This window comes from Carcharhinus amblyrhynchos, chromosome 19, assembly GCF_965287045.1.
Source record: "Carcharhinus amblyrhynchos chromosome 19, sCarAmb.v2.hapA, whole genome shotgun sequence".
Classification (NCBI taxonomy): Eukaryota; Metazoa; Chordata; class Chondrichthyes; order Carcharhiniformes; family Carcharhinidae; genus Carcharhinus; species Carcharhinus amblyrhynchos.
Genome location: NC_137342.1, coordinates 10,717,757 through 10,861,935, shown reverse-complemented (window position 1 = coordinate 10,861,935; position 144,179 = coordinate 10,717,757).

The following is a 144,179-nucleotide window of genomic DNA, read 5'->3' as shown; positions in this document are numbered from 1 at the left end:
ACTGCAGTATGATGTTCTTTCTCCAAAGGACAAGAGGTACATGGAAACAGCTCCCTGATCAGTTCCTCAAGATTTAAATGGACATCCTAGCATTTTGCAAGTGTCAAAGGACTGCTTTGAAAACAGTGATGAAATCATCTTTCATCTTCTGAAACATTGCAGATGATACAAAGATATGTAGAGGGACAGGTAGTATTGAGGGAGCAGGGGGGCTGCAGAAGAACTTGGAAAGGTTAGGAGAGTGGGCAAAGAAGTGGCAGATGGAATAGGATGTGGAAAAGTGTGAGGTGACGCACTTTGGAAGGAAGAACGGAGACATAGACTATTTTCTAAATGGGAAAATGCTTAGGAAATCAGAAACACAAAGGGATTTGGGAGTCATTGTTCAAGTTTCTCTTAAAGGTAGTGTGCAGGTTCAGTCGGCAGTTAGGAACGCAAATGCAACGTTAGCATTCATGTTGAGAGGGCTAGAAGACAGGAGCAGGGACGTACTTCTGAGGTGTATAAGACTCTACTCAGATTCCATTTGGAGTATGTGAGCAGTTTTGATCCCTGTATCTAAGGAAGGACGTGCTGGCCTTGGAAAGGGTCCAGAGGAGGTTCACAAGAATGATCCTTAGAATGAAGAGCTTGTTGTATGAGGAACTGCTGAGGGCTCTGGGTCTGTACTCACTGGAGTTTAGAAGGACGAGGCGGGATCTCATTGAAACTTACAGGATACTGTGAGGCCTGGATAGAGTGGACGTGGAGAGGATGTTTCCACTAGTAGGAAAAACTAAAACCAGAGGGCACAACCTCAGGCTAAAGGGACAATCCTTTAAAACAGAGATGAAGAAGAATTTCTTCAGCCAGAAAGTGGTGAATCTGTGGAACTCATTGCTGCAGAAGGCTGTGGAGGCCGGGTCATTGAGTGTCTTTAAGACAGAGATAGATAGGTTCTTGATTAATAAGGGGTCAGGAGTTATGAGGAAAAGGCAGGAGAAGGGGGATAAGAAAAATATCAGCCATGATTGAATGGTGGAGCAGACTCAATGGGCCGAGTGGCCTAATTCTGCGTCTATGTCTTATGGTTTTATAGTTATGGTCTTATAAAGAGCTCGGAAACGCAACTCCTCTAGCTGCCCCACAGTTGTCAACCAAGCATCAAGCCTACAAGAACACTAAGCTCCAGCATGCTTTAAGAGACATGCAGAATAATGACTGGAACGCTGGAACTGATGAGTTGCAACAATTAGCTGGGAGGCACGATCCGGAGTTTTACAATGTTCTGAAGACTCGATTTTGCCCGCCCATCACAGTCTTTGCTTCTACTCGAACAACAGATGGAAATGAACTAATCACATGAAATGACCAAATGAGGAGAAATTGAATGGCTCCACTCTTTATCCTTTGCTCTTTTGACCACAGCAGGTTTTTCTGTTTGAAAAGGCTATGCTTAATTGTTCACGCACTGTGATCACGAAAGAACCAAGCGAGCAGGTTTTCTTAAGATTAATGAAGGGAGAGGTTCGCTTTATTGTACTTAAACTGATTTCAGTAGGGTAACAAAAGATGGTCTGACTCTCTGCACACACCCACAAGCTCAAAGTTCACATGCACACACAAACATAGGTGACAGAGTGGGGAAGGACAACTTGGTCAAATTTGAGTCCATTAACAGTAAAAAGCATATCCAGTCTGTAGTTTGTTGACTTGGCTGCCTTTAGGCTGATCTGGGGGCACCTTGCAACTTCACTTCAGTGGTCTGACTTCAAGAATCATATGGCTAAATTTCTTGTTCTCCTGGAAATGATAGTTCTGGAGATGATAGTCCTGGCTTGTATCATTCCAGAAGTCTTCCAGAAGGGGTATCCCTGGGTGGTCAGTAACCAGTGTTCGTAGTTTGCAAGGTGGAGTGGAAGGCCCCACTTGGGTCTTTTCTCTCAGCAACTTGTCCTCAGTTCTATAGAGAAACAAGTCCTTAAACTTAAAAAGGTTGATTTGTCACATGATGTTTTCTCTCCAACTACCCAGGGGATCGAAATAGGGTAATTTCCACTGTATGGTGGTACAGTTGCACTGCTGCCTCACAGCCCCAGGGACCTGAGTTCAATTCTGGCCTTGAGTCACTGGCTACGTGGAGTTTGCACGTTCCCCCTGTGCCTGTGTGGGTTTCCTTTGAGTGCTCCGGTTCCCATCCCTAGTTCAAAGATGTGCATGGATTGGCCATGCTGAATTGCCCCTCAGTGTCCAAAGGTATGCAGGTTAGATGGGATTGGCCATACTAATGTATAGGGTTATAGGGATAGGGAGGGGGAGAGGGCCTGGGATAAGATACTCTGTCCGAGCATTGGCATGGAGTCGATGGGCCAAATGGTCTCTTCTGCAGTGTAGGGATTCTATGATTCTATTCCAAAGATAATTTAAATAGATAATATCTGTTGAGTTCTCCTAACTAATGTCCTATTGTCCAAATTATTTGTCTCCAACAGGTTATGTGTGTCTTTCACATTCCTCCCACCTCATTATATGTGGAGGATTTTGAAGACATGTTGGACAGAATTTTATGACGTCATTGCGCCCATTTTGCGGCAGGAAAATGTTGTAAAATCAGGTGCAATTTGACTAGCGGGAATGGCACCAGTTTTCACAGCCATTCCCATTTTACCAACACAAGCGGGAACCCGCCCACAATGGGCAAAACATCAATTTGCATTTTTTTGCATTCATCACAATGTAATTAGTGAGCTTCACTCCCAATCGTCCCAGCTCACCCGCCTTAAGCACTGCGTTCACTGCAGCCGGGCCAGTCAGGGAAACATGTCCTCCGTAGGAGGAGCTGAGGCTGCAGCATTGCATCGGGTGTGTGATCAGTGAGGATGAGCGAGGAGGTAAGTGCCCGTGTTCAAACTGCTCTGTGCTACTGAGAGGGGGTTTTTTGTGGTAGCCATGTTGTGTTTCTGGGGGGGAGGAGTGTGTGAGGGGGTTGGGGGGGATACGAATGTGTATGGAGGGGGGGTAGGGGGGGGTTGTTGTTACTCATGAATCCAACCTCAGACTCTCAGCACAGACCCAGCTCATAGCGACGATCTTGGGTGTTAGCGCTGACTCTGGGTCCCGGTGCTGGCAGCAACAAGCATGGTTGCTGGCGGGGAATAGGCAAGAAACTCTCGGAAGTGGCAGTGCTGCAGCCTCAGGACTTGTCAAGCAGCACTGTCTGTGGTCCCTACTGTATGGGCTGTGCGTGTGTGTGTGTGCGTCTCTGAGTGTGTGTATGTGTGTGTGTGTCTGTTTCGTGGGGGTGTTGCCATTCTGAGATCGGTGGGAGGGTGTGGGAAGTGTGTGCTGCTGAGGGTGTGGGGGGCTGGGTATGGGGACTGTGTGTTGCTGGGGGTCTGTTGGGGGGGGGATATGGTGAGTGTGTTGCTGGGGTGGGGGATGGTATGGGGAGTGCGTGGGGGGGGAATGGGGAGTGTGTGTTGCTAAGAATCTGTGGGGGCTATAGAGAGTGTGTGGTGCTTGGTGTCTGTGATGGGTATGGGCAGTGTGTGTTGCTGGGGGTGGCAGGGTATGGGGAGTATGTATTGCTGGGGGTCTGTGTCGGAGGGGGGGGGGGGTATGGGGAGTGTGTGTTGCCAAGGGTCTATGGGCGGTATGAGGAGCGTGTGTTGCTGGGGGTGTGTGGGGGTATGGGGAATGTGTGTTGCTGGGGGTACGTGGGGGGGAATAGGGAGGGCGTGTTGCTGGGGGTGTGTGGGGGAGGTATGGGGAGTGTGCGTTGCTGTGGACTGTGGGGGGGGGGGGTGCGGTATGGGGAAAGTGTGATGCTGGGGGTTGAGGACGAGGAGCAGGAGCATGATCTGTGGGCACAGGAGGCCCAGGCCTTACCGCTCGCAGGAGGAGAGGGAGACAGCCACCGGAGGAAGCAAGTGGCCGTCATTCACCCCGGGAGAGGGGATGGGTGGCAGGAGAAGGAGGGAGCTGAGACCCCGGCAGTTCCACACGTGAGTATCCTTCGACCAACTGTTGGACACCGCGTGCCGTCAAAAGCTCTGTCTCCAAAAGGAGACAGTGCAAGACCTGTACCATTGGTTGCAGGACCTGGCATCTCGGGGCATGGAAGCACGGGGGTGGGGGGTGGGGTGGGGGGGGGGGGCGACACCCACCCCCGGTGACAGTGAAAGTGACGGCCACCTTAAACTTTAACACCACTGCGTCCTTCCAGACAGCCAGTGAAAATCTTTGTGGCATTTCCCAACCATCCATCCACAAAGTATGTCACCAGGGTCACAGATGCCCCTGTATGCCCTGGGCTGGCCGGTATATATTAAATTAAATTTGACCCCGATCAGGCCCAGCAGGAAGCCCTAGCTGCAGGATTTGTGGCCATCGCGGGGTTGCCTATAGACTGCACCCATGTCACCCTCAAGGCCCCGGTCAAGAATGCAGGAAGATTCACAAACAGAAAAGTCTTCCATTCAATAAATGTGCAGCTGGTGTGTGACCATCAGTTGAATATTATGCACATCTGTACCAGACACCCGTGCAACGTGCATGACAGCTTCCTACTGAGGAGTTCTGATGTCCTGGAGGTCTTTGAGGAGGAGCCCAGGCTGAGGGGATGGCTCGTGGGGGACATGGAGTACCCACTTTGGGGGTGGCTGATGATGCCTGTACGGAGGCCTGAGACTGAGGCAGAGGCCCGATATAATGAGGCCCGCGTTGCTACCTGTTCTGTAGAGGAAGGCGGCACAGGGCTCCTAAAATTGTGGTTCCAGTGCCTGGACCGCTCTGGCAGGGCCCTGCGATTTAGCCCCCCTGATATCATCCCAATTGTGGTGGTGCGCTGTGCTCTACACAACCTGGCTCGGCAGAGAGGAGACATTTTGGAGGAGGAGGAGGATGTGGAGGCTGACCAGCTGGGCATCATTGTGAAAGACACTGTTCAGCGGGAAGTGGAGAAAGAGGAGGAGAAGATGACAATGAGAACACCACCCAAGTGCTGGAGGGCTGGCAGCAAGGATCAGACATACGAGGGCGGTGAGGGAGACCCTGATCATCACGTGATTTGGTCACTTGGGGCCTTTGTTGCCACAAGTGGGTTCCAGTTCACCCCGTCTCCCCCTGTCCCTCAGAGTTCTACAATCTCCTGCAACATTGTAACACCAGAGTGGTGGGCCTGAGTACGCTGTGTTAGTGAGTCTCTACGGCAGGCAGGAGAGTGATGACCACTCACTATACACCATTGTAATGGTGCCCTGGTGCAAACTTGTCTGATTCCTACCTGAGCTCTGCAAGCACGCTGGCACCTGGACCCACGTCTAGATTCTGGGTAAGGGAGCATTAAATTCCCATGCAGGGCCCCAGGGTGGGTGGGGAAAGGGAGGAGGGAATCTCTCCTGGGTTCTGGGGATGCCATGGCAGATACTGTAAGTCACTGTCAATGCATGCCACCCGCTGTAGCCAGTGAATTGTTTGAGCACCTTGATGTTCTCAGTAGTTGAGGGGCCTCCCCCAGTGACATCAATGTTCAGGCTCCCTCTGGCTGAGGATGCCTGTTCAGTACGTTCTTGTTAGAGACTAATTCCAGACAAGTTAGTCACAGGTGAGGGGTGAAATAACGTTTATTGTTGCCAATAATAGTGCATTCAAAATAAGTGAGAATATAAAAACACATGAACGTGACACTTTAAAGTGCCTAAATATTCTATCTACCTAGTGTTACCCTTCACCTGTGCCATCTTAGTGCCACTACAACTCTTTAACCTTATGTGGCCTACCACGATGTCTCAGTGTCTCCCCAGGATGGACACTGAAGGTGCAGGGAGCCAGCTGCCTGCTGTGCCCCATGGCCTGTGATGCCCTTGGTGAGTGTCCTCTAGAAGGCCTGGATCTGAGGGCCCTGGCTGTGTTCCAGGCATTAGGGAAGTATCCATGACACCCTCTTCATCCCGCTGCCCCTGAGATGCCCTGGTGTCAGGAAGTAGGGTGACACAAGGTGTAGCCAGAGCCACAGCCTCCTGGCTGGAAGACCCTGGAATGGGCTTGAGCCCTTCCTACTCACTTGGGGGTTCCTGTGGGCCACTGGGTCACTCCATGGTGGTTTTTCTGCAGTGAGCTCCAGAAGTTCCAGGGTCACCTGGCACTGCCAGTCCTGGAAGACCAACTGTGTCCTACCCATGGTGGTCGTGCCCTCTGCGATGGCCACTTGAATTGGGGGCCACCTCTCAATGGCCGCAGTGAGTGCCTTCTGAGACTGGGCTACGCTCTGCAAGATCTCAGCCATGGCCCTCTGTGACTGGCCAACATTCTCAAAGGCTGCAGCCATAGCCTGCTGTGTCTCAGTGCTGTCCTGATGCCACCCTTGCAGTGTTGGCCTTTGAGCCACGCAAGGCAGGCAATAGCTGGTCCACCTGAAAGCTTTGGGACTCCTCCCACCTGCCTCGCGGTTGGTCCAGTGTGGCCGTCAGCCCATCCTGCATTCACTCATTCTGTTGCTGCACCTCCAGCCCCTGAGGGAGTAGTGATCGTAGAGGCCAGAGGCCTCGGACGTTCCCTCCTCCACCGGATGTACATCAGCAGATGGGTTGTGCACACCAGAGAGTGACCCAGGTGCCTCACCACTAACGTGACCCACCGGTGTGAGAGTCTCTGAGATGGTGAATGCAAGGTGGAAACTGATGTAAAACTGGTGTTGGCCCCGGCAGTCCCTTTGTCCACTTCCTCTCAGGAGTCTACCGTGCTGTCAGGGGCCGGATGGGTGGGAGCAGCAGTGGGACCACGATGCCAGATGGCCCTGGCGCATCGGGGTCCCTTCCTGCAACACAGCACACAAGGTTAAGTGCAAGAGAGGGAGAGGAATCTGAACTGTGTGTCACTTCCCTGAGATTTCTGCAACAAGCAGCATGGACAAGTTGGGCCGAAGGGCCTGTTTCCATGCTGTAAAGCTTTATGACTCTAAGTGGAGGATTGGCAGGTGCTCACTTCAATCCTCCAGCCCGACCTTGCTGTCACTAGAAGCCTGCAGGCCCTCCTCTCCTCAAAGGAGTTGAGGATCTGGATCCCAGACACACCACTCCCTGTCTTCACCCTCTCCTGGAGGTTATGGGTATTCTCCTCCTGTGGGGGCAGAAGGAGCCATGTAAAATCTAATGGCACAAATCCTGCAGCGTTTCAGGGGGTGGCCCTCAGAGGCCAAGGATTGTGATATTCCTGGGGGGGGGGGGAGGGGTAGGGAGGTGCATGGGGATCGGGGGTGAAAGTATGCAGGGTGCTGGGATGGGGGGGAATCTGGGGGTCATTTAGGGGGAGGATGCTGCTAGATGAGGTTAAACACACACCCTTGATATCTGGATTAGGTCATTCAGTTTTTTGCGGCACACCTTCTGATTCTCCTGCCCAGTGTCCTTGTCACTAACACATGCTGCCATCGCCTCCCAGGCTGCGTTTCCATCCCTTCCTCTGGGACGGTGTCTTGCTGGGGGGATGAGGATGTTCCGCCTTGCCTCCAGCAACCTGGCCAGGTCAGCATCTGAGAAATGGAGAACTGTCTTCCTGGAGGCCATTTCTTCCTGTACTGCCTGCCTATTCTGTCCACCCTTGGGGTTTTAATGGAGCTTCCCCTTGTTAGGGCAGATCAGCGGCAGACAGTTTGGATGAGTTTTGCACCCATTAGAGCATTCCAGAGAGTTTATTTTTATTTTCTAGTATAGGGCTAATATATAAGGTCAGGTATATTTTTGAGCTTCTGGTATGTAGTTTGGTATATCTTTTACCTTTGCTAGTATATAATTTGATATTTTTTACATTTTTTAGTGTATGGTTTGGTATATCTTTTACATTTTTTAGTGTATGGTTTGTATATTTTTTAAATTTTCTAGTATATAGTTTGGTATATAGTGGGTGGCACGGTGGTTAGCATTGCTGCCTCACAGTGCCAGGGACCCGGGTTCAATTCCAGCCTCGGGTCACTCTCTGTATGGAGTCTGCACATTCTCTCCATGTCTCTGTGGGTTTCCTCTGGGTGCTCTGGTTTCCTCCCACAGTCTGAAAGACATGCTGATTAGGTGCATTGACCCGAACAAGCGCCAGATTGTGGCGATTGGGGGAATTTCGCAGTAACTTCATTGCAGTGCTAATGTAAGCCTTACTTGTGACTCATAGATAAACTTATATTTGTTACATTTTCTAGGAGATGGTTTGGTATATGTGGAACCACCTCATTCTTCCCTTAGCAATAACTAGGCTAGCACTCCAGTGCCGTACTGAGAGGGTGCAGCAGTGTTGATGGTGAAGTGTTAAACCAAGAGCCTACCTGCCCTCTCAGTTGACACTATCCAAAGATGAGTAGTCTAATTCCCCCCCGCTGTGCTGGCCAGAATTTAGCCCTCAACTAACTGCAGTACAGCTGATCATCTGGTCATTAGCAGCTTGCTGTTAGTGGAAGCTTGCTGTGCGCACGTTGGCTGCTATGTTTCCGACATGATCACAGCGACTACACATCAAAGAGCTCCGTGTTGGCTGCCAAGTGCTTTGTGAGACATCTCGGGATGGCGAATAGTGTTGCAAAACTACCAGCCTTCCCTTTACCTCAGCGCACAGACCTGCAGTTCCCTCCTTTAGCTAATTTTAATTATATGGTGAAAAAAAAAGACGCGGCCCATCCTGGGGAGTTGGAATGTGTCTCCAACACCAGAATAAAGTGTATTCGACACATTACCTTCAGCCAAGTCCCGCTCTGTAACAGGAAGGAGAGATCATTGATTCTAATTGGTCCCACTTAATTCTAGAGCCCTACCCCCTCGGTGGGACCACAGTGTCACACTGAAACATCACAGCCAGACTTCACAATTGGCAGTTGACATCGATTGACGTTGCACATTTGACCTCCATTTGTGACTTGCCTTGTTGTTAATTAGTGCTTTGAACAGCAACAGCATTTGTGATTTTTCTTCTCCTCCCCCCGCATTCTTGCCGAGTATTATGAGGAGGGCAGGCAGCAGAGTTAGTTCCGCAGCTGTTGTTTACCTCGATGTGCTGGCTAGCATTCCCGTTAACCTCCACCCCACCCCACCCCACCCCAGGGCGCCGGGGAATGTAGTCTGTTCACACCTTCCTTCCCTCACTCCGCTCCCTTTCCAGCTCAAATGAAGTTCAGCTTCCCACAACCATTCTGTTGTCGTACCGCTTCGGATCGAGAGAACGCAGAAATAAAGCAACCCCAGGAAGACCCCACCGCCTCTCCTGACATAACTCACCGTGGGTGTGGGGAGAGGACTGATAGCGGTCTTCCTACCTGTTCCATCTCATTTCCAAAGCGGCGTCTCTGAATTCTGAAACTTGTCAGCAGAGATTGAGTGACTATAAATTTTAATTAATTAAAAAAAAAGAAAACAGCTGAGGGACACAGCAGCTTCATACCCAATGTGTTGACAATGGCCAGTCCTCAGCCTGTGGGAGTTGAGACGCCTCTGCACAGCAATAGATGGCACACACCCTCCCACTCTAACCAGTTGTTTCCCGAATAGTTACAGTCCCCTGTGTTCCAGCCGTAGAAAATTTCCATTTTCTCAAATTGAAAGCTCGCATTGTTTCATTTCCATCCAGCTCAGGAACGTTTTTAGTTCCCACACGCAATTGCCACCTTAATGGGGAGGCGAGCACAAACCGAGTTACACGGACTGTCACTGTGTGATCGCTTCACGTCACGTCGTGGAGGCTTTCACTCAAGTCTCGTGGAAATAAAAAGGGATCATTTCTCGGACAGGGCTGAAAGAGGTGGAAAGATTGGCGGTTGGTGACTAGTGGGGTGCCCCAGGGGTCGGTGCTGGGGCCTCAGCTATTTACCATTTATATAGATGATCTGGAGGAGGGAACCGAGTGTAGGGTGTCGAAATTTGCTGATGACACCAAGATTGGGGGAAAGGCAAATTGTGCGGAGGGTGTGGAGAGTCTGCAGAAGGATCTAGATAGGCTGGGCGAATGGGCCAGGAAATGGCAAATGGAATTTAATGTTGGCAAGTGTGAGGTGGTCCACTTTGGTAGGAAGAATGGTAGGAAGGACTATTACTTACGTGGCGAAAAACTGCAGCAGGAGACGGTGCAGAGGGACCTCGGGGTCCTTGTGCATGAGTCGCAAAAACCCAGCCTGCAGGTGCAGCAGGTGGTCAGGAAGGCGAATGGGATGCTGGCCTTCATAGCGAGGGGGATTGAATATAAAAGTAGGGAGGTCTTGCTGCAGCTGTATAGGGCATTGGTGAGGCCGCAGCTGGAGTACTGTGTGCAGTTTTGGGCGCCGCACCTGCGCAAGGATATTTTGGCCTTGGAGGGAGTGCAGAGGAGGTTTACTAGGCTGATACCGGAGTTGAGGGGGTTGAGCTATGAGGAGAGGCTGAATAAACTAGGCTTGTACTCGTTAGAGTTTAGAAGAATGAGGGGAGATCTCATTGAGACGTATAAGATGATGAATGGGATGGATAGGATAGAGGTGGAAAGACTCTTCCCGCTCAAAAAAGACAGTAGGACTAGGGGGCACAGCCTCAAGATAAAGGGGGGGCGGTTCAGAACGGAGTTGAGGAGGAACTTCTTCACTCAAAGGGTGGTGAATCTCTGGAATTCTCTGCCCGTTGAAGTGGTGGAGGCTGCCTCGCTAAATATTTTTAAGAAGCGGGTTGATGGGTTTTTGATAAGAGAAGGGATTAAGGGTTATGGGGAGAGGGCGGGAAAGTGGAACTGAGCCACGACAGATCAGCCATGATCTTATTGAATGGCGGGGCAGGCTCGAAGGGCCAGATGGCCTACTCCTGCTCCTATTTCTTATGTTCTTATGTTCTTAAAACACCACCACCCCCCCCCCCCCCACCCCCCACCCCCCCCCCCGGGGCAGGTAATTGTAGGTGGGGGTAGAGGGAGTGGAGAATGGAATTGCATGGACAGGTAATCTGCCCTCCCCAAGCTGGGTGTGACTTTACAGTGGGACGGGCATAGCCTCAGACAGAAGGCCTGCCCTTGCCCCAATTAAGACCACTAAGTGGCCTTTTCTCACCCATCCTCAATTTACTTTCAGGCTGATGGATGCCAGATTGAAGTTTATTTTGTTCGTGTCACAAGTAGGCTTATGCTAACACTGCAGTGAAGTTACTGTGCAGACTCGGACACAGACAGTGAGCCAAGCCAGGAATGGAACCCAGATCCCTGGCGCTGTGAGGCAACGGTGCTAACCACTGTGCCACGGTGCAGCACCCAATGAAGGGGCAGCGCTCCGAAATCTTGTGGCCTGTGCTGCCAAATAAACCCGTTGGACTTTAACCTGGTGTTCATAAGAACATAAGAAATAGGAGCAGGAGTAGGCCATCTAGCCCTTCGAGTCTGCCCCGCCATTCAATAAGATCATGGCTGATCTGTCGCTGCTCAGTTCCACATTCCCGCCCTCTCCCCATAACCCTTAATCCCCTCTCATCAAAAACCCATCAACCCGCGTCTTAAAAATATTTAGCGAGGTAGCCTCCACCACTTCAACGGGCAGAGAATTCCAGAGATTCACCACCCTTTGAGTGAAGAAGTTCCTCCTCAACTCCGTTCTAAACCGCCCCCCCCTTTATGTTGAGGCTGTGCCCCCTAGTCCTACTACTGTTGTGAGACTTCATATTGTCTCTCCTTCAACCTCAGCCTTTTCTCCAATCATCCCCCTCACCCTCACCCAGGCATCCCCTACCCTCCCCACGCCGGGACCCCGTTAGTTTCCTCACACCAGCTCTCTGCACTTCATCCCAGGCTCAGAGCCGCAGTGCTTCTTCTGGCCACTGTGGCGCTGTGCCTGGGTGGGCCAGCGAGCTGTTGGCCAACTTGATTCTCCAAAGCAAGAATTCCTTCCAAGCGTGGATGGAAGTCATGCCTGCTGCCAGTCAATGCTCATTTGAATGTAGAATGGCAGGAAGCCTGTCAGAATCGGCAGGGATGTGACTCTCCAGATAACTTGACTCTCTGCCAACTGAAAAATTTAGGCCATGCATTTATATAGCGTCATTCAAGGCCTCAGGCTATCCCAGTCTGTGAATTTTGAAGAGTAATAGAAAAAACTCTGAAAAAAACTTGAAATCAAATCCCTCCTTTCCCCTCGCCTCCCCTCCTTTCCCCTCGCCTCCCCTCCCTTCCCTCCTTTCTATGACTCAGTTCCACCCTCTGCTCTGAGGAGAAGACTGTATCTTCTCTCGTGCCTCTGTATTCTGGCATCCTTGCTACCAGTCTAGTAAATCTCTCTAAGCTCTTGACAGCTTTCCAAACCGTGGTGTCAAGAATTAGCTACATTATTTCTGCTGGGGCCTAGCCAGTGCTTTGTAAAGATTTAGCGTAACTTCCTGCTTTTGTCCGCAATGGGGCAAAATCTTACCTCCTAGATCCCTTGTGCAACGACAGGACCATTTTCAGCTTTGTCTACCCAAACGGCACTCCTAGCAGTTGTTCTTCATCAGAGCAAAAGACTTGACATCCCGCCCCGGGCTCGCTGACCAAGGAGGGAGGGGCAGAAAGGTGGGATAAGGCCTGCATTCTCCATCAGAGGAGGCATTTTTAATTAAAGGGGTCAAGGCGGGTTTTGGATGTTCCTGCTGATCTTTTGCAGGGCTGGGAAAAGAGGATCTCAAACCACACAGGCCTGGAAAGAAGTGACCGAGGAAACGGAGGCACGCTCCCTCCAATCTGGAGACAGTGAAATGAGAAAGGGAATGACAGGTGCCAAGTGCTGACTGGCCCAGCATTAGTCTGCAGGGAACACAGCCTGAAGTTCCTTCAACTCCTCTCTCTCTCCAGGCACCCCGCTCTGAACAGCCAACATCCGCACTCATCTTCAACCTTCTGCCCTCCCACAACCCAATCACCCTCCACAATCACTGTCCTCCTTTTGTCTCCGCACAAGCTATTGTCAGCACTCTCACCTCTCTGCCTTCTCTCCTTGCAGGAGAAGAAAGCACAGATCTTGGGGAGAGGTTGGTGGTGGATGGGAGCTCCTGGGTGGAGGAGTAGCAGCGGGGTCAAGAGGGGTATGTTTGGCCTTCCAGTGACAGGCACCTTGTCGGCCATTGACAATGTGTGGCCCAGTGGGAAGGAGATTAAAGACGTCAAGTGTGAACCTGAGCTTCCTGAGACAGTGGTGTTCACACATGTCGGGAGAGCTGATCTTCAGCCTGCAGATCCTGCATTGGGGATCTGATCCCTTTCCATTTGGACCTGTGTCTATCCCCTGTGCATGTGGCTGAGGGTTTGGTGTTGCTGCTGGTGCACTTGGCAGGTGCTGTTGTTCTGCTCTTGTCCTTCATCAGGGCTGGGTGGCTGAGTTATGTAAACCACTCCTGTGGCAAAGGCTAACAGCAGGAAACTCTACCTGAAGCTGCGTAACATGCTAGATAAGGAATTGGAAATCATCTGTCAAGCAGATTTGCACTCTTCGAGAGTAGAAGGGGTTTGCACAGCTGTCTCTCACCTGGCCAAGGCTGTAGGTCTTCAATGTAATTAGTCAAAACCTTCTCTTTTCAGTTTCACTGTTATCCCATTGTGACTGCAGGAAGTTACTGCCAGATCAAGAAACAGACCCCTTGACTGGGAAACTGAGAATTCAGGGCCAAAGGACTTAATAATTTGTTTATTTATTAGTGTCACAAATAGGCTTAAATTGCAATGAAGTTACCGTGAAAATCCCCCAGTTGCCACATGCAGGCACCTGTTCAGGTACACTGAGGGAGAATTTAGCATGGCCAAAGCACTTAAACAGCACGTCTTCCAGACCATGGGAGGAAACCAGAGCACTCGGAGGCAAACTATGCAGACACGGGGAGGACATGCAGACTCTGCACAGGCAGTGACCTGAGCCAGCAATCGAACCTGGATCCCTGGCGCCATGAGGCATCAGTACTAGTCTCCGTACTACCGTGCCACCCCTTCTTAACAACCTCAATGAGCTCATAATTAGTGACAGATCGAGGGACAGTCCCCACTCGCCTTGGACAAACCAGCAAAAACAGTTGAATTATTATGTCATGCTGTCCCAATCTCACTTTTCAGGGCTTTACCACTGTTTTCAACCCTGAACCCAACTCTGATCACCTGCAAAGATCCCAACGCCTGTTTCTTTAGATAAAGCTAAGGGCCCCATTTGCTTTTGTTCACAGTTTTCCCAGCCTGTTCTGCCATCTTCAGAGTTTTGCATTCATGCACCCTGCACCCCTTTTTAATTCTATCAATTCATTTATATTACCTCTCCTCCTTTTTCCCAGCAAAACGACTCCCCGAAAACTCTGTGATTACTGGATTTATCTCTTGGTCCCTTTCTTTTGCACAGAGTGTAAGATTCAGAATTCTTTACAACAGTGCTTTGACACCATGCCATAGAACAGTTATGGCACAGACGGAAGTCCTTCGGCCCACTGTATCTGTGTCAGCTCACTGCAAGAGCACCCCAGCTAGTCCCACCACTTCCCATCAACTACCCCTTGAACCCCTACCCCCATCACCCTCTCCCTGTAGCCCTGCAATGTTTTTCTTTTCGGATGTTGTTATATACTAGAGATGACGCATACATGGACGGCATGGTAACACAGTGGTTAACAGTGCTGCCTGAGAGTGCCAGGGACCTCGGTTCGATTCCCGGCTTAGGTCACTGTCTGTGCGGAGTCCGCGAGGGTTTCCTCCCACAGTCCAGAGATGTGCAGATTAGGTGCATTGGCCTTGCTAAATTGTCCATTAGTGTTGGGGGGATCAGTAGGGGAAGTATGTGGCGGAGATAGGGCCTGGGTGGCATCATTGTTGGTGTAGGCTCAATGGGTCGAATGGCCTCCTTCTGCACTGTAGGGATTCTATGATTCTATGACAACACTGTTATACTTATCCAATTCATTTCTGAAAGCTACAACCAAATCAACATCCAGTGGTTCTCAGCAGCACATTCCGGATCCTCACGACAATCTGCATACATTTTATTTTCCCTAACGCCTTCTTTGCTTTTATTTTGCCATTCAATTTAAATCAGTGCCCTCTAATCCTTTACCCTCCTCCAGTGCCACTTATATCCCATGAATCAAAAAAGAAACAGTTTCTCCATACTGACTCTGCCCAGATCCCTCAGGATTTTGAACACCTTTCTCAAACTTCCTCAGAATGTTTTCCTCTCTGAGGAGAACAACGCTGGCTTCTCCAAGTCCCACATCCATAGAACCGTTCTCATAAACCTTTTCAGCACCCTCTCTAATGCCTTCAAATTCATCCTAAAGTGTAGCACCCAGAATTGAACACAATGGGTGGAATTCCCGCCTGCCAAGGGGGCGAGACGTAGACCATGTCAAGGTTCATTGACCTCGGGCGGGATTTTCCGATCTTGGAGTGAGTGCAGCCGGGAAGTCCTGCCCAGTGTTACAGTTGAAACAGTGTTTTATAAGAATTCACCTGGACTTTCTCATTTTTGTAACACTACATCTCTGTCTATAAAGCCCAACATCCTACACATTGACAGCATTCTCAACCAGCCCTTGTCTTCATCAATGGTTAGATCTAGCTAAAGTGGATTGGAAGAATATGATGTGGAGATGCTGGCGTTGGACTGGGGTAAACACAGTAAGAAGTCTCACAACACCAGGTTAAAGTCCAAATAAACCTGTTGGACTTTAACCTGGTGTTGTGAGACTTTTTACTTGAAAGAATGTGGCAGGGGGCCTCTACAATTGTTCCCTTTCCAAATCTGGGACACACCTCATTTTGACTTTTCTGCTTTGAGCGCTGCTGACTTGTTAACCACATCCACTTTGTCTGGTTTTTATCCTCTCAAAACGTTCCTGTGACATCCTCTTAGAACACAGCTTCAAATAAACCGTTTTACTAAAAAAGTAAAAAGTCACGCACGGCAAATGAAATGCATAGGTAAGAAAAAGGATTAAAGGATTAGGAGAATTATCTAAAAAGTGAAATTTAATGTCATTCATGTGGATAGTTAAACTAATTCAGGAGTTTAAAGCTACAGGGCTTCATAATTCTCACTCGGATTAACAGAACGCAGTCATTCACCTTAATTCTGCCAAGATGAATCTATTGTCATGATTAGAAGTATATAAAGGAGAAGAGGATAAGGGGTGGTGCTAATGACGTTTGATGTGGGAGGAAGTGTGGAAGGAGAATAAAGACCTGCATGGACTGGTTTGGAAGAATGGTTCGTTTCTGTGCTCTATATCTCGTGGTAAGAAGTCTCACACCAGCAGGTTAAAGTCCAACAGGTATATTTGGAATCACACACTTTCGGAGCACTGCTCCTGCATCAGGTGAGTGGAGAGGTAGGTTTTTTTTGTGAAACCTACCTCCCCACTCACCTAATGAAAGAGCAGCGCTCTGAAAGCTCATGATTCTAAATAAACCTGTTGGACTTTAACCTGCTGGTGTGAGACTTCTTACTGTGCCCACCCCAGTTCTCCGCTGGTACCTCCACATCATGGCTACTTTTATAGCTTACACTTTAGAATGGTGGGAGTGTGGCCCCCAGCATTCGAAGAGTCAGCAGGGAACAATCCCCGCCAACTCCGACAGCTCTGATGCCATTCTATGCTTTAACGAGTATTGAGTGGCGTAAGGTGAGACTCTCCACTATCCCCCCCGTCCCGGGAGGAAGTCTGGAGGAAGATTGGTCAGCAGCTCACCAGACCCTCCAAACAGCACTGTTGTGGCTGGAAGAGGAACTGCATTGACCAGCCTCACCCAAAGTCCCAGGAAACAGTGACCCAAGTAAGCGAAAGGGGTCCCAGGACAGGGAGGGCAGAGGGGGCCTAGGGATCATGGGGAGTTGGAGAAGGGATGAATGAGATCTAAGGGGAAGGCCAGTAGTGGATGGAGATCCTGAAGTCACTGGGTCTTGGGGGGTGGGGCAGTCAGAAGTAGGCTTCTGATCATACCCTCCTCCTCCCCACGTTTCCCACTTCCTGCTTGAGATCTAACACCCCTTATTCTCAGGATTTCCTTTCCCTGTGCTGTCACCCACTTGCCACCTTAAAAACGTGAGGCTGGGAAGGAAATGACCCTTTAAGTGGCCATGGAGTGACGACTTAAAGTCCTTAATTGGGGCAAGGCCAGGCCTTCTGGATGTAGAATTGCTGTGGAATTGGGGGTAGGAACCTGGCAGGAATCTCGTCTGAGTAATGTCATGCTCCTCCCCCTTCCCCCCAGTCACCTCAGAGCCCACTGGAGAGAGGGAACATAAACTTCAGGCCTAGTTCTATCTCCAGTCTAGTTGAGTTAGCTGACCCCAGCTGCTGAAGCAGTATGGGTGGTCCAAGGACTCCCCATTCCGCCTCTGCCTGAAATTTGGACACAGTGATGAACCCACTGAATAAATTGCCTACTCAATGGGCTTAGCTCACACATAAGGAATGCTTGGATGAAGAGGTTAGCTGCAGTATCAGTATAGTTCATCAGGGGCGAAGAAAGAACTTGCATCAATATGGGCTGAAGATCTCCCACCCTGCCTGTCAAGGGAATCGTAGCAGGCCAGACTGAAAATTCGACACAGCAGTTAAAGGTTCATTGAGTTTGGGAGGGAATTTCTGCTCTTGGGGAACGTGTGGCTGGAGGTTTTTGTTCTAACCTCAGGACCAAAGTGCTTCACAGTCAAAGAATTCCCTTTTGAAATGTGATGCAGGCTAACAGAAAGAGGCGAGCAAAATGATCATTTGGGGGGGGGGGGGGGGGGAGGTGGTTGGGGAGGGAGAGAGATAGAGTGGGCTTTACCATCACTTACTGCAAACTACTGATTGTGCTGCACAATGTCCAGGGTCACCTCTGCCCTTCCTACTGAGGAAGACCTTATGGATCTAGACAACTAACAAAGGCAATATGGAGCAAAAGAACAGAAAAACACCCTTTAGATGAAAGAATCCTGCGTGTAATGAGTTCAGGCAAATTCAGTCCAATTCCCAGTGGTTATAACCTCACTGCACAAAACTTCCCCTAATTTGTTACAGATTGGCATCAAATTGACAATCTTGTTCGGAGAGGAGTTAGGAAGGTTGGTGCTGAAGCAGGAAATCTATTATCTTGGCTCAGTGAGGGACGTTGACCTGTTAGGCCAGAGCTGAGGGAACATTGCTACATTTGGCCTCGGAGTGTTTGATGCTGACACTGTAGGTTTGAAACGAGAAGTGCTCTCTCTCTCCCCCCCCCAGCACTTTGACACCTCTCATCTTGATGAGAGCAAAGCTCACATTAACAAAAGGGGAGAGAGAAAGCAATGTCGGTTGGCAATGTGCGTGCAGAAAATAAACAATTACATTGAGTCTGGCTGGGTTAATCCATGATTACTGGAGACATTACAAGTTATATTTGCCAAACATCGTCTGTTTTTCTGTAAACTACAAGTCCACCTGTGACGAATGACTGCGTAATGATTGTGGACATTAAAAATCCTCACTGTCTTTTGACACTTAATTTTACTTCAACACCAAATAAAGTTGGGAGCTTCCCAGCACAGATATACAAAGAGCCACGTGCTAGGTCGCATGAAGCAGTACATTGTTCTTGAAATGGGTAGAAAATTGATTTAACTGCTCCAATAAGAGGGGCTTTGTGCTATGTTAAAATAATCAGAATTGATATTTGGGGTGGGTGGTATTGGAACTTTGAACCATCGGCACACACAAACTGATAGTGTAGGTGAACATATCTCGGTGAAGAATATAGAGACAATGCTGAATGTTTATCAGATTTTATCCTTCTCCCATTTTAACGTTGACAAAAGACCAATGGAACTTCCACACAACAGCGGAGATCTAGTTACCTAAGGTAATTTAACATTTAGTTTTCACAGTGCTTGGTTAGGGGCAGAATCGCAGGTTAGGATCCAGGAGTCACATTCCTGGTCATGGATGTGCCAGTTATGGCAGCAGGCATACTGAGGGACCATCGAAGGAACGCACACCAAAGGGGACAGCTTAGTATCATAGTGGGGAAGGAGGCCATTTGGCCCATCAATCCTGTACTGATCACAATCGTACCCAGGCCCCATTTCCATAACTGCACATGTTTACTCCCCCTGATACTCGGGTCAATTTAGGCCAATCAACCGAACCTGCACTTCTTTGGAGTGTGGGAGGAAACCAGAGCACCTGAAGGAAGCCTACGCAAATGCAGGGACAGAAGTGCAAACTCCACACAGACATTTGCCTGAGGCCACAATTGAACCCGTGTCCCTGGTGCTGGGAGGCAGCAATGCTAATCAGTGTGCCACCATGCCACCAAAGCCTACTACATCTGGTATTCCCATCCAAGTACTGACCAGGCCTGAGTCTGCTTAGCTTCCATGATCAGACGAGATAGGGCATTTTCAGACTAGTATAGCTGTGGGCCAGATTTACTATAAGAAAACAATGGGCGTGATGCAGACAATTTCTTGAACAAGACGGTTTATTCAAGCTTGCAAGCAAGGGAGAAGCACTCAAAACTGCTCTCAAGGTACATGAGTTTGCAAGCTTTATTTAAATGTTTACAGAAGTTGCATACTCATCATCCCAACTGCTTAAGTAATCAATCCTCCTTTGTTCCAATCACTGCCCAGGTGACCCTTCACATCACTTTCCGTTCTTCTGACTACATTATTCACATGTTGTCCTTCTTTTTGGTATCTTTTCCTGACTATGAGATAGAATTGCCACATCTGACCACTGGTCTTTCCCCTGACATAATTATGCCTCCTAACACAATTAGAAGTCATGTCTCACCCTTAACCCTTAAAGTCCTTTATGTCCCCTAACAACAGCCAATCCCAAAATGGTCTTAAAGAATGTTTCCTGAGTTGTTGCCTTGCTCCTGGGTGGACTGGAGTTGTGATAAGTGTCTTGGAGGCAAAGCTGGGCTGATTCATCCCTCCATGCCCTCATGGGCAGGTGGCATACAGATGTCTAGATATATGGGGCAGGCAGATGCTGAGGTCGCACCTGAAATATAACTTGTGCCAGCCAGGGAAATGAGATGCCCTCCCACTGGCCCCAAAAATGCAGGGGGGTCTCAGAATTGGAGGGCAGGAGCAGACATGATGAAGGTGGGCCCATTATAATTGCTGCCCATGGAGTTTCAGGGATCATTGCCTCAAGTTAAAGACAGATACCCTTCTGGAATAAATTTCACACCGACTGCATCTCTCTGAACTCATAACTGCTGGACTATGATCTGAAGCCACTCACTCTGATGAAGGTCTAATCGTCATTGTGTATTTATGCCCAATCACCCCCCATTCTCCCCTCCACCTGCCCCCACTACACCATTAGAACAAAGAACAATACAGCACAGGAATAGGCCCTTCAACCCACCAAACCTGCATTGATCATGTTGTCTTACCTAGATCAACCACCTGTATCCCTCTATACCCCATCTGATCGCGTGCCCATCCAGCTAAGTCTTAAATGTTGCTAACATATCTGCCTTAACCACCTCAGCTGGCAGTGCATTCCAGACTCCCACCACCCTCTGTGTAAAAAAAGCTTCTGCCACATGTCTCCACTGAACCTTTCTCCTCTTACCTAGAACTTATGCCCCCTTGTAATTATCATTTCTGCCCTGGGAAAATCCTTCCAACTGTTCACCCTATCTATACCCCTTATGATTCTATAACTTATAACTCCAATCAGGTCACACTTCAGTCTCCATCTTTGCAGGGAGAAATATCCCAGTTTGTTCACTCTCTCCTCATAGCTCCGATGCTGTATTCTGCTATGGAGTTGAGAAGCCTAGAAGTTTAATACAAGATGGATCCATTATTCCATTTAATCTTTCCCAACCGTAGGATATCGTGAAACATTTCATGGCCAATGGAATAAACATTACAAATAAGGTATAGTATTAAATGGGTTTAAGTTAGTGCCTCTGTGGCTAGAAGGGTAACTGGACAAGGGTATGTGTGGACGTTGGTTAAATTGAAACTATGGGGACTATTCTCCTGACCCGTTGCCCTAGTTCCACATTTTTTGGCGCATCGGAATGGGAGAATCACGTATTGGCCATTTTGTGAGATTTGCAAAGAGGCTTCCCAAAGAACCAGATACAATCTAAGGACATAAAGAATGTCTTTAGAAGACTGATGTGAAGAGAACAGAAACCAAGGTATTGTTCAGGGGAATTCAAGGGAAGAAGCAGACAAAGTTTTGTGAATGAAAGAGATAACTGTGGTAACCAGTGCTAAAATGGAAAAGTAGACTTCAGAGGCAAATCAAAAGTATGGTACCATCTCAATTGAGTCTGGAAATTAATAGTTAAAGTAATTGTGAACAATTTGCACTACAGTCAAGGCAAAGAACTCCTGACAGGGGTGGCATGAAACCTGAATACTGGATTCATTGTTAAAAGTGGAGCGGGGGCTTTGCTTGAAAGAGTAACTTGGAAAACCTGGGCTGGATTTCAGAATGCAAAACACTGATGAAAAACACTGTTGTGAAAGAAGCGCTTAAAACAATTTTGTTTGGGGGGGGGGGGGGAACACTGGAGTGTGACAATCATCTCGGAGAATTCTGAGGAGAAATCCAGAACTTGGGTTCAGAGTGGAATGTGTGTATTTGACCACAACTAACCTGTGTGTTTAAAGGGACTTTGACCATTGTAGCTTAAGATGTATTTTGTAATCCAATTTAACCATAACATCTGCATGTCTTTGTTAAACTATGGGGAGAACAAAGGTGAATTGCATCATAATCTATTTTTTTCATGTTACTAAATGTCTTTTTCTTGTTATAAAAGTGAATTGACAGTCCTGTCACCCTGTTCCTCCACATTTAGAAAATAAATTATGACCACCTGCTGCAAAAACCCAGCTTGCAGGTGCAGCAGGTGGTCAGGAAGGCAAATGGGATGCTGGCCTTCATAGCGAGGGGGATTGAATATAAAAGTAGGGAGGTCTTGCTGCAGCTGTATAGGGCATTGGTGAGGCCGCAGCTGGAGTACTGTGTGCAGTTTTGGGCGCCGCACCTGCGCAAGGATATTTTGGCCCTGGAGGGAGTGCAGAGGAGGTTTACTAGGCTGATACCGGAGTTGAGGGGATTGAGCTATGAGGAGAGGCTGAATAAACTAGGCTTGTACTCGTTAGAGTTTAGAAGAATGAGGGGAGATCTCATTGACACGTATAAGATGATGAATGGGATGGATAGGATAGAGGTGGAGAGACTCTTCCCGCTCAAAAAAGACAGTAGGACTAGGGGGCACAGCCTCAAGATAAAGGGGAGGCGGTTTAGAACGGAGTTGAGGAGGAACTTCTTCACTCAAAGGGTGGTGAATCTCTGGAATTCTCTGCCCGTTGAAGTGGTGGAGGCTGCCTCGCTAAATATTTTTAAGAAGCGGGTTGATGGGTTCTTGATAAGAGAGGGGATTAAGGGTTATGGGGAGAGGGCGGGCAAGTGGAACTGAGCCACAACAGATCAGCCATGATCTTATTGAATGGTGGGGCAGGCTCGAAGGGCTAGATGGCCTACTCCTGCTCCTATTTCTTATGTTCTTATGTTCTATTGAGCCAGGGTTCCACTCTGCAATCTTCCTGTCGAGCTACAGAAACTAGAAGCAGGAGGAGGCCATTCAGCCCTTCGAGCCTGCTCCACCATTCATTTTGATCATAGCTGATCATCAAATTCAATATCCTGATTCCCCCTTCCCCCATATCCCTTGATTCCTTTAGCCCCAAGGGTTATAACTAATTTCTTCTTGAAATCAGACATCATTTTGGCCTCAACTACATTTGGTGATAATTATCAGGATCGTGGCACTGACACCAGATTCTTAGTTCAGTTGATCACTGACTCTTCTCCAGATAACCCCAAATGCCATTCTTGTCTTCAACCCCCATCTGGGGTCAGCTGTTGGCAGTTGTCTTGTCAGAGGTCGCTAGTAAAGTGAGGCATTGCCTACTTGTCGTGAAAGGGAAAGTGGCTGATATTTATTGTCTATCTTTTTGTTGTTGGGTTCCTAATTAATTACCTTGTGTAACTGTTCACAGTTACAGATTTCAAAATCAGATTCCAACCATTTCACCCTCCCCTTGATAGGGCTGGTCTCAAAAATTCAATGTAAAGAAAGACTTTTCACAGGCGGCACAGTGGTTAGCACTGATGCCTCACAGCGCCAAGGACCCTGTTCGATTCCGGCTTGGGTCACTGTTTGTGTGGAATTTGCATGTTCTCCCCGTGTCTTTCAGGTTTTGTCCAGGTGCTCCGGTTTCCTCCCAGAGCCCAAAAGGCGTGCTGGTTCGGTGCACTGGCCATGCTAAAAAAATTCTCCCTCAGTGTACCCAAACAAGCGCAGGAGTGTGGCGATTAGGGGATTTTCACAGTAACTTCACTGCAGTGTTAATGTAAGCTGACTGGTGACACTAATAAACAAAACTTTTAGGAAAAAAGACTTGCAGTTATAGTGTGCCTTCACACTCCAGAACTTCCCAAAGCACTTCCCAGTCAAGCAAGTTCCTTTAAAAAAATACTGTAATCACTGGTATCATACGGCAAAAGTGGCAATCAATTTTCACAGAGCAAGATCCCACAAGCAGCAAAGAGATAAAGAACTGTTTAATTTAGTGATGTCGGTTGTGAGAGAAAAGTTGCCAATGATGCTGGGGAGGACTGTTCTGCTTTAACTTAAGTCATGGCGTGGGACTTTCCACATTCACCCGGCAGAAGGATAAGTTATTTTTTTAATAGAGAAAGCCTTTCTGAAAGCTATCACTTTCCTCACTGTGCAGAGAGATGGGACCACGTCTACCTGCGGACTCGTGCAAACGAGGCCAATTAATGTGGTTGAACTCGCTCCAACAGAAGCCACATAATAACTGGTGTTTGTGACAGCCAACATTCAGAAACCGAGAGGCGTCAAATATTGTTTGCTTCTCCTGCACTGGGCTGCATTTCAATATGCTGTTGTGTTGCGGGCAGTCAAATAATATATCATCTAATATCAATACAATATATTAAATATTTGATATGCTGTGTCACCCCCATTAATCAATCGGCGAGCTGATTGCTTCTCCCAATTAATCGTTTTGAAAAAAAAAATCTGTATTTGTTGCACATCTCGTAAAAGCTGCAGCCACAGATTAAAAAAAAAAAAATTCCTTCTTTCTTGCATCTCCCCTGAGGCTGATGGACTTCTTTCAAAGTAGGACATTTCTATCAGATGGCATTAACCATAAAATCCCCCCATTTCAAGTCTATGATATCCTGAAGGACAACAGCTCATTTCATTTCTTATCGGGAAATCAGGCATATCACTCATATTTTCTGAATCAAATGACATTTGCAGAAAATTGATTTGAGCCAAAAATGAGGTTTCCTATCCACAGACTCCAATTAGTTCAAAAGTGGTTTTCTGATGAAAATTTCTCTGAAATGGACAGAGCTCAAAAGAAATGCTTCTCTCTGCCTTCGCTCCATCCTGGCTGCGGACTGGAAGCCCTATCAACCAGTATAAATCTTTAATTTTACTGATCAGCGTTACTGCTGGAATACTTTCAGATCTTTTTTTCCACCCTCCGCTTTTCATCCCAGCAGTCGGAGTATTCCGGGGGGAGCGCGCTCAATCATTTGCTCCCTAAGTACGTAAAATTAGCTGCTTATCTGCTGATCTTCTTACATGATCCTTTAAAAATCCTTTCTGTGTGAGCAAGGCCACATCTTTCAGAGGAACAGCGAGGCAGGCCGAGACTCCTTACCCGTACACATGGGGCTAATGCCTAATTAAATTGCTCTCAAAGGCAATAACGGATGAGCTTCCTTTCTCTGTTTCCCCTGTCAGGCATTTAATTCAGTGGAGATTTGTGGAACCCTTTTTGTCTTTTCAAAATCATACTTAATCTGTTTATTCCGCCAGGGCACCTTATTTCGAAAAATATATATATACCTAAACAAACACAGGTAGAAGTACTTTCATTTTTATTGCTGGCTGCATAAGCTTCGATTTTTTTTTCTCTCCTTGCCCTCCCCAACAGCTGAACTGCGTCTTTTCTTTTTTTTCAGAAGTTCTCCTCAATGCATCTCGTGTCTCTTTTTTTTCCCACAGATTAATGAGCGAGGCCTGGGAAATTACGATGAGCTCTGCCTGTTAATGCGGCTTCAGAAACGTACTGAGTGACTATTCCTCACTATCACTGCTGGCTGGTATTGATTGTGCACAGGCCACTTGGGACCTGCTTTCGACTGTTAACTTCATGCCTCTCCTGGAGTTCTGAGGGTCCACAGAACAACAGAGACCAGAAGCAAATCTCAAACAAGGTCCATGAAAAGCCTATCAATTAGGCTTTGAAGGTCAGAGAAAAGTTTTTTTTTCTTTCTCTCTCTCTCTTTTCCCCCCTTACTGCAGCATCCAGCACTCGCCTCCTCCCAAATCCAAAACACATCTGAAGGCGCCATTCAATTAAATATCTGCCAGCTCCAGCTGGTTCCTATGTGAAAGGTCATGGGAGACAGGGAGCCTGCGAAACACACAGAGACTACCATTTCTAATGATACCCATTGGTCAATCACTTCCTAAACCATGACAGATGCCCCAGAGCATCATTGTGGTCGAGAGGAATCGATCCGCTAAAAAATTATAATGATAACCTGAAGATATAATGTCAGACAGTGCTGTCCCTAATGGTTGACATTCAAGCAGGTAGCATCAGGCAGCAATGGTGAATGATAAAGCCTCTTGCTGGCAGGGCTGATGTCGCCTGATCATTACGCAGCTAATGGGGCACTCATGTCTCAACGCAACGATATAAATTATGTCACTTTATGTCAAACGCTGTAAAATTAGAGATAGTTGTCTGAGCACTGTTACCTCAACTGCAGTGCTGCGCATAGGCGTAAATATAAGGCATTTGAGTGTCAAAAATGGGCGCATAATTGAGGGACAGGATAAAAGAGGTAATGATCAGGCCCTGCATATGATCTCTGCCTTCCCCACTGAGGGCTAAATTCGACTTCAATTGGCCTCAAAGCATTTCAGATTGTAGTGTCCGTATGTCAATGCTTGTTAGACTGCCCACCATTCTCGCTCATGCATTGTGTTCTATCTTTGTTTATGCCTCAAAGTGATTTGTGTCGATGTAACATATGGATTTTGGCACCGCTCGTGAGGATATTTACTAACAAGTGGATGAAATCTCAAGGCCCGAGTTTAGGCTTTTGTTCCATTCTGCCAGGATAAATAATGAGGAAGACATACAACAAATGACTTGCAAATTCAATTTCCCTGCCCAATGGAAATCAATTAGAGATTTTGGTGATAGGACTCGGATAGAATTTAACAAATGAATGTATGTTTTCAAGATATGGTAATAGCTTTATTAATTAAATGAAAAATTGTTATTTGCAAGGATGTATTGATTACATCAGTGAATGTTGAATAAAGACTGGACAATTAAGTTACAAAGGAATTAAATACCTGAAGTTAGCTGTGACTGATTTCTGACCAGTGAATGGGGTCTGTACTCCAGACAGTGACAGTCAATGGGATCTGTACTCTGGCCAGCGACTGTAAATGGGATCCATACTGGAGTCAGTGACAGTGAATGGGATCTGTACTGTGGCCAAGTGTGATAGTGAATGGGATCTGTACTCTGGTCAGTGACAACAAATGGGATCTGTACTCTGGCCAGTGACAAAGAAATGGGATCTGTACTCTGGCCAGTGACAGTGAATGGGTTCTGTACTGGGGTCAGTTAAGTGAATCTAGTCAGTGTGACAGTGAATGGGATTTGTACTGTGGTCAGTGACAGTGAATCGGATCTGTACTCAAGCCAGGGACAGTGAATTGGATCTGTACAGGGGTCAGTGACAGTAAATAGGGTCTGCACTGTGGCCAGTGTGACAGTGAATGAAATCTGTACAGGGGTCAGTGACAGTGAATGAGATCAGTACTCTGGCCAGTGACAGTGAATGGGATCGGTAATGGGATCAGTGGCAGTGAATGGGATCTGTACTGGGGTCAGTGACAGTGAATGGGATCTATACTGGGATCAGTGACAATGAATGGGATCTGTCCTCTAATCAGTGACAATGAATGGGATCTTTAGTCAGTGACAGTGAATGGGATCTGTGCTCTAGTCAGTGACAATGAATGGGATCTTTAGTCAGTAACAGTGAATGGGATCTTTGCTCTGGCCAGTGACAGTGAATGGGATCGGTAATGGGATCAGTAGCAGTGAATGGGATCTGTACTGGGGTCAGTGGCAGTGAATGGGATCTATACTGGGATCAGTGACAATGAATGGGATCTGTCCTCTAATCAGTGACAATGAATGGGATCTTTAGTCAGTGACAGTGAATGGGATCTTTGCTCTGGCCAGTGACAGTGAATGGCGTCTGTACCGAGGTCAGTGACAGTGAATGTGATCTGTATTGGGGTCAATAATAGTGAATGGGGTCTGTGCTGTGGCCAGAATGACAGTGAATGGGATCTGTATGCAAGCCAGTGACACTGAGGGGATCTGTACTGGGGCCAGTGACAGTGAATGGAATCTGTACTCTGGCCAGTGAGTGAATGGGATCTGTACTTGGGCCAATGACAGTAAATAGGATCTGCACTGGGGTCAGTTACAGTGAGTGGGCTCTGTGGCCAGTGATAATGAACAGGATCTGTACTCTGTCTAGTGACAGTGAATGGGGTCAGCGCTGTGGCCAGTGTGACACTGAATGGGATCTGTACTCTAGTAGTGACAGTGAATTGGATCTGTACTGGGGTCAATGACAGTGAATGGGATCTGTACTGAGGTCAGTGGTAGTGAATGGGATCTGTACTGTGGCCAGTGACAGTGAATCAGTTCTCTACTGAGTCAGTGTGGCAGTGAATGGGATCTATATTGGGTTCAGTGATAGCGAATGGGGTCTGCATTGTGACCAGTATGACAGTGAATGGGATATGTACTGGGTTCAGTGACCATGAATGGGACATTTATTCAGGCCAGTGACAGTGAATGGGATCTGTATTCTGGCCAGTGACAATGAATGGCATCTGTACTCTAGCCAGTGACAGTAAGTAGGATCTGCACTGTGGCCAGTGTGACAGTGAATGGGATCTGTACAGCGGTCAGTGACAGTGAATGCGATCTGTGCTCTGGTCAGTGACAATGAATGAGATCTGTACTGGGGTCAGTGACAGTGAATGGGATTTGTACTCTGGCCAGTGACAGTGAATGGGATCTTTACTATAGTAATTGACAGTGAATGGGATCTGTACTTTGGCCAGCGACAGTGAATTGGATCTGTATTTTGCCCAGAGGCAGTGAATGGGATCTGTACAGGGGTCAGAAAAGTGAATGGGATCTGAACCCTGGCCAGTGACAGTGAATGGGATCAATACTGGGCCAGTGACAGTGAATTGAATCTGTACTTTGACCAGTGACAGTGAATGGGATCTGTACTCTAGCCAGTGGCAGTGAATGGGATCTGTAATGGGGCAGTGACATTGAATGGGATCTGTACTTTGATCAGTGAGTGAATGGGGTCGGTATTGTGGAGATGTGTCAGTAATGATATCTGTACTCTAGCTAATGACAGTGAATGGGATCTGTACTGGGGTCAGTGACAGTGAAAGGCATTTGTATTGGAGTCAGTGACAATGAATGGGGTTTGTATTGTCGCCAGTGTGACAGTGAATGGGATCTGTACTGTAGCCAGTGGCAGTGAATGGGATCTGCATTCTTGCCAGTTACAGTGAATGGGGTCTGTACTCTGGCCAGTGACAGTGAATGGGATCAGTAATGGGGCCAGTGACAGTGAATGGGATCTATACTTTGGCCAGTGACAGTGAGTGGGATCTGCACTGGGGTAAGTGATAGTGAATGGAATCTGTACTTTGGCCAGTGACAGTAAATGGGATTTCTACTGTGGCCGGTGATAGTGAATGGGATCTGTACTGTGGCCAGCGACAGTGTATGGGATCGGTAATCTTGCCAGTTACAATGAATAGGATTTGTACCCTGGCCAGTGACAGTGAATGGGATATATACTGGGTCCAGTAACAATGAATGGGATCTGTAATGGGGCCAGTGACAGTGAATGGAATCTGTATTGGGGCCAGTGACAGTGAATGGGATCTGTACTGGGGCCAGTGACAGTGAATGGGATCTGTACTGGGGCCAGTGACAGTGAATGGGATCTATACTCTGGCCAGTGACAGTGAATGGGATCTGTAATGGGGCCAGTGACAGTGAATGGGATCTGTAATGGGAGCCTTCAGCCTTCAGGAGAACAGTGACCACAATACCACACAACCTTGCCACAGCAACCTCGCCACAGCAACCTCTGCAAGACATGCCGGATCATTGACATGGATACCATCACCACACATGAGAATACCATCCACCAGGTACACGGTACATACTCTTGCAACTCGGCCAACATTGTCTACCTGATACGTTGCAAGAAAGGATGTCCCGAAGCATGGTACATTGAGGAGACCATGCAGACGCTATGACAACGGATGAATGAACATCGCTCGACAATCACCAGGCAAGACTGTTCCCTTCCTGTTGGCGAACACTTCAGTGGTCACGGGCATTCAGCCTCTGACCTTCAGGTAAGCATTCTCCAAGGCGGCCTTCACGACACACGACAGCGCAGAGTCGCTGAGCAGAGACTGACAGCCAAGTTCTGCACACATGAGGACGGTCTCAACAGGGATCTTGGGTTCATGGCGCACTATCTGTAACCCCCGTGACTTGCCTGGGTTTGCAAAACCTCACTTACTGTACTGTCTGGAGACAATACACATCTCTTTAACCTGTGATCAGTGCTCCTTCCACTCACATTGTCGGCCACTTTATGACTTGAACAGCAGGTTAGGTGTAAAGATTCGCATTCTAATCAGTAATCTGTAAACTGTCTGTCCTTTATTTGCTCTGTCTGAGGCCAGAACTCTCCATTCACCTGATGAAGAGGGTAACATCAAAAGCTAGTGAGTTTACTATCAAATAAATTGGTTGGACTTAAACCTGGTGTTGTCAGACTTTTTACTGTGTTTACCCCAGTCCAACGCCGGCATCCCCACATCATCTGTAATGGGGTCAGTGACAGTGAATGGGATCTGTACTCGGACCAGTGACAGTCAATGGGATCTATACCCTGGCCAGTGACAGTGAATGGGATCTGTACTGTGGTCATTGAAAATTAACGAAGTGACATCAAATGAGAATTGTACTGTGCTCGGGGAGAGTTAAGGAGATCTGTACACTGCGCAGTGACAGAGTGTCAGCTTTCCTCTAGTCAGTGACAGTGAATGAAATCTACTCTGGCCAGTGAAAGTGAATGGGATCTGTAATGGGGCCAGTGACAGTGAATGGGATCTGTACTGGGGCCAGTGACAGTGAATGGCATCTGTACTGGGGCCAGTGACAGTGAATGGCATCTGTACTGTGACAGTGAATGGCATCTGTACTGGGGCCAGTGACAGTGAATGGCATCTGTACTGGGGCCAGTGACAGTGAAAGGCATCTGTACTGCAGCCAGTGACAGTGAATGGCATCTGTACTGGGGCCAGTGACAGTGAATGGCATCTGTACTGGGGCCAGTGACAGTGAAAGGGATCTGTACTCTGGCCAGTGACAGTGAAAGGGATCTGTAATGGGGCCAGTGACAGTGAAAGGGATCTGTACTGGGGCCAGTGACAGTGAAAGGGATCTGTACTGGGGTCAGTGACAGTGAAAGGGATCTGTACTCTGGCCAGTGACAGTGAAAGGGATCTGTACTGGGGCCAGTGACAGTGAATGGGATCTGTTCTCTGGTCAGCTTTTTACACTTCTTGAAACTTCTTTATACTGGCTGTCAAATGCCGAGTGATTAAGAATTTATATGCTTCAACTCTCTCTTTGATGTGTAAATTATCTTATAATGATATGCATGACCATTTGTCTAACATTGTTTGATAGTTCCTGTGCACATGCTCTGTGTTGACAAAGGAAAGGGGAAAACATAAGTCAGTTATTTTTCTCACTGTGTGTCCATGCGCAGAGTTCTCTTAATTTGTTGAAATAGGCTGTGTTGCGTTTCCTCAATTGCTCTGTTTGTGAAATAAATGTTAAAATGAATCATATAAAGCATGTATATTGCTTATTGATATATTCAAGGCCAGGGAGATGGTCATGGCAACCACACTCACACACACAAACACATATATACACACATGCACAAACACACACATATATACACACACACACAAACATACACACAAACACACACACACACACATACACACACGCACAAACACATGCACACAAGAATGAAATAGGACAGAAATTAGTTTTACAATTAGGAATGACTTTTTTTTAAAAAGATGGATATTAGTTCTCATAAATGTCAGATTCTAGACTGTCAGAGTTGGGTTCAGCCCACTGAAAGCAACTACTGCAAAATTCCCGTAAAGTTTATGATCACGCAGAAAGATGAGATTAGTACACAGATGCTTGGTCTGCTCTATGGGCAGTGGCAGGAATCTTCCACAGAAGTTGCTTTGTCGTCAGCCTGGAGTCCTACTTTGGTGTTGGCAGGCTGGATGTTAACAACAGACTGTCTGAGAGTCCGGGAAAGGAACAGTAAAGCTTCACAAACACATACACACACAAATACACACATAAATACACACGCATACAAAAGCATAAGTCATGTGGTGTTGCCTCTTGATGAGTCAGTTCCACGTTAACATTCAGTTTCTATGTAGCTGGTCAAAATCCATTGTTTACCTCAGGAGATAGATGATGGTTATTGGCCCATTCATAGGCATAACAAGTTTTGACGGCTCTGTTTGAATCAAGAGGCAGACTGACTGACATCTCTTGTTCAGGTGTTTGTAATGTATTATGTATTTCAGTAGTTGTATGACTGTTTTAACAGCTGAGCACAAGATTTGATGATGATATCATTAGGGTGTTTCAGAGGCAGCTGCTTAGTTTCATTTTCTGTTATGTGCAGAGAACAGCTTTTCAATAAACCTGATATGTGTTTATTTGAATCTCTGTGTAAAAATCACATCTTATCTTTTTGCTTGAATCCCACAACTCCTAACGTAGTTAGGACATTACAAAATGACAATTGGCGATGAGTCAGAATTTTGTTTCATTGAAACATCAAGAGAAGATCCAAAGTAGCAAAAGAAAACCTTGCGAGTATTCACATGTCAAATATTGGAAGGCTGGGGAAAAGCAGCAACAAGAGTAAATATTGAAGTGCCAGTGCAAGAAGACCAAGTAAGAAAAAATGTTCTTTGTGTGGTTCTAAAAAAGTAATTGTTTACTGATCGGAGAAGGATGAGATTCCAGGCAGTATCTGGCGTATCGAAAAAGAAGGGATGCTTTGCTGTCTGGCTGGGGCCTTTAAAAATCAAAATACATCAAGTCAACAGTCTCCACGGTAGAAAGTGGAGTACTAGGAAGACAGTAAAAAATATACTCAGCAGTCCTGAGTCGCTAGTGCCTACAAGAGAAACGGTGGTTCAATTAGGATACGTGCATCCTTTCAATGAAGAAAACTAATCACAGAGTTCATATCACGAGCATTTTCAGTATTTTGTACAATTGCAAACCAGTTGCATGTATCAGCTTTTTTCAATAAAATAGAAAGTAAAACTTATAATATTCTTGGTTCATCCAGCAAAATCAAGAATCAAAACTTGTGATGACTTAACAAAGGTCTTTGAAGAATATTACTCTCTAAAGCCAATGATCATTATGAAATGACTCAGGTTTCACTGAATGAATCACATAGAAGGCTCAACTTTAAAAGATTGGCACAACATTACGAGTTTGGAGAGTCCTTAGGAGATACTCTCCGAGATTGTCTAGTTTGTGGTCGCCAAAATGAGGCTATCCAAAGAAAATTGCTCACTAAACATGTTTGCCTTTAAAGACAGCAGTAGAAATTGCAGTGTCAATGGAACTGGCTGCTAAAAAGGCTTCACAATTTGTTGTAGGAATGAAGATCCATAATTTGGGAACAGCCCATAAGAAGTCAAAACAAGAACTAGCATGTCACAGATGTGGCACAATGGAGCATTCAAATGTTGGAGCAAGGGTAGTCAACACAACAATTGTGGCAAAATGGGTCACATTGTAAAAACTTGTTGGGCCTGACCAGCTTCTGCTGGTCAATGGACCTTCCACTGAGAAGAATATTCAGAAGAAGAAGCTGGGTACACATTGCATTCTACAATAAGAGTTTACAACATGGAAGAAAATAATTAGGACTGTGAACATCTTGAAATATGATGAAGATCTCCAATGAAATGTCTTATCCATATTGGGCGAATAACAGAGTTTGGGTGATGCCAAAGTTAACTGGGCAACATATTAGGATAGAGCTTGATACTGATACCATTGACTTGATGTGGAGTTGCATCTCCAGGTGTTCTGTGGTAATTTTCCAGCTCTACATGAGAAATCACGGTCGGAGAAGATTAAGCTTAACTGGAGTGTTATCTACAGATCGGTTGATGCCAAAACTTATCTACAACACCCTCTGGTTAAATTTAAGAATGTATTTGAAGGGGCACCCTTTGATTCAAAGTTACCCTTCCAACTGGCTTATGACACATCATCTTACTCAGTGGGAGCAGTGGTTTCTCGCATAATATTCAATGGTGAAGAAAGGCCAATAGAATTTGCATCAATATCCTTGAATAAAGCAGCAATGAACTCTGCACAGATCGCGAAGGAAGCTCTGGGCATCATTTTTAGGATCAAACATTTTTACCAATATCAATATGGAAGGAAATTTACTGATGAATCATTTAACACTGACAATGATACACAGGTGGCGTATCAGTATCCCACTTTTAGCAGTGAGCCGGATACAGATATGTGGAATGTACATACACAATAAAATATTGTCACTCAAATCTCCATAGGAACGCTAATATACTTCCCAGATTACCTTTACCTAAAGAGTCGTCAATAAATAATTTGTGTGACACTAATTTCTGTGTCGAAGAAGTTGATAACATTCCTGTAACCACAGGACAAGTGAAGAAGTATACCAGAAATGATCCATTACTGTCAGGGTTATGGACATGGTACTTCACAGTAAGACACCAGAAGCAAACCCTTGGTTGAAGTCATATGTTACCAGAAGAATTGAACTATCCATGCAGACTGGTTGTCTCCTCTGTGGAATGAGTGTCAGCATTCTGCTATTGTTAGGAAACTGTAATAAATCCATGGAGGTGAAGGACACATCATTAAAAGTTCCTTTACTTACAAGGCATTCCAAACACCAGAGTGCCCCCTGTGTGCTCCCTGCTTCAGCAGGCAGAGAGACTGGCATACCTGCTTTAAATAGGGAGTATGAGGCTCTCTGATTGGGCTAGCAATTAGGACTCAATCATGGAATTCTTTTTTTTCCCCCAACCAAATAAATGAAATCAAAGTAAGTAAGGGCAACTCAAAAGGGGCAGCTCCCTAAAAGGAGGGGAGCCACCCGAAATAAAAAAACAAAGCAGAAAGGAAACTTAAAACATCAAATTAAAATGCGATTAAAGGGGTCAACAATACACCCCAGTCCCTGCAGTGCCCAGCAGGAGGATTCAATCAGGGAGTTCATTTTCTAGCAGGCCAATTTCATTTGCCTGATTGAAGTCGCCACAGAAATATGTCCTAAGTGAACATCACAAAGGTCATTATGGGATAATAAGAACGAAGGAGATAGCCAGAAGCTATTTTTAATGGCCAGGGCTCAATGGTGAAATCGAGTGGTTAATGTGTTCGGTTTCTACAAAGGCTCGAAACCTGCTGCCACTAGTACCGTTACACCCATGGTAAATGACCAGAAGGGTCATGGCATAGAGTTCATATAGATTCTGCAGACCTTTCAAAGGATGAATGGTGGTAGACACACACTCAAAATGGTCTAAAGTCACCGTTATGAAGATTATGGACAGGATTTTATGACCCCCCTTGAGTGAGACCGGAAATTCCTGCCGAGGCCAGCGGAGATTTCTGTTGTTGGACACTCACCCACTCCAATTCCGTTGTAGGCGATGTGGTCAAGTTCTGGAGTACACCCTTGGAGAAAACAACAGAAAGACTGGGTGACATTTTTATAAAGTTCAGTTATCATGAACAATTTATTCGTGACAATGAGCCACAATTCGTTTCGCAAGAATTCACAAATTATCTAAAGGAGAAGGGAATCCAACACTCCTGCTCCATTCCTTATCATCCTGTCACAAATGGGCTGGCTGAAAGGTTTATTCAGGTAATGAAGCATGCATTGAAGGTAACCTGAGAGCAAGAATCATTGGCTAAACGACTAAGCCATTTGCTGATGTTATACAGGAATACAACACATTTAACAGCCCAAAGTTCTCCAGCATTACTAATGATAAAACTCCAGTTATGCACAGTGTTTGAGCTACTAAAACCACCTAAGACAAGAGAAATTGTTGAGTGGAAACAGCAAAGTCAGGTTTTGCGACTTGAGAACAGGGTTAAATGCCTTGTTTTTCAGAAAGGTTAGGAGGCATTGGCAAGGATCGATACCACCAGTGAGAAGCGGATACTTGCCATCATCTTAGCATAGACAGAATTGGTTTCCTAAACAGTTCAAACTCGGGTGATGTAGTGTGGAGAAGACACACTGATCAATTTCTAGAACTGGTTTGCCAGAGACAGAGTCAACCGAGAGTCTGCAACAAACTGTGCCAAGTGAAGACCTACACATTCCTGAGGCCCTGACAATACCAGAAACAATTGGGGAAGGCAGTACCTCAGCTGAGGAGACTTCAACACTGAGTAAACCTCCAAATCCTTCGTCGATTCCAGTTGGGACAACTATGAAGTGCAAGGTAATGCACTTTGGAAGAAGTAACAATACAAGGGAGCATTTAACGAATGGTAGGACATTAAGGATAGGTAGATCACAGGGTACTTATTCTCAACTCCCTGAAGGCAGCAGAGCAGGTGCATAGGGTAGTAGAAGAATGCATATGGGACACTTGTTTTTACCTGTCATGGCATAGAGTACATGCGCAAGGACGTAATGTTGGATTGTACAGAGCATCAGTTAAGCCGCAGCTTAAGCCTAAGCCACACAGTGTATTATGTGCAGTTCTGAGCACTTCACTATAGCAGAGATGTGATAGCACTAGAGGAGGTGCAGAGGATGTTCACCAGACTTTCGTCTGGGATGGACATTTGAACAATAAGGAAAGACTAGATCAGCTTGGGTTGCTTTCTCAAGAGCAGAGCAGGCTCAGGGGACGATATGATTGAGGTGTATAAGATTATGACGGGTATGGACAAGGTGAGAAGGAAGTAGCTCTTCCCCTTCATTGAGGGATTAATCACGAGGGTAGGGGGCAGGAGATTCAGAAGGGATTTGAGAAAAAATTCACTGAGAGGGTGGTGGGAATCTAGAATGCACTGCTTGGGAAAGTAGTGAAGGTTGGAAACCTTACCACTTCTAAGAAATATTTGGATGAGCATTTGAAATAATGTAATAGTCAAGGATATGGGACAAGTGCTGGTAAATGAGATGAGCGTGACTTTATTGACGGTGCAGACTGGGCCAAAGAGCTTTTTCTGCACTGAACAACTATGAATGACATCCAAACTAAACCAAGTACACCAGAGATTTCTGTCAACACGAAAAAGCAAATGCCTGAAGTACAAAAACAACCACATAGGAATCAACATCCTCCGAAACATCTAACTTATTGATTGTTGTATTTATTAATTATTCATATTGTAATTTTTGATTGTTAACATTGTATTGTGTTCCACTGTAGGAACATCTGATGTAAAGGGAGGAGGAAAGTGTTGTGTATTCACATTTGTCCCTAGTTGGAACAAGGTCACTTTAAGAGCCTGATCATGTGATGAACTGATGATTGGCTGTTTGCTCAGTCTATTCCAACAGCCTGTAGAGTAAACATCTTTCTGATAAGTTCTTGCTTCCTTGTGCCTTTGTGGTCTGTGAACGTTTAGAATACCACAGAAACTTGCCCTGTCATTAAAGTTGGAAGTTACCAGAACTGCAGGCAATTTCACCTGCATCTGCAATGTTTAATGATTCAGCAAGGTCCAAATTTAAAATAAGCAGAAAATAAGGTTTGATTTAAACAGCTTATGATCTCTTTCATATCTTATGGACATGACAGAGTTAAAGCTCATCAATCTCAGTCTGAACCATTGGATTCTGGGCAGCATCTTCTATCATGTTCAGAAGGATGATTAGTGCTTAATGGTCTGCAATCTCACAACATAGCCTGAAAATCTTTCTTATCCCCAACTTGCTGCCAACCCTTCTTTTTCTATTATGGTAGATAGTTCTATTTCTGTTGGTGACCTAGAGGCATTGAAGATGGGTCTACACTTGCCATCTCTCTGCACTTGAAATAGAACTGCCCCCAGACCTATAAATGATGCACCTGCTACTATGGCTGGTAATTCTGTGTTGTAATGTGCTAAGATTATAGAAGAGATCAGATGCTGTTCAGCCCTTTAGAAAACATTTTGCCAGTCCACATTCCAGCACCACTGTTAACCCTGTCTCACAGCTGTCTCAGAGGCTTGTTGACTTCTGCTAAATTTGATAGCAATGTATCTGCATGGTTGGCTATGCTGAGGAATCTTGATGCTCAGTTATGTTCTTTGATTTTAGTTTGATTTACTACTACTGTCACACGTATTAGCAGACAGTGAAAAGTATTGTTTCTTGTGTGCCATAAAGACAAAACATACCGTTCATAAAGAAGGAAACAAGAGAGTGCAGAATGTAGTGTACAGTCATTGCTAGGGTGTAAAGAAAGATCTACTTAATGCAAGGTAGATCTATTCAAAAGTCTGATGGCAGCAGGGAAGAAGCTGTTCTTGAGTTGGTTAGTATGTGTCCCCAGACTTTTGTATCTTTTTCTCAATGGAAGAGAGAATGTCTGGGGTGCATGGTATCCTTAATTATGCTGGCTGCTTTGTCAAGCCAGCAGGAAGTGTAGACAGAGTCAATGGATGGCAGGCTGGTTTGCGTGATAGATTGGGCTACATTCATGACCTTTTGTGGTTTCTTATAATCTTGGGCAGAGCAGGAGCCACACCAAGTTGTGATACAACTAGAAAGAATGCCTTCTATGGTGCACCTGAAAAAGTTAAAGTTTATTTATTAGTCACGAGTCGCATTAACAGTGCAATCAAGCTACTGTGAAATTCCCTAGTCGCCACGGTCCAGCGCCTGTTCGGGTCAATGCACCTAACCAGCACATCTTTCAGAATGTGGGAGGATACTGGAGCACCGGAGGAAACCCACACAGACACGGGGAGAACATGCCAACTCCACACAGCCAATGACCCAAGCCAAGAACTGAACCCGGATTTCTGGCACCGCGAAGTAGCAGTGTTACGCACTGGTCTACCATGCCGCCCTCAAAAGTTGGTAAGATTTGTAGCTAACATGTTAAATTTCCTTAGTTTTCTGAGAAAGTCGAGGCATTGGTAGGCTTTCTTCACAATAGTGTTGACATGGGGGGAACCAGAACAAGTTGTTGTTGATCTGGACACCAGAAACCTGAAGCTCTCGACCCTTACTACTTCATCCCTGTTGATGCAGACAGGGGCGTGTTCTCCTCTATGCTTTCTGAAGTTGACGGCAATCTCCGTCATTTTGTTGACATTGAGGGACAGATTATTGTTGCTGCATCAGTTCACCAGATTCTCTATCTCATTCCTATACTCTGTCTCATCAGAGTACAGAGATCCGACCCACTAGGATGGTGTTGTCAGCAAGCTTGAAAATCGAGTTGGAAGGAAATTTGGCCACACCGTCATAGGTTTATAGAGTATAGTAGGGGGCTGATAACACAGCCTTGTGGGGCACTGGTGTTGAGGAGTTGATCATGGAGGAGGTGTTGTTGGTATCCTTACAGATTGTGATCTGGTTGTGGAAATTCTCTGATTCCTTTCATTTTTTTTATGCATCAACTGCAATTCCAGTGATTTATATGATGTGAACTAATGTACCAATTTTGAAAGGTCATATTTCTACACAGCTGTGGCACTCTTTCTTCCTGTTTGACATTATTCTAGCTTTTGGAATTTGCTACAGCAAAGACTTTTAAAAACAGCAACTGGCAATCTAAAGTAAAGTCAAGGTTCATTTATTCGTCACAAGAAGGCTTACGTTAACACAGCAATGAAGTTACTGTGAAAATTCCCTAGTCACCACACTCTGGCGCCTGTTCGAGTACACTGAGGGAGAATCTAGCATGGCCAATGCGCCTAACCAGCACATCTTTCAGACTGTGGAAGGAAACCAGAACACCTGAAGGAAACCCTCTCAGACACGGGGAGGATGTGCAAACTCCACACAGACAGTGACTCAAACTGGGAATCAAACCTGGGGTCCTTGGTGCTGTGAGGCAGGACTGCTAACCACTGTTAAAATCTCCCTTGTCTGTAATATATCCGATGACACATCATCTAGGGAACTGTCTACAAATCGCAAATCAGCTGTACATTTAAAGTTCCATAATCACAGTCCTCTGCCAGCCTATCACTGATGAACTAATCCATGATTTTGGCGGTCTTTAACTTTTTAAATTAAACATAACCCTCTCTACATTAAATTCTGATTGATACTGAAATAAAGCTTGCAGGACTTCTTCATAAGAAGTTGAAGTCTCATCAATCCCCTGTGTTGCTATCATGTCATCAGCAATGGATCCTACTGCATAGTGTACTGACTTGGTCTTTTTGATCTTTTTTCTGTAATCCTAAAGCAGTTCTGTACATTGTGAATATTTTTCTCCAATTGTCCCAATTCTGAGTCTGATGCAAGGCTTCTCTAAAAATGGTTCAGGGGCAGTGGGAATGGGTGGGTACAGGGCTAGTGTTCCATGCTTCGGAGCCCTGGGGTTGTTCCTGCTTGTCTGCTGCTTTTTACCACTTTGAGTCTGTGCACATTGCTATTTAGTCTCCGACCTGTGTCTCAGTTTGTACCTGCTGCTGCCCCTCAAAGTTCTGATGTTTTGGCACGTTTTATACGTTTTCTTTTGTCTTTCCATTGAGGATATCTTTTCTTGCCAGCCCTGTATCTTCATTTTAATGCCTGCTGGGTCTTTTTCTCGCTGCCACAATGCTTCATTGTGTGGCTGGGGTCCAGAAGGGGCATTGGGGTTGCTCACTCTCTCAAAGTCTGTAGTTCCTCATTATTTATGGCAAGTATTCCACATTTGGACCGCTAGGTTGGAGCTTCTCCTCCTTTCACCCCTCTTAATTATCAGTCATATAATCTGACATTATTTTTACATCAGCATCATGTATGCTTTATTATCATAGAGTCCCTACAGAAGGAGGCCATTTGGCCCATTGAGTCTGCACCAAATCTCTGAAAAAGCATTTTACCTGGATCCGCCTCCGCACCATTCACCTCCTAATCCCCCTAACATACACACCTTGGGACACTAAGGGGCAATTTATCATGGCCAATCCACCTAACCAGCACATCTTTCAGACTGTGGAAGGAAACCGAAGCACTTGGAGTAAACCCATGCAAACACGGGTAAAGCATACAAACTCCACAGAGACTGTCACCTGAGGCCAGAATTGAATCTGGGTTCTTATGAGATGCTTGTGAGGAAGCAGCACTAACCACTGTGTCACCCACATATCAACCCTTTATTCTACAATCAATAACAGTGAAACAGTATCTGTACTCAGGTCAATGAACAGTGTACTCCCATGGTCAAGGAACAATATCTGGTTCCTGGTTCATGAGCAGTATCATTTTTTACCATGAGAGTTCATTACTTCATACAATTAAAACAGAGCACTAATTACAAGGACTGCCCATTAAGTTTAAAGTTTTTTTTATTAGTGTCACAGTTACTGTGAAAATCCCCTCGTCGCCACAGTCGGGCGCCTGTTTGGATACACTGAGGGAAAACTTAGCATGGCCAATGCACCTAACCCTCACATCTTTTGAACTGTTGAAGGAAACCAGGGCACCCAGAGGAAATCCACGCAGACATGGGGAGAATGTGCAGATTCTGCGCAGACAGTGACCTGAAGCCAGGAATCGAACCCAGGTCCCTGGCGCTGTGATTACTTTTCACAGTTGAAGTTAATACTTCTTCCTTTTATCATTTGGAGTTTATCATTTTCACAGTGAGAGTTAAGCACTTCCACAGCTAAATCTCATCATTGTTTATGACCCTGCTCAGAAAGGACAGTAGGACTAGAGGGCACAGCCTCAAGATAAGGGGGGGTGCAGTTTAGAACGGAGTTGAGGAGGAACTTCTTCACTCAAAGGGTGGTGAATCTCTGGAATTCTCTGCCCGTTGAAGTGGTGGAGGCTACCTCGCTGAATATATTTAAGTCATGGGTAGATAGGTTTTTGGCAGGCAAGGGGATAAAGGGTTATGGGGAGAAAGTGGGAAAGTGGAACTGATCCACTTCAGATCAGCCATGATCTTATTGAATGGCGGGGCAGGCTCGAAGGGCTAGATGGCCTACTCCTGCTCCTACTTCTTACGTTCTTACTATGAATATGCTTTACTCTTAATTCAGAGTTCATCATGATAGAAGCTGCTGGAATCTGAAACAAAAGTAGAAAATGCTAGAAAATCTCTGGAGAACTGACAGAATCTGTGGACTGAGCATAGAACTATCGGCCGGTATTTTATCGGAATGCCCGCCCCGATTCCGGGGGCTCACGTGGCTCGGAGAATGGTGTTCTCTGTTGGCTTCAGGCAGGATCGTATGAACCATGTGCGGATGTGCCGGTAAAATTCCACCCAGTGTTTCGAGTCTGGATGACCCTTGGTCAGAGCTGAAGACAAGGAAAATTGGACAAGATTTATCCTGTTAGAGCGAGGGAGGGAGTATAATCAACAAAAGTGTCAACGACAAGAGGACAAAGGTGGTGATCATGGTTGAGAGGTGTGCTCATACAAGCCAGTCAGAGATTAGAATATATAAGTGGCAGAACAAAGATGCAGAATGTCAAAGGACAACCTGAGACATGGAACAGGTGGCCTGAATGGGGGGGATTTGGAGGGGGAAACAAGATAGAAAACGAGATTTTTAAAAAGTGGACAAATGAAATATTGAAAGAAATGAAAAAGTATATAAAATAGTAAAAATAAATAAATAAGATAAAATGAAATGAAGTAAAATACAATAAATGGTAATGAGGTGAGGTTGAAAGAGAGTTCATAGTGCAGAATTGTTGAACTCAGTCCGGAAGGCGGCAAAGTGCCTCATTGGAAGATGAGGTTCTGTTGCCCCAGTTTGCATTGGGCTTCATGCTTTATTCACCACATTTTCCAGTGATAATTGATCATTTTTTTGTAGTGAACATGTTTATCCTGTGCGAAGCCATCACTTGAAGGGATTTTTTGCCATTTTGAAGTGAAATCTCACTTTTTGCAGTCAAACCTTATCAATTTTCATAGTTAAGCCTGACGATTTCTTTCAGAGATGGCCTATTGCTTTCTACAGTGAGACCTCATAACTCTTACAATGAGAATTCATTACTTATTACAGTTAATGAATTTTCCAATGAAGCTTAATTTGTTTGAAGTGTATGCGCTCTTGTTTTTTTTTGCACTGTAAGCTCTTCATTATTCATTGTTTAATCACTTCTTACACTTAAAGATAATGATGCAAACAATGAAACTTCATTATTTTTCGCTCAGACAATTCCTTATTTTTTCCAGTGGGAAACAATCACTTCACTCATAATTCATTATTTTTCACAAGTATAGTTTATTAACTTTTAAAACAGATCATAGGTGGCAGTGAGAATTCATCACTTTTCACAGTGAGATTTAATTGATTTTCACAGTGAGAATTCATCACATTCCACAGTGAAAATTCAATGATTTCACAGTGAAAATTCGTCAATTTTCTCAATAGGAATCCATTACTTTTCCCAATGAGAGTTCATTAATTTTCTCAATGAGAACGCCACACTTTTCACTGCGTGAGCTAATCGATTTTCACTGAGAGAATTCATTAGTTTTCACAGAGAGGATTAACCGAGTTTCCCAGTGAGAATTTATCACTTTTCTCAATAAGAATCCATCACTTTCTCCAATGAGAGTTCATTCATTTTCTCAATGAGAACGCCACACTTTCCACTACGTGAGCTAATCGATTTTCACCGAGAGAATTCATTAGTTTTCACAGCAAGGATTAACCGAGTTTCCCAGTGAGAAATCATCACTTTTATCAATAAGAATCCATCACTTTTCCCTATGAGAGTTGGTCACTTTTCTAAACGAGAATTCCACACTTCTCACTGCGTGAGTTAGTCAATTTTCACAGCGAGGTTTCATCACTTTTTACCCTGGTGGCAATACTTTCCCCACAAGCTGCAGGGGCCTGAAATCAGGGTCAAATGGGGTCAAGGGCATCTATTGCGGGGCAAATAGTCACCTAGTTGTGACTTTTCCCAAATTGGTCAATCAATGGTCAGAGGATGAGCACACACCCCCTAATTAAACATAGTAACTAGGATCTCAAAGCTAGAGGGCCAGTAGGTCTTCAGGCACAGAAGAAGCAGCTGACTGACTTTTGAGGCAAGTAAGACAGAGAGGGCACCTTCACTTAAGGGGCAGCCCCTCCTCAGGACAGTGCAGGTAGGCAGGTAGGTGTCAAAGCCTACCTGGAGCACTGGTTTCCCTCAGTCTGCTGGCAAGAGACTGCCTCAATGCAGCTGAGTTGCTCCCCAATTACTCCATTTGTCTGAAGGCTGACTGAATATCTCAGTTGGTTTCCATAAGTCTTAATAAGCTTTTAAACCGTGTTAATTGCCAACACGTCACTTGTGGGTGTTTGGCTTTGCTTTTTCCCTGATCCCAGCTCCAGGAATATAGCCAAGGGCAGGACGGTACTGGTCGACTACCCTATCAGCCAGTGGTGTGCTATCAGTGCCTTCCCGCTTCCACGCCTGCCCTTTTCTGAGCCTCGAAGTTCATCCCTAAGAATTAATTACTTCCTACAGTTAAAACGTAATTACTTTGTTGCATTAAGTTCACCCCTTTAAACTGTAAACGTTCTCCACTTTTTATAGTGAGAGTTCTCACTCTTTGAAATAATGAGCGCAGCCTGTAAAAGGAGGTAGCCTCTCACTGGAAAAACGGATGAACTTTAACAGTAAAAAGTGTGAATATTGTAACTGTAGAAGTGCTAATATCTAACTGTAACAAGTGATAAACTCTCATCACGAAAGGCAATGAACATTTGTAAGTGAGAAGTGATTCATTATAATTAATAAGTAAAAATGATGAGTATTAATTATAAGAAGAAATGAACTTTCATTGTTAAAGTGATAACCTCTCCCTGAAAGAAGGAACGAACACTTGCAGTGTAAACCGAGTGAGGAATTCCGGTTGTTAAAAAAAAGTAATTAATTTGAACTGTAAGATACATTTAACTGGATTGGAACAGCCACCGGATCCACCGTGTTGTTTCAACGCGATTTGCTTGGAACTGACCTAGCCAGCCCAAAGTGTTGCCACATCTTGAGGGTGCACCACATCCATTGTGCACTTTTGTGCCAGTTTGAATAGCATCGCGCCATTAACCAGCCCCACCCAAAAAAAAAGCCCATGGAAGGGATTTTCCGACCACGCTCGCCCCGAAACGGGAAAAATCCCACAGGGAAAGATCCTGCTTCCTCAGTGCCTGAAGACCGACTGGCCCTCCAGCTTTGAGATCCCATTTATTGTCCTTAATTAAGGGGTGACTTCGTCCTCTGGCCGTTGACTGACCACATTGGGAGAAGTCACAGCTAGGTGACTGTTTGTACCTCGCAGTACATGCTCCTGACCCCATTTGACCCCGACGTCAGGCCCCTGCAGCTTGTGGGGGAAAGTATTGCCACCAGGGTGCAAAGCAGACCATTCCATGGTTACCTCCCCTCCTCCCCTCCACTGCTGCCCCACTATGATCCCCATGGTGGACAGAATGGGAAAATTCACCCTTGTGAATTGAATGAGTCACTATTGTGATGCATCCATTTTGGGGCCTCCAACGGAGACTCTCAAAGTAAGACAATGTGGCATGTTTAAAAGGCTTTGGGCGGGATTGTCCAGCCATGCTCACACCAAGACCGGAGATTCCCACCCGAGGTCAAGAAGCTTTTGCTTGGTCCACCACAATTTCTGTCCCACTCGCTATGATTCCTTGGCAGACGGGTCAGGAAAATGTTGTCCTTTGATATTTGCTTCAATTAACTAAGAAGCTATACACCAAAGTCGCAAGCAGTTGGCACTGTGAGATTTTTAATATAATTTTCAGTATGCAAGATTCAGCGTGTTCGCGGCTAGACTGGAGACACTCATCAAAAATGCTTACTTTCTAGTGATAACCTCATTTTCAGTTTGTTGAACTCTCTACCACTGGGCAGTATCCTCAAGAACTCACTCCACAGACAGGTGTCAGGGAACAAGGGTGTTTATTACAGCCTTGCTCGCTCCACACTCCAAGAGGCAACTGCCCTTTCGGGGTGGTCCCTGGCTAGATCACCCCATACCCAGGGTCACCTGACCCGACCCTTGAAGGGGCGACACCTCAACATACATCACGCAGCTCTATGAATAAGAACTTGCTCTGAAACGTACCAAGGGATAGACTCAAAACAAAAACTACTTCTGAATTTAAGAAAAATTACATTCTGAAATGCTGCCCAACTGGACTGGCTGATGGCAAACTATGGTGATATTTAAATAAGCGTAAGCCAAAATTTGAGGAAAGCAACACGTTTGAAAACTAACATGATTTAGAGTGGAATTTGCACTTGGTTGGCTGATTGGGCCCAGGGAAGAGCAAGTCAACTCAAATTGAGAGGCAATGAAACTTTACATCGCACTGCTATAGATTTTAACTGTAAGGCGTTAAGTGTTAGAAGTGATAGCTTCATATTTTCTGGTGAAAAAGACTTTATTGTGTTCACTGTTGGTTACATTGCGAGCTGCTCACAGACAGTTTATGAGCTTTTTTAGCTGTAATTTAGTTTCCAAACACCCTTTTTTTCCAAAACAGCTCCCTCTACAGGGCATCTGTGAGATCAGAGCCAGAAACAAGATTGCCACAAAACTCAGGAGTGTTGCAGCCACAATTTTGGCATTACAGGAGTCTGTTTGGTTCCCGAATGGTGTTAGTGCTGTGTGTGTGTGTAAAGAACAAAGAAAATAAAGAACAGTACAGCACAGGAAACAGGCCCTTTGGCCCTCCAAGCCTCTGCCACTCATTGGTCCAACTAGACCATTCGTTTGTATCCCTCCATTCCCAGACTGCTCATGTGACTATCCAGGTGATTCTTAAACGATGCCAGCGTGTCTGCCTCCACCACCCTACTTGGCAGCGCATTCCAGGACCCCCACCACCCTCTGCGTAAAAGATGTCCCTCTGATATCGGAGTTATACCTCGCCCCTCTCACCTTGAGCCTGTATGTGTGTAGGTTACATGGCTGAGAAGCTTGTGGATGATGCAAAGCTTGGCTGCATGGTTGGTAGCGAGGATGAAAGCAGTGGACTGCAGCGAGGTATCAACGGAACGGTCAGACGGGCAGAAAAGCAGCACATGGAAATTAATCTGGAATGGGGATGAGGTAGAGGAGGGAAAACAATTCAAGGGGAATAAATGGCAGGGTTCTGAGAAGTGTAAAGGACCTTGGAGTGCCTGTCCACTGCTCTATGTGATTCCTTTAGAAGATGGAGATAAGTTGATCAAGATGCCACATGGGATAAGATCCTTTATGAACTAAGGCACGGACTAAGGGCAAGGTTAGAGCTGTACGTAACAGTGGTTAGACCACTGGCAAAATACTGTGTGCTGTTCTGAGCACCACATCACAGGAAGGAATGTGATCACACCAGAGGATACAGAAGACAAGCACGTTGCCAGTAACGGAAAATTTTATTTGAGGAAAGTTTGGATTGGCTGGGATTTGAACAGTGGAGGCTTGAGAGGAGATTTAATTCAGGTACACAAGATTAGGAAATACCAAGGCAGAGTGGATAGGATGGAACTAGTTCTATTCGCAGAGGTTATTAATCATTGCTTTAAACCAACGGTCTCCAAACTCCGATCGAGATGCAGCCCACTGCGGGCCAGATGTGGTCTACGGGCGGTAGTTTGGAGACCCCTACTTTAAACTAAAAGATGGAAGGATGGGAGGAGAATTGAGGAGAAGCTTATACACCCAGAAGGTGGTGGGGGTCTCACTGCTGAATGTAGTCAAAGCAGCAGAGCTCACTGTGTTTTTAAAACACTTGGATACGTGTTTGAGTTGTGGTAACTTGTAGGGCTGTGAGCCAGGAGCTGCAAAGTGAAGTTAGACTGGAAAGATCTTTTTTATTTGCTGGCACCAACGCAATGGGTCAAGTGGCCTCCTTATGTCCCATGAGTTTGTATGAATCCATGATTACATTCTGGGGCAGGATATGTTAGCGCAGGGAGAGGGAGTGTGTCAAAAGTAACAGAGAAGGCAGATCACAACGTTATTCAGCATGTAATACTGATTTGAACACAGTGCAGTGCTGGCATTTTCAGCCTGAATGGACCAACCAACAGTCTGTCTCAACCATGCACAGTTTGTTAAGGCTCAGGTTAGAAACTCCAAAGTGTTTTATGAAGCCCGTCTGAATCATAAGTTTTGTATCTTGAATTTTGTCTGGGATAAGCAGGTATGATTCAAGTGACCTACTAGGAAGTTTTTATCAAACAAACTTATTTAAGAATATAGTTAACATGTATAGCAAGAAAATTAGCAAGAATTTTGATCAATTACAAACAAGAAACAAAACAACCCCAATAATGTATAACCCTTAATGAATATATCTCAGCTGTTTCAATCAAAACCAACCTCTATAAACAACTCTTTAAACAGGTTCAATACAGCACAGTCTACTGCTCACATGAGGATGGGATTGAAGCCGTTAATTGAGTTCTGCTGTTGAGACGCAGAATAGTTTGAAGATAAGACAGCTTCCCAAAACACCAGCGAGATTCTGGTCATAAGAACATAAGAAATAGGAGCAGGAGTAGGCCATCTAGCCCTTCGAGCCTACCCCGCCATTCAATAAGATCATGGCTGATCTGTCGTGGCTCAGTTCCACTTTCCCGCCCTCTCCCCATAACCCTTAATCCCCTTGCCTATCAAAAATCCATAAACCCGCGTCTTAAATATATTTAGCGAGGCAGCCTCCACCACTTCAACAGGCAGAGAATTCCAGAGATTCACCACCCTTTGAGTGAAGAAGTTCCTCCTCAACTCCATTCTAAACTGCCCCCCCTTTATCTTGAGGCTGCGCCCTCTAGTCCTACTGTCCCTTCTGAGCGGAAAGAGCCTCTCCACCGCTATCCTATCCATCCCATTCATCATCTTATACGTCTCAATGAGATCTCCCCTCATTCTTCTAAACTCTAACGAGTACAAGCCTAGTTTATTCAGCCTCTCCTCATAGTTCAACCCCCTCAACTCCGGTATCAGCCTAGTAAACCTTCTCTGCACTTCCTCCAAGGCCAAAACATCCTTGCGTAAGTGCGGCGACCAAAACTGCACACAGTACTCCAGCTGCGGCCTCACCAGTGCCCTGTACAGTTGCAGCAAGACCTCCCTACTTTCATATTCAATCCCCCTCGCTATGAAGGCCAGCATCCCATTCGCCTTCCTGACCACCTGCTGCACCTGCAAGCTGGGTTTTTGTGACTCATGCACAAGGACCCCAAGGTCCCTCTGCACCATTGCATGCTGCAGTTTTTGGCCATGTAAGTAATAGTCCTTCCTACCATTATTCCTACCAAAGTGGACAACTTCACACTTGCCAACATTAAATTCCATTTGCCAGTTCCTGGCCCATTTGCCCAGCCTATCTAGATCCTTCTGCAGACTCTCCACACCCTCCGCACAATTTGCCGTTCCACCAATCTTGGTGTCATCAGCAAATTTCAACACCATACACTCAGTTCCCTCCTCCAGATCATCTATATAAATGGTAAATAGCTGAGGCCCCAGCACCGACCCCTGGGGCACTCCACTAGTCACCATCCGCCAATCCGAATAGCACCCATTGACCTCCACTCTCTGCCTCCTATTTGACAGCCAATCCCCTATCCACGCTAACACCCTACCCCCAACTCCATGCCCCCTTACTTTCTGTAATAACCTCTTGTGCGGCACCTTATCAAACGCCTTCTGAAAATCAAGAAACACCACATCCACCGGCTCTCCTCTATCCACCGCCCTAGACACATCCTCATAGATGAGGGTGGTCCCACCCCCAATAACAGTAACAGATTTTCACCCTTCAGGAAACCAACAGAATTTTCAAAACAACAGGGAAGAGAGAAAACTCTTCTTTTTAGCTTGCTGTCCCTTCTAAAACACCAAAAACCTCAAATCTGCAGCTCCAAATTGAAACTGAAAATGAATCTCTGACACCTGAGCTGCCCACAGGTTTTTTTCTCTTCGAACAATGGTATCACCTATGGCTGCGAGCATGAATTATAAAACAACTCTTAAAGGTACACGAGCATCACAAGTTGAAGATAGTTTTTTTTATCCTCTCCTGGGATGTGGCCATCATTGGCTGGGATATTATTTACTGTGCAGGCAAAATTGCCCTAGGGCAGGTGGTGGTGAGTTCAGTTCTCAGGATGTCTTCTTGAACCAAGTAGGGTTGGTACACCCATAGTGATGTTAGGGAGGGAGTTCCAGGATTTTGGCCCAGCGTCACTGAAGGAATGGTGATATATTTCATAGAAATCATAGAATCCCTACAGTGCAGAAAGAGGCCATTTGGCCCATCGAGTCTGCACCAACCACAATCCCACCCAGGACCTACCCCCATATCCCTACGTATTTTAACCACTAATCCCTTTAACTTATGCATCCCAGGACACTAAGGGGCAATTTTAGCATGGCCAATCAACCTAACCCGCACATCTCTGGACTGTGGGAGAAAACCGGAGCACTCGGAGGAAACTCACGCAGACACAAGGAGAATGTGCAAACTCCACACAGACACTGACCCAAGCCGGGAATCGAAGCCAAGTCCCCGGAGCTGTGAAGCAGCAGTGCTAACCACTGTGCTACCACGCTGCCCATTCCAAGTCAGTATGGTGTGTGAATTGGAGGGGAGCTTGCAGCTAGCAGTGTTCCTGTGCATCTGCTGCCCTTGTCCTTCTAGGTATTAAAGGTCACAAGGTTTGGAAGGTTCTGTCGAAAGGGCTTTAGTGAGTTGCTGCAGTCTATCTTGTAGATGGTTCAAACCACTGCCATTGCGCATTGGTGATGATATGTGCAACATTTGTTCCTTCCCTGTCGCTGGGTCAAAATCCTGGCACGCCCTCCCTAGCAGCACTGAGGGTGTTCCTACATCACCTGGACTGCAGCATTTCAAGAAAGGGGCTCACCAGCGCCTTATCAAGGGTAATTATGGAAGGACAATAAATTCTGGCCTCGCCAGCAATGCCCGAATCCTGTGAAAACAAATGCGAGTGGGCCAATAGAAACAGCAGAGCTGCTGTTGCGAGCCTTTAGCTCACTTGCTTGTGTCCCTGTAATCAGTTTCCAATAGTGCCATCAACCCTCCCAAGTTATTATTGATTATCTTCATGATCACTGACCATGAGTACCAATTCACCCACAAGGTCTGTTCCTGATTTTAGAATCATAGAATCCCTACAGTGCATAAGAAGGCCATTTGGTCCATCAAGTCTGAACCTCCAAGACAGCATCCCACCCTAGCCTGATACCCATAACCCCATGTGTTTACCTCGCTAACCCCCCTAACCTGCACATGTTTGGACACTAATCAGCAAAATAGCATGGCCAATCCACCTAACCAATCCATCTAATGGCACATCTTTAGACCATAGGAGGAAACCAGAGCACCCAGAGGAAACCTACACAGGCACAGGGAGAATGTGCAAACTCCACACAGACAGTGACCCAAGGATGGAATTGAACTCATGTCCCTGAAGCTGTGAAGCAGCAGTGCTAACCACTGTGCCATAATGCAGCTGTGATTGTGATCACCTAATCGATTTTGTACTCAGCCTTACTTTTGGGTGTTCACACGCAGCAGTGTATTTCATGCTTGAGACTTCAGCTACAGCTTTATCTTCCTGAGACTGCAGCAAACCTGTCAACTAGACTGACTTCCTGATGGGGGAGGGGGGAGAGCAATGAAAACACTCACACTGTTGGGTTAAGACTGTTTGGTATGCAGGGATCAAAATCTCTTCGCCACATTTGAAAATCCCTCCTGATAAACATCAGAGACCAAAACTGAAAATTTAAGCCAGAACATTTTGTTTCTCTATAAAATCGTGCTGCAAGTGAAATTAAGTGTGGGAAAGAAAGATCCAATTAAGTGAACAAGACAAACACAAAATTAAAATTGCTTTAAATCTCCAACAACAATTAAATCGAGTAGGAATGAGCTTGAAACTTCCAAAAGTTATTTTTTGGCAGCAATTAAGAATTGTCATTCCTTTAGAAAAACACTTGCATCTGAATGCACAAATTCTTAATTTCATAGTAAGTTTAGTGGGTAACTAATGAGTCACATCGTAATATATGTCATTGTTAGATCTCTGTGAGGTAGTTGTATAGCAAAGCTAGTTGAGAAGTATCATAAATTGGGCAGCAATTTCTTAATTTTTGCATTTAACCGTGCAAATGTGGACATAGGAAGTTGCAATCTGATTTATTCCGTAATAACGATGAATGCTGATCGACTCCCTGTAATACCTCCTGCAAAGTCTGGACATATAGCGTTAACTGTAATGAACTCACCCTATAAACCATACAGAGCAATTACAGTAAAACGAATAAAATCTTACTTGCACAATTGATAAATTCATGCTGTAATTGCAAAAAGTGATTAATTCTAACTGTAAAATGAGCTGAACCATCACTGAAAAATTGGTTGAATCTCCCTGTAAAAAGTGATTATGTTTTAACTGCAAAAATATGATGGCCACTCATTGTAAAAAGTAATGGACTTTGTCAGTAAAAAGTGATAAGGTTTTATTGTGAAAAAAACAACGAGAGCTTGCACTGAAAGGTTTTAATTGTCAAAAGTTAAGATCATTGCCTGTAAAGTGTGATGATCGCTTACAGTGAAGAGCAATAAACTCTTAAATGCTACAATGTTCTTTTAAAAGAAATAACCTTTAATTGCGAAAACAAATGATTTAAAAGGAGAAACTGATCTGAAAAAAAAAATCACTCAAAAAATGCTGTGAAAAGTGATGAAAGAAAGTGAGTGATGAACTTCCAATATCAAATCTGATCAACTTTATTGTGAAAACCCACTACATTTAACTGAAATAAGGATGCACACTTGTAGCAAAAACTGATTAATATTAACAGTGAATGTCATTGGTACTCTCTGTAAAAACTGTAAAAAAATGACAAATTCTTAGGGTAAAATGTGACAAATTCTCAGGGTAAAAAGTGATAATTTCTCAGTGTAAAAATAGAAAGTAATGAATAAAGTAATGAATTCCCAGTGTAAAAAAGTGATGAATGCTCAGCATGATAAGTGATGAATTCTCACTGTAACAGGTGATGTATCCTCAGCGTGAAACATGACGAATTCTCAGTGTAATAAGTGAAGGATTCAATTGAAAATTGATTCTCAGCGTATAAAGTGTTGTTAGGGATCACAGTGTAAAAATTGGTGAATTCGCAGTGTAAAAATGATTCTAATTGTAAAGAGCGATGGACTCGGTATAAAATCTAAACAATTCTCGTTGTAAAAACTGAGGAATTCGCCGTAAAAATGATTGATTCTCAGAATAAAAATGATGGATTCTTGGAATAAAAGGTGATGGATTCTCAGTATAAAAATTGGTGGATTCTCAGTGCAAAAATTAAGTATTTGCCACGCAAACAGTGTTGTGTTCTCAGTGTAAAAGGAAATGGATTCTCAGAGTAAAAAGTGATGGGTTTGCAAAATAATAAAGTTTGACCCTCCATTAACTTAGAGTGATGGGCTCTCAATGCATTAGAGAAGCATTTTCAGGGTAAATATTGTCAAATTCCCAATTCTTTGTGAACCATTCTCAGTATAAATAGCGATGAACTTTTAGTATAAAAAGCAATGGATTCTCAGTGAAAAAAATGATGGATTCGCAATGTAACAAATCATGATTCCTCAGTGTAAAAAGTGATTTCACAGATCACAGTGTAAAAATTTGCTCTGACCCAGGCCAGAACTCCAAGGTGTTTTATAAAGTTAGCCTGGACCCTAAGTTTTACATTGGATTTTTCACAGGTAAAGATGAGGTGTTTCACTCCAGGTATGATTCAAGTGACCCACTAGGAAGCTTTTATCAAACAAAGTTTATTAAAGAACACAGAATATAACAACAATAATTAGCATAACTTTTACCAATTTCAAGCATCAAGCACAATATAATATAAACCTTAACAGCTAAACTAATTATAATGTTCCAAGTTAAACAATACCCGAAACACATACATCTCTTTCGAGATTGGCACAAAAAGAAAGTATGCTCATGCAATACCGGATTTTGCAGCTTTTTAGTGCCTGCTATGAACTGAATCTTTCAATGTTGGATTAAAACTCTGAGGCCTCCTAATCCTGAAACTTTCTAAAAAGCATCTGGAGAGGCACACAGTTCTGGTCACCACACTACCAGAAGGATCTGGAGGTTTTGGAGAGAGAACAGAAAAGGTTTATTAGGAAGTTGTCTGGTTTGGACAATATTACCTATGAGAAGAGATTGGACTAGCTAGGTTAGTTGGCATTTGACTGTTGGAGGCTGAGGGGTGACTAGATAAAAGTTTACAAAATTATGAGAAGCATAGATAAAGTAGATATTCAGATTCTTTTTCCTAAGGTGATGAATTCTCAGTGTAAGAAGTTATCATTTCTGTGATGAATTCTCAGTGTAAAATGTGAGAGTCTTAGTGTAAAAAAAGGTAAAATCTCAGTGTAAAAAATGACAAGTTCTCAGTACAAAAAGTGATGAATTGTCAATGTAAAAAGTGACAGATACTGAGTGTAGAAGTGATGTATTTGCAGTGTAAGCGACTGATTCTCAGATTAAAAGGTAATGGATAGTCAGTGTAAAAAATGATGGATTTTCAGTGTAAAAATTGATGGATTTTCTGAGCAATAAATGATGGTTCATAGGAATGTAGGAATTAGAAGCAGAAGTGGGCAAATTCAGACCTTCAAGCCTGCTCCACCATTCAGATAATGGCTGATCTCTCCCTAGTCTCAAATCCACCTCCCCCACCTGTTCTGCATATCCCTCTTTCCCATTTTTTAAGTTAGAAATATATCTATCTATCTCCTTCTTGAAACAATTTAATGATTCAGATTCCACCGTGCTATGGGGCAGTGAGTTCCACAAATTCACCACCTTTTCCAAGAAGCAGTTCATCTCAATTTTAAATCTATCACCTCGCAACCTACTTCTGTGACCCTTGTCCAGGTTGCCTCATAACAGGAAACATTTCGTCCACGTTTACTTTATCAATCCCTTTTAAAATGTTATATACCTTGATCAGATTCCCCCCTCATCCTTCTAAACTCCAGCAAATACAAACCCAAACTGTTTAATCTCTCCGCATGTGTCAACCCCTTTATCCCCGGAATCAATGCGGTAAACCTCCTCTGAACTGCCTCCAATGCCACTACATCCTTCCTCAAAGAAGGAGACCAAAATTGGACACATATTCCAGGGTGTGGTCTCACCAACACCCCATACATTTGCAACAACTCTTCTCTACTTTTATACTCCTGTCCCTTTCGATAAACGCCAACATCTCATTTGCCTTTTTTATTACACGTATGCTGACTTTCTATGATACATGAATATTGACACCCAGATCCCCCTGCCCGGATACATTTTGAATCTGCTTTCCATTAAGGGAATAATTTCTGCCAAAATGGATAACCTCACACTTATCCACATTAAACTCCGGCTGCCAAAGTTTGGCCCATTCTCCTAGCCTATCTGTATCCACCTGTAGAATCTTTACATCCTCTTCACTGCCTATTTTCCCACCTATTTTAGTATCATCCACAAATTTTGTGATGTGACACTCTGCCCCTACTTGCAGATCATTTATATAGATTATAAACAGTTGAGGAACAAAGACTGACCCCTGTGGCACCCCACTAGTTACATTTTGCCAGCCAGAGAAGGACCCATTTATCCCGACCCTCTGCTTCCTGTCAGTTAGTCAATCTTTAATCCAATCTAGGATTATCCTCTATCCTCAATCCCCTGAGATCTCACCTTCTGGGTCAGTCTTACATAGAACATAGAACACTACAGCACAAACAGGCCCTTCGACCCACGAGTTGCGCCAATCACTTCTATACCTACTAAGCCATAGACCTATCTATAACCCCCAATCCCATTAGATCCCATATACTCACCCAGAAGTCTTTTAAAAGACCCCAGCGAGTTCGCCTCCACCAGCACCGACGGCAGCCGATTCCATTCACTCACCACCCTCTGAGTGAAAAACTCACCCCTAACATCTCCTCTGCACTTGCTTCCCTGCACCTTAAATCTGTGTCCTCTCTAAATCTGTAGCGACCACTTCAGCCCTGGGAAATAGCCTCTGAGAATCCACCCTATCTATTCCTCTCAACATCTTATAAACCTCTATCAGGTCGCCTCTCATCCTTCGTCTCTCCAGGGAGAAGAGTCCCAGCTCCCTCAACCTAAGGCATGCCTCCCAATCCAGGCAACATCCTTGTAAATCTCCTCTGCACCCTTTCAATAGCTTCCACGTCCTTCCTATAGTGAGGCGACCAGAACTGCGCACAGTACTCCAAGTGGGGTCTGACAAGAGTCTTATAAAGTTGCAGCATTACCTCCTGACTCCTAAACTCAATCCCTCGATTAATGAAGGCCAGTACACCATACGCCTTCTTGGCCACATCCCCCACCTGCGAGGCCAATTTAAGAGTCCTATGGACCCAGACCCGGACTCCAGTCTTGTAATATCTTGGAATGAGTGATGACCACCAAATGGAGTAACAAAAGAACTATTTATTAACAGTGACATGCAGAGAGTAAGGAAGATACTACCCATTATTCTTTCTCTAGTTTCTAAACTTGGAACAGCTCATGTTCAGCCTTAGAATTTGGGTGTTTTGGTCTGAATGGGTCACATGATCCTTTGAGACCTCATGCCTAAAAGGGGCTCGCAACTACGTCCCTCCCCCTTTTAGTCCCTTACTAGTGTATGCCATTAAATGTTTAACTGTTTACATTACACCATTAATTAATTCTTTAGCACAGTCCATTATAAAGTCAGTCTACCAGAGGATTTCCACTCCCTTTTGGAGCAACGCAACTCAACAGGGACAGATCCAGTCTCATTTCCACAAATTGGACCCTCAACCTGTAAAGGTGCATCAGTGCCGATCACATCTCCTGTTCCTGCAGAAACATTATTTAACACTTCCTCAGGGAGGCTTACCTAAGACTACAATGGGATCTTGATCAGTTAGGCCAGTGGGCTGAGAAATGACAGATGGAGTTGAATTCAGATAAATGTGAGGGGTTACATTTTGGTAAGACAAACCAGGTGAGGAATTACACAATTAATGACAGGGCCCTGGGGAATGTTGCTGAACCAGCAGACCTAGGGTTGCAGGTACATAGCACCTTGAAAGTGGCATCATAGGTAGACAGAGTAGTGAAGGCATTTGGCACACTTGCCTTCATCAGTCAGAGCATTTATCTTAGGATATTATGTTACAAATGTACAAGACATTGGTAAAGCCATATTTGGAATACTGCATACAATTCTGATAGCCCTGCTTTGGAAGGATGTTATTAAACTGGAAAGGGTGCAAAAAGGTTTGCAAGGATGTGACTGGGACTGGAAGGTTTGAATTTTAAGAAGAGACTCTTTAGGCTGGGACTTTTTTCCCTGGAGTGTAGAAGGATGAGTGGGATCTTATAGAGGTTTATAAAATCATGAGGAGCAAAGATAAGGGCAATGGCCAAGATCTTTTCACAGTAAGAAGTCTCACAATGGCAGGTTAAAGTCCAACAGGTTTCTTTGATAGCAAACACCACTAGCTTTCGGAGCGCTGCTCCTTCGTCAGGTAAGTGGGAATTCTGTTCACAAACAGAGCATATAAAGACGCAAACTCAATTTACAGAATAATGATTGGAATGTGAATCTTTACAGCTTTTCAAGTCTTAGAAGTACAGACAATCTGAGTGGAGAGAGCATTAAGCACAAGTTACAGAGATGTGTGTTGCCTCCAGACAGGATAGTTAGTGAGATTTTGCAAATCCAGGCAAGTTGTGGGGGTTATGGATAGTGTGACATGAACCCAAGACCCTGGTTGAGGCCATCCTCATGCGTGCAGAACTTGGCTATCGGTCTCCGCTCCACAACTCTGTGCTGTCGTTTCTCATGAAGGCTGTCTTGGGGAACACTTACCAGAAGATCAGAGGCTGAATGCTTATGACTGCTGAAGTGTTCCCCAACAGGGAGAGAACAATCTTGCCTGGTAATTGTCGAGCGGTGTTCATTCATCTCACTAACTTACCTGACAAAGCAGCAGTGCTCCAAAAGCTAGTGGCATTTGCTACCAAATAAATCTGTTGGACTTTAACCTGTTGTGAGACTTCTTACTACGTTTACCCCAGTCCGATGCTGGCATCTCCACATCAAGATCTTTTCCCCAGGGTTGTGGAGTCCAAAACTAGAATGTGTAGGTCTAAGGTGGTATCTAATTGGCCTGTTCAGGTGGTGGACAAAATTCTAGCGATTACTATCCACCTCCAATTCAATTGGCCAACACCAAGGCACACTTGCTAAGAAACTCTGTCTGATACACACGCTCCTGCTTTTAAGTCCCTCAGGATAATTAAAGTTTCTTCATGTGACAGATTCTCCAGAATGTCATAGAATCATACAGTGCAGAAGAGGCCATTGACTCTGTACCGGCACACAAGAAGCACCTGATTTCCCATCTAATCCCATTTACCAGCTCTTGGCCCATAGCCTCGAATGTTATGACGTACCAAGTGCTCATCCAGGTACTTTTTAAAGGAAGTGAGGCAACCCACCTCTACCACTCCCCTAGGCAACACATTCCAGATCATCACCAACCTCTGGGTAAAAAAGCTTTTCCTCACACCACCCCACCCAAACTTCCTGCCCCTCACCTTGAACCGATGTCCCCTCGTGACTAACCCTTCAACTAAGGGAAATAGCTACTTCCTATCCACTCTGTCCGTGCCCTTCATAATCTTGTACGCCTCAATCAGGTCGTCCCCTCAGTATTCCCTGCTCCAGTGAAAACAACCTAAGCCTATCCAACCTCTCTTCATAACTTAAATGTTCCATCCCAGGCAGCATCCCAGTGAATCTCCTCTGCATCCTCTCCAGTGCAATCACATCCTCTCTATAACGTGGCGAACACAACTACACAGACTACTCCAGCTGCGGCCTCACATAAGTTCTTTACAACTCCAACATGACTTCCCTGTTTTGTAATCTATGTCTTGATTGATAAAGGCAAGTGTTCCATATGCCTTTTTCGCCACTCTTGTAACATCCCCTTCTGTCTTCAGAGGTCTGTGGACAAACACGCAGATGTTCCTTTGTTTCGCAGTACTTCCTAGTGTGATGCCATTCATTGAATACTTCCTTGTCAAATTACTCCTTCCAAAGTGTATCGCCTCACACTTTTCAGGGTTAGATGCCATCTAGAATATTGTAGAAATGACCTTTGTCTTTGGCATTCGCTCTTAAAGTTGGGTCTGAGTGCAGATGATGGTGACAAAACCTCCATCTGAGTGTAAACGAAGAGGTACAAGATAGTCAGAAGTGGCAGTAGACTTCACAGTTATCTGGACCAACCTGCTGCTGGCAGCCAAAGCCCAGTCCATGTTCCCAGTGGTCATCTACAGTACGAAGCATAATTGACCTCACGTGCTGATACAATGTCAGCCAATCTAATTTCGAAATATAAATGACGAACTCTCAATTTAAAAAAGTGACGAACATTAGCTGTAAAATGTGATTGTTAAACTGTGGAAAGGGATGAATTCCAACTGTCAAAAGTGATGAATGTTATTTGAAAAAAAGGTCATGAAATTTAATCGTAAAGAGTGTTTATTTAACTGTAAAAACGGAGGAACTCTCATTGTGAAAAATCGATGAATTCTTATGGTGAAAAGTGATGAACTCTCACTTGAAAATGTTTTATCTCTCACTGTGATCAGTGGTGAATTTTCCCTGTAAAAAAAATGATGGAAGCTCGCTGTCATAAATGATGAACACTTTTAGCGAAAGTCAATAGGCTGCAAAATTTGACTCCATTGCCCAGGATTTTCAGCGATGCGGCTGTTTATGATAAAAGTGATGTGGAGATGCCGGCGTTGGACTGGGGTAAACACAGTAAGAAGTATCACAACACTAGGTTAAAGTCCAACAGGTTTATTTGGTAGCAAACACCACTAGCTTTCGGAGCGCTGCTCCTTCGTCATGTGAGTGGGAGTTCTGTTCCCAAACAGGGCATATAAAGACACAAGCTCAATTTACAGAATAATGATAGAAAAGCCAGTCTTTACAGCTAATCAAGTCTTAAAGGTACAGACAATGTGAGTGGAGGCAGCATTAAGCCCAGGTTAAAGAGATGTGTATTATCTCCAGACAGGACAGTTAGTGAGATTTTGCAAGTCCAGGCAAGTCGTGGGGGCTACAGATAGTGTGACATGAACCCAAGATCCCAGTTGAGGCCATCCTCATGGTGTTTGCTACCTAATAAACCTGTTGGACTTTAACTTGATGTTGTGAGACTTCTTACTGTGATAAAAGTAGCATCTATTGCTCAATGCTGGTGTGGTCTGCACCAAACACCACCTCGGTAAGCACATTACAAGTGTGCTTCAGCGTATGGCTCATCATGACATTAGTAAGTGCTCACTTAGTGTCACTTTAGTGCTATTTTGGACCTCACCACTCTATATTCAAATGCACGTAGTTGAAGAGATATTCAGCATCACACAGTCGCCCCATACCAGCAACATTTAAGTTTAAGTTTATTTATTAGTGTCACAAGTAGGCTTACATTAACACTGCAGTGAAGTTATTGTGAAAACCCCTTAGTCGCCACATTTCGGCACCTGTTCAGTTGCATTGAGGGAGAGTTTAGCATGGCCAATGCGCCTAATCAGCATGTCTTTCAGACTGTGGGAGAAAACCAGAGCACCTGGAGGAAATCCACACAGACACGGGGAGAACATGCAAACTCCTCACAGACAGTGACCCAAGTTGGGAATCAAAGCTGGGTCCCTGGAGCAGTGAGGCAGCAGTGCTAACCACGATGCCACCATGCCGCCCACATTTAAGGAGTTAATCAACAACTCACAAATTAGTTGCTGGTAAATTTATGGGTGACACCGTGGCACAGTGGTTAGCACTGCTGCCCCACGGTGCCAGGGATTGGGTTCGATACTGACCTTGGACGACTAACTGTGTGGAGTTTGCACGTTATCCCCTTGTCTGTGAGAGTTTCTTCCGGGTGCTCCCGTTTCCTCCCACAATCCGAAAGATGTGCAGGTTAGGTGGATTGGCCGTGCTGAATTGCCCCTTGGTGTCCACAGATCTGGTTAGGTGGATTAGTGGGGTATGTGTATAGGGTTATGGGGTAGGACGGGGTTGGCCCTCGGTAAGATGCTCTGTCGGAGAGTCAGTACAGACTGGATAGGCTGAAGGGGGACCTTCTGCACTATAGGGATGCTATGATTCTATGAATTTCTACTGGCTGTGTGGGGAAATTGCACAGGCCAGGAGATTTGGGTGCATATAGGTGTCAAAGCCCCAGAAGTAACATTGCCTGATGTCACCCTGCCTTTTCTCTGGATTTCGCAGGTAAAAGAATTAACTCTTACTGAAGAAGTAATTCATTTTAGTTACCACATATAAACTCACAACATATAAAATATAGCTTTTAACTGTGAGAACTGAGATGTGATGAAGTTTAAATGCAAGACATGTTTGCTTTAACTGTGAAATGTGATTATATTTTCCAAGTAAATAGTGATAAACACTTGCTATATAAAATGTGAAATGCAACAAACGTTCTCTGGAAAGGTGATTAACTTTACAGAACAGAAACAGGTTAGCTGGCTTATCGAGTCTATGCCGGAATTGATACTCCAGATGAAACTCCTCCGACATCTCATCATCCAACCTTGTTTAATTTGACTTATTAGTGTCACATGCATTGGGATACAGTGAAAAGTATTGTTTCTTGTGCATCGTACAGACAAAGCATCCTGTTCGAAGAGTACATAGAGGAGAAGTAAAGAAGAGGGTGCAGAATGTAGTGTTGCAGTCATAGCTAGGGTGTAGAGAAAGATCAGCTTAATAAAAGATAGGTCTATTCTGAAGGCAGCAGGGAAGAAGCTATTCTTGAGTCGGTCGGTACATGATCTCAGACTTTTGTATTTTTTTCCAATGGAAAAAGGTGGAAGAGAGTATGTCCGGGGTGTGTGGGATCTTTGATTATGCTGGCTGCTTTTCCAAGGCAGCGGGAAGTGTAGATGGAATAAGTGGATGAGAGGCTGGTTTGTGTGACAGACTAGGCTTCGTTCGCGACCGTTTTTAGATTTTGTGGCCTTCTGTTTGTGGACTGAGCAGGAACTATACCAAGCTGTGATACATCCAGAAAGAACAAAGAACAACCCAGCACGGGAAACAGGCCCAACGAGCCCGCGCCGCCATTTCAACAAAGCATTTTCCTACACCTACCCTGCCCCGTGTGTATGTGAATGGTACCCCTAATGTAGCCAGATTCAGGGGAGAATAGTGTAGGGTCAATTTGTTACACCAGTCAGCCTAAGAGCACATCTTTGGGGTGTGGGGGGAAACCGGAGCACCCGGAGGAAACCCACGCAACCACAGGGAGAATGCACAAACTCCCACAGACACTGGCCCAAATCCATGTATCTGCATAGCTAGCAGTGATAGTCACTGAGCTGTTGTGGTGCCCGTCTGCTGGTCCAGGATTAAGCACACACAACAACACGTAGTACTAGGCCACTCTCAAAACCTCCAAGAGCAGCCCACGCACGACCCACTGTGTGCATGCCCCTCGCTTTCTATGATGCATCTATAAAAATTGGTGAGAGTCGTGGCAGACATGCCGAATTTCCTCAGTCTCCTGAGAATATAGAGGTGCTGACAGACTTTCTCAATTATAAGAAGTCTCACAACACCAGATTAAAATCCAACAGGTTTATTTGGTATCATCTGACGAAGGAGCAGCACTCCGAAAACTCATGATACCAAATAAATTTGTTGGACTTTAACCTGGTGCTGTGAGACTTCTTACTGTGCCCAAACCAGTCCAACACCAGCATCTCCACATCATTTCTGAACTATAGTGTCAGCATAAAGGGACCAGGACGGGTTGTTGGTGATCTGGAGACATAGCAACTTGAAGCTTTCAATCATTTCCACTTTATTCCCATTGCTGTAGACAGAGGCACGTCCTCCAAAATGCTTTCTGAAGTCGATGGCTATCTCCTTCGTTTTACTGATACTGAGGGAGACATTATTATCGTTGCACCATTTCACTGATTCTCTTTGGCGTATCTAACATGCCCTTCAACTCTTTTCTCCTTCTTGTGTTCCCCTTTGAAGGCATCTGTGCTATTCAGTCCAAATACTATCGCAGCGGCTTCCATACTCTCGCTACCCTCAGTGTAAAGAAGTTTTGCCTGAATTTTCCATTGGATTTATCAGTGACTATCTCATGTTGAGATCTATAGTTCTTATCTTGTTTTCAGCTGGAAGTACCTTCTCTGCATCTAATCTGTCGGATCTTTTCATGATCTGTAACTCATCCACCAGGTTACCCTACAGTATTCTCTTTCATAGAGAAAAAAGCCACAGCCTGTTCAATTTTTATATCAATGTTAAAAATGGTTATGTTAGCTGTGAAACATGATGACTAGTCTTGTGAAAAGAGATTAAGTCACACACTGGAAAGTGATTAACACTTGCAGTGAAAGCGATTAACTTGACCATAAAAAGTGATAAAGAGACGAGAGGAGAGACGCTGTCAAGGAAAAGTGTAGAAACTGAACTATAAAAAGTCATGAAAACTGTGATGAAACTTAATTGTAAATTTGATGATCTTTGACTGTGAGCAGTGATAATCTCTGTAAAAAGTGAACTCCAGCTGTGAAATGTGATCAACTCTTGCAATGGAAAGTGATTGATAGTGAGAATTCATCACTTTTTACAGTGAGAGTTCATCAGCTTTTTTTCAGTTCAAGTTAATTACATTTACCAATGGGAGTTTATCATGTTTTACAGAGAGAGTTCAACACTTTTTACTGCCAAAGTTAATCAATAGTGACAGTAAGAGCTCATCACCCTTAACAGGAAGAGTTTTGTCGTCAATTACATGTTTTTTAATACTTAAAATGGTTTAAAATGTGTTCATTTCTGTACTTGAGTAACATTCTCACTACACAAATGCCAAGCAATGATCAGAATCAATAAGAGGCACTCTAATCACTGTACCTTGACATTCAATGGTGCAACATCACTGAACCCTCCACTGTCAACATCCTTGGGGTTATCATTGACCAGAAACTCAACTGGACTCACCACACCAACACAGTCGTGACAAGAGCAGGTCAGAGGCTACGAATACTGTGGAGTGTAATTCATCTCCTGATACCCAAAAGCCTATCCACCATCTACAAGACAGAAGTCAGGAGTGTGATGGAACACTCATCAATTGCCTGGATGGGTGCATTCTTCAGTGACACTCAAGAAGCTTGACACGATCCAGGACAAAGCAGCCCACTTGACTGGCACTCCATCTACAAACATCCACTCCCTCCACCATCAACATTGAGTAGCAGCAGTGTGTACTATCTACAAGATGCACTGCAGCAATTCACTGAAAATCCATAGACATTCATCTCCCAATCCCGCAACCATTTCCATCTAGAAGGATAAGGGCAACAGGAACTTGCAGGTGGAGGAACACTTACACCTGTAAGTTCCCCTCCAAGCCACTCACCATCCTGCTTTGGATTTATTTTGCCATTCCTTCGCAATCGTTGGGTCAAAATCCTGGAATTCCACCTTTCATGGCATTGTGGGTCAACCCACAGCACACTGACAGGAGCGATTTAAGATGGCAGCTCACCACTACCTTCTCAAGGGCAATTAGGAATGGGCAATAAATGCTGGCCAGCCAGCGATGCCCAAGTCCCACGAATGAATAAAAAAAAAACTTGAATCTGAAAACGCAAATTTAATTTGAAGATTCTCCACAAAGGTTTGCAAACAGCTTACGAGGCTACAGACCAAGTGCTGGAAAGTGGGATAAAAATGAACAGCTGGTTTATTTGTTTCTCTTTCTTTTGGCCGGCACAGAGAAGATGGGCAGACTAGCCTCTTTCTGCACCATAACATTTCAATGGTTTTAGATGCAATTTGCGGAAACTGATCACGCTCGTTCTTTTGATTTGAGGGAAATGCGTGGTTTAATGAGCAAGGCTAGCTTCCTGCACAATAGCTTACACATTCCTGCGTTATAATCACTCATTACATTTTTGTTTAACTTTACAATGTGTTGAATGCTCACTATAAAAATTATTGAACTCACCATAAAATGTGATTAACTTTGACACTCAGGAGAATTTAACTTTAAATACAAAAAGCGATTGACTCGATGGGCCAAATGGTCTCCTTCTGCACTGTAGGGCTTCTATCATTCTGTTAGGGACAATGAGGGTGATTTTATTTATATTTAGTTGATTCATTCATGGGATATGGGTGTCACTAGCTGGGCAGCATTTATTGTCCATGCTCTTGACTGCCCTTTGCTGGGCCATTTCAGAGCGTAGTTGACAGTCAATCACATTACTGTAGCTCTGAAGTCACATGTAGGCCAGACCGGGTAAGGATGGCAGATTTCCTTTCCCAAAGGACATTAGTGAACCAGGTGTGTTCCTCCGATGATTGACAATGGTTTCATGGTCATCAGTAGATTCTTAATTCCAGATTTGTTTTTAACTGAATTCAAATTTCACCATCTGCTGGATTCGAACCCGGGGTCCCTCCAACATTAGCACTGGAGACTATCACTGCTTCTATCAATATTTTTCATAATCCTTTTTCTGAGTAAATATCAATGCAAACAACTCAATAAGTACTCCTGTTCCTCTAAGCATTACAGCAGAGGCAATGGCTTAGTGGTATTATGGCTAAACTATTAATCCAGAAACTCATCTGTTTTTTTTAATTCTTGCTGCAACCTCTGGTGTCTTTAGCTTGGTGTGAACATCATCAGTGGTTGTCTTAACCAGAGTTGCTGGAGTGATCTGAGGTTGACTTGGTGTTTGATTCACAACAGATGCTGTTTTCAGTTAGGTTTCCGGGAAGGTCAATGTTATCTCTTGGCTCTTGGATTTGGACTCTGTTGGTTTTGTCACTGGCAGATTGGTTCTTGTTGCCAAAAGTTGATCCGCATGCCTCCCCCGGATTACATTGTTTTGGGTTTGTATGTTGTAGGAGAACGGTCCTGTTTGTCCTGTAATGGTGTTAGGAAGCCATCTTTCACTTGTGGTACAGTTTCTTGCCACCAACTTCTTGACCCTGGTGAAAATTATGACATTTTGCTATGTTCTCCTACCATCTGATCCAATCCTGCTGCTTTTCCTCCACAATTTAGTTGGGTGGTTTTAGTATCTCAACAGCAGTACATAATTGGTGTTTTACATTAGCAGCACCGGAGAAACTTGGATTGTTGAGTGAGCAGTGTCACTGTCGGACCAGGAATTGACTCAAGCGTGTTGTCAATGACGCTTGTTACCTTTAACAAGTTCTTCAACAATGTTCTGCCAGCCCATGTGTTGCTGGATGGTAAGGAACGGACCTGATGTGTTGAATTCTGTCTAGCTTCAAGAAGTTTTCAAACTCTTGAGATATGAACTGTGATCCATTATCACTTAGCACTTGTTCAGGGTAACCAAACTTGCCGAATATTTCACTCAATTACTTTCTCTGCTAATGTTGACTTCATGATGGCAACTTCAGGCCGTTTTGAATGAACATCAATTAGAATGAGAAACATGCTTCCTTAAAATGCTCTGGTATAGTCATCACGTACCCATTGCCAGGCCTCTTCTGGCCATTCCCATGGGTGAAATAGTGCTAATGGTAGCTGGTTCTGCACTTTTACACAAAACAAAAAGATTCCCACCTTTTCCTTGATTTCAGAATCTAGACCATAACACCAAAAATAGATCATTTCTTTTTCCTTCATTGTTACAATACCACAGCAGCCTTCATGTAATTGGTTTAATACACATTTCCTTAGTCGTGGTGTAACAATGATTCTCATTCCCCAGAGGAGATAAACTTACCATAAGAAAAACTCAAGTCTTCAAGTAGAATCTGGCTTTAATTCAGGGTTTGTTCCTGAAATTGTGCCTCAAAGCACCATGTCCATTGCCTCAGCAAGTACTGGATTGTTTCTGGATTATTATACTTCTTAACTCACCCTGCAGTTACAGAAATCTTACTTACTTGCTCAAAGTAGAAAATGTTTCCAGATGAACTACTTATCAATGAACTATTTGGTAAGGGTAGTTGGGAGAGTCCACCTGTGTTCCCATGAAGGTTTGACTTGGCTCAAATCATTTAATGTAAAACCATAAGAAATCGCAACAGGAATAAGCCATTCAGCCTTTCAAGTCTGCTCTGCCATTTAGTAAGATTATCGCTATTTAACACTCACTAAGTCCACTTTCCTGCCCTACTTCCATAACTCTTAAATTCCCCTGCTGATTAAAAACCTATCGATCTCAGCTTTGAAAATGTCCAAGGACTTCAGCTTCCTGGGGGAAAGAATTCTAAAGATTCACCATTCTTAGAGAGAAGTAATTCTTCCTCCGCACCCCCTTATTCTGCGACTGTTTCCTCTGGCCCCACACTCTCCGATGAGTGGAAACACTCTCCCAACATTTACACTGTCTAATCCCCTAAAAAATCTTCTACGTTTCAAGCATATCACCACTCATTCTTCTGAACTGCAAAGGGTACAGACCCAATCTGTTTAATCTTTCCTCCTGTGGCAGTCCCTCCATACCTGGGATCATCCTAGTAGTCATGATGTGGACATGCCGGCGTTGGACTGGGGTAAACACAGTAAAAAGTCTGACAACACCAGGTTTAAGCCCAACTGATTTATTTGATAGTAAAGCTTGTGAGTTTACTATTAAATAAATCGGTTGGACTTAAACCTGGTGTTGTCAGAATTTTTACTGTGATCATCCTAGTAAACCTCCTTGGCACTGCCTTCAAATGATAAAGTATCTTTCCTTAAATCAGGCGACCAGAACTGTAACTGTAAAACATGTAGAGTTAACAGCTTCAATTCCAAGCTGTGCAACTTGATTCTCCCAGCTGGATTAAGTTGTCTTTGCCATTTATATTCCTTCATACTGGTATGTGATGGAAATGATGTGCTCCTAACCATTTCATTATTCAAGCAATAATCATCACACTCTTCATATACCCAAAATTCAGTGGAATCCCTGTATCGAAAATTAGTCTAAATTCAGCCCTAACTTCAAATCTAAACCTAACCTAAACTCAGTTTTAAGTTTATATCTAAGGCTGAATCAAAATCCAACTCCAAAGGTAAACACTATCATAAACCAGATTCTGCATAACTAAGAATCCAAACATAGACCGCATCTAATCCAATAACTAGCCCAAACCTACCATAAAACTGCTACTGATGTTTAAATCCAGTCCGTTACAAAGTTCAGCAGAAACCTTTTCCCAAATTGAATTTGTAAAGATACAAATGCCAGAGTTTCATTTCTGAAACTGAAAGGAAAAAGGCAGCTCCAACAAACAGTGCTAACCTCTGTCTCACAGCGCCAGAGATCTGGGTTCGATTCCGGCCTTGGGTGACTGTATGGAGTTTGCGCGTTCTCCCCGTGTCTGTGTGGGTTTCCTCCGGATGCTCCACTTTCTTCCCACAGTGCAAAGATGCGCAGCTTAGGTGGATTGGCCAAGCTAAATTGACCCCTCATGTTACAAGATGTGTAGATTTGGTAGTTAGCTATGGTAAGTGTATGGGGTTTCAGGAGTTGGGTGGAGAGAAGGGCCTGAATAGATATGCTCTTTTGGGGAGTTAGTGCAAACTCGATGGACTGAATGGCCTCTTTCTGCACTGTAAGGACTGTCTGGTTCTATTTCTATACTTGTATGAGGAATGGTTGAGGACTCTGAGTCTCTACTCGTTGAAGTTTAGAAGGATGAGGGTGGATATTATTGAACCTTACAAGATACTGTGAGCCTGGATAGAATGGACATGGAGAGGCTGTTTCCACTAGTAGAAAAAAGTAGAACCAGAGGGCACAACCTCAGGCTAAAGGGACGATCGTTTAAAACAAAGATGTGGAGGAATTTCTTCAGCCGGAGAATGGTGAATCTGTGGAACTCTTTGCCGCAGAAGGCTGTGAGGCCAGGTCATTGAGTGTCTTTAAGACAGAGATAGATAGTTCTTCATTAATAAGGGGATCTGGGGTTATGGGGAAAAGGCAGTAGAATGGGGATGAGAAAAACATCAACCATGATTGAATGGCAAAGCAGACTCGATGGGCTGAATGGCCTAATTCTGCTCCCATGTCTTATGGTCTTATGGTTCTAAGATTTTGCCTGGAATATTTTTGGAGTCTTGTGCAACTTACTGTTCTGTTTGTTGTTTCCATAAACAGTGCAGCTGAAAGTTATGATGATTTTAACTTGCCTGCTCTGGCTAAAAGTGAAAGATAATTTCTACATTGATCAGTCTTGTGTAATATTGATCCCACAAATTGCTCCCAATTGCACATTCTCCTGCTCACCCAGCAGGCTTTTTGGAACATTATCAGAAAGTCAATATGATCTGCCAATATAGTGATAAACTCACAGCCCTGAGTCCTTAATTCAGATTAGGCTGAGATGCTCTCATTCGGGATGATAATGGACAGACAGCCTGACTCCATGCTAGGATAAACTCCACATAAAAAAACCCACCAGGGTTTCATGCAGTTATCAATGTCACTGTCAGCCAAACAAGTAACAAAAGATGACTGTCTCTGCAAAACAAAATCTGTCGTGGGATAACATGTATATTACAACATTGTCTGATTTCATCTCATCATCATCAGCTGCCAGTCACTTCTTGCATTCACTTTGATTACATTCAGATCTTTATTTAATTCTTACTGTATGTTTCATTTTGTTTGAACCCATTTTTTTCTCAGTTGAATCCAGTTACCCAAAACAGAATCACATTTTTTGCAATATTAGTTTCTTTATTTTTTCAGACAGACTTGCTATTTATTTTAATTTCCAGAACTGCGTTAACATAAACAGCAGCAAATATGAGAGGCTTGAAACAATACTCCTGATCATTCCCCACTGAGAGTCGTGGCACAGTGGCACAGCGGTTAACACTGCTGTCGCACAGCACCAGGGACCTGGGTTTGATCCCCGGCTTGGGTCACTGTCTGTGTGGGGTCTGTACGTTCTCCCTGTGTCTGCTTGGATTTCCTCTGGGTGCTCTGGTTTCCTCCCACAGTCTGAAAGATGTCTGGTTAGGTGCATTGGCCATGCAAAATTCTCCCTCAGTGTACTCGAACAGGCGCTGGAGTGTGGCGACTAGGAGATTTTCACAGTGACTTCATTGCAGTGTTAATGTAAGCCCACTTGTGACATTAATAAATAAACTTTATTGATGGGACATTTTCCTGTTTTTAATTTCAAACTAACATATCCTTGAACAATAAATCATTTGATATGAACTTGCTCTACAGGTTTCATTGAGATGGATTTTTGAAAGAAACTGACCAAAGTACACACTTTGGAAGCAGTCAGAGTGAGTTATTTTGCAAAGTCAGTACTGGCACCCTACAAGGGAAGATTATAGTGTAATTTTGTCCAGATAATTTGTTTTTGCTTTGGTCAATGATGTCTTTATTATTCGACACTGTAGTTTTAAAGACTATTTATTAATGCATATAGGTGGTGAAGAGACATTCAGTATCAGACAGTACCCCCCACCAGCAATATTTAAGTGTATTTATGTCACAGGTCAGCTTACATTAATACTGCAATGAAGTTATTGGGCAAATCTCCTGTTCACCACAATCCAGTGCCTGCTTAGGTACACTGAAGAAGAATTTAGCATGGTCAAAGCACATCTTTTGGACTGTGGGAGGAAACCGGAGCGCCCGGAGCAAACCCACACAGGCATGGGGAGAACATGCAGCCTACACACAGACAGTGATCTGAGGCAGGAATTGAGCCCTGGTCCCTAGCACTGTGAGGCAACAGTGCTAACCACTGTGCCACCGTGCTGCCCTCCAGTTAAGAAGAAGTGTTGCCTTCCTTGGCCAGAGGAATGATCCCTGTACAGGCCATGTTGAAGGCAGCATTTTCCCAAAAGTTTAAACATTTTCCCAACGGAACTGAAGTCTTTGTGTAAACAATGGGGAAAGCATTCCGAACAATATTACACAGCAATAGTGGTACCTTTAAAAAGCCACAAGTCTGTAGTGTTGAAGGAGTGTAATTGCATTGGCCACCGGTTATATGATCCACCAAATATTCCATTCCATTACCGTTCTATTCAACCTTTTCAAAAAAATAATTACTTTTGGTGTAGTGCAGGGATAATTGGCTCATCTTTATCTAATGGTAACTTGTCAGGCAACGTGATAATGCCTCTGTATTCCCTCCATCATTATTTACTGTTTCTCTCCTCATTTAGCCTCCCAGAGCACAAATAAGTAAACATGCATACCTCTAAATTCCACGTCAGTCTCTGTTATTCCTAGCTGTGGAACAAGTAAGGTCAGAAGGCAAAATTTTAAAAATGCATGACATTCATATCATCCTGTAATTAATAACACGGATTGGCAAATAGCATTAAGCTTGTTTAGTCTTACGCATGAATGTAGCATGGCTTGTTTCACACATCATATAGTGTAGTTTGGAGAGAGTGTAACAATGTTGATTAATGTTAATCACAAAAGGTTGGTCAGCCTCAGGCAGTTTTGGAACATATCTCCTTTTGATGCACAGCACAATTGTTTACTGGCTTATAGTCACAAACTTTTACAAACTGGCCAACGTTTGAGGAGTGAGTTTAAAAGCAGATCAAGTTGCTTTTTCTCATTTGAATCAAAGGCCAAAGATACTCGGAAAAACTACACAGAGGACTTCAAATTTCAGAGGGGTAGGCCCAGGTATTTGATTGAAATTCGGAGAATCTACACTGATCAATGTTGAATAAAACAGCTCAATGGGAAGAAATATTGGTCGGGCGCTGATAAGGGTTGCACAGTTTTACCTCTTCCATGAATTTTTGACTATTTCGTAACTGGAAAACGCACCTCACCTGTCAGGCTTCATGACGTGTACAGAACTAATCCGATTCAAGTTTCACCGGAATGCTTGTTGGAAATACAATCTTGAATGAGATGGTGGGAATTAGTGGTCGACTAATGCTGGCTTTGCATAGTGTGGTACTCCAAATCCTCTGAATCTGTCACTGTTAACGTGTGAATATCTTGGCATCTTTTATTTATTTATTTTATTTTGTTTTTTTAGTGTTACAAGTCAGGTCAGAAGCCAAATTTTAAAAATGTATGACATTCACATCATTCCGTAATTAATAACATGGACTGACAAATAGTATTAAGCTTGTTTAGTTCTCAAGCACGACTGTAGCATGATTTGCTTCACACAAGTAGTGGTACACATAGGCTTACATTAATACTGTAATGAAGTTACTGTGAAAATCCCCTAGTTGCCACACTCCAGTGCATGTTTAGGTACATTGAGGGAGAATTTAGCAAGGCCGATGCACTAAACAGCCCGTCTTTCAGACAGTGGGAGGAAACCGGAACACCGAAGGAAATCCATATGGATACAGGGAGAATGTGCTGACTCTGCACTGACAGTGACCCAAGCTGGGAATCGAAACCAGGTGCTAACCCCTGAGGCAGAACTTGCATTCAGATAGCACCTTTCACATCCTTGTGATGACTGAAAGGGCTCTGCAGCCAGTAACACCTTTTTTGAAGTGTATTCACTGTTGACATGTGGGAAACGTGCAGAAGGAGGCCATGTGGTCCAGTGTAATAATGAAAGTGTGTAAATGATATGTATAAATATTGTGTTTTTTTAAGTTTGGGGAGAATGTTTTAAAATTTAGACTATTTTTCTACAGGTAGTATGTCTGGAAGGAGTACAATTCAGATGCTGGGAAGCGGGATAATACCCATTTCAGCCTTGCAAGTGGTTATAGAGTTAATGGACTTTCATTTACTTAAATTCCCCTGGGAATTCAGGTTAAAGTGATTGGGTCATGTGACGTTATGCTTTATGTGCAGTCCCGGATTTGTACGAGAAAGAAACATTTTTTGCTGAAAAGAGTAGGAGTTTGGCTATTCTAGTTGAAGTTAGGAGATTTTTTCAGGCTTATGAAAGCTCTTTATCCTTCTGAAAACTCCAAGATTGTCTACATTCTTTATAGCAAGGGTATTAGTGATTGTTAACTATATGTACAGCGGACTTTTTTAAAATGATATGAAGAATGTTATTTAAGTTGTTTCGTTTCATCTTACCCAGGCCCAGCCTACCACCTTATCCACCTAACCCCACGTATTTACCCCACGTATCCCCCTAACCTGCACCTCTTGGCAGGCATACAGTTTAACATATTCAAACTTTCAAACTTTAACTAATTTCTTCGCAAAAACCGAAAGAGAAAATGCTGGAAAATCTCAGCAGGCCTGGCAGCATCAGTAAGGAGAGAAAAGAGTTGACATTTCGAGTCCAGATGACTCTTTGTCATATCTGAAAGGCACAGAAAGTGGGAGGTATTTATACTGCAGGGGGAGGGAATGGAAGATGAGTCACAGCCACAGAAACCAGGTGAAAAGACTAATTCCTTTGTCTTGTACTAGTGTTGGTACAATGAAAGTTCTTCACTTATGTGAAGGTAGTGACATACATGTACTGATGCGTGCTTAACCCAAACACAGGTGCTTGGCTCATTGGCTGCTGATACTTTATTCTGAGCCATTTTCCTGGATATTTTTGGTCAGTGGTGATTTGCCATTGTCTTCCACATTGCAGTGAATAGTGGCTCACAATGTTCCATGCCTGAATGAGGTCTATTCATAATTGCAGCATCCATGCTCTGGATGGATAGGAGAACTACATAAAATTTTGCTTAAAAGAAACGCCACCAGCAGCACATAACATTTACAGAATAAAAATACTTTCCAATTCCAGGTCTGCAGAGCTACCGGAGGGAGCCTGAAAACAGTAAAACCTTTGACAGCCTTTTGAGGAAAGGATAATGGCCCTGCATTGCCATAGAGATAGTTGAAGGCACTTCTCCTGATGAGGTGGGAGGGGGACATGCACCAGGTGGTATATAGAAGCTTTGTGCTATCTTCTCCTGATTTGCACAGCAATTAACATCAGCATTTCTATTCTCTCACACTGAGAACGACAATTTTGCAGTTCATTACTTTCAAAGCCAATTGTGGATTGGCGATGTCTGCTAATGTACTCTTAATTGTATTCTACACTGTCTTCAGATGATGGTGCAGAAACTAATAGACTGTAGCAGGAACCAAAACACCCAGAATCATTGTTGACAGGCCCAGAAATCAGAGGTTGGGAATGTAAGGAATGAGAAGTATGAGGAAGTGCTGAATATTTTGCAGAACACTAGTGGGGAAAACCAAAGGGATGGAGCTTGATCCGGAGTGGAGAAGCATCATCCCAATGAGTATCAGCTCTTCTGGCATTCCACTACAGGCTCATTAAACTCATGGACCGTGTCGACATGTTCCAATGCTGTGTGACTGACATACTGGGAATGACCAATTATTACATACTCTTTCAATACATATGAATTAGGAGCAGGGGTGTAAACCATCTGGGGTTTCAAACCAGCTCTGCCATTCAATGTGATCATGGCTGATCTGATCATGGCCAAACTCCATGTTCCCACCTCCTCCTGATAACCTTTGACCCCGCTATTAGTCAAGAATCTATCTAACTCAACCTTATTCAATGGCCCTGCCCCCACTGCGCTCTGGGGAAGACAGTTCCGAAGGCTCATGGCCCTCAGAGAAAAAATATCCCCTCAACGGGAGACCCCATGGGCTGGATTTTATGGACACGCCCGCCCCAAAGCTGGCAGATCTCACCCAAGGTCTACGGACCTTTGCATGGTCTGTGTTCCATTTCACTTACAATAAACAACAATATGTGCATTGGCTTTCTTAATACATTGGTACCAGTGGCAACTGAACTGGGCACAACAGTAACCCAATACATGGTTACAATAGCAGCCAATGGGGAAGATAGAATCATAGAATACCTACAGTGCAGAGGTGGGCCTTTTGGCCCATCGAGCCCACGCTGACAACAATCCCAACCAAGCCCCATTCCCTGACATCCCCCTAACACTAAGGATCAATTTAGCATGGTCAGTCAGCGTAACCCACACATTTTTGGACTGTAGGAGGAAACTGGAGCACCCGGAGGAAACCCACGCTGACATGGGGAGAATGTGGAAACTCCACACAGACAATAACCCAAGCCGGGAATCGAACTCGAGTCCCTGATGCTGTGAGGCAGCAGTGCTAACCACCACGCTGTCCGTAGGATGCTGGAACCTCATAAATATGTATGCTCCGTCCCCTCCAGAGTTCCTCAAAAGATGACCCACAGCAAGGGTGCAATACAGAGGCATCTGAGCAGTTCATCAGCCAGCTATGTGTTATTAGCTTAAGGTTCAGATACTCTGATTGTCTGGTCTGTACACATTTGCAAAATCATAGCATGCTGTCCATATTTTACTGCGCAGTAAAATGAGCGAATAGGAAATGTTGGGCACTTGGGGTCACTATTTTATCTATAAAATTTGTCCTGAAGCCCCAGCCTGGCTTGGTGCTGGTACTTTCTATCCCAAGAAGGTTGTGGTTTCAAACAGCACAATACCCAAAGAGCCTTGTATGAAGCAGGTATCACCTTTTGAGTGAGCCCTTGAAATGAAGCCCTGTTTAGATGATCAGGTAGTTGTAAAAGACCCCATGCCATTGGTTGAAGAAAACTAGCCTTGACAATATTGCTTCCTTGGCCAACACTCCAAGCAAAAAAAAACAACTGGACTCATTCCATTTTGTTTATGCTACCTTAATTTCTGTGGTGCTTTGCTGTTTGCAAGTTTGTCTCCAGAACAACAGAAACTAGTTCAACAATAACACTCTGAGGCATCCTTTGGATTGGTGCTACACAAATGAAGATCCTTTCTTTCGAACAATGAAGCCTGGTTTTAAATTAAATGCAATCAGCAATCTGGGTTCAAATTGTGTTTGAAATCGCGCCAGTTTTCCAAAGTGAAGTTATAGTTCAACTATGTATTCAAAGTTATTTGCATAATCACAAATAGACCCAATGTAATCAGGCAGCGTTCCAAAACGTAACTGTTTAACTTCTTTCCTCTAAAGAAAATCCTTGATTTATCTGAGTGACAACCTGGTGAAAACTATAAGCATTTTAAATAAGATGTCTGTCCGTGCATTTGTGAGTCCTGATTACTCAAAAAGGTCTACACTGAACCATTTACTAGTTTGTTGGTAAACCCTAGTCAGTTTCTTAGTAAAGTAATTTTAATTATTTTAACATTTTGAAACACTGGTAGTAATGTCTATGCTTCTAAAGATATATGGAAGCTCAAGTGTAATTGGGTACGAGACTGAGGCAACTGAATGGCTGCAGGAATAAGTTAGATGAGATCAATACTCTTTTGTTGTTCTGGTTTTTTTTGGTGTCGGCATGAGATGGTAGTGACATCAGACCTTGTATAAGTGGCTTCCAGAAGTGTTGCTGAATCGGGGTAACAATTATCTCAAGCACAAGAGCTCCCCGGAACTAATGATGGAGGACAGATATTTATTGCCCCAATCTAGTGTTGCAGGAACTCTCAGAGTAAGCAGTAGTCACCAAAATCTGCCTCCTCTGTTAGGGAAGCACATAGATCAAGGCAAGGTTTATAGATACATACAGTTGCGCAAAACATTGATGGTGTCAAGCGCACAGCAATAACAGAGGTTACATGTAGATAAATACTGCCTTCATGTGCAGATTTTAGGGCTTAAAGAACAATCCTGCAAGCAACAGTAATGTTGAGCAAATTGCCAATGTGTGTGAAGAGTGACGCTGCCTCTTATTTCTTCTAGAATATTCTGATCTCAACTGTCAAAGAAATGCACAGTGCAATGTCAGCTAGGCAACCCCTCAGAGCTGAATAGAATCAGATGAAGACAAGAAATACCTCATTTTTGCAGATCTGTTATAATCTTTGAAAGTTAGTAAAAAGATGAGGGAATGGGAGATGGATGAGTTATTAAATGGGTGAGTGTGTTTGTGATGTGGGAATATGGATGGGTTGCAGATGGATGTATGAGTGGTCAGGCCAGAGAGCCAGCAGGTCAGGGGATAGTCATGGAGGGTCGAGTTGAGAGGGCAGTTGGGCTTGGTTGAGGAGGTTGGTTGGATGGTTGGGGCTTGGTTGGGCAGTAAGTTGGATGATTGGGGGATCTGTCAAGTCAGTTAAGGGGAAAGTAATGATCTGAGATTGTAATTTGGTCAGTACAGGTAGTGGGAATGTTTGGTGTATATTCATGCTTTTAGGGTGTAGGTGGGTCAGGTTGATTAGTCAAGCTGGAAGTTATGTTTGAGTGTCAGTTAGAGTGATTGAGGGGGTGGTGTTGGTTTTTTAGTTGCCCAGCGGTTTGACTAGAATTTTTTGTCAACATTTCCTGGGCAGCTATTCAGGTAAGCTCATTGAAACTGCTCAACATCTCCGACCCTAACTCAGAATCAGAGACGTTTGTGCAGGGCCCCAGAAAGCAGGGAGCTTGTCCATTGGAACTTCAAACTTCCCGGCATGGCAGTGTGGTGGTTAGCACTGCTGCCTCACAGCTCCAGGGGTCCAGATTCAATTCTGGTCTCGGGTTACTGTCTGTGTGGAGTTTGCACATTCTCCCTAAGTTGGTGTGGGATTCTTTGGAATGGTCTGGTTTCTTCCCACATTCTAAAGATGTGTAGATTAGGTGGATTAGCTGTGCTAAAAGTACAGGGCTACGGGTATAGGGCAAGAGTCTGTGCAGACACGATAAGTCAAATGGCTTCCTTTTGCACTGTATGGATTCTATGGTTCTATGATTCCCACAGAGGTTAGTGTGTCAGGATTTGCGTGGGGTCCCAAAGCATAACTTGGACCATACATCCAGTCTCCAACAATTTGAAGACTGGACAATTTGGGCCATAGTGATCGTTAGTAGCGCTTGCTTCTTGTACAGTAATAGTTTTGATTTAAAACATGAAGCCTTGTGGCGTAATTCTTACAAACTGGGACTTCGATTTTGTTTTTAAAAGTTACTGGTTTCCATAACAATAGCAATTAATTTCTCATATTTCTAATCAAGTCATGTGTTCAGCTGAAAGGGTTGGGTGAATAGAGATTACAGATGTGATCAGTGATTATGCAGTGTTACTTATTAAATATAATAAATTTATTGTGTTTGTGTAATGCATTATTGTAACAGGCAATGATTTCTTCTTGCCTAACTGGGTAACTTACACAGTGTGCATTCTCTATAAAAATGCTTTGCCATATATTTTCCTTACTGTGCTGACTGTTTAATTGGTTTACAAAAGAAAATGCTGTGGCTTAGTGGAGGTGTATCATACTGAGATGCTTGGAGCTAGGTTTGGATTCAACTCCAGTGATTACGGTTGACTGAGGCCAGATTACCAAAATTTAATCAAAGGGGGAGGTTTCAAGGCGTGTCTTAAAGGAGGGAAGTGGGGTGAAGGAGTGCATGAAGGAAGTCCCAGAGCTAGAATACTCAAGAGGCCGGAATTAGAGAAGCACAGATATCTCAGAGGCCAGTGGCAGGAGCAATCACAGTGATTGGGAGGATCAAAGTCATGAAGAGGTTTGAAAACAAGGATGAGAATTTTAAAAGCAAGGCATTGTTTGACTGGGAGCCAATTTAGGACAGCGAGCACGGGGGGTAATAGGGGAATGGGACTTGGTGCACATTGAAAGCATTCTTTCTGATTGTGTCACAACTTGGTGTGGCTCCTACTCTGCCCAAGACCGCAAGGAACGACAAAAGGTCGTGAATCCATCGTGCAAACCAGCCTCCCATCCAATGACTTTGTCTACACTTCCCGCTGCCTCGGCAAAGCAGCCAGCATAATTAAGGACCCCACCCATCCCGGATATTGTCTCTTTCACCTTCTTCTGTCGGGAAAAAGATACAAAAGTCTAAGGTCACTTACTATGTCAAGAACAGCTTCTTCCCTGCTGGTGTCAGACTTCTGAATGGACTTACCTTGCATTAAGTTGATTTTTCTCTACACCCTAGCTATGACTGTAACACTACATTCTTCACTCTCTTGTTTCTCCTCTGTGAACAGTATGCTTTGTCTGTATAGCGCATAAGAAACAATATTTTTCCCTGTATGTTAATAAATATGATAATAAATCAAATCAAATCAAACATTAAGTTACAGACAGCAGTACTTTGGATGATCTGAAGATTACACAGGGTAGAATGTGGGAGGCCAGCCAGGAGTATGTGGAAAGAGTCAAGTCTAGTGGTGTTAAACACTTGAATAAAGGTTTCAGCAACAGATGTGCTGAGACAGAACAAGTCGAGCAATGTGATTGGGGCCAAAATAGGCAGTCTTAATGATGGCACAGAAGTCGAAAACACAACTCGGTCAAATGTGACACTAAGGTTTGTGAAGTGATGCAGAAAAAATTAAAGTGTTATTTACACAAGAATCATAAGAGTGATTCTCCAATGGGTTGGGATTAAAATCAGAGATCGAGGGTGGGATTTTCCAGCCGCGCTCACCCCAAAACCCGAAAATCCCACCCGGAGTCAACATGCTGCAGTGTAATTATCTGCTCAAGGACACCAACATCCCCTGGCATGAGACATTGTTCATCCTCTCAGGCAAGGCAGTTCCTGAAAAACCAGAAACTGGCCTTTGAGGCAAGGGGTTGAAAATTTGTAAGATACCACAAGCTAACAATGGACAACCCTTATGGATGTCCTTAAATTAGCTGAATCCTGGAAACTGACCACCTTCTGCATATCTATGTATCCTGATTGCTTGAAGGATGTTGACTAGAACAAAGGATGTTGTCCGGTTTGTGCACTCAACACGCCTCCTTGCTGGTTTGGTTCTTTTAAGGATTTATAGATTCATCAGGTTTATGCCAGTGTCTTTCAAATTAAAATACAGCTACAGTAGTGTAGCAACAATAGTTCGCCCCTTGATTAGGATAGAGGTATTGGCTCTGTAGCTCTTTACAAAAGGATTTAAGATAAATACTACTTTAAATACTAGTGGACATCTTACATATCTCTCTATAACATTATTTTAAACCCTGGATTCTTTAATGGAAGTAAGATTACACTCTTTTTCCTATCAATGCTGCAAGTGTCTTACCATCTAATATGAATTGCATGTTTGATTCATTAATAAACTGCAATATAATTTAGAAAATATAATGTTTCATTATAATTTTCTGGATCAAATCTTGAGAACCCATCTCTTCAGTGGAAAGGTACAGTACTGAGGAGAAGTGTCCAGAGTATTATAATAATTATTATATAATAATAATATTATATAATTGGGTTTTTATAATCTGATTGAAACTTGTTAAAAAGGTGGGTAATAATACTCTCTGGCTGTTCCTTTCCTTTGGGGAGAGTTGGATAAGTTCTTCAGACCAATTTCAGTGTCTGCAAGGTCTGTCTTTCTCAAACTTAAGTGGGTTTGATCATCTGAGGAGACACCCAACCTGGAATAATCTGGAACACATTTCAGGTTGGAATCCACTTCAGTGAATGGACTGACTTAATCTCCTCGTGCAGCCAGGGAAAGGGGTGGAGCTGATAACTGAAGAACAGAGCTTGGGGTTGGGACTGAAAACAGTGGTTCCAGTCTTTCTCATATTCAATTAGAGAACATTTCTGCTCTTCCAGTGCTGGAGGTCGGATTAGCAGTCTAATCATTTAACAATAGTGAAGAAGTAGAGAGGTGGCGGAGAGGTAGAGCTGGGTGCCATCATTCCATTCCGACGCCGGCATCTCCAAATCATGTCATCAGGGTATGCAGGAAAATTAACACTCTGTCTCTGGATGATGTTGCCAAGGCACAATAGGAGAGCCAAAGATGGATCCTTTGAGGAACATCAGAGGTAATGATGTGGGAGCAGGAGGAGAAGCCATTGAAAGTGATGCTCAGACTTTGATTAATAGATAAGAATAAAATGAAGTGGGAGCAGTCCACCCAGCTCAACAGCAATGGGGAGGTGTTAGAGGAGGATGGTTTGGTCAAAAGCTGCAGCCAGGTCAGGAACAGTGAGGAGGAAAGTTTGACTTTGTCACTGTTACATAGGATTTTAAATTGTGGCTTTGACGAGAGATACTTTAATACTGTGATAGGAGCGGAATCCTGATTGGAGGAATTGGAACACACAGTTCTGGGAAAGATGAGAGGGGCTTTTGGGGTTGACTATATGATCAAGGACTTTGGCAGGAAAGGGAGGTTGGAGATGGGACGCGAGCAAGGATGGTGGTTCCGGGTTGATATTTTGAGGAGAGGTTTAACAATGACAGATATAACGGAGAGAGAGAAAGAACTGAAGAAAGGGAATCACAGTATTGGCTAACATGGGGAGCAGGAGGAAAGGTTGAATAAACAGCAATTTAGTGAGAATTCAGATTGAGGGAACAGGAAGTGAATCACATGGACAGGACAGGCTGAGAGAGAGCATGAGGGGAGACAATGAGAAGGTCTAGAGATTTTCTAATGCCCTAAGACTCTTCCTTGTCCTATGCCTTTTTGTAATCTTTGAAGGTGCAACAAGTCTCACAACACCAGGTTAAAGTCCAACAGGTTTATTTGGAATCATGAGCTTTCAGAGCGCTGCTCCTTCATCAGGTGAGTGATGATCCCACTCACCTGATGAAGAAGCAGCGCTCCAAAAGCTCATGATTCCAAATAAACCTGTTGTACTTTAATCCTGGTGTTGTGAGACTTCTTACCGTGTCCACCCCAGACCAACGCCGGCATCTCCACATTATGAGGGTGCAAGACTCTTGTGCTGATGGTTGTCCATGTCATCTTGTGATATATATATACTTCCCTGGAAGTTCACAGGCATGTGTGTGCTGGATCTAACTGTTCCACCTCCCATCAGTTTGAACAGTGTCAAACCTCCTGAAGGATTGGTAGACAACACATCCAGTATCCAATCTGCTGCCAATATTATGGAAGTTTAAAGTTTATTCTATTAGTGTCACAAGTGGGTTACATTAACACTGCAATGAAGTTGCTGTGAAAACCCCCTAGTCGCCACCCTTTGGTGCCGGTTTGGATACAGTGAAGGAGAATTTAACATGGCCAATGTACCTAACCAGCACGCCTTTTGGACTGTGGGATGAAATCGGAGCATCTGGAGGAAACCCACGCAGACATGGAGAGAACGCGCAGACTCTGCACAGACAGTGACCCAAGCTGGGAATTGAATCCAGGTCCCTGACACTGTAAGGCAGCAGTGCTAACCCCTGTGCCACTGTGCTGCCCTGTGCCACCCTTGTATACCCCTGATGATGTCAATCTTTTTTTCCTTTGTGAGTGCAATCTCTACGTTTACAGAGGGGTTTTTAAGAAAGCTAGCTATAAGTTTCATGTTATTTTAAAGCATCATGGTATTGTTGGTTATAATCTTGCAACCACTGGCAAAAAAATTGGACAAGTCATGCATTAAACTTACACTTGTACACGGACTGTCGAGGGGTTGGAAACTGTAGTTATTAAAAATACAAAAGTGAGCAGAAGCCTCTATAGGAGCTCTGATAACAATGCCAAAGGGCCAATAATATTTGAATTTCCTGAACCTGTCAGATTGGAGAACACTTATTGAATCACTCAGAGTGTCAACCAGGAAATGCAACTTTGAATAGCTGATTCAATGCCAAATTGTGTGCAGAGCATGAAATAAAGGATGAAGTAAAGGGAGGGGGAAAAGAACAGTAGGACTGAAAAAGAGAACAAAAGCTAAGTTATTTCTAAATCTCCAGGAATAACTAAAGTTTGAAGGAATGGGACTCTGCACTTGAAAAAAAAATCAGTTCTACTGCCAGGGAAATGGATTTTCAATAATGAAGACAACACTGTTAAAAATTCTCTTGCTATTAAATAAACTAGACCCAAATTTACCTGACATTTTGTTTTTAGTAGGTATCTATGAAGCTAGTATGTTAAATCCATGCCCTTCTATGTGTTCAAGTTCCAAGTTCCTTGGTGGAAAAATGATATTTGAAAGTATTTTGGAGGATTGCTGTCATTGTATGTTGCCAACCAATTTACTCTTTTATAATGGTGAATGTTGATAGCTTCACTGTCATTCCGACCACAGAAACTGGACCAAGGCATTTTAATCTTCGTATTTTGCAGATATCAATTCTGAACCAAAGCACTGCAGAATTAAAATGCTTAACTGAGAAAAAAAACAGCTTCAAAGATCTTAAAATATTCCATTCCTTTCAGATCAGAAAATCAATTTGGCCGGTGATGAAATAGGGGTGAATTCAGCGAACGCTGAACAAGTTTTAAAGGACTCAAAGGGTTAATTCGAACGGCTGTAATATTTCTCATTAATTTTGTTTATTGCCACATTCCTGTTTGCCACACATTGTTTTCAGCCCTAATGATATCAGGGAGGCAGCAGCTTGTAGAACTTTTAATATCGAGTTAATGAGCACAGGGTGCAAACCACATGAGGGAAAGTGGTACTGGTAACATTTGTTCTAATCAATGCTGCAAAAATCTCAAACAGTGGCTGTCAGGATTGCGTTTTTTCTCATACGCCCTTAAGTATTTTGGACTGCAGTGCAATGAAAAAGCCTGCAGACTTCAGAATACAATAGCAGCTAAGAATAAAGATAATTAAGCGGATGAAACGGGAGAGAGTGTGGATGCAGTACTCCATGCAAGGAAAAATGGGTACAGGGTTTAAAACGAGAATAAGAGCGTTTATTGTACAGGCTAAAGTAATTCATGAAGACCCCACCTTCTCAACCTCGCCCCTCATCGAAGATGTAGTGATCCTCAGGTTAAATCACTATCAACTATTCAGCCTATGGTCATTTGGGACAACAATGCAGAAAATGCAGGACAGTTCCCTGCCCAATGATTAATTTGATTCAGAGGTGGCACGGTGGTTAGCGCCGCTGCCTCACAGCACCAGGGACCTGGGTTGGATTCCCAGCGTGGGTCGTTGTCTGTGCGGGGGTCTGCACATTCACCTCGTGTCTGCGTGGGTTTCCTCTGGGGGTTCCGGTTTCCTCCCACACTCCAAGGATGTGCGGGTTAGGTGGGATTTGCCATGCTAAATTGCCCCTTAGTGTCAGGGGGACTAGCTAGGGTAAATGAAAGTCGAGCTGGTTAAGTGCATTGGCCATGCTAAATTCTCCCTCAGTGTACCCGAACAGGCGCCGGTGTGTGGCAACTAGGGAATTTTCACAGTAACTTTATTGCAGTGTTAACATAAGCCTACTTGTGACTAATAAATAAATAAACTTAAATTTGGTCGTTGAGCATTAAATTCGAGAACACTTCTGAAATTACATCTGCAGTCATTTTTTTTCATTGTCATTACCGATTCCAGTCATTAACAATAATCACTGTGGCTGCAATTTTATTCTGAAAACAGCTCACTGTGTTTCTTTGGCCTTAATATGACAATGTTCCTTCTGAAGTTAGACAACACAATCAGTGAGAATGAATAAATGAATAACAGTTAGGTGAACAGAAATACTATTAAATATTGAAGTTAAATAATTTCAGGCTCAGGTGACTAAAAAGATATCGTGGTGAATCACCATGATTCGGCAAATGGTAAAAAAAATAAATGTTTGCAGCAATTTTCGGAGGCTTTTACTCAACTCAAATACTGAGTAATCAGGACACCTTGTTTTATTGGCAGAATACAGCTTCCCAAGTAATTATTCCGGTTTGTGTTTTTATTCACTTTGTAGTATTCAGGACAGCAAACAAAAGCAGCATTTCAAACCTGCTGCTTAATAGAAGGGAAGTGTAATGACTTGAAATGCATTTGTCACATGCTCAGTTACTTTGCAGAGTTAATGAGCAAGACATGCGGATTGCCGTATGGACAAATAAGATGATGCATCTTCGACGTGAATCTGAAGTAAACAACTTGTATTAAGACAGAACATTTCCACCTTATCCAGGGTGTCCAAAGTAGTTCAAAACCAGATTAAAATTAGAGGGCGAGTAGACCCCTAGCCCTGGCTCTTAAGACACTGTTGAGAGGTTTGTCAGTAACAGTTTGGATGCTGGGATCAGAGCTCAAAATACATTAACACTGGACTAACAAGCAAATGCAACTGTCACCACCAGCCCCCACCACATCAGCGACAAAGACATGAATATAAAAAAGCTTTGTTCTCATTCCTGAGGTGATTATTGAGAAGCTCGAGTGAGAAAATTGAATTGGTGGTTAATGTACTGTTTAACTTTAAGGCATAGGTTTAGGTTCGACCGTAATTGTGTCATTATGGACAATGGGGGAAGGTGACAGATGCAAGGTCAGTCAGAGAATTTGTTAACGGAAGTTAGTTTCCCAACAGGCTTGAGGCGGCTGTGAGAGTGGACAAATCTGTCTCAGCCCCTGCCAACCACTAAAGATATTGTTTAATGGGCTGTGTGAATACTGAGAACTGTCCAGAGTATTTCCAGAATTGTATTCTGGTTGCAATTCTAACCTCCGATGACCACTTTCACTCTAGTGTTTGGGTGAGAAAAGTTTGGTGTTTTGTTCCAACTGTGGGTTTCCTCCGGGTACTCCGGTTTCCTTCCACAGTCCAAAGATGTGCGGGTTAGGTTGATTGGCTATGCTAAGAAATTGCCCCTTATTGTCCAGGGAAGCGTAGCTTAGACGGATTAGAGGGTATAATGTGTAGGGATGTGGGGGTAGGGCCTGGGTGGGATTGTGGTCGGTGCAGACTCGATGGGCCGAAGGGCCTCTTTCTGCACTGTAGGGTTCTACGATTCTTTGATAAATATCTGTGGCATCGCTAACACTTTACTTTCACCTCTGTGATATTGTCTGATTCCACCTGAATTGATGACTCAGTTCATCAACTATGAAATCCTCATTCTGACTTTCAGTGCCTCTACACTTGCCTATTCCATCCCACTCTTCATCAGACTCCCCATCTTCCACCCACCATAAACAGAACTTCAATCAGAATGCTGATGCCTCTATCCAAACTTAGTCCTCTTCACCCATCACCTCCAGGCTCACTGGCATAAATAGACTCACGGTCGAGCAATGCCTTTACTTGAAATATCATATCCGTGCTTTCAGATTCCTCCATGGTCTCACTAACAACCTTACATCCCATTCCATCATCTCTTTGACCTCCTTTAGCCCTAAAAGCCTCTGAGATGCCGATGCCCCTTCACTTCCAGCCTTCTACACCTCCCCACTGTGTGCTCTCAGCTGTAGAGGGCCTAAACTCAGGAATCCTTCCTAATTCACTCGTAGCAGCATGGCCCTCGAAGTGGGAGGTGGGTTCTCCAAGGGCCAAGGGACTGGCGAGGACCCTATGCATTATTCTGCCACAAGCTGAGCCAATTGGCAGGAGAGTGCATACCGTGGGTTGAGGAGGGACTGGAAGTTGGAGCCTGAGAATCCAGAGGAGCAGTTGTTCTTGCATTTTTGTTTTACCTTGTTATTCTTGTAGGTAATTACTCTGATTGCAATAAATCCTTAATACTTAAACGTTCATCATGTTTCCCTCTATCTATTACATTGGCGACGAGGCAAGACATTGAAGTTATCAGGGCTCACAGTGTCCAGCTAGAAAGGGAGGAGACTTGATTGTTGACAATAAGAAAAAGGACACTTATATTGCATGCCTGGGAAAGATCGAGTTATTCGACCCTGAGGTCAATGACTGAGAACTTGACTGAGAAAGGCTGCTGTATTACTTTGTTGTAAATGAAATAACCGCGGATAACAAGAGGAAGGTTATTTTGCCAATAGTCTGTGACTCACAAATTACAGCTTTGTGAGAACATTAACATCACCAGATGCTCCAGACAGAAAGTCATTTGAGCAGATTGTGAAGCTGGTCAGAAATCATTTTAACCCCTGCCCCTCGATTACAACACTGAGATACAAATTTCATATGGCAACCCGTGAACCAGGCAGACCAATTCAAGTTTTTGTGGCAAGGTTTAGGGGACTGGCAGAATTCTGCAAATTTGGCCCAGCATTTGGTGAAATGTTAAAGGACAGAATGGACTGTGTTTTCCCTCCGGGTGCTCCGGTTTCCTCCCACAGTCCAAAAAACGTGCCGGTTAGGTGCATTGGCCATGCTAAATTCTCCCTCAGTGTGCCCGAACAGACGCCGGAGTGTGGTGACAAGGGAATTTTCGCAGTAACTTCATGGAAGTTTACTTGTGACACTAATAAATAAACTTTAAACAGAGCTGCAAGGAATGCCAAATGAGGTAAATCATTTGCGACAGGAAATGGCTGTGGTGCAAAACCGCTCAGGAGTGGGTGTAACTGCGCCTGATAGAGGATGCGTAACATTGAGGGCTTAAGTGTATTTTCAATGTGGGGGAGAACACTTCCAAGAAGTTTGTCGATTTAAGAACTACGTCTGCTTCAAATTGAACAAGAAAGGTCGCTCAAAGTCACAGTGCAGAGCAAATCAATCAGGACAGTCAGTGCAAAAAAAAAGGCAATGATTGCTAGCTTAACTCCTGTAAACTATCTGGATGTAGAGCCCAGCAAGGGATCCGAGTCATTCACCCTAAACCAGGTCCAACTAAACAAATTGCCCCCAGTAGAGAGAACTTGCTGGTATATGACAGAACACTAAAAGTGGAAGTGGGTACAAGGGTAACGGCCACAGTCATAGGGGAACAGGCATTTCATTATCTGCAACAGGAACTTCAGCAATTAAGACTAAGAGAATCAGGTGTCGTCTTGTCTGCATATACGGGAAAGACACTGCCGGCTTTGGATGCAGTAACAGTAACAGTGGCAGATCAGAATCAGAAGGTAAAGCTGCCAGTCTTTGTATTAATAGGTCACAGGCCTTGTTTAAGGGACAGGATTGGTTAAAGTAGATACGGCTAAACTGGCTGGAAATGTTGAACCTGAGAAGGAAAGCACTACCAGACACGAGGATACCCAGGTGATCCATCCAGTTAGTTCCAGGCTGTCAAATCTGGCTCCTGGAATTTTGGTGGAGAATGTGGGGCCTGGGCGACCGATGGGGGAGAAGATGCAGGATCTGAAACTACTGAACAGTCATTGGGTCCAGGATTGATGAGCCAGCTGTTCTCATCCGTATCGTCTGGCCCTTTTAAATGCAAACAGATCTACCACCAAACTGAAGTGCTCTAACAAAACCAGGAAAACTCTGGACCATTTGAAACTTTGATGAGTTTCCCTGGATATGCTTTTTGTGAAAGAGCCTGCTGTGTGCCTAAAAACCCTGTCTTTTGTTTCCCCTTAGGAGTGTTTCTGATTTGAGGGGGAGGGTGTAGTTACTTGGCCCATGAATTGGGGTGGGGGACAGTTTGCAGAGGCCACATGATTGGCGAGGACCCTGAGGATCTCCCCAGTGTGAAGCTGAGCCGATCGGCAGCAGGGGGTAGACACGGGTTGAGGAGGGTCTCGCAGTTAGGGCCCAGGAGTCCAGAGGAGCATTTGTAGTCTAGTCTTACCTTGTTACTCCTGTATCTAATTATTCTGTTAGCAATAAAGCCTTCATAGTTAAAACTTCATCAAGTCGCACTTGATCTTCCTCTTTTAAGAGGAAGCTTTGGACTGGGGAAGGCACAGTAAGTAGTCTCACAACACCAGGTTAAAATCCAGTAGGTTTATTTGGAAGCATGAGCTTTTGGAGTGTTGCCTCTTCATCAGGAGAGTGAAGAGTTGGGTTCACAAACTCGGCATATATAGACAGAGACACAACTGCAAGATAATAGTTGGAATGCAAGTTAACAGGTAATGAAGTCTTTATAGGTACAGCCAATGCGAGTAGAGAGAGGGTTAAGCAAAGGTTAAAGAGGTGTGAATTTTCTCAAGCCAGGACAGTTAGTGAGATTTTGCAAGCCCAGGCAAATCATGGGGGTTACAGATAGTGTGACGTGAACCCAAGGTCCCGGTTGAGGCCGTCCTCGTGTGTGCGGAACTTGGATATCAGTTTCCGCTCAGCGACTCTACGTTGTTGTGTGCGTTGAAGGCCACCTTAGAGAACACTTACCCGAAGATCAGAGCTGAATGCCCGTGACTGCTGAAGTGTTCCCCGACAGGAAGGGAATATTCCTGCCTAATGATTGTCAAGCGGTATCCATTCATCCGTTGCTGGAGACCAGGGTCATGCTGAACCTCAGTTACTGTAAGTCCAAGGGGATTCTCTTGTAAGGCACTCCTTAAAGCAAGCTTACATCTTTGATCAAGCCAGTCAATCAGAGAGGGTGGGGGGAGGGGAGGTGGTGGTGCCTGGTGCGGTGATCAGTGTGGGTGTGGGGGGATGGGGGTGGACAATGTCCGTGGCGATTAAGTTAGGAGACGTCTGGGGAATCAGGGTGCCTGTGCAATGACACCCCTTGAGCTCAACAGCCAGCTTCCTGTTAAAAATAGGTTCTGCCCACTCCCCGTACTGGCGAGAACCACATCTGGGCTCTTTTTTTTCTAAGTACTGTATGATTACATCTGGGAGTTTGTCCAACAAATTGGCCCAGTTGTCTGCCATGTTCACATTCATTTGGCACTTAGAATCCCTTTGGTAAGATCATCTTTAATATCTCCCTTCACAATCCAATGTTAAATCTTGCTTCATAACGTTCCTGTGAAGTACCTTGGAATATTTTACTGTATTAATATAGAACATAGAACCCCACAATGCACAAACAGGCTCTTCGGCCCATTGAGTCTGCACCAACCACAACCCCACCCCGGCCCTATCCCAATACATTTATCCACTAATCCCTCTAACCTACACATCCCAGGACACTAAGGGGCAATTTTAGCATGGCCAATCAACCTAACCCGCACATCTTTGGACTGTGGGAGGAAACCGGAGCACCCAGAGGAAACCCACACAGACACGAGGAGAATGTGCAAGCTCCACACAGACAGTGACCTGAGCCGGGAATCGAACCCAGGTCCCTGGAGCTGTGAAACAGCAGTGCTAACCGCTGTGCTACCGTGCCCATATTAAGAGCACCGTACAAATACCAGTTGCTGTTATCGTTATTCTAATGCATTGAAACAAGCAGCCTACCGTGAGAAATGACACGGAGCGCTACTTTTAAAAATGCAACTATTATCCAAACCTTTATGAGCTCCAAGCGTTTAATTGTATGAAACCGATTGATGCGATTTAGCAGATTGACCCCATAAAAGGTGCATGTCAGATGGTCTAAGTTCAGCATTGATGCATTCAGTTAAGATTTTTCATTGATTTGAAATCATATTCTCTATCAGCTGTAGTCATTGCTTGTTAAAAAGTAGCACGGGCAGCAACTGAATTATTTTTTCAGTTTAAAATTGCAGACAATCACATATTTCTGTGTGGACATATGTCACATGTAAATAAAAACTAGGGACTCCTAGTTCATTTCTTACAGAACTGCTGGAGACTAGGACCAGGCAGAACCTCAGGCAGGTCTGGAGACATCCATCAGGTATGAGTTACTATGAGTCCAGGAGGATGTGGCAGAGATCCATGAGGGACTGTATTCAATGGCTTCTGATACTGAGGGGTCCAATTGGAACATGAACACTGCGTTGATCCTGAGCACACAGCATCCTCTATTGAGACAGCAGTGACTCTTGTGGCGAGGATGCTTCGGAGTTTCCCTCAGGGATTCCAGGGATCAGGCTCAGATCTGTAAGTCAGGACACGGGCTGTGACCTCTGGAGTCACTACCGGTGTGAGAGATGGGTGAGGCTCCCAGTCTCGCTGCTGGTGCTTGTCCAACAGTTGTGAGCGGGGAGATGCAAATTACCTCACGCTGGCAGGTGAGCCATCTGCCATCTCTGTGGGTTCCTTTCAGGGTGCCCTAGACAATGGCGGCATCTCCTCCGCTCCTTGGCCAGTGACCACTGTATCTGACGATACTGTGACATCTGAGGAGTGCCCAGATACGAGGCTGGATTCTCTTCCCAGCTGGGGCCAGCTCAGGCACCAGTGTCCACGGGATGTCCGCCAAGGTCACCAGGATAGCAACGTGAGGGGGCTGCCACCAATTCCACTGCCAACGGGTGAAGAAGGCAGGGCAGTGAGGGCACCGAGATGACATATCTGTCCTCAGTCTCAGTGATGGACTGGGGTCATTGGCCACCTCCTCAAGGACCACCCAGGATCAATCCATGCAATTCTGCGGGAGCCACAAACAGCGTTGGTACCCGAGGGTGTTGCAGGATGTATGAAACATGTGAGCCCGCAGGATAAGGGGCAGAGACTTGTAGAACCTGTGTCCTGTGATCACAGACAATCTGCTCATTGATCAAGTGGTACCCCTTCCTATTGATGAAATGCATGCAGTCTACAGCATCCTTAATGTGGGGAAACCCAGACATCGCCACAAACCCTCGTGCTCTCTATGCTTGACTGCCCTCGTCCGCGTAGTAGTTGATGAAAGTGCAGGTGTGTTTGAAAAGGGCACCAGTGAGTAGCCTGACACAATTTTGTGCAGCAGTTTGTGAGATCCGCCACTGTAACCTTCAATGCCACCAGTATGGGGCAATCCCCCACGCATTTGGAGGCAATTTCAGGATCTTTCATTTCGCAAATGGAAGTGACTGTATCCCTGAAGAGGTGAAGGCTCCTATGACACTAGTTGTCAGACATTTGCAGGTAATTGGTGTGTTGGCTGTATACTCGAGCCCCCGGGTAGTTGGGTCTTTGGTGCCCCTTCCCACATGACCTCCATGCTGGCCCTGCACTAACTGAGCCTGTGCCTCTATCTGAGACGCTACCTGCACTCACCATGCTGTCTCTCCCTCTTCCTCTATAGTGAGAGTCCCACCATCAGTGTAGACTATACTCATTGAAGCAGATGCAGAGGAGTAGTGCCTTGCACAAGCTCAGGAAAACCTTCCAGGGAAGTCCTGCTTAAAAATATTAAGTTTAAGAGTATTTATTAGTGTTACAAGTAAGCTTATAACACTGCAATGAAGTTACTGTGAAAATTCCCTAGTTGCCACACTCTGGCTTCTGTTCGGGTACACTGAGGGAGAATTTAGCAAGGCCAAATGCACCTAACGAGCATATCTTTCAGACTGTGGGAGGAAACCCATGCAGACATGGGGAGAATGTACAAACTCTGCATAGATAGTGACCCAAGCCAGGAATTGAACCCAGATCCCTGGCGCCATGAAGCAGCAGTGCTGACCACTGTGCCACCACTAAGCAATAACTCAAGCTAAACCCTATACTCACATGCCTAGGAACTCTACCACAATGGAACTGCTGCTGTCCTTGGGTGAGGAAATGCAAAAAACAGAGTGGGCACCCACCTTTTTGCCCATGCAACAGCTAAAATAAAAATCACACAGGTACTATAAATTCACTCCCGATTGCTCTTTTAACAGCTTTAACTGGCCCTTCAATTGTTGACAGGCACACATCCAATCCATGCATGTACCCCTAGTCTCACCATCACACAGTGAGATCAGGAAACCCCCCTGACATCTTCTCGCGAGAATTTACGCATTTCTGGATCCAGTCTTTTCCCTTCCATCCAAACATGTAAACTTCTGGCCAGAGTCTTTTAGGCTCAACAACAGAGGGAATTCTAAAACCAGTCTCACATGGAAAAGCCAACATTTCAAGAATTGGTTTTTGTCACATTTATAACGGCTGATGACAACACAGGTCGGATACGTGGTCCTCATCCCAATTCACACACATTTCAAATCTAGCTCCGAATATTTGCTGAATCAGCCACCAAAGCCTCAAGATTAGGCAGCTGGAGAACAGGAGTGTTCCCAATAATTTGTTCACAGTCACATTTTTGTTCCCTTGGTCTCAATTGTCCAAAATCAGCCAAATTGGTGCAAAGAACACGAAACTAACAAACAGGATGAATGACTGACCCTTCGGAGTTTTCATTCACTGCACCTGTACATGGATCTCCGAGGAGGGTCCAAACATTAAGTTGGTTCATTTGGATGTAAAGACACTACAGGAATGTTTTCAAAGCTGTTGAATGTAATTACTGGGAATTCTGTAGAGAGTAACTTACTCCCCAAAACCGGTCCACCATCTCGAAGATTCAAATCAGGAGTATGATGGAATATTCTCTACTTGCCTGGATTAGTGCAGTTCCATAAGGCCGCAAGGTGGCATAATGCTGCCTCACAGTGCCAGGGATCCATGTTCGATTCCCAGCTTAGGTCACTGTCTATGTGGAGTTTGCACGTTCTCCCTGTGTGCGCGTGGGTTTCCTCCGGGTGCTCCAGTTTCCTCCCACAATCTGAAAGACGTGCTGGTTAGGTGCATTGAGCCAAACAGGTGCCAGAGTGTGGTGACTAGGGGATTTTTACGGTGTTAACATTAGCCTACTTGTGACACTAACAAATAAACTTTAACAACGTTCTGGAAGCTCAACAGCATCCAGAACAAAACGTCCCGCTTGTTTGGCACCCCATCCATCAGGTTAAACTTTCACTCCCTCCACCACCGAAAGAACAGTGGTGGCAGTGTGTACATCCACAAGATGCAGTGCAGGAAATCACCAAGCTTCTTTCAACAGCACCTTTGATTACCACAACCACTAAAAAGGACAAGAACAGCCGTCACGTGGAAACACCACCACTCACAAATTCCCCTTCAAGCCATTCGTCACCCTGACTCGGACTGGGTTTCCTTCACCATCGCTGGGTCAAAACCACAGGACTCCCTAACAGTGCTGTGGATGTACCTACACCACACGATGCATAGCAGTTCAAGAAAGTGTCTTAGCACAACCTCTCAAGGGCAGTTACTGGGGGTGGACAGCAAATACTGGCCCTGCCAGTGATGCCCACATCCCTGTGAAAGCATTTTAAAACTATATTTAAAATTTGCTTACTGCCAGTGGTAGATTGGGACTATGATTAAAAGTGTTTGTATTTTGTGAAAAACGCATTTTCAGCTGCATTAATCAAACTGTGCCTAGTTATCACTTTTAAATATAGCAAGGAATTTTTTTTTAGAAGAAAATTTTAAGAACTTTAAGTCACACTTTAAAGGTTGCCTGATTGTTTTGGGTTCAGGACAGATTGTACACCTGCTGGTATGCAAATGGGATGAGCCAAGACTCAAGAGAAATAAACATTTCTCAAAATACCCACCCTTGATTAAGTACAAAACAGAAACCAATGTCTACAGAAACCAAATGTCTATTGTCCCATTAAGACAGAAGAGAACTCTGGGTTGCACCTCTGCAGTTACACCAGGGGGTAAAAGGATGGTAGCAGTCCCACACAACTGGTGGCAGAGGTGCCAGATGTCAATGCTGTCCCCCAGAGAAAGTCTGTGTTATTTTGTTGTTAAGTGCCGAATGGGTAAAATTCTGTTCTTCAACAGGCAAAGCAACACTGGGGTCTTTAAGCATTCGCTGTGCAAAACAAAGACACAAAATCCCACCCGAGGTCAATGGACCTTTCTATGGTCTGCCACTCTCCCGCACTGATTCTCGTGGCGGGCACTGTGGTAAAATTCCAGTCAAAGTATTTGTGGTTGCTGGAAATACTCAGCAGGTCAGACAGCACCTGTGGAGTGTTATTGTCAAGGAAGGGGGATAAATTGAAAGCCACAAGTCCTCTTTTCTTCTGTCTGTATTCAGTGCGGTTTCGTTTTGAAAAGGATGGTGTCGGGGCAAGGGGGGGGACAATCACAAAGTATCGCCAGAGAGGCTACGTTTTTGCAAGGCCAGGTGCTGCTCATCTATTCATTTGTTTTTCATCCTGATGCCCAGCCCACGATTATCCGATCCTAATGTGTATAATTGTTGCTCTGATTCTGATAGATCCTGGCTAGCTTTCGACAAAGGAGATCCGAGTTAACGCAAGAAAATCCTCGTTTGATCGAGATAAATGGAGATGGCCAGGCTGGGGCCCAGTTTGCTGTGGAGGTTTGGCTGGCAAGTGGGCCTACGTCTCAGTGATGCTATTGGCTTCAACATGATGACCGACATTATGGGGGAAGTTGTGGACAATGGTCTGACACCCATTTCTGATGCTCCTTTTGATGAAGCACAAGATACCCTGAAAAGGATGGATAAAGGCAGGGTGGGAGGAAGAGAATCCAGTCAGTGGAGAGGGCAGTTTTCCCGGTGAAGAAACCTCAGTTTTTGGAAATCTCTGCTGCATGGTGTGTTGTACGTCCTGGCTGACTCGGGGAGATGGGGCTGGAGAGGGAATATCCGTGAGCCCGGTCTCCTGAGGGGAACTGGAGGTGAATTCCCAGCTGAATTAGAGAATTAGCTGCCGCGCTTTCACAACCTCGATTTGAAGGCTGAGTGTCTCGAGTTCGATGAAGCAAATTGTATTGGTCCGAGAGACCTGGGGCTGGTCAAAGGCTCCGACCAGTGGTCTTGCATTATTTTATCCTCGGTGTTCATCGGAAAGGGTTGGGAGCGGTCAGTGGCGCGTGTCCTCGTCACCCACCGGAGTCTCGACTTTTCTTTGCTGGGGCTTCAGGATGATGACATGGCGGAGGTTTAGAGGCTTCGGTGAAACTCTGGACTGATCCTGGATGTTGCTTGGTGATCCTATCATGGCTTTGGCCTTTCCTAGCTCTCTGGTTGGTTATTTTATCCCCCAGTCCATCATTAATCCTGAACTTTGTGCTCTTGAGATTTGAATCCTGATTTTTCATATCAGGTGCAATTCTTGCAGGCTGAGACTCAACCGGACGCCGTGTAGTGGGCTCCCTGCTGAGTGCCACGACCTCCGTGAGTCTCCAGGCACCGGATTACCGGCGCCATCAGCTCCGTGCCAGAAATCGGCTTGGTGCTGTATCAATTATCCAAATTCTCATAAATTATCTAAATCTCATTAGCCAGCCTGGGACTGAAATCCCAGGGCTCGCTAGCCTCTCCCACTTGTCATTCCAGCGAGGTTTACAACAGCTCCCCACTAGCGGGGAGCTGGCAGCCCGATCCCCACTGCGGTGAAGGGAAGCCATCGAGACACCCCCCCAGAGGGTCAGCGATAAGGGAAGGGGTGCCCCCTAGGCATTGCCAGCTTGTCAGTGCTTGCCTGGATCCCCTGGCACTGCCCCAGGAGCAAAATGGCAATGCCCAAGGGGCACATTGGCACTGTCCACCATGCATTGGGCAGTACCAAAGTATCATGGAATGCCGTTCCAGGGACTTGTACATTACCCCATAAGGGGTTCAGTATATTTTGAGCCCTGTCTATGGGGGAGGGTGTGCATGAGGGGCCATGTGCTCACGATTCTATTCTGTTGTCCTGAGGTCCCCACTCTGATATCCATTCTTTATCAGTACAAGAGGAGATGCAAGCTACAATGATAGCCACGATGGATAATTGGAATAATTTGCATGAATACTTACTGGACTTGTTTGTATGTTTGTGTGGAATGATGGTCACTCTGTGCTGTACAAAATGTTTGGAAGATTTGTTGTATTTCTGGCAAATGTAAAATGAAAACTTGCGATAAACATATTCTTAAAGCGAAAAAGAAAAGACTGAAGTGTGTATTCCCAAATCCCTATGCTGTCAACTTAAAGTCACCAGCAGCAGATTTTCCTGGATTTAAGCTGGGAGTGAGTATTTGTGCCCTCATCCTGGTGAGTCCACCTTACGTCAATCACAGGACAAGCAGCCTTTGACAGGTACAAATAAAGATGGCAATGCAACTTGCCAAGCATCAAGGCCACACAGAATTGTGAGCAGTGTATGTGTTTTTGAGATCCCAGTAAAGGGGAGAGCTCTCCCCACTCTGCAGTTGAAGTTCAGGTAAGTTCGGGTGGCTGGGGTCAGGTCCAGGTTAACTGCAGGCCTCCTTTTGAGGGAAGGAATGTTTGGCAGGACATATGAACAGGTGCTGGTGGCTCTTGTAACCAGGGGTCTAATTTCCCGACAGGTGAACTTGGAGCTTTTCAAGAATAAGTTGCAGGAGGTTTTTCCAAAGACCTTCCAGATTTTTTTTTAAGTTTGCCTATTTGTTAGTGTCACAAGTAGGCTTACATTAACACTGCAATGAAGTCACTGTGAAAACTCACTAGTCGCCACACTCTGGCACCAGCTCGAGTACACGGAAGGAGAATTTAGCACAGCCAATGCACCTAACCAGCACATCTTTCGGACTGTGGGAGGAAACCGGAACACTCGGAGGAAAACCACGCAGACACGGGGAGAATGTGCAAACTGCACACAGACAGTGACCCAAGCCAGGAAACAAACCCAGGTCCCTGGCATTGTGAGGCAGCAGTGCTAACCACTATGCTACTGTGCTGTCTTTAATTGAAAGGCAAGGTGTCATAGCCTTTCTCTACAGCTGTGATATTGATGTTGGTCTGCAGACTGCACCAGAGCAGGCAGGGTCTCAGAATAAAATATTTTCAGTTTCACAGAACACTTCCAGTCACATGATTATGGCCATCAATATACAATAGGAAGCAAATGGTGATCTTTCCATAGGGGAGTAATACTTAGTCACATGATCAAAGGCTATTAATAGTCAATGAAAGATAAATGACGATCTCCCACCCCTCTCTTGTGGATGACTGGTCCAAAAAGTGCTCCTTTGTTAAACTATCACTATTAACATCCTGGAGGTTACCATAGCCCAGAAGCTAAACTGGACTAGCCATATAAGTACTGTGGTCAAAGGCTGAGAATCCTGTGGCTAGTAACTCATCTCCTGGCTCTTCAAAGCCTATCCACCTTCTACAAGGCACAATTTACGAGTGTGATGGACTACTTGCCTGGATGGGTGCAGCTTCAGCCACACTCAGGGACAAAGCAGCCTGCTCGATAGCTAACCCTTCCACAAACATTCATTCCCTCCACCATCGAAGGACAATGGCAGACATGTGTATCATCTAAAAGTGCACTGCAGGAATTTATCAAGGTCTCTTAGGCAACACCTTCCAAACCTACTATCATCTAGAAGGACAAGAACAGCGGGCACCTAGAGTAACAGCACCATCTGCAAATTCCCCTCCAAGTCACTCACCATCCTGACTTCAAAATGTATCAATGTACCTCCACTGCCATTGGATAAAAATTCTAGAACACCTTCCATAACAGCACTGTGGATGTACCTACACCTCAGGGACTGCAAAGGTTCAAGAAGGCAACTCGACACCACCTTATCAAGGGAAAGTAAGACTGGGTAATAAATGCTGGCCTAGTCAGTGATGTCCACATCCCAGCAATGAGTTTTTTTTTTAAAACGGTGAACTGGGAATCAGAGTGCCATGGAGCCTATTGAATTTGTGTTTTTGCATCAGCTTGGCCAACATCCTTGTGGAATTCCATCGAGGGACACTGTTTAGGCATATCCGTTCAAGGGAGGGACCCCAACCCATTGTAATCCAATCTGGAACTTTCCAGAAAGCTTGTTCTCTGTTGAAATTGCAAATCCCCTTTGGCAGCAATTTTATATGTTCATCAAGATCCTTTTTAAAAGGAACACAGTTTCAAAAAAAATGTTACCTTCGCGAGTCTACTGGCAGGACACTACATAAAACTACAAAGAGTTGTGAATATAGCCCAGTCTATCATGCAAACCAGCTTCTCATACATTGACTCTGTCTACACTTCCCTCTGCCTCGGGAAAGCAGCCAGAATAATCAAGGACCCCCACACACACCAGACATACTCTGTTCCAAATTTTTCCATGGGGAAAAACTTACAAAAATCTGACAACACTTACAAACTGACTCAAGAACAGCTTTTTCTCTGCTGTCGTTAGACTTTTAAATGGAAACCACCTTGTATTAAAGTTGATCTTTCTCTGCACCCTAGCTATGTTGGAAACATTAACATTCTGCAGTCTCTCCTTTCCTTCTCCCCATGTACTCTATGAACAGTATGCTTTGTAAGGCTCACAAGAAACCATACTTTTCATTGTTTCCCAATACAATCAAATATTAGATCTAAACTCTGTTTCTCTGCCTGACCTGAGTATTTCCAGCATTCTCTGTTTTTAATTCAGATCCTCATGCTTTTTGCTGTGATAAAACATTTGATATCTATTTGAACTGCCGTGGTCCCAATAATTCACGGGAGGGCAGCTTTTTCAGAAACTGGAACAGGACATATTTTGAGTCATGCGTGCTTCAAGTAACGGTTCCAGGATGCAAAGTTCACTACATTTAACAAATTACCGTGAAGTAGAATTGGTAGACGTGGAAAGACTTCACTTCCTCAAATACTCATCTATGACAAGGCCAGGCGTGCACCTGTTCTATCGCTGTATTATCAGCAGAGAGTGTTTGCGAAATTCAGCCTTCGTACCTTTGGCACCGAGCCAGATCAATAAACAAAAACACCATTAATCATTGTCACTTGTCAATCCCCCATTTAAGCAATTGTCTCCCTCTTCTCTTCATTACCATTAATACACAATGAGTTGCCTGAAATCTAATCAGCATACTCCACTCAGTGAGCACACACTGTGATTCAAGAAGCATTTATACTCTATAATTATTACCCTATTTCTACCAAATCATAATAACAGAGTGGGCTGAGACTGTATGCATATTGTGCACCTCTCTGGCCTAGTCAACGCAGGGACGTGATAAATTGGGAAATTGATTATTTAAATAGTAAGCGTTAATTTCAATTTCCGATGGCATTAGTTTAACATTTCGTCATTTATTTTTCCTGAGTGTTTGGAACAGGGACAAATTATAACAGAAACAGTTGGTGTTGCACACTTCGAATAGGGGATATTTTGAGCTCCAGTTTCTCTTCAGCCAGCCAGAATGATGTGGGATCCACATCCACCCACTCAGCTCACCGGCTAGGTTTAGTTCCCGGGGACCCCCCTCCTTCCCGTCCCCTTTTAAGTTTGTGACTCTGCTCCATTAATTCTTCCAGGCTGACATTCTGATAACCAGCTGAACAGATGGAATTGCAGGATTGTTCTAGCAAATTTATCATAAAAAATGCATCCGACACCTGTGTAATTTGCCTAATCATTTTCCTAATAAGCTCCCACCATTAATTATGCACCATTTCCACAATGCAATCAAGATAAAAGTAAATCTGATGACTTAATACCCTTCAAAATAATTGGTTCGCCAAACGCGAGGCTTGCACTTGCGCTCTCTCTCTCTCTCCCCTCCATTCGAGTTAATTAGAAAAGGGTGCAGCCCCCTGCAGCTGAACAGTGGCAAATACTGAGGGAGGAAGCAGGCATGCTGATTTTTTTTTTGGGCAGAAGTCAAGAGTATTAGCTCGCAAAAGAAGAATGCAGATTTTTTTTTCCCCACCCCTCCTCCCCACCCAGTGGTAAACAGATGCGATTAATGTTTCTCAGGCATCACAAACTGACTGCAGGACTCTGCGGGTCTAATGAGAGTCAACTTTTCAGAGGCTGCTGTCTTGTGGTGCAGCCCACCTGTCACATCATTTACGGGCAGCATGTGCTTTGAATCCGCTCGGCTGAAATGAGGCATCAGTCCCAAATTAATGGTGGGGAGAACAAGAGTGAAACTTTTCCTTCCAATGTGAGCCCCCTCTCCCCCTCCCCGAGTGGGCTCAGGTATTCCGCCAAGAATTCAATTAGCGTCGGGAAATGTGAGCGAGGGATGTCCCAAAATTTCGCTCTCACACACACACACACTTCGCCTCTGCGAGTTTAATTCGCCAAGGCTAAATGTTTCCCATTTAAACAGGAGCCGCGTTTTAAAATGTCACCACGTTTAGTTTTTCTCTTAAATTGGCAAGTGTGTGGACCTTGGCACCCCGCACGCTGATGTTCTGCAGCTGTACCAAGTAATTAGTATGTGGGGAAAAGCAGCACCGGCGTGGATTAAACAGGGAAATGGCCAAAAGAAAAAAAGTCGAAATGGATGTCCCTGGAGTACTACATCCGCAGAAACCCCATTCAAACATGCACGAGAAGCAAAATTTTACAATGGAACATTAAAAACTTAGTTTGTTTTAAACTCAGTAAGGATAAAGGATGGAAGAATTGTTTCATATACTGGCTGCAAAATGCAATGTAGAGACTTGTAGCCTGAAACAGGGAGTTCCTGTAAACTGCTTCATCTGAATTCTGTACATGATATACTGAGGAGGCACATCTCTCCTTTTTAAGTTAAGTTTTTACGAGTGTCACAAGTAGGACTTACATTAACATTGCAATGACGTTGTTGTGAAAATCCCCTAGTCGCCACACTCTGGCGCCTGTTCGGGTACACAGAGGGAGAAATTAGCATAGCCAATGCTCCTAACAGTGCCATCCTGAGTGATACTTGCTGTGCATCATCTCTAGCATATGACCACTGGTGTCACTGGTACATCAGGACCTGTGCCACTCATCCCATTAGAGTTATGGCGGCAACCTTGAGCCTGCGTGCAACCTCTGCGTGATTGTCAATAGGGCCTCAAGACCTGGAAGTTGTGGTTCTCACCAGCAAGAACACATGTTCAGGTCTTACTCACCCTCACCAGTGATGTCATCAGGTCCATGTCTATCATGGCACGAACCTGCTTTACATTCCTATATTTAAATGTTATTAACCTGCCCCCTTACCAGATATTGACACCCCCTCCCCTCGCCACATATTGACATTGCGCCAACGGGTATAATAGCCTGTTGTGGGGGTCTCTCCGGAGGTGTAAAGGTAAGTATAGCCTCCAGGGGAGGGGAATGTGGCTCGGCAGTACCCTGGCAATGTTTCCTGGGTCCATGCCAACCTGGCAGTGCCAATCAGTGCCAAGGGATGGACCCCAATGGGAGCCTCATGGGGGAAGAGGGAATTCACTTAGATGTGGCAGTGGCCAGGAATGAATGAGGAGCTGGGGATGCTGGCAAGGGCCGTTGCGGTGGATGGGGGGGTGGAAGGTGGGTGTTCGCTGAGACTGTGGGGGGCTGGTGGGACTGATTTTGATTGGAGTTGGGCGGAGAGATTCTGAGACCTCTATCAGGGTGGAGAGAAAGTTTATACAGAGTTTTAGAAGGGGCATCCAGCTGAAAAGAAGTCTCTCCCTCTCTCTCTGGTTTTGGAAATGTGCTGGTTAGCTGAAAGCAAGGTGCTGCTTTTCTGACAGGGGAAATCAGCTTTTGGGGGCTTGCCTAGAGCCCCTGGTGTTTTGGGAAGCTGTTCTGACTTCAAACTGTTCTGAGCCTATCCAGAGAATTTCATCCAAAGGTCTCAAGTCCAGTATTACATGAGCATTAGTCTTTATTGGGTTAAACCTGTTTAAAAGGTTTAGTCATTGGCAAGGGTTTTGTTTAATTGGAACACATTAGGTATATTTGTTAAGGATTATTCATTATAGTGGTTGTTTTGTAATTGATAAGACTTTTTGTTAATTTTCTTACGTGTCAATTGTATTCTTCAATAAACTTTGTTTAAAAGCTCCCTATGGGTCATTTGAATCATACTTAAAGTGAAACATATAATGCCCATCCTAGCCAAATTCAAGATGAAAAACTTATGGTCCAGGTGGACTCCACAAAAATCTTTGGAATTTCTGACCTGAACCATAACACTAAAGATGGTGCCCTGATCTCTGTGCGGCTGAGCTTTGCCCACATTTCGCCACCCACCACCCCCCCCCAACCCCCGTATGGTGTCGTGAAACATGCACCCTTGATTTTGTTTGGCTGAATGACATAAAGTCTGGAGAGAAACACACTGGCTTTTTGGCTGGGAACAACACTGCCATTTTTTGATAAGGTTTAGCCATAGAGTTCTACAGCATAAAAAAGGCCCTTCGGCCCATCAATTCTCTCTAGTCAAAGACAAACCACCCAACTATTTGAATTCCATTTTCCAGCCCTTGGTCAAAAGTCCTGTAGGCTTTGGCATTGCTAATGCACATTTAAAATAGAGTCATTCTATTAGCCCATTACATTCCAATAACTTGGTTTTGAAAGTACCAGAATACTTTTTCTGGACATCCCATGGCAATTCTCGCCAATATTTTAATTTGAATGTGGAGCACAGTGTATTTGTAAATATTGTGTATTTGTACACAGTAAGATCCCACAAAGAGATGTCTGGGCAGCTAGCTTTTACTCCAAGGCTCCAATTGAACATAATGTTGTGCTCCAAATAGAAATGGGGTGGGATTTTACAGCCTTGCTCATCCTGAAACCATAAAATCTTGCCCAAGGTCAATGGACCTTCCCATTGTCTGTCCCTGGCTGCTCTGATTCCCATGGTGGGCAGAACAATAAAATTTCGATGATGATCTTTAATCCAACCAGACATGGAATTACTTTGAAAGTGTTGGCCAAAGGGTGGCTCTAAGGCAATCCAACACTTTTTCAAGGATACCTGCTCAGGTCCTGGAGATATAGCTTGGATTAGTATATGTAATTCTAATGTGGAGCACATGCAAGAAGTGCGTTTGTACACAGTAAGTATATTTGTACATAGTAAGTGTATTGTACTCAGTATAGGTCCTAGCAACTTTCTGGTCCCAAGCTAATGTGGTTAACCTTCACACATGAATGTACTGGTATGTGTTCACAGTATTATTTGACTATGGAGGTTCCACACATGATCACCATCCAAATTCCCCTTGGTGTCTGTGGGCAAGTGCTTTCTGTCATATGGAGGAAAGGCCAGCCATTCGACAGGGACTCTAGAATGCCTCTTCCTCACCCAACCCGCTGTAACTGACATAAACACTCGAGGTTTGTAGTTTCACTTCTGGCTGCAATTAACAGTGGTTTCAATTTCCAGCGCTGCCATCATTTTGAATTATTCTTAATATGAGAGATGCAGCAACTAGCACGAAAAATCAAAGTAGTAGGCAAATCTTTCTTTGATGAATGATTTTGTTGTTTAAGTCAAGTGGTCGTAAGTAATCCCAGGGCTCAATTGGGAGATAAACCAAGGACTTTCCCTCTGGTGTCTTGGCCAATTTGAGCTCTCAACCAGTATCACAAAGACAGAAATCTTTAGGACCACGCACTAAGGGAGTCATTGTAGGCAGGGTAGTAAATAAGATGGACAAACCAAAGGTTTGTTCATCTTTGCAGGGATTTCCATTTCTGGGACTAAGAGAAGCAGAAAATCCTGCCCAGATAATCTGACCTGTATGTCATGTTAATCTGTGGAACCTTCCTGTGCGCAAGTTCACGTTCCATGCATCATGGAGCGTTTAGTGGGGAGGTGATGGCCTAGTGGTATTAGCGCTAGACTGTTTGTCCAGAAACTCAGCTAATGTTCTGGGGGCCTGGATTTGAATGCTGCCATGGCAGATGGTGGAATTTGAATTCAATAAAAGATATCTGGAATTAAGAATCTGAAATCATGAAATCATTGTCAATTGTCGAAAAAACCCATCTGGTTCACTAATGCCCTTTAGGGAAGGAAATCTGCTGTCCTTATCTGGTCTGACCTACATGAGTCCAGAGCCACAGCAATGTGGTTTACTTTCAACTGTCCTCGGGAAACTAGGGATGGGGAACAAATGCTGGCCAGCCAGTGACATCCATGACCCACAAAAGAGTGAAAAAGATTTCACTTCCAAAGTACTTAACAAGCCATAAAAAAACTTTGAGATGTTCTGAGGGCATGGTAAGCGCTACATGAATGCAAATTGTCTCCTTTAGTAAAATCCAAGCAGTCTACACCTGGGAAGAGATTACATTTAAATTAAAATTTAATGTCAAATCCTTTAATGATAAACCAGCAGATCTCCTCAGCACGTCTCCTTGACGTAAAGAGTTCATTTTGGGAAGAAATAACAGGCCCGTGTCTTCCAGCTTGTGTTTGAAGTCAGGAATTCATGTACTTAATTCAGACCTAATCCAGCTGACTGCTCTATAAATATTAGTGAGGCTGGCAATAACACTAGACAACCCTGTGCAATACTTAGCCTCTCCACAAATAGCTATTTCACAGGGTCTGTATGGAATTCCATAACATTCTTGAAAGTCCAATTGATTTTCCAGGTGTTCTCTGTGAGTGCTAAGCACTTCAAAGAGTCTGAGATATAACAAGGAGAAGTACAACAGTTGGGCATTGGCTCTCTGGAGGGTTTTTTTTTATATACCTTTGCTTATCAGCTACTGCAGTCCAATTGTTGAATATCCTAAGTTCTCGCATTGCACTGGAAACTTACAGCCGCACAGGCAACAGATTCATTACTAGTAAAGGTTACCGGGTGAAAGGTTCATTTATGTGACCCTAACTTTTACGCCAAATACCCATAGGACACAGTGGGGAAGCACAGGGATACAAAGTCCGAGGGCACAATCTCATCCCGCGTGACTTTGAGGTGGCAAGATTGGGCGAGAGGGGAAAAATGAAAAACGCGCCTGTTTTCTCACCTCCCCTGATCATACTGGCCCTGTTTCGCAAGGGCACCCCAAGAGCTCAGCAGCCAGCTTCCCCCAACGAGCCCCACCCACTCCTCCCAATGGGATGCGAGAATTGCACCCTATTTTTCCACCTATTTTGCACTAAGATTATGACTCACAGGTCGCCCCCAAAAACTGGCACAATTCTCTCCAGTTTGCTCGCTTGTTCAGCACTTGGAATTTTTTTCAGGATGGCACTGACCCTGGTTTGATTCCCGGCTTGGGTCACTGGCTCGCCCCGTGAATGCATGGGTTTCCTCCGGGTGCTCCGGTTTTCTCCAACATTCTGAAAGACATGCTTGGTTAGGTGCATTGACCTAAACAGGTGCCGGAGTGTGGCGATTAGGGGAATTTCACAGTAACTTCATTGCGTTGTTAAGGTAAGTCTTACTCGTGACTAATAAATACACTTTAACTTTAACATTTTTCGTAAGTTCACGGCCTTATTGGTATATTGACACTCCTGAATTGTGGACCATAAGAACATAAGAACGTAAGAAGTAGGAGCAGGAGTAGGCCAACTAGCCCTTGGAGCCTGCCCCGCCATTCAATACGATCATGGCTGATCTGTACAATTGCAAAATAACTTGCATTCATATAGCACCTTGAGCAGTTTCCTCTCTGGTGTCTATTATTTGTCCAGCACACTGTACCACCACGTCATGGAACGGAGTTCCTTCAAAATGTCAGTTTGGGCAGGCATTTCCCCACAAGAAGTGTGGATGTAGGGATAGGGAGCATCAGGTAATGATCATTAATTTGAAAGGTCGCAAGCCCTGTCTGTTATTTAATACAGTCATGTCATTTGCTTGTGCAAGATGGACAAAATTATCTTTATTGTTTTTCTTGCTGAATGCATAATATAGCACCTGTAATATAGTAAAGCATAATAAGATGCCACGCAGGAGTTTCATCAGATAAAATATGGCACCAAGTGATGTTAAGGAGCACAGGTGAGCAAATGCCTAACCAGAAAGGAATGTTCACTGGAGATTCTGAAAGGCGCAAAGCAAGGGAGGAAGATGGACAAGTGTTACAAGGAAATTCCAGAGCTTAGTGCTGGGGCAGCAGAATAAATTGCAAACCTCGTTATCCATTGTATGCTCTTCATGGCCTTCTGCCATTTCAAACTCAAGCAAAAGACACCAAAATTCTTCAGGAACCTCCAGCTACTCAGGATTTTCTGATACAAATTCATCCATGGTTCAGTAATTCAAAACATTAAATATGGAAAATAGATTCTAAATATTCATACTGAGTACTCAATTAAGCATGACATTCAGTGCAAGATCCATAATGTTTACGCCACACTGAGGAAACCAAAACTTCAATGCTATCATTCTCTTTGTTTCCCTCCACAATCCCTCTCCGTTGCAAAAGGCAGCAAACAGATAAAGTTTTATTACAGTGTTTGATACCATTGGGTTCAATGGTTAAATGAGCAAATTCCAAATGCTTCCCAATGTGGGCCCTCTCCAGCAGGATGAGATCGTGAGGGGGGCAGATATCCCTGCAGCTCCTCCCAATATCACCAATGTATCATTGCAAACATGACTTAAAATGGAACTGGTCTTAAGACGACTGCTTTAGACTGCTGATGCAGCACATCACAAATGTCAAACACAGTCAGGGGGATCACTCACTGCTGGTAATAGTCTCTCTGGTAACACTCTCACTGTCTGTAACCCTCTGACTGCTGGGAACACCCTCCCTGCTGAGCCATAGAGCATGGAAACAGGCCCTTTGGCCCAACTTGTCCATGCCACCCCCTTTTTTTTAAAACCCTAAGCTAGTCCCAATTGCCTGTGTTTGGCCCATACCCTTCTATATCCATCTTACCCATGTAACTGTCTAAATGCTTCTTAAAAGACAAAATTGTACCCGCCTTTAATAACACCTTTGGCAGCATGTTCCAAACACTCACCACCCTCTGTGTGAAAAAATTGTCCCTCTGGGCCCTTTTGTATCTCTCCCCTTTCACCTTAAACCTATCCCCTCGAATTTTAGACTCCTCTACCTTTCAGAAAAGATATTGACTATCTAGCTGATCTGTGCCCCTCATTATTTTATAGACCTCTATAAGATCACCCCTCAGCCTTCTACGCTGCAGAGAAAAAAGTCCCAGTCGACCTAACCTCTCCTTATAACTCAAACTATCAAGTCCCGGTAGCATCCGAGTAAAAGTTTTACTGGAATTGAACACGGATCCCTGGTGTTGAGGTAGCAGTGCTCACCTCTTTCTAGTTTAATAATACCTTTTCTATAATAGGGCGACCAGAACTGTACACAGCTGGGAACACAATTCCTGCCAGGAACACACTTCCTGCCAGGAACACTTCTTTTACTGCGTCAAACAATTGTGAGCTGAATCCCTGATCCTGCAACACTTTTTGCGTAACTCAGCTTTGTTCTGTGCTGGTAAATATGTGTCTCAGGAAGACTCAATAAACAGGGACTTACTCCTCTTCTCAGGTGGACTTTAATGTTTTCCATTCCAGAGAATAAGGATGAACAGATCAAGGCACCTGAGTATCTTGTCCAATATCAATCCCTCTGTTGACTCCATTGGGGTAGATTGTCAGGTCATTATCACAGTGTAAATACTATCCAGCATGTTCTTGACATTACATCTGTGATCAGGCTTCACAAAGTACTTGATTGTCTACAAATTCCTTTGGGACATTCTTTGTTTGTGAAAGACACTATCTGAATAGTTGCTTTCTTGAACTCATTAGCATTTAGTTCGCCACCTGGTGGCCTGTCCAAGTGATGCCGCAAGTCAACAGGAGAGGAAAGAGTAGTCAAACTTCAATCCCTGGCTCTGTCAAGGACACAAGCAACTGCTGCAAGACTTGGAGAGGTTTGATGAGTGGCTGTGGACAGTGTAAGTTGTCAATGGGATGTAGTGACAGATCCACATGGATATCGTTCAAAAGGTACTCTTGATTTTTGTGTTTGCAGCTTCATATTTGAAAGAAATATTTGTAACTTTCATCATCAGCAAACGATCCAAAATGCTTTACAACCAAAAAAATGCAGCCCCTGGAAAACAACTCCCACAAACAGCTACATGATTATATCCAGACCTCTTTTGTTGATTGAGGATAAATGCTTTCTGGGTGGCACGGTGGCACAGTGGTGAGCACTGCTACCTCAACAGCAGGGATCCGGGTTCAATTCCAGTCTTGGGTGTCGGTGTGGAGTTTACACATTCTCCCCATGTCTGCGTGGGTTTCCTCCAGGTGTTCTGGTTTCCTCCCACACACCAAAGATATGCGGATTAGGTGGATTGACCATGCTCAAAAATGTGTAAGTAAGGTTTGTTTAGCCATGGTAAGTGAGCAGGGCAAAGGGGAGGGCAGCGCCTGAATGGGATGCTCTTATGGAGAGTCATTACAGACTTGATGGGCCAAATGGCCTCTATCTGCACTGTAGGGCTTCTGTGGCTACCTCCCCTGTTAGTTTTCAAAAAGTTGCCATGGGTTCTTATGCATTTATCTACAAATATCTAGGACGCTTTTGACACCCTCAGTTGGAATTTTACCGTCCCGCTCACCAGGAATTGGAGCGGGCGAGGGGCGGACCATGAGAAGGTCCATTGACCTCGGGCCCAGCGAGGCTGTAAAATCCCACCCCTCATCTGACAATGCAGCACCCGCTTTGTACTGCGCAGAGAGACAAAACTGACTTTTGTGCACAAGGTCTGGAGTGGGACTTGAATCCATGGCCATTAGATGTAGAGGCAAGAGCAATATCAACCGAGTCACTGCTGATATCTACTCCCATTTTAACACAGAAACCCTACAGTACAGAAAGAGGCCATTTGACCCATCGAGGCTGCACCAACCACAATCCCACCCAGGCCCTATCCTCATATCCCTACATATTTACCCAGTAATCCCTCGAACCTACGCATTTCAGGACACTAAGGGCAATTTTTAGCATGGCCAATCAACCAAATCCACACATCTTTGGAGGAAACAGGAGCACCTAGAGGAAACCCACGCAGACACAAGGAGAACATGCAAACTCCACACAGACAGTGACCCAAGCCGGGAATTGGTTCCTGGAGCTGTGAAGCAGCAGTGCTAACCACTGTGCTACAGTGCTGCCCAGTTTCTCCCTCTGGTTCAAATAGCTATATTTCCATATTCTTCCACAATCTGTAGCATTCAGAAGATTCAATTTTAGGACATAATCTGAAGCAGAGTGCTGGAACTGAGTGAATTAGAGGGGTTGCAAATAAGAAAACCACTGGCTTTATAAACAGAGGCATAAAGTACAAGGGCAAGGAAGCTATGCTGTAGACCTTTTGAAATCACTGATTCACCCTCAGTGTCCAGCTCTGAGCACTACACTTCAGAATAAATGTCAAAACCTTGGAGCGGGTATAGATGAGATATACTGGACTGGCATAAGGGATGAGGCATTTCTGTTGCTTGGAGAGCTAAGATTATTCTCCCGAGAGCAGGGAAGTTTAGATGGACGCTTCACATAATTATAGCGGATTGTGGTAGAGGAGAAAGGGAGAAACTTCCTACTGGCAGGAGGGTTTGAAATCAGGGAATGTAAATTTAAAATGTTGTAATTGGCATAAAAGCCGGAGAAAAAGAAAGCATTTTTTTGCTCCTTGAGTTATTACAATTTCTAGTTGCTGACTGGTGGAATGGTGGGTTCAATTGTAACTTCCAAAACAGCATTAGATTTCTATCTAAAAGGAACAAATCTGTAGGACTCTAGGGAAAGAGGAAGAAAGTGAGACTCATTACTATTGGATTCATGATGGGCTGAATGTCCTTCTGCATTTTATGGGATGGCACGTTGACACAGTGGTTAGCAACGCTGCCTCACAGCGCTTGGGACTGGGGTTCAATTCCAGCCGTGGAAGACTGTCTATGTGGAGTTTGCACCTTCTCCCCATGTCTGCACGGGTTTCCTCTGTGTGCTCCAGTTTCCTCCCACAGTCCAACGATGCACAGGTTAGGTGGTTTGGCCATGCTTAAATGTCCTTTGGCATCCAAAGACGTATAGGTTAAGAGGATTAGTGGGACAGCTATGTCAGATTCCAAATAAAGAGCCTGGTTAAAAGGAGCTCTGTTGGAACCTTGGGCTGAATGGCCTCATTCTGCATTGTAAGTATTCTATAAAACTCCGATTGCTCAGATCACTATTCTCGTGTGGTTAAGCAGCCATTAGTCACATGAAGGGCATCAAAAGAGAGAAGTTCCAGGATTCAGTTTGATCCCCAACAATGGAAGAGCTGTCTTTTGGTTTCTCAAGCAATCGCTGGATGACGTTACCTCTTCTCGAGGTGATAGCCAGTAACATGTGTATTTAAAGGGGGATCTGGATTCAGATGCCAGGTTCCACATGCCATGCCATGTACCAGGAAAGTCTGTTCCCATCACATTGCGTGCCATCGGCTTACTGTGCAGCTTTTCTCACATCCATCACCTTTACCTTCATAGGAGGAACAAGTCAAGTGTGCAGATATACCCCCTCACTCCTCACTCACTACCACCCAGCACCCCCTCCACTGTCCCCACATGCCTTGAAAAATATCAGGCTTGTAAGGAAGTAGTGTGATTAAGATTTGTCAGCCCCTACAAAAGGCGCAAGTTGTTTTGAAGCATGCTGCTTAGATGTTCCTGGCACTGCACCTCAATCCCTGGTAACTCCATCTGGTGGATCGCTCAGGGGAGGGGTACCTGCATAAGATAGTACTATGCCCTGCTTTGTATACTGTAGGAATAGACAGCACATATAGAGCAAGCCAGTTTCAAATCATAAAGCAACACCTCCCACTGCCCCCTACTCCCCCACTAAGATCCACCAACAAAGTCAGCATTTTCTGGTAATCAACCTCTCACTATTATTTTCAGCCTCTTTCTCCAGCGTCATGTCCACCAGGAGTGAGCTCTGCGCTGGTCTGAAAATCCTAGTGATGCTGGCTGTGAATCGGGGCAATATTATTTATCTGCACTGTTGGTACTTGGCGGTGAGGGAGAGTCAGGAAAAGGGAAATGGGGACAGGGAAAGAGTGGGAAGAAGACTCCGATAGCTACCTGTTTTACTGTGATTCTCCAGAACTCACTCATTGAGATTAGCTTGCTCTGGCTGACTAATAACCCACAAGCAAATGATTGCACTCAGGTAGCACCCTACGCACCTCTACAACACGAAGTCGTATTTTGCAATTGGAAACCCTTTTCTTCAGTGAATGAGAAGGAAATTTGCATATCATGCGCAGAATTGCCAACCAGAATTGAACTCCCAATGCGATTTAATAACTGTGACGAGTAAATTAAATGTTTATTTTTAGTGCTGGCTTTTCAGCTTCATCCCAGATGATGACAACTCCTGAAGTGCCCTGATGGAGAGACTCTTAGCCGCTGAGGGAGCCAAGTCAAAAGAAGAAATGGCTGGGTCCGGCAAATGAGGTGGGCTCGTTCTAGTGAAGGGACTGTACTGTTTAATATCGTGTGTCCTTTCCACAAAGGATTTGAAGGGTCTTATCCCTCTCACTGCACCCCTCCCACTCCTTCACCCAATGAACACCTTCCCGCCTCCCATTGTCTATTGCCTGTTCTTTGAAAGTCTTCTTTGATAAGGATACTGTGCTCATTCTGTATTCAATCCAACACCTCCTCATGAAATAGTTCTTCTTTCTTCTCCTCCCCATGGGTTCTTCACTTTCCTAATTGGTGCTAGGATTGGATTACTTGTACAATGGGTTTATTTAAAGAAATGAAAAAAAGAAAGCACGAATGGACTTCCCTCCTCATTTCAGTATCCTGGAGGCAGCTGACCTTGACTGTTAGCCGGTTTAGACTGAACAGTGAAGTTTTGGTCTCCTCATTTAAAAAAGACATACTCTCTGTGAAGGGAGTGAAGCAGTGGTTCACCAGACTGAGTCCTGGGGATGGCAGGGTTGTCCTATAAGGAGAAATTGAGTTGACTGGGCTTGTATTCACTGGAATTGAGAAGACTAAGAGAGAACCTCGTTGAAATGTATAAAATTCTGATAGCGCTGGGATGCAGGGATGAATTCTTCCCTCGATGGGGTATCTAGAAGAAGGGGATCATGGCCTCAGCACATGGGGTGGGCCATTGAGGACAGAGGTGAGGAGAATTGCCCACAAGCAGAGGGTGGTGAACCTGTGGAATTCTCTACCACAGAGACAAAGTCACTGACTGTATTTAAAAAAGAAATATATAGATTTCTGTACACAAAGTTCTGGGGGATGGGGAGAGGACAAGAGCATGGCGTTGAGATTGAAGTTTAGCCACGATCACATTGAGCCTGTTTCCCCCATTCAATGGGTTGAATGGTCTATCCTAGCTCCTATTTTTAAAGTTTCAATATTTCTCCCAGTCCCAAAATGACATTTTAAGAAGCACTTGGTGAACTTTCCCAACTGAGTTTATTGAGTCAGTATTTCAGTTCATATTGTGACTATCTCAAATAGACAACAGCGTCGCCAACAAAATCCACTGAGAGGAAGAATTTGCAAGGTTTTGAAGGAAGTGCAGGGAGGTGGTCTAACTGGACAATTCTTTCGAAAGGGCAGCACAGTGAACCAAATGGCTTCCTTCTGAGTCACATGATTCAGTATTACAACAAGACAGCAAAAATAACACAAGCACAATAATACTTTGCCTTCCTTACATCTCCCTCCCTGTGTAAAAAAAAAACCCAAACCTTTTACCTTACATCGTCTTTGAAAAGTAATGGTGAGTTCAGGATGCTTTTGTAATTATTGCATCAATTAGCTGGCAAGTTCGGGAAAAGGAAGAATGCACAGCATTTTATAAATCTCCATTCGTATGGTCGACACACTGTTATTACCTAGCACGGATAGCAAATCCCCCATTAGTCCTCCTGTTATACCTTGTGGGAGTAGAAGATCCTGCCAGTGGGAAGGGCTAGAAACTCCCACCCATTGTCTACACACGATTTACCCTGTCACATCTTGTAGAGAATGCATCACTTACCTTCTCCCTCACGGCCTCACAGGAAGCTGAACCAACCGGGCTGTCTAGATCTGCGTCTCGTTGATCCACCTCTTCATGGCAACCATTTTTAAGGAGGTCTCTGATACTTCTTCACTTCACCGCTGATTCTAATTCAGAATTGAACATTGGTCGTTAGTCATTGTTCAGCCAGGACATCACTCCATCACAGGGCACACACACACTCACAAACTGAGGGGAAATCTAAATGGCCAATCCACCTAACCTGCACATCTTTGAAGTGTGGGGGGAAACCCGGGCACACACAGTGTAAACGTGAAAACTCCACATGGACAATCACCCAAAGCCAGGATTGAACCCAGGCCCTGCTATTGTGAGGCAGCAGTGCTAACACTGTGCCACAGTGCCACACCTGGTCTTTAATATCCCCCGACATATTGGAGGCAATATTTACATCTCAGGTAATATCTTACTTCCTCGCTTTCTATTGCAGCTTCCATTGTGCCACACTAAAAAGCTGTTCATTTTTATTGCTGCAGTACAACACTGCTTCTTTCAATGAGAATATTCATTAAACACATTTTACCCTCCTTCCTGCATCATTTTGAATTCCTTCTGGAAGTCTCTGCCAGTTGCACCTGCATGTTTTTTGTGAAGGCAGTTTGTGTCAATGGCATTGAATTAAATTTCCATTCTGATTCCTCTTACAAAGCAGGCAAGTCTACATACATATGCACAATTTATATGAAAGCAGCAATTTTGTGGAATAGGACAAAAAAAGATAAACTTTTAAATTTGGGACTCAGTTATGAAAGGAAAGATTGTTGAATAGGCATCACATAAATCACAAAAACTTGCTCAGAAGCACTTGCATTACAAATGTGCTGTAATATGTCAAACTCTCCATATATTTGTACCCAAAGTGAGTCATGACCACCTCATCTAACCATATGCCCCTTCTTGTGAGGTTTAGTATGATAGCCCCAGGGTGGCACAGCATTAGGGTTAGGGTTAGGTCCAGCGCCAAGGACCCAGGTTCAATTCCTGACTTGGGTCACTGTCTGTGTGGAGTCTGCATGTTCTCTTCGTGTCGGCGTGGGTTTCCTCCAGGTGCTCCAGTTTCCTCCCACAGTCCGAAAGACGTGCTGGTTAGAGTGCATTGGCCATAATTAGATTCTCCCTCAGTGTACCTGAACAGGCGCCGGAGTATGGCGACTAGGGGATTTTCACAATAAATTCGCTGCAGTGTTAATATTAGCCTACTTGTGACACTAATAAATATAGTTTAATGTTGGTGGCTAAATATAGTCAAATTTGAGAATCCCTCACAACAAATGGCAAATATGCATAGGTGAGGGAAACAATTCATTTTACAGCATTTCATGATGTGAATCACACCCAATGGCTGATACTCTAAAACTGAGAGACAGAATGGCTACTTTGCATGGCAGGAACGTTTACAACCCTGGGTCTTAAATAAATGGAGTAGTTGGAAATTAAGTCAATCTCGCAGGCTAGAGCAGGCGTGTGGAATTTATACCATTAAAACATAATTCTCTACCCTGCGCCGCACAGATATCAAAATCACATTAGCCCTTTTAAATAAAGTACAAGTGTGATGAAAATTAAAAAGGCACATTTAACCTGTCACCGCCACAACATCCTTCCATTTCAAATAAAAGCGATTTGACTGCTATTAGCTGAAATTTCAGTCTGAACGTTTAGCACCTGATTTTGTTTTGTCAAGAAAACAGAGCATTTCAGCGAGGCTTCAAATATAAAGTATATGTTAAGTGGATCAAACAATCACTCAAACTGCAAAACTTGCATTCAACCACTATAATTAGGACTTGCTGCTATAATGGGGATACTGCAGGAACAAAAGGGAAGCTAAATGGGATTGTCTTCTCTAAAGAGAAATGGATTGGAGGTCAAAGGATCGATCTTTTGACAGTGTGGGCATAGTACTGACGGCACTCCGCAAAGATGTTAAAGGACAAAACTTACAATGGAAATGTAAAACGCAAAGATATTTAGACATGAAACAATTCGGGGTGATTTCCAATCGTGTCTTCATAATGATAATTTGCATATACTTTGTGACCAATGCAGGTTGTTCTCTTATTCTTTTTAAGCCATGTTAGTAAAATAAGCTTGACCTGATTTTGACATTAGAGGGATGGGAAGTTATATTGTCAACCATACCATTTCTAGTCACAAAATGCCAGTGTTCTTTTTCTTCAGCAGGCATTTTGATCCTAAGGCCAGTGGGGTACTCATTAATGCAAAAGCTCATCGCATCAACTGCTTTGGAATCGTTTTACTTATGCTCCCAATTTCCTCACCCCTTCTGGATATTCACTTTCTTTATTCAACTCCTCATGGAAACAAAACATCAAATCATGTGATCAGCTCTTAAAGCAGCATGCAATCCTTTCATATGGGATCCTTTGCTTCCATTCAAGAGCACAGACAAGACCTTACATTCCTGGAAGGAATGTTTGCATTTACGTATAGTGGCGTGGCACAGTGGTTAGCACTGTTGCTTCACAGCACCGGGAACCCAAGTTTGATTCTGGCCATGGGTGACTTCATGGGTTGTGTCCGGGTGCTCCAGTTTCTTCCCACAGTCCTAAGATGTGCAGGTTAGGTGGACTGGCCATGCAAAGTTGATCCTTACTGCCCAAAGGTGTGTAGATTAGCAGGGTAAATACTTGGGGTTACGAGGATAAGATGGAGAGTCGACCTGGGTAAGATACTCTGTCAGAGAGTCAGTGCAGACCTGTTGGACTGAATGGCTTGCTTCTGTACTGTAGAGATTCTATGACCGTCCTATCACATCCCCCTGACACCTCCCAAAACACATGGAAGTGTTATTGTTGTAATGGAGCAGTCAACTTTCGCACAGAGTACAGCAATAACCAGAAAGCTATTCCAATGATATCAGTTAAGAGATAAATATCATGTTGTGAGAAGGCATGTATGAGCAATTAGGTAGGAAAAAAACTTGCAGTTATGTAGCAATTTTCACTACCACCACATGCCTTAAAATGCTTCACACCCAGTGATGTAGTTTGGAAATGTGGCTACAGTCTGATGTAGGAAGCACTGCAGATGATTTTCACACAGCAAACAACAATGTGATAATGACCCGATAATCTGTTTTTATGATGTTGATTGAAGGACAAGGACTGGTCAAGGGAGAACTGCCCTGTTTCTCTTTGTGTAGTGCCATAGTGCAATGTGCAAGAGGTTGTGAACTTTAACAGCAAGAAAAGACATTGTTTGCACACATGGATTCAAATGAACACTCAACAGGTTTTATTGAAAGAGCTGATCTCAGCAGTGCGCAGAATGCAAAACTGAACGTAAAACTGCAGCCTCTGCAAACACCCTAATGACATCACCATGAAATCATGTGATTAACTCTTAAAGCAATCTGCAACCCTTTTAAATATATAACAGATGGGCTCCTCTGCCTCCAATCAAGAGCACAGACAAGAACTTAGCTCAACATCTCATCTGAAGGGTAGTACTTGTAATAGTGCTGAATGTCCTCAGTAGATATATCAAAGTGTCAGCTTAGATCTGGTGCCTAGGTCTCTGAACTAGGACTTGAACCTACCACTGGCTGCCTCAAGGACAAGAGTATTACTATTGAGCTGCAGTTAACTGTTCGCTTACGTGGGGGAGTGATGGTTTACATTTGGGATTTCCCAACTTCTTATCTCAGTCACACCACTCTGGAGAGTCAACAAATTGATACCGGGTCCTATGCAAAAAGGAGAATGAGAAAATAGATTTTCCAGTCTGCCACCTTCTACCTGTTAGCTACAGAGTAGAACTGATGGAAATTGGTGAGAATCCCATTCATTCTGTAAACTCTGTGTAAAAGGGTAAAGTCACCATTATCCCAGATGACATAGGGCCCTTCCCTTTGAGGGGGAGAGCTAACTACTGGTGATTTAATCTGAGGATCAACACATCTCAGACAGGAGGCAGGGCTGAAAAGGCAGGATCTTCATGAATAACCTCAGTCACTACAGGAATTGAAACCAAGCCGTTGGTGTTGTTCCACATCACGAACCAACTGAGCTAAACCAACTTCCTAAACTCTGTGTAGGGAGCTCACAAAGGGACAATACCTTAAAAATGAATGACGCATACCTGTTAAAGAAAGTCATGAAAGTAACTCTAAGGAACTGATGTAGTGCCCTTTGTTTCTGGGGGAGAGAAAGCTGGATTGAACTTTATATGAGACACAGATAGCAGAAAGGAGCTCTTTGGGCAGGCAGTCTAAGAGGAGTTGTCTGATTTTATTCAAGGTTGTCTGGGACTCCTTGAAAAAGGTTAAAACAGGAGTTACTTGTTGTCAGAATTTAAACAGTCAACTAACTGGAAAGTGCTGGGGGGAGGATCCCACAAGAGGTTAGTTAACCTTTTAAACTTTTATCTGTTCTGCAGTTGACACAATAAATATTGCATGAAATGATAGACTTGGGGCCCTTGATACTCTCAGTTCCACACTGCCTGGAAATAATGCCTTAACCATTGAATTGAAGGACTTTTTGTCCACGTATTCAGTCACCTTCTTTTCAGTCAATGACATCTGTTTTTTTTTGTTAGCTTGAATTAAGTTTATATCGCGGAGATGGACAATTCCATTTACTGCACGTCTAACATTTGCCATGATAAATGTTTCATGTTTCACTCCGAGGAGATACACTGGAATTTTTTTTTTTAAAATACCATCCCTTCGACTTGCAGAACATGAAACGTCTCCAGCTGTAGTGGCAGTTTTCTGTGTATAAGAGGATGAGACAACGACAATGCGTGACAGTCTGCCGGAAGCGCACACGATCAACACGCTTGCAGACGTGTAACGGCAGATGAATGGGAATGCGCAAGTTATCGAGACATGTTTGTCAATAAAGAAAATAATTCTGTTTGCATACCCAAGCTTTGTAATCTAACGATTGCTGTCTCTGGAGTTTTAATTAGCTTAAAAAATCATCAATGTTTGCACAAAGTTACTTCAGGCGCATTTGTCTGAATTATACAACAAAGCAATAGGTTTGCTTGCATTAACACTGTGCCACCATCACAGACTGAGAACAACAGGCTCCCATTTTTAACATCATTGCCGGAATTTTACCACCTCGCCCGCCATGGGATTCGGAGTGGGTGAGGGACGGACAATGGGAGGGTCCAACGACCTCGGGTGAGATTTTACAGTGTTTACGTTTATTCCGGGCACTCAGGTTTCCTCTCACAGTCCGAAAGATGTGCGGGTTAGGTGCACTGGTAATGCTAAGTTCTCCCACAGTGTACCCGAACAGGCACCGCAGTGCGGCGACTAGGGGATTTTTATTGTAACTTCATTGCAGTGTTAACGTAAGCCTACTTGCGACACTAATAAATAAACTTAAAGTTAACAATAACACACATTTAACTATTCGTTTTTTTTCAAGGCTTGATCTACACTTGAAATGATTGTGAAAGTGTAATAAATGTATATTTTAACTATTCTTTTTATTAGCTTGCATTTGCGTGTTTAAGAAACTGTAGATGCTACAAAAAGAGCAGAAAGATTGCAAAAGAAGGAAGATACAAAAAAATTGCTGGTTATTTGTTGCAGAAATCCTTCCTGATAAGAACACTGTGATCTTTCACATGGAGGTGAAAGGCCTATTGGGTCACATATTAGCTTCAGAGACAAGAGAGATTCAGTAACACACTGGAAATCTATAAGGAACTTCAGTGTGTACGACAGTGGATTTGAACTCAGCTACCTCATTATACTTCCGCATTTGGCATCCATGGTGAGGCAGTGGGTATGATGTCGACCCATGTGGCATGATCTCAACTCCAGTATTTAAAGGGCCAATCCAGAGAAAGAATTTGGAGGAGGGTGAAATAGGCAAGAAGCAAGGAGAGACATGGAAAGATAGAAACTCGAAGCAGGAGTAGGCCATTTGGCCTTTTGAGCCTGCCCTGCCATTTATTTTGATCATGACTGATCATCAAATTCAATATCCTGATCCTGCGCCCACCCCCCCCACCCCATATCCCTCAATCCATTTAGCCTCAAGAGTTATATCTAATTCTTTCTTTAAATCACACAATGTTTTGGCCTCAACTATTTCCTGTGGTAGTGAATTCCACACATTCACCACCCTCTGGGAAAAGAAATTCCCCCATATCTCAGTTCTTTATCCTCAAACTATAACCCCTAATTCTGAACTCCCCCACCATTGGGAACATTGGGGTGGGGGGGGGGGGGTGGGGGGGGGGGGGGGCGGGGGTGTGATTCTCCCATGTTTTTTGGCGCGTTGGGATAGGAGAATCGCGTGTCGGCCATTTTGCAGGATTTGAGCGTGCGTTCCTGACACATGTGTGTCTCCCACAGCCAGACATCAGGCGCAGTCGGGATCACGCTGGAAACCCCCGGGAAGACAGGTAAGTGATTTAAATCTTTTTAAAATGTATTTTGAATGTATTTTAAATGTGACTATCGGGCCTGGCAAGTTCCATGCCAGGCCCGATAGCATCTCCCACCCTCCAGGAGTATTTCACTCTGGCGGGATTTAGAGTAGCTCCCCATGTTTGGGGAACTAGCCAGAGACCCTGCCAGAGTGAAGGAGAGGGCAAGTGGGGCCCCCCCCAGGGGTCGGATGGTGGGGAGTGTGATGCCCCCTGGGCATGAGCATCCTGGCAGTGCCAGCCTGTGTCTCCTGGCACTGCCCAAGGAGCAAAGTGCCCATGCCCAGGGGGCACCTTGACACTGCCCATCAGTGCCAAGGGGGTGGGGGCCTATCGTGGGCAGGGCCTAGGGAGCAATTGGTGGGGGTGAGCAGGGGGAGTCTGCCTCCAGGGGGGTCAGCAGAGGGAGCGGGGTCTGCAAGGACGTTGGGGGTTGGGGGGGATCACCACTGTTGGGTGCGGGGGACTGGATATCAGGATGCTCTGGAACAGGGAGGCGGGGCTGACCCGGAAATGCCTGTGGACGCTGCAGTCAGGCTGTGGGAGGGCTGGAGGGGCAGCACTGCGGGGGTCTCAGGCGGGCCAGCGATCGAGCTGACCAGCAAACGGGGAGACTGATAGATCAGGGCCACTGCGCACGCGCAGAGTTCCCGAACTGTCAGATTCCGGGGTGAATAGACCCTGTCTCCCTGGGTTTTTAATGAGATTCCCGATTGTGACTGCTGCATTGCACAGGATGTGGAGACTCCGGTCTAAGGCCGCACTGAAAAAACTATTGTGATCTAGTTTTCTCGCCAATTCAGCACTTTTGGGGGAATCGCCCCCATTCTTTCTGAATCTACCTTGCCTAACCCTGTTAGAATTCTATGAATTTCTATGAATTCCCTCTCACTCTTCTAAACTCCAGTTAATATCCTAACAGACACAGTCTCTCCTCACATGACAGACTTTCCATCCCAGGAATCAGCCTGATAAACCTTTGCTGCATTCCGTCTGTCGCAAGGACACCCTTCCTCAGATAAACTGCAGACAATACTCTAGGTGTGGTCTCACCAATGCTGTATACAATTGTAGCAAAACATCCCTATCCCTATACTCAAATCCTCTCACTATGAAAACCAACATACCGTTTGCCTTCTTTACTGCCTGCTGTACCTGCGTGCTTACTTCCAATGACTGATGCATGAGTACTCCAAGATCTTGTTCAGTATCCACCTTTCTCACTTAAACCCATTCAAGTAAGAACCTGTCTTCCTATTATTGCTACCAAAGTTAGATTTATCCACATTATACTGCATCTGCCATGTAGATGCACACACACCCCGCCTGTTCAAATCACGCTGAAGCATCTCTGCAGCCGCCTCGCAGCTCACCCTCCCACCTAACTCTATCATCTGCAAATTTAAAGATAATACATTCAGTTCCCTCTTCCAAATCATTAATATATAATGTGAACAGTTGGATTCCTAGCACAGACCCCAGGGAACCTCACCAGTCACTGACTGCCAAATAGAAAAAGACCCATTTATGCCAATTCTTTGCTTCCTATCTGCTAACCAGCTTTCTATCCATCTCAAAACATTACCTACAATCCCATGTGCTTTAACTTTACACAGTGGTCTGTTATGTGAGATCTTGTTGAAAGCAATCTGGAGGTCTAAATAAACCACATCTACTGGTTCTCCTTGGTCAACTCTACTAGTTACATCCTCAAAGAAATCCAACAGATTCAACAAGTATAATTTCCCTTTTGTAAATCCATGCTAACTTTGTTTGATTATACCACTGCCTTCCAAATCCCGAGTTATGAATCCCTTGATAATAGGCCCTAGCGACATCCCCAATACCAACGTTAAGCTCACTGGGCTAAAGTTCCCTATTTTCTCTCTACCTCCCTTTTTGAATAGCGGGCTTACATTAGCTATCCTCCAACCTGTAGGAACCAGTCCAGAGTCCAAAGAATTTTGGAAAATAACCACCAATGAATCTACTATTTCCAGGGCCATTTCCTTAAGTACTCTGGGTTGAAGAATATCAGGAGATTTATCCACCTTCAATCCCATCAATTTCCCCAAAACATTTTCTCTACCACTGCTGATTTCCTTCAGTTCCTCACTAAAACATGTTTCTCTCATCACTGTGGTACATTCTTCATGTCTTCCTTTGTGAAGACTGAAGCAAAGTACAAATTTAATTCCTCAGCCTTTTCTTTATTCCCATTATAAATTCTCCTGTTTCTGACTGTAAGGGACCTACGTTCATTTTTATCAATCTTTTTCTCTTCACATAACTACAGAAACTTTTAGTCAGTTTTTACGTTCCTCGCTAGCTTACTTTCATACTTTTTTTTTCCCTTTAATCAATCCCTTGGACCTCTTTTGCTGAATTTTAATTTGCTCCTAATCATCAGGCCTGTTGCTTTTTTCCTTGAATCTGATACATTCTCTAATTTCCTTTGCAAACCATGGTTTGGCCACAATTCTCTTGTGCCAAACAGGAATAAACAACTCCTAGAATTCATCTGTTTGTTCTTTAAATGCTTGCCATTGCCTGTCCACTGTCTGTCTTTTCAGTCAAGTTTCCCAGTCCATCATGGCCAATTCATGCATCATACCATCAACCTTTATTGAGATTCAGGACCTTGGTCTCAGAATCAATTACATCACTGGCCATCTTGTCAAAGAGTTCTACCATATTATGGTCAATTATCCCCAAGGGTTCTCTCACAACTAGATTGCCAACTGATCCTTTCTCATTGCACAACACCCAGTCCGAGATGGCCTGCTCCATTGTTGGTTCCTCAGCATATTGCTCCAATCTACATTCTGTATGTATTCCAGAAATTCCTCCTCCATTGTACTGTGACCAATTTGACTCTCCCAATTTATATGCAGGTTAAAAATCGCCCATAATCACAGATGGTCCTTTGCCACATGCATCTCTGATTTCCTGCCTAATGCTTTTCCCAACATAACCAAATCCCCCCACCAATGTCTTCTGCCTGTTTTTTGACTGTTACAATTAATTCTGGATGGGGAAAGATTGCGCCATGGTTCATTGAAATATTGCTTGATGTGCATGTGGATGGGCTCATCAAGAAGCCAGAGTCTTCCCTAGCATGGGAGGAATAATACTCCACAGAGGAGACGCATTGTACTGTGCTCCTAGATTCAGTGAGCTAATCACCTAACCAGTTTAGGGAGAGTTAGTACAGCTGCATACCCAAATACATCTTGCTGTGCACATCACCCACTCTCACACTTTGCTTTCTCAAGCCTACTTCATCACACCACTCTTCATATTTGTAGGTGAACCCATCTCTCTCAGTCTAAGCAGTTCCTCACATCCCCATCAATCCATCCACGCTGCCATTCAACCCTCCTCATTATCCAATATCATTTGTCTCCCTCATTGTCATCTTCATTATGTGCACCAAATCCATTGGGTGAACTAATGCTATTCCAGTCACTCAGCAGTCTGTTCTTTTTCCACTTGAACGAGAAGGGTCCAAGAAAGACAAGGGATGGGAATTAGAAGCTGTCTTCCAAAGATTTCTCAGCTCCAGCGTTGGAGATCAGTGGTGTTTTGACATTTCTGATCACATAGTCAGGAGGACACCCAAGCAGACACAGGGAGAATGTGCAAACTCCACACAGACAATGGCCCAAGGCCGGAATCGAACCCAGGACCCTGGTGCTGTGAGGCAGCAATGCTAATTACCGAGACACCGCACAGTGCAGGAAACTGAGCAGTCTGCCTCTGCTTCTCCTGAGACCACAAGTGTGCCATATAGAAGCAGAAAGGCAAAGAAGAAAGCTTTATAGTTTGGCAAGAGTATGCACATGGACATCTGAGCTTCATTGTGGAATTTCCAAAGCTTGGTTCAATCACATCAATTTTACTTTGCTCCAGCATTTTCCCATATTGTCCATTCTGGAAAGTTGTTGGCAGTTTCTGCCCTGTAATTACATTCTTAATATGAATATCTAGTTATCTTTGTTTTATTTATTTATTTAATCATTGCAAATTCCCAAGGTAAGTATTAGCTTTGTAATATGCTGAGTTTAAGGTGATTAGTCTACCAATTAGTCTCCTAGATAATATGCACCATTGTTTGTGCCTCACCACAAGTGCATGAGGGATTTGTACTGAGACTCCAATAGTGGAGGTTGACCACACAGAGGCCTTCCCCTGTTCTAAGCATGTTTAGCAAGGACCGCTCGAAACAGAAATGTCAATCAAGGCTCTTCGACATTTTCTCAATGTGTATGGATTAGCACACATAGTAAAAAGTCTGACAACACCAGGTTTTAGTCCAACCGATTTATTTGATAATAGACTCACAAGCTTTCGGGTTAGTCCCTTCGTCATAAATCGGTTGGACTAAAACCTGGTGTTGTCAGACTTTTTACTGTGTTTACGCCAGTCCAACGCCGGCATACCCACATCATTAGCACACATAGCCAGGGGGGCAGCATGGTGGCACAGTGATTAGCATTGCTACCTCACAGTGCCAGGGATCCCAGTTCAATTCCCAGCTCAGGTCACTGTCTGTGCAAAGTTTGCACGTTCTCTCCGTGTCTGCGTGGGTTTCCTCCTGGTGCTCTATCACAGTCTGAAAGACGTGCTGGTTAGGTGCATTGGCTGTGCTAAATTTTCCCTCAGTGTACCCAAACAGGCGCCGGAGTGTGACGACTAGGGGATTTTCAGAGTAACTTCATTGCAGCGTTAATGTAAGCCTTAAACTTACGACACTTAAACATGATTCATTTTCTTTATTCTTACATGGGATGTGGGTGTCACTGGCAAGGTCAGCATTTGTTCCCTATTCCTATTAGCCTATGAACTGAATGACTTACTCAGCCATTTCAGAGTTCAGTTAAGGGTCAACCACTGTACACTGAGTCTGGAGTAGGCTAGACCAGGTAAGGATGGCAGATTTCCTTTCCTAAAGGATATTTATGAACCGGATGGGTTTTTACAATAATCGATATTAGTTCCATGATTGCTACCACTGAGACTAGCTTTGTTTTCCATATTTTATTAATTGAGTCTAAATTCTACCAGCTACCTCAGTGGAATTTGAATCTGCAATCCCAGAACATTAGCCTTGCTCTCTGGATTGCTAGTTCAGGGACATTACTGCTCCACCATCATCTTCCCCAATAACTGCCATCTGTCGACATCCCTTCTTTCCTTTCAAATCCTCTGATCTTGTGGCATCAATTTCTTCCTGTGTCCAAGCCTTCTGCACATCCCAACTCTCCAAGGCTTCTTCCACAGCACTTCCCAAAACCCACAAACTCTGCCACACACAGGGACAAATGAAGTGAATATGCTGGAACATCATTCATTCTGAGTTTTCCTTTAAGATACTGATCATCTTGACTTGGACATTTAGAGCATCTCCTTCCATCACCACTGCACTTAACAGTGAGAACACTTTCACCATCCAGCCCACACTGGTTCAAGTAGGTAGTTCACTACCCCCTTCCCAGGATAACTATGGTTGGGCAATAAATGCTGGCTGTATCAAAAATGCCCCCATCCAGAAAATTTTTAAAAAGTCAGCTGAGCCCTGAGAATATTCCTTCGAAAGGACAACAAACACATCATACCCCATTACTCAAACTTTTGTTTCCTATCAGTCAGCCATCTTTTCTTACTTGCTGCCAATATTTCCTTCTGAGTTGTTAAAATAGTTGTTAAAACAAAAGCCAAGCTGCAGAGAGTGCAATGAACAAAGGAAGTAGGAAATTTGCTAAGTGCGGGAGTTTAAGTGTTAATCTCTTGCCTTTGTGCTAATTGATGCTAGATCCTTAACATCATCAACTGTTTAGGTGGGTTTCAGCATTAAAGGGTCAACAGTTAGGTCTCTTCTGTTTGGTGGGGATGAGTTTAGTTTAATTGGAGCCTAACAGTAATCTGGTTTAAACCCTTTCCTGAAACAGCTGACACAAGACAGTATAAAGAAAGAGGTCTCTATGCAACCAGCATTCTGAATGCAATGAGCAAACAATTTGATGAGCGTGGGAGTTTGGTATGTGTGAGAGCTTAGTAGGCATGATAGTTTGGTCCGCGCGGGCATTTGGTACACATAGAGGTTTGGTACGTGTGAGAGCTTGGTATGCGTAGGAGTGTGGCACTTGTGGGAGTTTGGTATATGGGAGAACTTGGTACACATAGGAGTTTGGAACGCATGAGAGTTTGGTACTCACAGGGGTTTGGTACGCACGGAGCCTGGTGAAGTTGGAGAAGGTGTTTTTTTTTGGAGAAGGGATTAACTGAAAAGCAATTCAAATAATTGAAGTCAAGTTCAAAGTAACATAAGTAAGCAAAGTAGGGAAAGGGAAAAAAAGTTAGTGTAAGGGAGGGTAAGTTGATAGCATTCTTATATAAGCATAATCTTTTGTTAAATAAGGGGCTTCAGAGTAGTCCTGGCAGGGGAGCTCACACCTGTGATATGCTGCTCCTGTGCTATGTGACAAATCATGGAATCTTCAGTTGTCCCTGGTAACTGCGTGTACAGGAAGTGTGCTGGACTGCAGCAACAGGCTAACTGCATTCGGGAGCTGAGGTTGGGTTCACAGTGGAGTATCCATAATGCTGAGAGAGTCATGTTCAGTTCCATGGTCACTATGCAGGTGAAGATCGAAGAGGCAGAAAGTGTGACCAGCAGGCAGAGTAGAGGAAGACTGGTAGTGTAGGACTTCCTCCTTTCTAATAGATGTACATTTTGGACACTGTTAAGGAAGGTGACTATTCCGGGGAAAGGGCTGGATGAAATCTATCCCAGGTGGTTGAGTCAGGCAAGGGAGAAAATAGCAAGGGTGCTGGCAATAGTTTTCCAATTCCTCTCTGGCCACAGGAGAGGTGCCAGGGGACTGAGGACAGCCAGTGTGGTATCATTATTTATGAATGGAGGAAGGGATAAACCAGGCAACTACAGGCCAGTCAGTATGACCTCAGAGGTGGGGGCAACTATTGGAAACAATTCTGAGAAACTGAATGAATCTGCATTCAGTGAGGCAGAGATTAATCAGGAAGGGTCAGCATGGTTTTATTACGGGAGGTCATGTCTGACCAACTTGACGGAAATTTTGGAAGGTGTGGTCAGGTGTGTGGATGAGGGCTGTAGGCATTTGATGTAATCTACTTGGACTTCAGCAGGACTTTTGATAAGGTCTAACATGGGAGACTGATGACGAAGATAAGAGCACATGGGATCCAAATAAATTTGGCCATTTGGATCCAGAATTGGCTGAGCGGCAGGAAGCAAAAGTGATGGTCAAGGGGTGTTTTTCAGACTAGAAGACAGTGTCCAGTGGGGTCCCATAGGGATCACTGTTGGGGCCCTTGTGAGTAGGTACACTTGGGCAGGAGAAACAAGACTAGGGAATATATGATAAACAGCAGGACCCTGGGAAGCACTGAGGATCAGAGGGGCCATGGTGTGCATGTACACTGATTCCTTCAGGTGGCAGGACAGCTGGATAAAGTGGTTAAGAAGGCATATGGTATACTTGTCTTTATTAGCCGAGGGATAGCGTTTAAGAGCAGGGAGTTTATGCTGGAACTATGTAAAATTTTGATTAGACCGCAGCCAGAGTATTGTGTGCAGTTCTGGAATCTGCACTATGGGAGGGATATGATAGCATTGGAAAAGGTGCAGAGGAGATTTATCAGGAAAGTGCCTGGGCTGGAGATCTTTAGTTATAAATTAAGATTGGATAGACTGGGGTTGTTTTCCTTGGAGCAGAGGCGACTGAGACGGGGGGATCATGATTGAAATGTATGAAAATATTGAGGGGCATAGATAGAGAAAACAGGAACAAACTTTTCCCTTTGGCAGAGGGATCAATGAGCAGGTGGGTTAAATTTAAGGTTAGGGGCAAGATGTTTAGAGGGGATGTGAGGAAAAACCATTCACCCAAAGAGTGGTGGGAGTCTGGGACTCATTTCCTGAAAGGTTGATAGAGACAGAGAGCCTCATAACATTTAAGAAGTATTGAGAAGTGTACTTGCAATGTTCAGGCATACAGAGCTATGGGCCAAATGCTGGAAAATGGGATCAGAATAGTTGGGCTTGTCTTTGACTGGTGCAGACATGATGGGCTGAATGGCTTTTTACCGCACTGTATACTTCTAACTCAAATACCTCTACTATATTGCCTTTATACAGTCGATGAGTTCTTCCAGAGTCCCTATTAATTTTGCCAAACAGGGAATGTCTTTCGCAAATCTGTGTCTGGTTGACGGAAGTTAACCGGTACAGTTCTAATGGACTCATTTTAACTTAAATCATAGATTTTTAAAAGGACAAAAGTTGCGGGAAGCAACATCTTGATTTGTGCTTCTATCAGATGAGTTTCCCTTCTGGGAAGACAGTTTCATAAAATGGATCATTAAACTCCAACACACTGTTGTGCATTCTGACCATAGAAATTATGCTTAGCGTCTAATTCATGTACCACTGTGGCACTAAAACAAAATACTGCAGATGTTGAAAAGCTGAGATAGAAGCAGAGGCTGCTGGAAATACTCAGCAGGTTAGAGTCATTGCTTCCCTCTCTGCAGATGCTGTCTCATCTGTTGCATATTTTTGTTTCTGTTTTTATTGCGTTGATCTCCACTATTGGAAACCTTCACATTCGATACTTTTCCTGGCTTTCGTACTTCATGCACTGAGCAAACACTCACTTTGCAATCTGACTGTGCAGGCGAGGAATGTTGGATGGGTTCTTTACTCATGACTTTCAACAAGGCAAAAGCAAACTTGTTCCTCACTTTTAATTTGTTTTTGTTTTGGAGCATAATCATGAATAAATCAGGATGAAAATTCCCATCGCACCCATAACTGGAATCGCAGTAGAAAGGAATGGAAAGACTTTCCCATTTCAGGGAGAATGTGGCCAAAATATCCTGCCTGTTAATCTTCGCGCAATTCCTACCAACATTATATCCCCCCCCTCCCCCCACATCTTCATCATGGTTTATTCTTTGATTTTAGTTTCTCTGGCCATTCACATTCTTTATTCTCTCTATGGACTGTCATTAAAAGTTTACTTAATTATTTATTAGTCGCAAGTAAGGCTTACATTAACATTGCAATGAAGTTACTGTGAAATTCCCCTAGTCACCACAGTCCGGCACCAGTTTGGGTCAATGCACCTATACAGCACATCTTTTAGAACGTGGGAGGAAACCAGAGCACCTGGAGGAAACTGACGTAGAGACAGGGAGAATGTGCAAAGACAGTGACTGAAGGTAGGAATCGAACCCAGGACCCTGGCACTGTGAAGCAGCAGTGCTAACTACGGTGCTGCCCCATAGCAGTCTTTTCTCTTGATTTCTGTGGCTATGACTCATCTTTCTTCCCTCACCATGCAGTATATCTCCCACTTTCTACGCCTTTTAGCTTTGACAAAGAGTCACCTGGACTCAAAACATCAGCTCTTTTTTCTCCTTACAGTTGCTGCCAGACCTGCTGAGATTTTCCAGCATTTTCTCTTTTGGTTTCAGATTCCAGCATCCGCAGTAATTTTGCTTTTTTCCCCACCAACATTATGACAGCTTTGTTTAAAGCCTACTTTCCTACTAAAATTACCAAGGGCTGAAACGTCGGGCCTTATATTACTTATGTGATGAATGATGTTCATTTGCTGTATGTTTCCATTAGTTTGACTAAATGTGTACAGAGCTTAAATGCTGCGCTGACACAGATTGTATTACTTTAAATGATGAACTATGTTTATTTGCTGTAAGTTTCCATTAGTTTGATCAGAGAAATTCAATCAAGCATGCTTGCTGTTATAAGAAAGCTGTATTTGTTTTGGAATATCATCATTTCCTCCCTAATAAAATCCTCCAAGGAAAAGATCATTTTAATAATAGGCAAAGATTTATTTATTATTTTTTGAGCGAAGTAATCTTGAGGCATTATCACAGTTACTTTATTTCATAATCTACCAGTGGTGGAGGATTGATGTGATTGACTTTTGCAGATATTGTTGTAACCCTTCTTGGATGAAAACGTACCTTTAATTACTTTATTCGCTAAATGCACACCTTTAGAAGAAAAAAATCCAACAGTCCACATGTACAATAAACCCCCGTTTACTTTTATTGAAGATGTTGGACTTGATTTATTCCCCTACAGTTACAGATATACATTCAAGCTCCAAGCATGCACAGGAGCATCTGATGTGTGCCTGCCTCTGTACAAATACTGTATCCAGTCGTGACCCACTGCAAGAGTAATAATAAATGTCATTTCTCTGCCTTGCCGTTTAAAGTCAGCAAATCAGGCTGACAATGATGAGTGACAATGGTTTCCTGTGCGATCTGGCCGCATTTGGGTCCAGCTGTGTGCAAAATGGCTGCAATATTTCCCTACAAATCAACAATCGCAGCACACCGCGGAGCTGCTTGTGAAATAAAACGGATGATACCTGCAGCAGGTAATCCATCGATGCTTAGTTGCCTACAGTTTACACCAAGTGCACGTGCAGCCTTGGAATCTGTCAACATCCCGGGCGTTTAGAAATTTGCCTGAGGTGGTACTTGATGGATCAATACGTTGGCATAGAAATTAGGGAGTGCTGTTTGCCTCAGGATCAATCTGGCTTGTAGCAGGGACCTCCAGGAGCTGTTGGGTGTCTTATTATCTCCATCGCTGAAGATGACAAGAGGTAATGTTTTTACTGCTGCTAGTCCTTTTTGCCTGCAAACAGTATCATCTCAAAGAAATAATGGGTGGTTTTCAACAAAGCTTTGGGGCATAGAATATCACCCCAGAACAGAATGAACGTGCTGATACAAATCCTGATCCGGGACATTTTTAAAGGATTCGTTAACATCTAGAGTTGGGCAAAATGGCCTTTTTCTAAAAGAAGGAACATCGAGGCTTGTTTTATTTAGAATGTTGTTGGATTGTTTTTAGAATCTGATGGATTGTTACAGCTGTCAAAACGTCAGCGCAGGTTTTTGGAGGTGGATTGGCCTAGAATCTCCTGGGTGAGACAGAAATCCATTGCTTTTTTTTCCAGGTTTTGTAATTATGGAGCATCAATGAGGCCAGGAGAAGCCTCATGGAAAAACTTAGTAAGTGTAATGTTTGCACTAACAGTGGTGAAGATATCTGCTTTACGGAGCCCTTTTCACTTATTTGCATTTGCAAAGGAGCTAATGAGGGTTCAGGTATGAGTAAGGAATGTTTTAAGAACACAAGAACATAAGAAATAGGAGCAGGAGTACGCCATCTAGCCCTTCGAGCCTGCCCCGCCATCCAATAAGATCATGGCTGATCTGTCGTGTCTCAGTTCCACATTCCCGCCCTCTCCCCATAACCCTTAATCCCCTTGCCTATCAAAAACCTATCAACCCACGTCTTAAATCTATTTAGCGAGGCAGCCTCCACCACCTCAACGGGCAGAGAATTCCAGAGATTCACCACCCTTTGAGTGAAGAAGTTCCTCCTCAACTCCGTTCTAAACCGCCCCCCCTTTATCTTGACGCTGTGCCCTCTAGTCCTACTGTCCTTTCTGAGCAGGAAGAGCCTCTCCACCTCTATCCTATCCATCCCATTCATCATCTTATATGTCTCAATGAGATCTCCCCTCATTCTTCTAAACTCCAACAAGTACAAGCCTAGTTTATTCAGCCTCTCCTCATAGTTCAACCCCCTCAACTCCGGTATCAGCCTAGTAAACCTCCTCTGCACTCCCTCCAAGGCCAAAATATCCTTGCGTAAGTGTGGCGACCAAAACTGCACACAGTACTCCAGCTGCGGCCTCACCAGTGCCCTGTACAGTTGCAGCAAGACCTCCCTACTTTTATATTCAATCCCCCTCGCTATGAAGGCCAGCATCCCATTCACCTTCCTGACCACCTGCTGCACCTGCAGGCTGGGTTTTTGCGACTCATGCACAAGGACCCCGAGGTCCCTCTGCACTGTCGCATGCTGCAGTTTTTCGCCACGTAAGTAATAATCCATCCTACCATTATTCCTACCAAAGTGGACCACCTCGCACTTGCCAACATTAAATTCCATTTGCCAGTTCCTGGCCCATTCGCCCAGCCTATCTAGATCCTTCTGCAGACTTTCCACACCCTCCGCACAATTTGCTGTTCCACCAATCTTGGTGTCATCAGCAAATTTCGACACCATACACTCGGTTCCCTCCTCCAGATCATCTATATAAATGGTAAATAGCTGAGGCCCCAGCACCGACCCCTCGGGCACTCCACTAGTCACCAACCGCCAATCCGAATAGCACCCATTGACCCCCACTCTCTGCCTCCTATTTGACAGCCAATCCTCTATCCACACTAACACCCTACCCCCAACTCTATGCCCCCTGACCTTCTGTAATAACTTCTTGTGCGGCACCTTATCAAATGCCTTCTGAAAATCAAGAAACACCACATCCACAGGCTCTCCTCTGTCCACCGCCCTAGAACATCCTCATAGAACTCCAATAAATTTGTCAGACACGACTTCCCCTTAACGAAACCGTGCTGCATCTGCTCTATCAAACAATTCTCCTCAAGATGCCTTGCTATTTTCTCCTTGATCACGGATTCGAACATTTTACCTACAACAGACTTTGTTGCTTTTGCCAAATATGGTGAACAGTGTGCTTAATGCTTGCTATCTGACTTCCATTATTATGAAGTTCTTCAAAAGGCTCGTCATGGCATGAGTCAATTCCAGCCTCCCAGACTACCTGGATCCACTACAGTTTGCCTATCAACACAACAGGTCCACAGCAGATGTCATTTCCCTGGCCCTGGAACACCTAGATAACAAGGACACCGATGTCAGACTCCTATTTATTGACTATAGCTCTGCCTTCAACATTATTATTCCCACAAAACTCATCTGCAAACTCCATGGCCTGGGCCTTGGCGTCTCCCTCTGTGACTGGATCCTGAACTTCCAAACTCACATTCCACAATCAGGAAGGATAGGCAACAACACCACCTCCACGATAATCCTCAACACTGGTGCCTCTCTCGGCTGTGTTCTCAGTCCCCTACTAAACTCCTTATACACCTATGACTGTGCGGCCAAATTCCCCTCCAATTCGAGTTTCAAGTTTGCTGACGACTCCACCATAATGGGTCGAATCGCAAACAATGATGAGACACAGTACAGGAATGAGAGAAATCTTGTGAACTGGTGCAGCAACAATAATGTCTCCCTCAATATCAACAAAATGAAGGAGATTGTCATTGACTTTAGGAAGCGTAAAGGAGAACATGCCCCTGTTACATCAATGGGAACAAAGTAGAAAGGGTTGAGAGCTTCATGTTTTTAGGTGTCCAGATCGCCAACAACCTGTCCTGGTCCACCCATGCCAACACTATAATTAAGAAAACCCACCAATGCCTCTACGTTTTCAGAAAAGTAAGGAAATTTGGCTTGTCAGCTATGTCTCACCGACTTTTACAGATGCACCATAGAAAACATTCTTTCTGGCTGTATCACAGCTTGGTACAGCTCCTGCTCTGCCTAAAACCGCAAGAAACTACAAAAGGTCATGAATGAAGCCCAATCCATCACGCAAACCAGTCTCCCATCCATTGACTCTGTCTACACTTCCTGTTGCCTTGGCAAAGCTGCCAACATAATGCAGGACCCCACACACTCCAGACATTCTCTCTTCCACCTTCTTGCTTCAGGAAAAAGATACAAAAGTCTGAGGTCACGCACCAACTGATTCAAGAACAGCTTCTTCCCTGTTGCCGTTAGACTTTTGAATGGACTTATCTTGCATTAAGTTGATCTTTCTCTACATCGTAGCTATGAGTGTAACACTACATTCTGCGCACTCTCATTTCCTTCTCTATGAACGGTATGCTTTGTCAGTATAGCATGCAAGAAACAATACTTTTCACTGAATGTTAATACATGTGACAGTAATAAATCAAATCAAATCTGGAAACTTGAGTAACTAGATTGAGGTGTTATATGGTCATGGCTTGTTAATGTCAAGTTAATCAACATCAGCCAGGATGGAGGCTATGATAGTGCTGCTTTTATTCTCTTAGAGAGTGAGAAAGCAAATCGACCAGACTCCAATATTCCGAATTATTAATCAGTTTTCCTTTCTTTCCTGCACCTTAAAAGTAATTTTCCAATAGTGTTCCTAATGAATAGCTTTTCACAGAGCAGTGCTTATTACATAATAGATGGCACAGTGGTTAGTGCTGCTGCCTCACAGTGCCAAGGACCTGAGTCCAATTCCCACTTTGGGTCACTGTCTGTGCGGAGTCTGCATGTTCTCCCCGTGTCTGCTTGAATTTCTGGTGTGTTCAGGTATCCTCCCACAGTCTGAAAGATGTGCTGGTTAGGTGCATTGGCCATTCTAAATTCTCCCTCAGTGTACCCAAACAGGCGCCAGAGTGTGGTGACTAAGGGATTTTCACAGTAACTTCGTCGCAGTGTTCATGTAAGCCCACTTGTGATTAATGAATAAACTTTACTTTATGTTCTATTAAGCAGGAAGATTACCCTTAAGGAGAGCAGAGTAATCCCCAGTGTCCTGGCCAATATTTATCCTTCAGTCACCGTCTGGCAAGCAGACTTGAACAGAGAACTTCAGAACTAACATCTATGTATTATCTTTCTAGTCATCAGAGTCAGGATATCTCAGTCTATCAGTTACTTCTGAGGAGTAGCGACTGTCTGTAGGTGACCACAGAGTAAGCGGAGCACAGTCAGGAACCACAAACAACACTGGAAGAAATCAGCAAGTAACCAAGTATTGGTGGCATCGAATCAAGAATAAATGATGGATGAAGCACCAGGAGAGCTTGCCGAAGTTTCCCTTCAGAATGTGCCCTAGGAGCTTTGACAATACCTGAGCAGGCAGAGATTACTAGTTCATGCAAATGATACTTTTGATAATGCAGCACTCCCTCAGTAACACATTGAGGAATCCTTTAGTGGGGTTTGATCCCACAACCTTCTAACTTGTGTTGTGGGATATAAGAGATACCAATGAGCAGCATGGTGCATAGTCTTTAGCACTGTTATCTCAGTGCCAGGGACCTGGGTTAAATTCCCAGCTTGGAATCTGTGTGGAATCTGCATGTCCTCCCCATGTCTGTGTGGGTTTCCTCCCACAGTCCAAAAGACGTGCTGGTTAAGAACATTGGGCAATCTAAATTCTTCCTCAGTGTACCCAAACTGGTGCCAGAGTGTGGCGACTAGGGGATTGTCACAGTAATTTCATTAGTGTTAATGTTAGCTTGCTTGAGACACTAATAGATACGTTTTTAAAACTTTAAACCACTTAAAGGATTGTGTAAACTCCTTGTGGGTTCATTTATTAATTCTATGCACATATGGACAGAGAGCTGGAGGACATCAGAGTTGTGTGTCTGTGGTCCTGCTCCAGGTCAAAGTAAAACTGAGGCTGAATCATGTGACACACTTCCTTTAAAGTGATGGCATGCTGGAATTCCCCTAAAGGCACGTTAAAACAATTTAAGAGGTGAGTGTGTTACCCTTAGGCAAGAGGTGCACAAATTGCTGCATGCAAAATGAGAAGAATCATTTGGAAGTTGGCACAGGATAGCGCCGGTCTCCCCACCCTGATTTGTGCATCTGACTGGACAATTAAAACTTGCTTGCAACAAGTTGGCAAAAACGATGCTTTTTGCCTCCCTTGTGTGAAGCTGAGGTTTGAGGGGAATTGTTCAGAAGTCCCTCACTCTAGTTGTCCTTCCACTAACTGAGTAATAGTGCGAAACAGAAGAGGAAGAAAATTAAAAGAAGTGCCAATGGATTTATTTTTGAAATGTGAATGAAGTCTGAATATATTATGCTTGTTTTAAACTATGTGAGTTGACAGTTTAAGATGTGATGGAGAGTCCAGTGGGACTTCCTTTTGCATTTGAGTGATAATAGATTCATTGTTAACAATGAGTAGATCTGAAATGATTTCCTTTTTTTTTATCTTTGATGCCTTTAATCATTCTGTATTACAGCTAAATTATCTCTTGGCTAGCAGAAATTACGGCGAGAGCAAAAACCAACTGAACAGGCGCCCCTTTTCATATCACTGAAGTGTCCTGCCTAATAGGTCAACTAAGGAACTCTTCAACTGCGTTGTTGCTGTAATGGACTGTCTGTTCCTCTGGTAGCAGCAACTAACAATCAAGGCATTCTGAGATTCCGCCGACTCATTAGTAGCTAACAGCAAACGTATTAGCCATTAGGAAATAATTATTTCTGAAGCAACTGCCAGATAATTAGCCACCAGCAAATAATTACTCACCAACTCATTTACATGTTAAATCATTTTGAAATTGACTACAAATTAATAACTAATTAGTCAGTCATTAATGTTTTTGAAGGGTAATCTTGAACCACGTAATGAAATTGTGTGGAGAGTAGAAATGGGGAGGGAAGTGGGGCATTTTTGCAGGAATCTCAGTGATTCACGGACAGTTCTGCGAGAATCAAATAGGTGCGTGATTCCCTTTGGTTTAAGGCTGACTTTGATTTCCATTTAAAATATCTCTCATTGCTGACACTTAGGGAGGAACTTTACCTGCACGTCCGCCCGAGGTTCATACGATCCTGCCTGTGCCCACTGGAGAATGTCGTCATCATCGAGCCTCGCCCGCCTCTGGAATTGGGGCAGGTGTGCCGGTAAAATTTTGGCCTTTGGCTTGATTTTTCACCCATGACAATGGAAGGGGAAAGAGAGTAGGGGACAGAGAGGGAAACTGATAATAGTACTTGAGATTGGCCCAGATTTACATCCTGGGTTGGGCTCACAAGAGTTGAGGCTTCCTGGTTCAGCAAACCCATCCATCAAGAATGTCCATTTACAGGTCAGGTGATGCAGTTGGTCCCACTGGTAGCTGACCATTGCCCGTGGGTTTCCTGCCGGCATGGGGTGGTGCCAACGGAAATTTCCATTGACTGCGGCGGCACCAAAGATGCCGCCACCAGCAAATAACGCTCCACATCCCACCCAAGGGGAACACCCAGCTGGGAGGCTAGAGAATCTCACCTAGAGTATCTGAGGAGGAACATTCTTGTCGAAATAGGACCTGGAATTTTCCCATCCTACCCGCCACTGGAATTTTAGCGGGCAGGTCACAGAGAACGTGAAGTGCCATTGATGGTCGAGCTGGAATTTCCAGCTTTTAGACCAGTACAGCTGGAAAATTCTACCCAGGTTCCCTGCCCAACTGAGGGGCAAACAGACTCTTAAAGCTGGATGGCTGGCTATTATCTGAGGCGTGGGCAGCTGCAATGCAAGGTGAGTTACTGGGCAGGGGGAGAGAAGAGGGTCTACTTCAACAAGAATGTTCCTCCTCAGATACTCTGGGTGAGATTCTCCAGCTGCGCATTTCCCTTCTGGTGGGACATGGCGTGTTATTTGCTGGTGGCGACATTCTCTGGTCCCACTGCAGTCAGTGGCAATTCCCATTGGTGTCACCCCATGCTGGCAAGAAACCACAGACAATGGTGAGCTACCAGCGGGACCAACTGTGGCACCTGACCTGTAAATGGACATTTTTGATGGATGGGTTTGCTGAACCGGGAAGCCTCAACTCTGTGAACTCAATCCGAGAAGTAAATCTGGGCCAATCTCTCATGTACCATTATACTTATCTGTCCTAGCCAGTGGTCTGAATGTGCCCATACTGTTCAATATTTAGCACCTGTGATGAATTTAGCTAGGGCTACAGTAGTGTTGCCTCAGCAAATATTCATGTTTTTGTATATATGCCTTTTCAATTTTCTTGAAGATTGCACAGTAAGACGCCTGCTAGATCAAATAGAAATGTTAAATCACTTCATTTTATAACAAGTGAACACACAGAGCAATGGCTGGGATCAAACATACTTAATTCAATATATACAACCTGTCTTGGTATGATGAACAATAAACAGATTATCCTTTCTTGTTTCAGTGCGTCACCTTGTTTGGCACATATACAAATTGACCCCAAGCTACAAGCTGGCATTGCTAAATTTCTGAGCCTTCTCAAAGCTTGCCAACAAAACTTGCTGTTTTGAAAGTTTTTCGTGACTTCTTGGCCAGGATTTTTAGGAAGGCGGGTTTTCCTTCCTGCCTAAGTTAACAGAGAACACATCCCTGCTGTTACTGCCTGCCCTGCAGCCATTTAACACTCCAACAGGCACAAATTGTCTGAAGATGGGGTTTCTTGACATCTACCTACTCGCCTCAGAAGTGGACAGGATCGAGCTAGGCAGCACGATGGCACAGTGGTTAACACTGTTGCCTCACAGCACCAGGGACCTGGATTGGATTCCTTCCTTGAGTTACTGTCTGTGTGGAGTCTGCACAATCTCCCCATGTCTGTGTGCGTTTCCTCCGGTGCTCCAATTTGCCTTCCACAGTCCAAAGATGTGCAGTTTAAGTGGACTGGCCATGCTAAATTGCCTAGGGGGATTAGCAGGGTAAATGCATGGGGGTTATGGGGATAGGGCCTGTGTGGGATTGTGGTCGATGCAGGCTTAATGGGCCGAATGGCTGCCTTCTACGCTGTAGGATTCTATGAGATTATGCAAGCAGTCACTGGAGCCTAAGTCCTAATGCTTGTAGAAGGAGATTGCTGTTAGGTGGGGAAGAGGATTGCCTTTCTAAGGCCTGAACAGGGTTATTGTTTGGGCTTTCCCTGCCTTTGAACTTCACCTGGCACCTCGCAAATTGAGGCTGGGTGGGAAACTGTCTTTAAGTGGTCAATATTTGGCCACTTAAGGTCTCTAGTGGAACAAGGGCTGGCTGACTGACCTAGGCCTCGGCGTACCCAGTGTAAAACTGTAGAGAGCTTGAGGTGGACAGGAGTTCAGTGGAAAAACCATCCAAGGAACTTTAAAGCTAAAGGCAAAATAGTTAAGTTTATTTATAAGCGTCACAGGTAGTTGCGAGTTGCCACACTCTGGCGCCTGCTTGGGGACACTGAGGGGGAGTTTAGCATGGCCAATGCATCTAACCAGTTAGTCTTTCAGACTGTGGGAGGAAACTAGAGCACCTGGAGAAAACTGATACAGACACGGCGAGAACGTGCAAGTCCACACAGACAGTGATCCAAATTGGGAATCAAACTTGGGTCCCTGGCGCTGTGAGGCAGCAGGGCTAACCACTGTACACTAATGTCACAGTAACAGTAGTTTCACAGTAACTTCACTGCAGTGTGAATCTAAGCCAACTTAAAAATAAATAAATAAATAAATAAACTTTAAAAAATCTTTAAATACTGTGCCACCCACGCTGCAGATGCTGGAATCTGAAGCAAAAACTGAAAATACTGGTTGAGCTCTGACGAAAGATCATCCAGACTCAGTGTTGGCTGTTCTTGCGCTCTCGCTCTCCATAGATTCTGTCAGATCAGCATTTTAATTTTATGACTAAGCCCCCAACACCCCCCACCCCGACCCTACGAACCTGAGTCCAAGTGGTAAATGTAAAGACACTTTTTTCCCGAATCCACCAAGTATGCACTTTGATAAAGCTGCCAAGTTACCCATTGCTCTGGTAACCAGCAGCATTTGCAATAATGTAGTGCTTCTCCCAGCCACTCGAAGTCTCAACACACTTGACAGCTCATGAAGTAGCTATTGAAGTTACCGAGAAGCAAATGGTGCAGCCAATGTGCACACCACAAACTCCAATTAGCAGCAGTGTGATAATGACACAGATCATTTATCTCTTGCCATGTTCATCGAGGGTTTAATATTAGCTAGGACAACAGGGTTAACTGCTCTGTTCTTCAAACTAATGATGTGGAGATGCCGGCGTTGGACTGGGGTAGACACAGAAAGAAGTCTCACAACACCAGGTTAAAGTCCAACAGATTTATTTGGTAGCACAAGCCACTAGCTTTTGGAGCACTGCCCCTTCATCAAGTGAGTGGAAGTTCTGTTCACAAACAGGGCCTGTTTGTGAATAGAACTCCTACTGACCTGATGAAAGGGCAGCACTCTGAAAGCTAGTGGCTTGTGCTACCAAATAAATCTGTTGGACTTCAACTCTAATGTAGCATTAGTTTGAAGACTGAATTACAATGCATTGTAATTGCCTCATTATCATATTCAAATTTCCTGTCAGCCTCTTTGGGCAGAATTTTACTGCCATGTCCTCCTGAGGTTCACATGATCCCACCCGAGGCCAACAGAGAATGTGATTCTTTGAGCCTTGCCAAGCCCTGGATTTGGGGTCGATGTGCTGGTAAAATTCCAGCCTTTGCCTCAAGTTGGTTGTCTATCCAACCTGCCAGCCTCACAGCTGAAACTGCAAACAGGTGAGATAACGACTTAGTGGTATTATCACTGGGCAATTAATCCAGAAACTCAGCTAATGTTCTGGGGACCCGGGGTTCAAATCCCGCCATGGCAGACAGTGGAATTTGAATTCAATAAAAAAAATCTGGAATTAAGAATCTTGATGACCATGAAACCATTGTTGGAAAAGCCCATCTGGTTCACTATTGTCCTTTAGGGAAGGAAATCCGTTGTCCTTACCTAGTCTGTCCTACTTGTGACTCCAGAACCGCAGCAATGTCAACTGCCCTCAGGCAACTAGGGATGGGCATTAAACGCTGGACAAGCCAGAAATGCCCATATCCCATGAATAAATTAAAAAAACGATACTTTGGAGACGGCGTTTGGATTGGGAAACAGGTTTTTGAAACGTTAGCTCTCCCATCCACCTCATCTGCCTGTTTATTTTGGGGAGTGGTTAAAATTCAGCTCACGCTATTTGCAGTGTATGGTGCTGGCGTTTTAAAAGGGAGAGGAACAAATTCTCATTAGTAGAAGACATTTCAAACTGTAGAAGTTGATGGGTTGGTTGATGAGTATAGTGGTAGCAGTCACTGGTCTGCCAGAGCTTGGGCACTCATCTACAACTGGCGCAAACATTTCCACAGCTTTCTCTTTAATTTATCCATCTCCCTCCCAGGAGGTTAAATAGTTGTGAGACGGTGTTCATGGCTGTAGCAAGTGAAATGCAACAGAATTGGAGGATCAGCTGGTATTTTCAAGCTCTTTCTTGTACAGTTGTCTGTCAATTAAATTTATTGACCTCGATTGGATGTAATACTGGTAATGTTTGGTAATACTTGTCAAACTGATTTTATCATGTAAACATTTCACCGAAGCCTTTAGGTAAAAGTTTAGAATCAACATGAAGATATTTTGATCGTTTCAGGTACCAGCAATAAAAGTTACATAAGAACCTAAGAAATAGGAGCAGGAGTAGGCCATCTAGCCCTTCGAGCCTGCCCCGCCATTCAATAAGATCATGGCTGATCTGTCGTGGCTCAGTTCCACTTTCCCGCCCTCTCCCCATAACCCTTAATCCCCTCTCTTATCAAAAACCCATCAACCCGCGTCTTAAAAATATTTAGCGAGGCAGCCTCCACCACTTCAACGGGCAGAGAATTCCAGAGATTCACCACCCTTTGAGTGAAGAAGTTCCTCCTCAACTCCGTTCTAAACCGCCCCCCCTTTATCTTGAGGCTGTGCCCCCTAGTCCTACTGTCTTTTTTGAGCAGGAAGAGTCTCTCCACCTCTATCTTATCCATCCCATTCATCATCTTATACGTCTCAATGAGATCTCCCCTCATTCTTCTAAACTCTAACGAGTACAAGCCTAATTTATTCAGCCTCTCCTCATAGCTCAACCCCCTCAACTCCGGTATCAGCCTAGTAAACCTCCTCTGCACTCCCTCCAAGGCCAAAATATCTTAGCGCAGGTGCGGCGCCCAAAACTGCACACAGTACTCCAGCTGCGGCCTCACCAGTGCCCTATACAGCTGCAGCAAGACCTCCCTACTTTTATATTCAATCCCCCTCGCTATGAAGGCCAGCATCCCATTCGCCTTCCTGACCACCTGCTGCACCTGCAAGCTGGGTTTTTGCGACTCATGCACAAGGACCCCGAGTTAGAAGAATTATGCACAGTTAATGGAGTTATGACACCACATCGACTAATTGTTTGTAATCCTGTCGTTGCAGAGGCTGAGTATAGGTAAAGCCTGAACTGCGTTGGGGGTTATGGGTTTTAACCAAAAAGAATGTGGGGGAGCAATTCTCACAAGTTTCAAATTCACGTAAAAACAGGCGTAAATCCCAGTTTTTTTTTCCCAACGGGAGTTTCAAAGTGAATCTCCCACACTCTGTGCAATGCAGAGCCCCTCAACGTGAATCATGCTGAAAGACAGTGGGTGGGGCTGCTAGAGAGACCAGCAGCATAACGGGCTATTGCGCACGTGCCAATCTGTCGGCATCGAGATCGGCGCATGCACGCTAGCCCCGCACTGCTGGCCTCCCAATCGCTGGCCAGCCCCATGACACCCACACTGCCAGCCATGCGACCACCACCCCCCTCCCCTCTATGGCCCAATTGCTGGCCCCCTGAACATGCCCAAGCCAGCCTCAATGCCCACAATACCACCTCTGTAGCCCCGAAAGCAAGCCTCCCTCCCTCTGTCACTCAGCCCAAGCTCAGAGTGACAATGGGATTGCTCCCCCTCCCCCAGAAGCCCTGCCCCATTAGGCATTAAAATTTTGTCACTTGAGCAATGCCAGGGGACCCAAGCTGGCTTTGCCAAGGTAGCAAGGCCCAGAGGGCATGCCCTCTAGCCCCTAACCCTTTGGCAATCCCTCAATTGCACCCCCCTTCACCCTAACAGGGTTGGGCTGCCAGCTCCCCACAAGTGGGGAGCGATACTAACCCATGCTGGAGTGAAATACCCCCGCTGGTGAGGGGTTGGGATGGACAGTGGGATTGGAGACTTTAGTCCTGGACTCGCTAATGATATTTGAAAACGACGGTGATAAGTTTTGAATAACTTATTCAGCTTCACACCGATTTCTGTCACAGTTCTGGCAGCGCCAGAGACTCGCGGAAGCCAATGGCAACCGGCGGGGAGCCCGTGAAGTGGCCTTCACTCAAAATTTCCTGGCCCACTGCGGTACAAAAGCAGCGTGGCAGGACGGGAGAATCGCCCCCATAGTTTGCACATCAAAATGACAACATTGGTTTATTGGAGGAGCAGTTAACAGCGCAGAAAATGAAACTAAACAGGAGCCTGTGAAACACCCCAATGACATCATCATCAAGTCACATGACTGGCTCCCCAATGATATCATCATCAAATCACATGACCGACTCCCCAATGACATCACCGTCAATCATGTGACCGGCTCTTAAAACAATCGTGCAGCATATAACATTGTTCTGGTCCATCGAACAGCAGTGTTGTTCACATTGTGGTCTATGGGCCACATAAGGCACATAAAACCCCAGCAATTCAGCTCTGAAGGCCTCAGCAAGTCAGTCCAATTCTGTTTATGCCAATGGTTTGGCTTGCCCCATTTTTTAATTTTCTGACCTGGAGGTTTGGAATGCACTGTCAATAATGCCGTCCCACTTGTTGAACAAACCTTTAATTAGACCACCAGACCACCAACTTTAAGTTAAATGCAAAATTAATGGTAGCAGGGATTACAATTTATAACTGGCCTTGGGTACGCACCCCTGCAAGGCATTTAGAGAATCCAACGTATCAGCAACCAGTCACGGTGATGTTTCTATGTACATTTCAAATTGCGGCTACATATGTTAGACACCAAAAAAAGAATTCTTTCCATAGAGGTTTTGAATTCACTCAATACATGAAAATATTTATCTCGCTGCTAACATTCATCTGCAAACATGATAACTATTAGTACTGGATGATAAATTTCCCTTTTGATACTGTTCAGTTTGGCACATTTTGTTTCAACAAATATTTGTGTCAAGATTGTGGGTCCCTTCAGGTGTGAATGCTTTGTGCACACTCACGTTTTCCATATGATTACCATTCACTCTAAACGACCTTTGGTTAAAGAGCGCAGTCTGTTTTTTTTTAAAGTAACTACACCTTGGTGCAGTACGCATGCACTTCAAGAGCTGTAGTAAAACTGACTGGGGCAAGAGGGGGAAAATGGGGTGATGAACCAGCCCACTGTGGTTCAACCCAACTCATTATTGATGTCATCACCTTTAGTCAGTAATTAATTACTAATTGGACACCGGTGTCTTTAGATTAGAATATAATTTTTTTTTGAAAAAAGACTCTAGATTTGGAAAGGCACCAAGCTGTAATATTCTAAAGAAAGAGAACGTCCAGTGACACTATCAGATTTAAACTCGAGGAAAACAATTACTACCTATTTTGATCTATTCTTCTTAGTTACCTTACCCAGACTCTCAAGCATCAGGAGGCCAGGCCCCACATTGCCCTACTCAAGAGTCTTCCCTGTTCCTATTTGTTGGAGGGTTATTTGACCGCAGATGGAAATAGCTTCATCCAGTGCCCACACCGAGGCTTCTCCTTGTCTGGTAGAGATAAGCGACGGCAGCGTGAAGTGGGCTGATGGTAAATCGACAGTTGGTTCCTACCTTAGCTGCTCATAGTATCTTAATAGATTTCCTATAGTGCAGAAGGAGGCCATTTGGTCTGCACTAATAGCAATCCCACCCAGACCCTATCCCCATAATTCCATGCATTTACTCTAAGTAATCCCCTGACACTAAGGGGCAATTTAGCATGGCCAATCCTCCTAACCTACACATTTTTTGGACTGTGGGAGGAAACCAGAGCACCCAGAGGAAACCCATGCAGACATGGGGAGAATGTGCAAACTACACCCAAGCTTGGAACCGAACCCAGGTCCCTGGCACTGTGAGGCAGTAGTGCTAACCACTATGGCACCGTCAGTAAGGTTTGCAGAATGATAGTTTCAAATTTTTCTTGGAAGCTGATTTCCTAACCTGAATGCCACTTTTACTTTGTCTGAAATCAAAAGTGTGGGCAAAGCTATTCCAGATCAATGGAAAATAAAGACTAATCAAGTGCCCGTCAGCCAGTTTTGCATTGCTGGCGTAGATCACCTTCACTCACAAGAAAAGAACAGCTGGAGTGCCCCAACCACTACCTGACTTACCATTTTCCTATACGACTCTAGTT